Raw genomic sequence first — 144,179 nt, 5'->3', positions numbered from 1 at the left:
GATACCTCTCTGAATCCAGAAAGTGAACTGTTTGGAGAAGACACCATGAAGATGCCTCCATAGTGCAACACAGTGCAACAGAAGATCCAAAGTGAACTTTGGGATGGGGTGATCTGAACTGTGTGGGGTTGAATGCATTTGAATTATGTGTGTACTCTTATGACGAAGGGGACTGCCCCCTAACTGGCTTTTTGTCAATGGGTCTAGCAATCATTGGCTTTGTTCTCTTTTCCTCAAATTATTGTAATTTCAAAGTTGATTATGTTTACAAGATCCACTGGAAAGTCTAGTCTTCCACGGATCTCAGGGTGGAATGTAAAGTTGAAAATCTGTTACCCTAAAAAGGACTACATTTCCTGGGAACCCACTGACTTCCTGTCCTTATGTACTTCCTGTAGACAGGGGATATTAGGCTGGGATGTGGAAGGTCCCTCCCTCTTATTGGCCCTGTTGATGAGCATGGCAGTGGTGAGTGGGGAGTTTGAAATGGCTAATCAGCCATGGGCATGTGGTCTTTATTTTGTATCCTCTTCATTCCTATATTCCTAATGATCTTTAATAAATCTCCTAAAAACATAATACTTTATTATTGAGATTTAATTTTAATTTTTACACATGCCTTCTTATGTTATAGAATTTATCTACCAACTTTCTCTTTTTGACTCTCATTCTGAGTGTGTGCTGGTTTGCTCATCTGCATATGCTGGGCTGATTCAAACACTGCTGATTCCACTGCTTTTCCCTCTTCTCCCAGCAAAATGGATCCTTCCTATAATCCCTTTATATTTCCTCTTGCTGTGATCCTGTTTCTTTCTGTCTTTTGTTGGTTCTACCAATCTCAAATTTGTCTTGAAGCACTTTTTCTGGTTGTGTGGAGATCAGTTTAGTCTAGTTAATACAGTTCCTTACTAAATGAGATAATATTTATAAAGAACTTAACATAGTACCTGCCACATAAATACGTACTAAATAAATGTTTATTCCCTTTCCTTTTTCTTTCCTTTCCTCTGAGTGTCATTTATGCATAAAGCTAAATTCTACTGAATAGGATCATCAACTATATGTTTTAATTGTTCATGGTAAAGCCAGCATTACATTAAGGACTGAATTATAAACATAATCAAAGATGAAATATGTCCTCCTCCATAGGGACTCCCATTCTTAAAATGGGCTCATTAACATGTACAGAAGCAAGAAAATAGAAAATCAATAACAAAAGTCAAATCTACAATATGTTAATTTATTGAAATACCAAAAAAATATGCAGACACATTTCTATTAAAAAATAATTGTACTTGGCTATTATTTTGGAAAGATACATAAATAAATAATTTAATGGTAAAACAAAATAATTAAAATGCCAGATTGTTTTCTCTATTACCGTCTAAGAACATATTTTATACTCTTTAAAAAAGATGACTTAACTCTTACTTGATTTAATCCCTACATTATAATAAGAAGCATATAATTTAGCTTTTATTGGTAGTTATTCTTTTGTTTTTTAATTTTTATTTCATGAGAACTCTCATTAATTAGGCACTCTTAACATTTGGGTACCTTGGTCGAATGTCAGCCTAGAATCAGAAAGACTCATCTTCCTGAATTCAAATCTGGCCTCAGACACTTACTATCTGTGTGACCATGGACAAGTCATTTAATCTCATTTACTTCAGCTTCAAACTGTAAGATTTTATATCACTAATTCTAGGTAGGTAATAAAGGGTTTTTTATCTTTATTCTAGGAACGTAAGTGACATAGTTGATAGAATGCCAGGCCTGGAGCTAGGAAGACCTAAGTTCAAATCAGGCCTTAGACAATTACTGTGTCACCTTTGACAAATCACATCATTCTGCTGCATGTTAATTTGTGAACTGAACTGGAGAAGAAAATGGCAAACCACTACTGTATCTTTGCCAAGAAAATCCCAATTAGAGTCATGAAGACTGCAACATGATTTGAAATTAGCTGACCAACAACAAAGGATTGACAAGAAAATATTTTAAAGTAAAATTTTCAAATATTTGTTTTTGTCTCCTTCACAACAACAAAAGTTCAAATTTAGAGTTTTACAAAACCCTGCCCTCACATTTGAGACTTATGAAAAAATTAAATTTCAGAAAAATTAAGTGACTTCTTCAGAGTTACAAAGCTAGAGTGATGAATATTGGCCCTCTTCATCTCTGCCTACTGGTTTCCCCAGTTTCTTTAAGTCCCAACCAAAATCCTTTATGCTACAGGAGATTTTCTCAACCCCGCACTTTTTAAATTTCCTTTTTTTATTTTATTTTTCCTTGCAAATACCTTTTTTGTATATATTTTTTGCTTATTCTGAAATATAGTTTACTTTTCCTGAATTAATAATATAGGAAGTAATACCTTACTCATAGAGTAGTAAGACTGGACAGAAATAGAGCATTATTGATAATATTTCTCTTTTTGAAGACAACTAAATTCTACACGTGGAACCAAAATTAGTTAATCTAAGAATCTGTGCTGAGAAAATGTGTCCAGATCACCCTATGCTGCTGAGCTGTTCATTCACATTAGAGTACATTTAATAGATATAGGAAATAAGCAGTCACAGTAATGCAAGCATAACATGATAAAAACTTGTATAAAATTTCAGCAGCCCAGCCAGGACCCCTGGGTCACAACCCAAGATGATTCTTGAGGAAGTGATATGAAACTTTACCATTTGATTAATATGATTCCCAAGAGTCAACTCAGAGTTAAACATAACTCCAAGGTTACAGGCCTTGGGAAAAGAGGGGGAATCATTCTTATCAAAAGCAAGAACTAAGGAAGACCAAAATAAATTGCTACTCTGAATGAAACTACTCAATAGCCTAGTCATATCCACACTGAACTTCAGAAAATCACTGTAGGGATCATTCAATTTTCTTCAGAGCAAAGAACAAGTTCTTTCAGGGTCAACAGGAGACAAGATGTAAATTGTTTGCTTGCTTCAGATGCTTCTTATGGAGAATACATCTTATTCATAAGAAAAATATCAGTAGTATATTTTATAAATATAGAATACCACCACCACCAACAAAACTCTTCATGTTAGGGTTTTGTAGAAAATAATATTAAAAGGTTAATTGATTTCAATTTTTTCCCGTCAAATGGGGTTTAAGAACTGCAACAGGAGTGGCAATAATAAAAATTCAACAGGCAGCAAAGTGGCATGGTGAATAGACTTTTTCTTCCAGAGTCAGGAAGACATGGGTTTAAATCCAGCCTCAAATACTTATTAGCTGTGCTACCCTGGTTAAGTCACTTCCTCAAAGAGTAACTACATCCCAGGATTACTGTTAACATCAAATGGGATACAAATTATAAAATACCAAGCACAGTGCCTGACACATAGTAAGTAGACACTGTATAAATGTTCTTGTTGTCATCATCGATATCGTTTTTCCCAAGGGGTATTGAAGGGAGAGAAGTATGCTACAAAAGAATTTATATTTATGTTAAATATTAATCTTTTGAGTTCTCAGCACCTTAGTATTTATGACCTTTGATAAGCAAGATTGTCAGTATAAGATAAATAAACTAATCTTGATATCTCAGTTGGTTACTATAAAGTATCATCCTTCTTTCTGTAGTGAAATCAAAAGAATTCAGGGATCCATCCTTTTTTTTTTAACACTCAACTTCTATCTTAGAGCCAATACTGTGTATTGGCTCCAAGGCAGAAGAGTGGTAAGGACTAAACAATGGGAGTCAAGTGACTTGCCCAGGGTCACACAGCTGGGAAGTGTCTGAGGCCAGATTTGAACCTAGGACCTCCTGTCTCCAGGCTTGGCTTTCAATCCACTGAGCTACCCAGCTGCTCCCCCAGGGATCCATCATGCTTGGCCAGGATAGCAGTCCCATTGCACCAAAGGCTACCTCAATTCCTCGTTATCTGATGTGTTTTGACCTTAATCATCTAATGCCTGCTTTGACAAGAGACACAGTATGATGCAAAATGGGAGAATGTCTGTGCTATTATCTAAGAATATGCCATATGATTCTTATTCTACCAGGAGCTTGGAATTGCTCTAATTTAAACTGGGGGACTGGAAAAAAATTACAATGAGTTGTTGAGCAACCCACAAAGTTATTTCTATCTAATTTAGTAGTTATTTTATATTCTGTACTATAGTCAGTAATTTATAGTTGACCCAAATGATAATGACTTTCTTGACACTCAGGAAGCTGAATGATAAGCTTTCATAACACTGATTTTATAGTCACTAATCTTTATTTTAGTAGGTAATTCATTGAAGGAATATGACCCTAATCTCTTCTCACTCACAAGTCACTATTTTTGGATTGTCTATTTATTTTTTTTTGGTGACAATATGTGTATGTACTGTCCCCCCTTTGTCAGTACTTTACATAGGCAATAGAAATAAAGACAGTTATTGATCTTCTCCTCTAACACTTAGACCTATTAGGAACAGACTTACAAAAACATACACATTTCCCATAATTAGAAAAAGCCTTCACTTGCTCTTTCCATGTCTGATAACTATTTTACTATATCTGTTCTGTCCTTTATGGGGAAAAGGCTGTCCACATTAGTTACCCCAACTCTTCCTCTTTTCCTTCTTAATACCCTACAATCTGATTTCCCAATTTATCATTACATCTACTCTTCTCTCTCCAAAGTCACCAGTCATTTCTTAATTGCCAAATTGAGTTGCATTTTTTTAAATCTCATTCTCCTTTACCTCTCTGTAGCCTTTGATAATGTTGAATTACCTTCTTTTAGATACTCTTTTCTCTTTTAAGTTGTATGGACACCACTCTCTGCTCTCTATTTTCTATACTTTCCTTCTGAATACTTATTTTTCTCTTATTCTTTCTGAATCTCCTTTTTTGGATCCTCTTTCAAATCAAACTCTCTAAGTATAGATGTTTCATAAGTTTTTATATTATTCCCTCTTCTCCCTCTATACTATTTAAATTAATATTCTCATCAGCTCCTGTATCTCTACATATGGTTCTCAAATCAATCTTTCTTGCCCTGTGAGATTTAAAATGGTTGAGGTCTTAAACTGTAGTGAGTTAAAATGGTGGAAGATATAAATTGTGATAGATATAAGAGAGGGTGAGTAAATTTGACCACAGAAATATGTTTCACTACAGTGTCTTGGCTTTTAAATCAAATATAAGGTGGTCGCCAGGGAAATATTCCCAATTATTCAAATACCCAAGTCAACTGGGTTTTATAGAGATTTTAATTAACAATACAATGAGTAATCAAAGAAAGAGAGAGAGAGAGTAAGAAAGGAATAAGTATGAAGGGCCTCAAAGCCAATATGGCCTAGACCTGAGTCTTAAAAGAGAAATCAGTCAGTTTTTTAACACTCACCACAAGATCTGACTAAATAAGGATTCTAGTGACATCAGGCCACCTCCATCTCAGCTGACTTCACCAGAAAGCCTTCCAGCCAGAGACTGTTCCAAAAGGCCTCTCTCAAGAGATTCTTCCCAAGAGGTCCTCATCAGAGATCCTCCAAAAGGCTTTCTCCAAAAGGATATATCTCCAAAAGGATATATATTCAAGAGATTCTGCTTTTTCTTATATAGGGGTTTTTCTCCCATGTCACCTCCCCTAAGTCCCTTCATCTACCAATCACTGTAGACACTTTCCAAAGGACTGCCCATCTGAATTCCTGCTAAGTCGACAAATCTCCTCAGTAAGTCTGAACCAGTGAAAACACAGCTGAGTCAACTAATCTCATTAAGACAAAATTTGCTTGACCCTTTTAGGTACCTAGCATCTCATTGTATCAATTTCTAAAAATAGGCCTGGCTCAAAGAACTCTTTTCCCCACCATAAGCATGGATCCAAGTACTTTCTTTGTTTAGCAAGGAGTTTTTTTCCCCTAAAGCAGTCTTAAGTACGGTTGGAGTAGAGGTCTTCCCATTTCTGATCCTGGTGAGTTCTCACATCAAAATGGGGAATGTTTCTCAGTAGGAAATTTGTTCCAATTAAGAATTCCCTGATGGGGAAATTTTTAACATTCACAAGTCTGAGAAATTTCAAGATTTACAGCCCTAACCTTTCTGTTGACTTCCAACTGCTTTTTAGATATCTAGATCAGTAGACATCTTAAACTTAATCTATATGAAACAGAACTCATTTATCTTCACCCTGAATCCCTCCTTACCTCTGACATTCCTAATTACTATAGAGGACAAAACCATTCTCTCCATCTCTCAGGCTCATAGCCTATGTCTCATCCTAGACTCCTTGCTGTTTCTCAACTCTCATATCTAAGATGTTTGAAAGGTTTGTCAATCTCATTTTTTCAGATCTGACAAATGCATTTCACTCCCTCCACTGATAGCTATTACTCTTGTACAGACCCTCATCAATACACACCTACCCTCCTGGAATAACTGGCTAGTGAGTCTGCCTGACTCCAATCCATTTAGTCTCTAAAGTAATTTTCCTAAAGCACAAGTCTGAACATGTCAACTCCCTACACAATAAAGTTCAGTGGTTCTCTATCAATTCCAGAATAAAATACAAAATTCTCAATTTTGTTTTCAAAGTCTTTCAAAACCAAGTGATCAATGTCAGGGCTAAAATGGCCACAGAGTAGAAGCAAGGGACTTTCTCTCCTCACAACCTACCTATATAAAGCACCTCAAAAGGACAAAAACTGAAATCAGACAAGTGAAGGGGCTCATCCATAGGGTTCAGTGTTGAAGGTAGGCAGGGTTTGGGCATTTCCCCACTATAAGGGGGTAACATTATTCCTACCAAAGTGCAAGTTGATCACCCCTCCCCCACTCCACCTACAGTATCAAACTTGGAGCAAGAGTGGGACAATTTCTAGGTTCTCAGGGGCTGGATGAGGACACCACAGACTTACTCCAGAGACCAGTGAAACTTGGGACCCAAGGAGGCTGAGAAATGTGGAGATTGGGCAAAGAGATAAGGCAAAGAGGGGCTGTACACAGTAGACACATTGAAGACTAAAAAAAAGCCCCAGGGCAAAAACAACTTGGTAGCTCAATGCACAGAGGACCTTCTCTCTTCACTAAAACTTCTGACTGAGAAGGGAAGAAAAAAAAAACAAAAAAGCAATGGCCACCAACACCCAAGAACTACAATCTATAACTCAAAAAAAAAATAAAGAAAGAGCCTCTGTCCCTGGATAATTTCTGTGGAGAAAAACTACAGACTACAGAGGAGACAGCAAAGAATAATAAATGAGCAAAAACATCCAGACCTTCCAACAAAATAGAAATTGAGATCTTGAGATCATATTTGAGATGATGAAACAAGTCAGAAAGACAGAAGAAACTTGACAAGAAATGTCAGAAATAGTTCAAAAAGAAGATAGGAGGTTAAAAGACAGAATCTTCCACTTGGAAAAAGGAGCATAGAAATCAAATGAAATGATAAGCAAATTGAAAACTAGAACTGACTTGCTGAAAGCCATGAAAAGGAGGATAGAACAAATCAAAAAGGAAAGTCAAAAGATAATACCTGAAAATCAGTCTTTAAGAACTAGAATTGGGCAGGTAAAAGCTAATGCTCTCACAAGACAGCAAGAATTAATGAAACAAAGTCAAAAGAATGACAAATTATAAGGAAACATGAAATATCTTATTGAGAAGGTGTCTGACTTATGAAAAAAGTCTGGGAGAAACATTTTGAGAATCATAGGGCTACCTGAAAACTTAGAAATAGACAGAAACCTTAACATCATACTATAAGAAATTATCCAAGAAAACTTCCCTGACATTCTTGAACAAGAGGGCAAAATAGACATTGAAAGAGTCCACAGATCATACTCTACATTAAATCCTCAAAAGACAACCCCTATGAATATAATTGCCAAATTCAAAAGATTCCAAGCTAAGGAGAAAATAAGAAGCCAGAAAGAGATAATTCAGATATCAAGGAGCACCAGTGAGGATTACACAGAACCTGACAGCCTCCACACTAAAAGACCTCAAGGCTTGGAATATGATATTCAGAAAGGCAAGAGAATTGGGTCTACAACCAAGGATCACCTACCCATCAAAACTGATTATGTGCTTCCAAGGAAAAGCATGGGCATTTAACAAAATAGAAGATTTCCAAATATTTCTAAAGTAAAGAACAGAATTAAATGGAAAAGTTGATGTCCAAATACAAAAATCAAGAGAAACATGAAAAGGTAAACAAGAAAGAGTGGGGAATTTTTTTCTTTTAAGGGCTTTAATAAGGTCGAATTTTTATTACTATATGGAAAAATGATATTAGTAACTCTCAAAACTGTATTAAATATCATAGTAATTAGAAGAATTATTCATAGGTAGTGGTTGGGGTATTAAGTGATCTAAGATAATATATAAAAAGAGAAAGGGAGGGGAAATAGAAGATAGCACCAAGAAAAGCCTGAAGGAATAAGAAAAAAAGAATAAATTATACTACAAAAAGGGTCACATGGGAGGCGGAGGGGAAGAATACTATTATTAGAAGGAGAAGAAAAGAGTGCTAAAGGGTAATACTTAAACCTGACTCTCAGTGGAATCAAATCTCAGAGGGAAGAACATCTAAATTCATTAGGGTATTGAATTCTATTTTATTCTAAAGGGAAGTTGAAAGGGAAAATATGGGGGTGGGGTGGGGTGAGAAATACCAAAAAGGAGTAAAAGAGAGAAGGAAAGGAATTCAATAGACCATAAAGAAAAATATTAGAGGAATAAGAAAGGAGGGTTGTGGGAAGGGAAGTAATGTAAGGATGGGGATTAGAGGGAGTGATTATAAGTAAAACACTGTTGTAGAAGGAAATAGTGAAAGAAGGAAGGGCAAGCCCAAGAGAAGAAATCAAAATGGTGGAGAATATGCAGTTGTTAATTATAACTCTGAATGTGAATGGGATTAACTCACCCATAGAATGGAAGCAAATAGTAGAGTAGATCAGAAACCAAAATCCTATCATATGTTCTCTACAAAAAACACACGTTACAGCAGGTAGACTCACACAGGGTAAAGGTAAGAGACTGGAGCAATCAAATTTTTAAAGAAGAAATTAATGTAGTTTAAGGAGGAAGTAGATAATAAAACTATACTAATGGTAGTTCTGAACTTTATAAGATCTAGATAAATCAATCAAAAAATAAATAATAAAGAGGTAAGAAATGTGAATGGAATCTTAGGAAAATTAGAGTTAATAGATATGTGGAGAAAAATAAATACAGACTTAATGGAAAACATATTCTTTTAACCAGCACATTCACAAATATTGACCATGTACTAGGGCATGAAAACATGACAAACGAATGCAAAAGAGCAGATATAATGAATTTAAACTTTTCAGATCATAATACCATGAAAGTAATAATTAGTAAAAGTACATGGAGAGGCAAATAAAAAATAATTGGAAATTAAATAATATGAAACTCAAAAATCCATTAAAGAACAAATCATAGAAACAATTAATAATTTCATTGAAGAGAATGATAATGATGAGACATCCTATCAAAATCTATGGGATACAACAGAGAAGTACTCAAGGGGGTAATTTATATCCCTGAGTGCATATATTAACAGCTTGGGGAGGGAAGGGGTCAATGAATTCAGCATGCAAATTAATAATCTAGAAACAGAATGAATTAGAAATCCCAAATAAAAAAAAAACTAATTAGGAATCCTAAAAATTAAAGGAGAAATTAATAAACTATCAAGTGAAAGAACTATTGAATTAACAAATGAGACTAGAAACTGGTACTTTGAAAAAACAAATAAAATAGATTAAGTACTGGTTAATCTAATAAAAAAGGGAAAGAAGAAAACCAAATTAATAGTATCAAAGATAAAAAGAGCAACCTCACCTCTAATGAAGAGGAAATTAAGGCAATCTTTAAAAACTATTTTGCTTAATTATATGGCAACAGATATGGCAATCTAGATGATATGGATGAGTATTTACAAAAATATAAATTGCCCAGATTAACAGAAGAAATAGAATACTTAAATCACACCCTATCAGGAAATGAAATTCAATTGCAAATATAATTCTTCTAGCTACCCAGGAGATAATAACAATTTTTAAGAGTTACCAATATTATCTTTTCTTATAGGAATAAAAATCATTTGAGCTTATTGAATCCCTTGAAAAAAAGTTTTTTCCCCCATCTTAATTACCTTTTGGTGATTCTCTTGAGTTCTGTGTTTGGGCATCAAATTTTCTGTTCAAGTCTGGTGTTTTCTTTATGAATGCTTGGAAGTCTTCTATTTTATTAAATGATAATACTTCCCCCTGCAAAAATATAGTCAGTTTTGCTGCGTAGTTGTTTCTTGGTTGTAGATCTAATTCTCTTGTTTTCCAGACTATCATATTCCATGCCTTCTGGTCCTTCACTGTAGATGCAGCCAGATACTGTGTTATCCTAACTGTGGTTCCATGGTATCTGAATGACTTCTTAGCAGCTTGTAATATTTTTTCCTTGGTCTGATAGTTCTTGAGTTTGGCTATTACATTCCTGGGTGTTGTCAGTTGGGGATTAAGTACAGGTGGTGATCTATGGATTCTTTAAATCTCCACTTTTTCCTCTTGCTTGAGAATGTAGGGGCAGTTTTCTTGGATATCTCTTGGATAATTTCCAGTACAATGATGTCCAGGTTTTTTCTTTTGTCATGATCTTCTGGTAGTCCAATAATTCTTAAATTATCTCTCCTGGATCTGTTTTCAAGGTGGGTGGTTTTGTTAATGAGATATTTCATATTTTCCTCAATTTTTTCATTCTTTTGGTTTTATTTTATAGCTTCCTGATGCCTTGTAAAGTCATTTGCTACTAGTTGTTGGATTATAATTTTTAAAGACTGAAATTTATCCCTGGCTTTATGGTAATCCTCCTTCTGGTCTGATTTTTTTTGTAGGTCATCTTTCATCTTCTTTGCCTCATTTTCAAGCTGGTTAATTTCATCTTTAAAGACACTATTTTTTGTTTCCAGATGACTTATTTTGCTTTTTAAGTTCTTTTTTTCAATTGTGTTCAGCCTCTCTTAATTGTTTTTTTAAATTGTATTTTGAGTTCTTCCAAAGCCTGTGTCCAATTTGCAGGGGTTTCTGTGTTTTGGCTCAGTGTTTTTGGTCCTCCTTTGTTCTATTTTAACTGTAATTTCTTTTTTTTTTTATTTTCTGTTGTTGACTCATATTTTTTCCTTCTTTCTCCCCTGTAATTGACTGTAATCTTGCTCCTCTGTTTATTTGCTGGATCTATCCTGAAGAGTCTTCTCCACTGCTTTGCTGAATGACTAGGTTTGGCTGATGATATTGATGAACCCTGAGGTCAGATCTTCCCTAGCTGGTAGCAGAACTTGAAGGTGTAGGTGAAGGTGTATTTGAAGGGAGCTGTGCTTCCAGTCCTGTTAGCAAATTATTCTGTAGTAGTTACAGCCTTTGACCTGTGATTGGAGTCAGCTGGAGTCTATGGGGGAGGGGTGTTGGAGATTGAGCTTCCTTACCCTCTAAATGCTTCTTATCTGCCCTATTGATAAGATTAAGCCAGGGTAGAGTTGATCTGCAGAGCTGGATGTGCCCTATGGTCAAAACTTCGAGAAAAGGGGGAGGAAAGATGGAGTCTTTTGCGTGCAACTAGGCAGCCCTCTCTGTGCTTCTCCTCCAGCTGCCTTTCTGCTGATTGTGTCCAATGCCTTGAACCTGGACCAGCTGTGCCAGCAAGGCATTACCTCCAGAATACCATCCTTGCCTGACCAGAATTTCTAGCCACTGTTGGAGACTCAGCACTCTAGGTGAGGGAGGTGTCCTGGGATCTTCCTTCTTCCTTTCCCATGAACTTGATAGTTCAAGAATTCACGCTTTTATTTTTTTTGCATACCTTTTAAGTTGGATCCAACAGGAGGGTCCCCCAGCTCTGTTCTGTTGTTAGATTTGGTTTCCTGTCCTCTCCAATCACTTTGTTTTTGATTGGTATGGAAGGGATTTCAAAGAGCTCTGGATTTTTGCTGAGTCTGAACTGCCATATGTCTCCACCTTTCTCATAAGTAATTTTTAATTTGAATAAATTCACAGGTTTGGACCTTAATTCTCATATTAAAATGTAATTCAATAACACAAATAATGATAATGGTATGAACAGTTTCTCTATCTTAATTTTCTGAACCTAAACACATCATGAATGCTTTATGAAGAATTTTCCTTAATCTTCAAACACTAAAGGAGTCATCAGCTTTGCCATTTCTTTAATTCCTTTGTTTTTGTAAAATGTTTAAATGAGGATAAGAAATATTTAATAATTTCAAAGGTAAATAAATAGGAAAGTCATGAGTATATGTACTTCTGTGAGGAAAAAAGCATAAGTATTTTAATAGAGGAGTGTATTTTATGGTATAAGAAGGAGAGAGTGAGCAAGAGAAAGAGAGAGAGAGAGAAAGAGAGAGAGAGTTGAGTCTTCTCCCTCTCAAAGCAAGGCAAAGGAGGGATATCTGATATTGAAGTTTGGCCAGGAAAGAGGAGGGTGTGTCTGTGGTTTTCCCCCTTTAGCTTTCAGCCTGTGATGGCCCCTCACTAAACCTGCCTTGTTACTCCCCACAGCTAAGCTGTTTCTACCCAGCAAAGTTCTTTCTTTAGGAGAAGAGAGATTTTCTTCACTCCTTTCCCCAGTTATAACTGTCCTTTATTCAGTCTTTAGCCAGTTGTAGTGAATAATCGAATTTATTCTAAGGTAACAGGAATGTAGGATGAAATTAGGAAAGGCTGGTAAGTTGAAGCAAAGGGGAAGAGGAAGGAGGAGTCCCTAGCTTTCTAAACCCTCCCCCCAAAGTTGAGGTGACTTGAGCTCAATGGCTTCAAGCCCCTGAGGGGTTCAGAGTGATAAACCTCTTTAGCCCTGCCCAGCAGGTGCCTCAGTTCAGGTGAGGAGACTGTGATGATTCCTCTCATGGACTCTCTTCCTTTCAGTCTCTGTCCACTTTTTGGGGGTTTTTTGGGGGGGATAGAGATCGAGAGTCAAGAAAAGAAGAGGTTTCTTGGGATCAGGACCCAGTCAAAGACTGGATCTTCTCAATAACTGTCTCAAAGCCAGAGACCCTGACTCCAACTGCCTCTCTCTGGGTTCCTTTCCTCAGGATTCCAAATCTTCTCCATCCATCCCCCACTGCTGCTGCTGGAATCTATGTAGCCACTCCAGGCTCTTTCCATTTCCAAAAAGGTTCTGGGTTTTCTTCTCTCACACAGTATGAAAAAGAAAAGCAGATATATTTGAAAAGAAGAAATTTTATGATTTGATTTGATTTCTTTGAAATATTCCCCACTCAAAATTTACTCTTCAATAATATTACTGTATGTTTTGAAAGCTGGAAAGTGGTCTCTCAAAGCAAGAGTCATTTTCTGTCTAGGAATGATGGCATAGACAAATAATGAATGGGAGATAGCTTGAGTACATAGACCTGGTGCTCAGGCATCACAAAGCTCTTCCACCTGGCTCAGGGTTTGTGTTTATTATATAGTTCAGTGGGTAAATGCTTTTCTGGCACACAATCATTTTTCAATCATACATGATCTACAGATAATTAGATATGTAACACCTTAACAAATTGCTTAATCAACATTCTGTGATCATATACCATGTTACATGATAGAGATAAATGACATAAGCAGGGTAGCCAGGGGTTCAGTTCCCTCTGACCTGCGGGATGACCAACTAAGAGAATCATTGTTGCTTTTGATCAGCTTTCTCAATCAATCAGAATTACTTAGGAGATGGGTAACAAAACATTTCACAGCTAAGTGTGGGGTTAAAGGGTAATTTAAAATAGACCAGAATCAGGAATGTTCCCAATATTCAAGTTACATATTCTCTGTGTTTCATTAAGGTGCCTTAGCAATGTTATCTGGTTACTGTACACAAATCCATTTGGTCAGTAAAGTGTGTCAGTAAAGTGCTTTGGGGAAGTGATTGATATACTTGTTGGCTTGACCAGCAATAAGTGTGGAAAATCTGAATGTAACTCTGCTGAGAGAGAAGGGAGAGGTAGTGGGTAATGATCTTTAGGTTTTAATTCTGTGAATATAATCTTTGGGGTATTATTCTAGGGGGATTAAAGTGGGGCATGTGTATAAATCATGTGAGTATTTACCCTCATATTACTTTACCTGTAACTGGGGAGAGAACAACAATAATAGTCAATAGTAGGGGAAGTTAGTGAGAGAAGTCACATAGAGGGGGTTCAATGTGTATCTCATCTTTCTTGGGCACTGCCTTGAAGTCCTCAGTTTCCAACTGTGACCATGTCAGACATTGTGGTCTTTAATGGCTCCCAGGCATGTATGTGTCACAAGTGCATCGATCCTACCAAAGCCTCAGGTCATAGAAGTAGAATGAATTTCTCTTTTCCGTTTCTTTCTTTTCTGCTCCCTCTCAGTTACCTCAGGAGAAAAGATAAAAATTTCTCTACAAGTTAAACCCCAAATGAAAATAAATGTTTTTTTATCTTCAAAGTGTTTTATTTCTCTTCCTTTTCTCTTATGTGAGTTATGTATCTGCCTTTGCTTCTGTCCTTTTTCTTCTTAGAACTTTCTTTCTTTCTGCAGACAGTTCATCAGACAACCAAACAATAAAAAGAACTCAGCTTGAATTTGTTTTTTTCTTCTCTCCTCTCTATATTTCATTTTAAGACATGAAATTCCCAAGCTTAGCAATGATAATATTTGTTCTTATTTTTGATAACATCAAAATACTGTCTACTGATGAGCTATATATTTTTCTATAGAGTCCAGTGAAAGTCACTTTTTATATAACTGATTAAATATGTCATTTAAATAGATTTTTTTGGCCAGCATCATGATTTTGCTAACAGTTTAAAGTATATCTTATTTATGATAAATTCATACTAAGTCTAAATAAAATTTTCAATTATTTGACTATGTTAATACATTTTCCTGTGAACTTCAACATTTAGAGTGGGAATCCTATGATCCTCCCCTGCAGACATGTTTGAGCAAAATCAGTTTCATTATCTCTAGATTAAAATTCCAACAGTGAGATTTTATTCTCTGTTGCTGGATTTGAAAACAACAACAACAAATGAACAAAAACATATAATGAAATGTGGTGAGTGAATCTAATATAAAAATGATTTTTAAATAACCAGAGGAGAGACAAAAAAAATACTCAGTATCTTGCTTTCTAATTAAACACAGAAACAAGTAGAGTTTGGGATGATAATAATGTAAAAGTATGAATTTTCTGACCTGATGTAATTTGATGTACATATGTGTATGATGGTATGATTTAACCTGGCTTTCTCACTAGGGAGATAGATCATTTGCTTCAGGTGATTTCAATCAATTCCACTGTCTAATTCTAGTTCTCTGACTTTTCATTAAAAAAAACAACAATATATGAAGCCACTTATTTGTAGATTTCTTTATCCTATGCCTGTACTATCCTAATTTGTATCATAATTATTTATATTTAATCTCCCTGAATATATTTTAGAATAGCCTACAATGTCCTGGTTTTCCTCTTTGTAACTCCAGTATTTAACAAAGCTTTTCATAAAATAGCACTTAATCCATGATACACTAAATACATATGCTTTATATGCTCTTTGAAACAGGGATCATGCTTTATTTTTCTTTGTGTCTCTTACTTAACTCCTCATAGTGCTTTATATATGGTTAGCTTTTACAATAATTTTTGAATAAATTGAAAATAACAAAAAGGAAGCAAATAAATAACACTTTTTTCTAGTATTTAGAGTTCCTCTATTGTGGCCTACTTCCTCTTGCCATTCAACATCATAGTATACCTGGAACATATAGGTGAGAATTGAGGAAATTGCCTTCAAAAATATCATGTTATGTTTGTAGGTAGAGCTATAGTTCCACTAGGTAGATTCATACCTACACACAAAAATTCATAAATAAATATTTTGCCTTAGTTAGACATGTTTCCAATCTTTTTTCCCCCTAAATTATCTTTCTTTTCAATTTTTTCTGAGATTTTTAACTAGGGGTTACACAATGCCACACTGAATCATCATATACTATAGAAAAAAAATTCCCTGTTCAGTGAGTATAATGACTTTAGTTAGCATTGCATTTCAAAATACATTAATGAATTCTCAGACATTTAAACAACAAACTAAGGTGGAAAAGAATAGTAGGTTATAGTGAGTTGTATTTTCTCTTTTGAGTATATAGATTACACTCTATTTCATGGAATAAAAGATTTCCCACTATAAAAGCAAAAAAGCAATATAATTAATTATAAATAATATAATTAGATTTTTAATAGTCACAAAATAACTTTTTAGTTGCATATTAACGTAATATCTTAAGCATACTTTTATCTTAAACAAAGCACATGTTATTAACATGAACCTTACTAGTCAAATTAGTGAATTATGATCCTACATCCTATCTTCTCCTGGTGGCATTCTCTTTAAATTGCAGTTTTAATGTAATTATTTTTCAAAAAAGAAAGTACCAACAATAAACAAACCCTTCAATTTACATATGCTTCCTGAAAAGAGAAAGAAGCTCAGCTTTCCTCTTTAAAAGGAGCAAAAGACTAGCATTAAACCAAATTTCTTTCTCTAAAGTAAATGCTAATAGGAATTTTTAAACTCAAGCATAATATGTAACTTGATTATCTACTCTTAAATTATATGCATTTATTCTCAAGCTCATGTATTTAAAATTTGGTTAATTTGGGTCAATTATTCTCTCTCCTCCACCTCAGTTCTCTCACTTAAGACTAAAACGGTCTTAAAGTTGTTTGTCCAACACCTTTTGATTGATTCAGTTGTCAATATTGTTGTGTCTATGTATATTTAAGAGTCATTACTATGCTCACCTGTTTTCAAAACTTGCTGCTAAGGGACTGCTAGTTCCAGGAAATCAAGCCTAGAGACCTAGGCTCAAATCTGCAATACATTTATATGTTCTGATATCTGGTTATACATTATATATTATTATTATATACATATATTATAATATATAATATATTATATTATATATTCTGACATATGTTGACCTTTTAATATTGTGGAATGATTCAATTTACTTTTATGTCCTTATATATCTTTGGTATTAATTTTTACTTAGGTAGATATGCTACAAAGATTTTTTTAAATTAACCATTTCTTTTTGAATTCTAATGTTAATGATTTGTTTGGCCAGAAACTATTCAATTTTATATTTTCAAAAGTCTCCATTTAATCTCCAAAAATCTTCCGAAAATTTAGTAAGTACCTGTGTTTCTCTGCATGGTCATGAAAGATAGGTCCATTCTAGATTCTCTAATTTATTTATTTTATGACATTTTACTTTTAGTTATGTAATTATTTGGAGATTTTTAAACATATGGTGTAAATGTTGGTCTAAAATTAATCCCTACAACATTTTCCAATTCTCTCAGGAATTTTTTTCAAATAAAAAATTGTTTTCACAACATTTTATATCTTTGGGTTTGTTAAACAATACACTGTTTGATTGTTTCTGCATACTGGGTGCCTAAGTTATTCTTAAACTTAATCTTATTTATGAGAAGCTCCAATACTTTTAATGTTTCTTGCTTTATAATATAGTTTGAAATTTCATACTGCTAGGTCCTCATCCCTATTTTTTGTTGTTATTTCTCTTTAGATTCTTGGCCTTCTATTTCTCCAAATGTATTTTTCTTTTATTATTTCTAGTTCTATAAAGTAACTTTTAAGTGTTACTGTTCTGGTTCTGAATTGTCAATTAACTAGGTTACATTGTCAATTTTAATGAATAGGTGAATAGATTTCAAATTATTTTGCCTATTTCTATAAGAAATCTTATACAATTTTATTCAAATTATTCCTGTGTGCATCTTGGTAGCTAGATTCATGTATTTTTTTTACATATTCTATAGAGGTAGTGAATGAAATTTGACTTTCTATCTTTTTGTGTTGAGTTTTACTATATGCACACACACATGCATACTTGCACACATACACATACATATAGGAATTCATATGTACACATATAAAGTCAGACATCAGTAGCTTATTGGGCAAAATGAGTCAGATCTGAATTCTAGAACTAAAGGACTAAGAGAAAATGCCTCTATGTATAATAATAACTATTATTATTAATGTTGTCATACTGATAATGATGCATAAATCTGTGATTAAATAAGCATACAGAACTTCATGGTGAAGAAAGAGTCCCGCCAATGTAAGTCAGGTCCTTCTCAGAAATTCAGAATCACAGAGTTATTAGGGGACCTTGAGATTAAATTAATTGTACATAGTTACAAAATGGGCATGTTAACCAATACTTCAGTCAAGAGACTTTAAATTAGTTCCTGAGTTTGAGACTGTGTCTACCCAACGGATCATGATGACTCTCATTTTAATAATGATGGTTATAGATCTTTCCATAGACATATATATATATATATGTTCAGGTATGGGTGTGACAAGATTTAGAGTTTCTTTTCATATCTAAGATTATATATAACAATAGCCATGTGTATTTATATACACACAATACATGGAGTATAAGGAGTCTGCTACATATGCCTATACATGGATGTAAGCCTTATGTTAGAGACTCTTTACTTATATGAAGTGACCAGGAATACTTCAGAAGATTGTTTAATTTTCTGCCTTATTACATTACTCATGATAATCTGGGAAATTCAGTGTGTGACTCTATTCACTGATATTGGACTGTAGTTAACAAATACATTTTAAAAACTATTTTAATTAATTAATTTAATTAATTTAGAATATTCTTTTATGGTTAAATGATTCATGTTCTTTCCTTTACCTCCTACCAAACCCTTCCAAAGCCAACAAACAATTCCAATGGGTTTTAAATGTATCAATATTCAAAACCTATTTCCACATTATTAATATTTGCAATAGAGTGATTGTTTAGTCTACATCCCCAATTATATCCCCATTGAACCATGTGATCAAGGAAAGTTTTTCTTTTGTTTTTCTACTGCCACAGTTCTTTCTCTGGATGTGGATAGTGTTCTCTCTGCTAAGTCCCTCAGAATTGTCCTGGATCATTGTATTACTGCTAGTACAGACGTCCATTACATTCAATTGTGCCACATTATATCCGTCTCTGTGTATAATGTTCTCCTGGTTCTGCTTCTTTTGCTCTGCATCACTTCTTGGAGGACTTTTGAATTAACATGTAATCACTCCAGTTAATGCTTTCAGAACAGTAGTATTCTACCACCAACAGATACCACAATTTATTCAGCCATTCCCTAATCTAAGGGCATCCCCTCATGTTTCAATTTTTTGCCACTGCACAGAGTGTGATGATGAATATTTTTCTTCATATATTTTTCCCTTTTATCTCTGGGGTACAAACCCAGCAATGGTATGGCTGGATCAAAGGGCAGGCAATCTTTTAAAGCTCATTTAGTGTATTTCCAAATTGCCTTCCAGAATGGTTGGATGAATTCATAACTCCACCATCAGTGCATTAATGTTCCAATTTTGCCTCATCCCCTCCAACATTTATTAATTTCCTTTGCTATCATATTAACCAATCTGCTAGATGTGAGTTGGTATCACATAGTTGTTTTGATTTGCAATTTTCTAATTATGAGAGATTTAGAACACCTTTTCATGTTCTTACTGAGAGTTTTCATTTCTTTATCTGAAAATTGCCTATTCATGTCCCTTGACATTTATCAACTGGGGAAATGGCTTAATTTTTTTTTGTACAATTAATTTAACTCCTTATATATTTGAGAAATTAGATATTTGTCAGAAGTTTTTGTTATAAAGAATTTCCCTCTAATTTGTTGCTTCCCATCTAATATTGGTTGCTTTGGTTATGTTAGTAAGATAACTTTTAATGTAATGTAATCAAAATTATTCGTTTTACATTTTATAATATTCTCATCTCTTTAAATGCTTTCCTTTCCAATAGATCTGACAGGTATACTATTCTATGCTCACCTAATTCATTTTCCTTCTTTATATTTAAGTCATTTAGCCATTCTGAAATTATCTTGGTGTAGTGTGTTTAATGTTGACCTAAACCTAATCTCTCCCACATTGTTTTCCAATTTTTCCACTAGTTTTTGTCAAATAGTGGGTTCTTGACCCAAAACCTAGGATCTTTGGGTATAGCATATACTATCTAGAGGAGGACATGTGCCCCAGGTCTATTCCATTGATATTCCCTTCTGTTTCTTAGCAAGTACCATATTGTTTTGATGACCACTGCTTTATAGTAAGTACAGTTTAAGATCTGGTACTGCTAGGCCCCCATCCTTTACATTGTTTTTTCATTAGTTCCCTTGATATTATTGATCATTTGTTCTGACAAATGAACTTTGTTATAATTTTTTTCTAATTCATTAAGAAAGCTTCTTGGTAGTGTTAAAGGGTTTTTTTTAAAAAAAAAAAACATTACTTTATTTGGTCATTTTCATACATTGTTCATTGGAAACAGATCATTTTCTTTTCCTCCCCCAAACCCCCTTCCACCCCTTCCCTAGCCAACGCACCATTCGTCTGGGTATCACATGTGTCTTTGCTCTGAACCCATTTCCTTGTTGTTGGTATTTGCATTAGGGTGCTCATTTAGCGTCTAGCCTTCATCATGTCCCCTCAACCTCTGTAGTCAAGCAGTTGCTTTTCCTTGGTGTTTTTACTCTCTCAGTTTGTCCTCTGCTTGAGGATAGTTGTTTTTTTTTTTTTCTCCTGGATCGCTTCAGGTTGTTCAGGGACATTGTAAAGCCATTACTGGAGAGGTCCATTACGTTGTCTTGTACCACAATGTGTCGGTCTCTGTGTACAATGTTCTCCTGGTTCTGCTCCTCTCACTCTGCATCACTTCTGGAGGTTGTTCCAGTCTCCATGGAACTCCTCCACTTTATTATTCCTTTGAGCACAATAGTATTCCATCACCAACATGTACCACAATTTGTTCAGCCATTCTCCAATTGAAGGGCATCCCCTCGTTTTCCAATTTTTGGCCACAACAAAGAGCACAGCTATGAATATTCTTGTACAAGTCTTTTTCCTTATTATCTCTTTGGGGTACAAACTCAGCAGTGCTATGGCTGGATCAAAGGGCAGACAGTCTTTTATCGCCCTTCGTGCATAGTTCCAAATTGCCCTCCAGAATGGTTGGACCAATTCACAACTCCACCAGCAATGAATTAATGTCCGACTTTGCCACATCCCCTCCAGCATTCATTACTTTCCTTTGCTGTTACGTTAGGCAATCTGCTAGGTGTGAGGTGATACCTCAGAGTTGTTTTGATTTGCATCTCTCTGATTATAAGAGATCTAGAACACTTTTTCATGTGCTTATTAATAGTCTCAACTTCTTTAACTGAAAATTGCCTATTCATGCCCCTTGCCCATTTGTCAATTGGAGAATGGCTTGATTTTTTGTACAATTGATTTAGTTCTTTATAAATTTGAGTAATTAACTTTTGTCAGAGGTTTTTGTCATGAAGATTGTTTCCCAATTTGTGCTTTCTTCTAATTTTAGTTACATTGGTTTTGTTTGTACAAAAACTTTTTAATTTGATGTAGTCAAAATTATTTATTTTGCATTTTGTGACTCTTTCTAAGTTTTGCTGGTTTTAAAATCTTTCCCTTCCCAAAGGTCTGACATGTATACTATTCTGTGTTCACCTAATTTACTTATAGTTTCCTTCTTTATATTCAAGTCATTCGCCCATTCTGAGTTTATGTTGGTGTAGGGTGTGAGGTGTTGATCCAAACCCAATCTCTCCCACACTGTCTTCCAATTTTCTCAGCAGTTTTTATCGAATAGTGGATTTTTGACCCCAAAGCTGGGATCTTTGGGTTTATCATATATTGTCTTGCTGAGGTCACTTGCCCCAAGTCTATTCCACTGATCCTCCTTTCTGTCTCTTAGCCAGTACCAAATTGTTTTGATGACCACTGCTTTGTAATATAGTTTGAGATCTGGGACTGCAAGGCCACCTTCCTTTGTATTTTTTTTTTTTATTATTTCCCTGGATATCCTTGATCCTTTATTCTTCCAAATGAACTGTGTTTTGGTTTTCTCTAATTCAGTAAAATAGTTTTTTTGGTAGTTCAATGGGTATGGCACTAAATAAATAGATAAGTTTGGGTAGGATGGTCATTTTTATTATGTTAGCCCGTCCCACCCATGAACAATCAGTGTTTTTCTAATTGTTTAGATCTAGTTTTAATTGTGTGGGGAGTGTTTTGTAGTTGTGTTCATATAGTTCCTATGTGTGTCTTGGCAGATAGATTCCTAAGTATTTTATTTTGTCTAAGGTGATTTTGAATGGGATTTCTCTTTCTAGTTCTTGCTGCTGAGCTGGGTTGGAATTATATAGAAATGCTGATGATTTATGTGGGTTTATTTTGTATCCTGCAACTTTGCTAAAGTTGTTGATTATTTCGACTAGCTTTTTGGTTGATTCTCTAGGATTCTTTAAGTAAACCATCATATCATCTGCAAAGAGTGATAGCTTGGTCTCCTCATTGCCAATTTAATAGCTTCAATTTCTTTTTCTTCTCTAATTGCTCCTGCTAGTGTTTCTAGTACAATATTAAATAATAAAGGTGATAATGGGCATCCTTGTTTGATTCCTGATCTTATTGGGAAGGCCTCTAGTTTATCCCCATTGCAGATGATGTTTGCTGATGGTTTTAGGTATATACTGTTTATTATTTTTAGGAAAGGCCCTTCTATTCCTATACTTTCTAGTGTTTTCAATAGGTATGGGTGTTGTATTTTGTCAAAGTCTTTTTCTGCATCTATTGAAATAATCATGTGATTTTTGTCGGTTTGCTTGTTTATGTGGTCAATTATGTTAAAGGGGTTTTCTTAACATCTCCCTCTGTCTTCTTAAGTGGCAAGATAGCAGGGTTTCTAAGTAGATCAGAACTGAGAGGAGCCAGTGAGCCAGGGCTGAAGATTCCATTACCAGAGAGATATGGAAAGAGAAAAGGAAGCAATGGTGACAGGGACTTTTGCTTCTGGATCTCGAGAGAGCAGGAGATCTGTCTCTGAGGAAAGGATGACTGGCAGTTGGCTACAGACAGGTGGGTAGCTTATAGAAAACTGATTGAAGGAGTGAGCGATCTGTGACTATCTATTATTTAGGGAGTTAGGTAGTTAGAGACTCATTTATAGATCGAGTAGCTTAGAGTAGGCCTGGTGTTTGCCAGACAAGAAGAAACTGTCCTCAGAAGACATTTAGAGGTAGTTATTAGAAATTTTAGCTAGTATTAAGAATTTCAGATATAGTTAAAGGATATAAGAATAATAATCTTTTTCCTCTTTTCTATTTTCTGTAAATTAAACCAAGTGTTTTTATTCAACTGCTCTCCTCACTTTGATGATCTCCTACTTTTAACCCTTACAGTAGTTTGATAGGTATAGCACTGAAAAGTCTTTATTCTAAAGATGTCACCTATGAAAGACAGGACCTTTTGTTTCTCAGGTAAAAGGATTAAGGGCTATATGTAATCTTCACAGTAAGGGTTAGTTCCCTCTCTCATCAGACAAAGTAAAAAAGAACTTTTCTCCTCCCAAGGGCTTCTCCTTTTAGCTTTGCTGGAAAGTTCCATTCCATTCCCTGATGACATTTGGGTTCCATTCATTTCCTCTTTTCCTAAGACAGGTTTTCAAATGCAATCTTTTCCATTCCTTCTGGCATTTCCTATTATACATTGTCTTTTGAGGATTTAAAGTAGAGGGTGATCTGTGGACCCTTTCAATGTCTATTTTGCCCATTTTTCAAGAATATCAGGGGAGTTTTCTTGGATAATTTTTTTTTTTGTAATATGATGTCAAGGCTTCTATTTTTTCCAGGCTTTCACATAGACCAATGATTCTCAGATTATCTCTTTTAGATCTGTTTTTTTTTTTTTGGTAGTTTTCTTTTCAGTGAGATATTTCATGTTTCATTCTATTTTGTCATTCCTTTGACTTTGTTTTTATTAATTCTTATAGTCTTATGAGATCATTAGCTTCTACTTGCCCAATTCTAGTGTTTAAAGGCTGGTTTTCAACTATAATCAAACAAAATAAGATTTTCCTATTCAGTTTGGTCTACTCTGATTTTCATGACTTCCAGCAGGTCAATTTTTTTTTCCAATTTGCTTATTACTTCATTTTATGTCTGTTCTTATTTTCCAAGTGGGAAGTTTTGTCTTTTAAAGTTCTTTTCTTTTTGAATTACTTTCTTTTTTAATTTCTTTCATTTCTTTTTCCCTCTTTTCTCTCCATTTTTATTCTTTCTTTCTTGCTTGGTTCATGAACTCCTTTTTGAGTTTTCAAGAACTTGTGATCAACTGAGAAAAAGAAGGCAGGATTTGTATCTGACAAAGCCAAAGTAAAAACATTTCTGATTAAAAGAGATAGGGATGGTAATTACATCCTGACAAAAGGCAGTAAAGACAATAAGGAAATATGAGTAATCAACATATATACACCAAATGATATAGAATCCAAATTTCTAAAGGAAAAACTAGTGGAGTTGGAGGCAATAGGTAGTAAAACTAGTAGTGGGAGATCTGAACTTTCCTCTATCAAACCTAGATAAATCAAACCCAAATATTAAATAAGAAAGAGATAAGAGATATAAAAAAATCTTAGAAAAATTAGAGTTAATAGATATGTGGAGAAAAATAAATAGGGACAAAAAGGAATACACCTTTTGAGGAGCACATGGTACATTCACAGAGATTGACCATGTACTAGGGCATAAAAACATGGCAAACAAGTGAAAAAAAAACATAAATAATAAATACACGAATTTTAGATCACAATGCAATAAAAATAATAATTAGTAAGTGTACATGGAGAGGCAAATAAAAATTAATTGGAAATTATATAATATTATTCTCCAAAATTGATTAAAGAACAAATAATAGAAACAATTAATAATTTCATTGAAGAAAATAACAATGATGAGACATCATTTAAAAATCTATGGAAAGCAGTCAAAGCAGTACTCAGGGAGAAATTTATATCCTTGAGTTATTATATTAACAAATTAGGGAGTACAGAGGTCAATGAATTGGACATGCAAATGAAAAAAACTTGGATGTGAAGAAATTAAAAATCCCCAGATGAAAACTAAATTAGAGATCCTAAAAATTAAAGTAGAAATTAATAAAATCAAAAGTGAAAGAACAATTGAATTAATAAATAAGACAAGAAGCTGGTATTTTGAAAAAAAACAAATAAAATAGGCAAAGTACTGGTTAATCTAATAAAAAAAGGAAAAAAGAAAACCAAATTAACAGTATCCAAGATGAAAAGGGAGACCTCACCTCTAATGCAGAGGAAATTAGGGCAATCATTAAAAATTATTATGCCCAATTACATGGCAACAAATATGGCAATCTAAGTGATATGGATGGATATTTGCAAAAAATATTAATTGCCTAGATTAACAGAAGAAGAAATAGAATTCTTAAATAATCCCTTATCAGAAAAAGAAGTTGAACAAGCCATCAAAGATCTTCCCAAGAAAAAATCCCCAGTGCCAGATGCATTTACAAATGAATTCTTTGAAACATTCAAAGAACAACTAATCTCAATGTTATACAAACTATCTGACATAATAAGTAAAGAAGGAGTTCTATCAAAATTTTTTTATGACACAAATATGGTACTGATTCCAAAGCCAGGCAGGTCAAAAACAGAGAAAGAAAACTATAGGTTCAAATCTTAAACAGCATACTATAGAAAGCCTCCAGCAAATGATCATGAGATTTATTCATTATGATCAGGTGGGATTTATACCAGGAATACAATGATGGTTCAATATTAGGAAAACCATCCACATAATTGACCATATTAACAAGCAAGCCAACAAAAATCACATGATTATCTCAATACATGCAGAAAACACCTTCAAAAAATACACTCATCCCTATTGAAAACACTAGAATGTATAGGAATACAAGGGACTTACCTAAAAATCATAAATAGTATGTATATAAAACAATCATCAAACATCATCTGCAATGGGGATAAATTAGAAGCATTTCCAATGAGATCAGGAGTGAAACAAGGATGCCAGTTATCACCTCTATTACTTAACATCGTACTAGAAATACTAGGAATAGCAATTAGAGAAGAAAAAAAATTGAAGGTATTAAAATAGGCAACGAGGAGACCTAGCTTTCACTCTTTATATGTAATATGATGGTCTACTTAAAAAATCATAAAGAATCAACTAAAAAGCTAGTGGAAATAATCAACAACTTCAGCAAAATTACAGGATACAAAATAACCCCACATAAGTCATCAGCATTTCTATATATTTCCAACACACCTCAGCAGGAAGAATTAGAAAGAGAAATTCCATTTAAAATCACCCTAGAAAACATAAAATAGTTGGGAATCTATCTTCCAAGACAAACACAGGACCTATATGAATACAACTACAAAACACTTTCCACACAATTAAAATTAGATCTAAATAATTGGAAAAACATTAATTGCACATGGGTAGGATGAACTAACATAATAAAAATGACAATCCTACCTAATCTTATTTACTTATTTAGTGCCATACACATAGAACTATCAAGAAACTTTTTTACTGAATTAGAAAAAAGCGTAATAAAGTTCATTTGGAAGAACAAATCATCAAGGATACCCATGTTATTGATGAAAAAAATGTGAAGGAATGTGGCCTAGCAGTACAAAATATCAAACTATACTATAAAAAATGGTCATCCAAACAATATGGCACTGATGAAGAGACAGAAAGGAGGATAAGTGGAAGAGACTTGAGGTAAGTGATCTCAGCAGGACTGTCTATGATAAACTCAAAGCTCACAGGTTTTGGGATAAAAATCCACTATTTGACAAAAACTGCTGGGAAAATTGGAAGACAATCTGGGAGAGACTGAGTTTGGATCAGCATCTCATACCCTATATCAAGATAAATTCAGAATGGGTGAATAACTTGAATGTAAAGAGGAAAAACATAAATAAATTAGGTGAACACAGAATAGCATACATGCCAGATCTTTGGGAAAGGAAAGATTTTAAAACCAAGCAAAAGTTAGAAAAAATTACAAAATGTAAAATAAATCATTTAGATTACATTAAATTAAAAAGATTTTGGGGGCAGCTGGGTGGCTCAGTGGATTGAGAGCCAGGGCTAGAGATGGAAGGTCCTAGGTTCAAATCTTGCCTCAGACATTTCCCAGCTGTGTGACCCTGGGCAAGTCGCTTGACCCCCATTTGCTTAACCCTTACCACTCTTCTACCTTGTAGCCAATATATACTATTGACCCCAAGATGGAAGGTAAAGGTTTAAAAAATTTTTTTAAAGATTTTGTACAAACGAAACCAATGCAACCAAAATAAGAAGGGAAGCAACAAATTTTGGGGGGGAATCTTCATAACAAAAACCTCTGGCAAAGGTCTACTCAGATTTATAAAAGCTAAATAAATTGTACCAAAAAACCCCAAACCAAGCTATTCCCCAAATGATCAATGGGCAAGTGACATGAATAGGCAATTTTCAGATAAAGAAATCAAAACTGTTAATGAGTACATGAAAAAAGTGTTCCAAATCTCTTATAATCAGAGAAATGCAAATCAAAACATCTCTGAAGTACCCCCTCACACCTAGCCGATTGGCTAACATGACGACAAATGAAAGTAATGAATGCTGGAGGGGATGTGGCAACGTTTGGATATTAATGCATTGCTGGTGGAATTGTGAATTGATACAGCCATTCTGGAGGGCAATTTGGAACTATGCCCAAAGGGTGCTACATGGCACTTCTGGATTTATACCCCAAAGAGGTAATGAGGAAAAAGATTTGTACAAGAAGATTCATGGCTGTGCTCTGTGGATGCAAAAAATTGGAAAATGAGGGGATGCCCTTTGATTAGGAAATGGTTGAACAAATTGTCGTATATGTTGGTGTTGGAATGCTATTGTACTCAAAAGAGTAATGAACTGGAGGAATTCTATGTAGATTGGAATGACCTCTAAATATTGATGCAGAGTGAAAGAGGCCGAACCAGAGAACATTATACACAGAGAAGGATACACTGTAGTACAATTGAATGTAATGAACTTCTCTAAGTGATCACCCTAATGCAAACATCAATAATATGGAAATAGATTTCAAAGACACATGTAAAACTCAGTGGAATGTTGCATCAGCTACAGAAGGGTGGTGGGAGACGGGAGGGAAAGAACATGACTCTTGTAACCAAGGAAAAATATTCTAAATTGACTAATGAAATAAAAAAAGTCAGCATATCAACAAATTTCCCCATATCCACCAGTATTAATCTTGCCCAAAAAGGGGGTTGGGGTACATCACTTATTCTTGAAGCAAAGAGGGTCAGTTTAACATGACATCTTCTTCTAAATATTAGCAATATCATCTCTTTCATGATACATTCTAGAATTTTCCCAGGAACTGGTCTAAATCATAGGCTTTCAGTGTACAGACACAGTTCCTACCACATAATGTTATATAAAAGTTGTCTCATTATTATTATTATTGTTATGATCATATTTTTAAAAGTAATTCAGATAGAAAGAATCATGGGACAAGTCAGTCTTTGTTCATATTCAATATTTGAAAGGTAGTTGTGATCAGTAAAATTATTGCTTTTTAGAGTTGAATACAATTATAATCTTCTGTAGGTCCACTGAAATCATTCTTAATATAACTACAGTAGAAGACAGGAAAAGAATGATATTTATTATGTTTCATCCTCTTCCCACATGATCAGGATCTCCTCAGTCTCTAAAATAAAAACAAATCAACATTTATTCCATGTAGCTGGAGATTATGATTATTAGAGATTAGTTTTAAAACATTAATCTTATCTTTGTGAATCAATGTATTCTTTGGAAATTGTGAGTCAAGTACAATGTGTGATAATGCTCACATAATAGTATCAGGGTTCCAACGCAGTTATTTGAATTCTCCAGGTTATTTTTTTGGTCTGAATTAGAATAGAGTGTAGGGGAGTGTCTAAGTTGATGAAAAGCAATAGTCCATTTCCAATGTAATCTTACTGGGTATTTGGTTGATAGTAAACATTAAAATCCTTAATAATATATTGTAATTTCCACTGTTTCCTTGCATAATTCATAGAGGATTTTAAGTCTGAACTTTTAAAGGCTAATCATTCTGTAACATGTGTTGATAATGAATAGGTCCTCAATTGTCATCATAAACTTCTAGTTCCACATAATTAGCAATTTTTGAAGTAGTTCTATAGATTTCAGGTTTGTTTATATGCAGAAAATGATTAGTAAGAAGAAATGCCAATAAAAATCCCATCTCCAAGCCAAAAATAAATAGGTTTATTGAAAGGGTTAGTCTCACAATAAAGCCAGATTCTGGTCAAAACCAAAGACCTTGAGCAGTGTGAGATGGCCTCCTTTTATGCCTGAACATTTTACTACTCCTTATTTTTCTTGTGTCTTGAGTAACAGAGGTTCCTAAATACCAGAAAAAAAGTAAAAAAAAAAAAAAGAGAATAGGGGCAGTTTAATACAAGCTACATTAGTTCAATGATGTGTTTGATGCATAGAATAAGACAGTCATATGCCTGATACTTAGAGGACAAACACACCAGATGTGCCTGAGCAGTCTCAAAAAGTCAGTCATGTAATAAAAGTTCAGAGAATAAGGTGACAAGTCCAAGGCCATATTCACTGGGTAAAATACTACGAGGTTGATTAATGTTACTTGCCTTATGCTTACATTTATTCTAATAATAATCAGGAATAAAGAGAGGTAGGAAATGTCTCCTTCACATCATCCCTCCTCTGATTAAAATTAAAGTGTGGGCAATTTTCTTATGGATAATTTACAATCTGGGAGAAGTACAAATGGCATGGCACAGCAGTGTAAATGTGTACACTTATGTTAGTACAGTCTTGATTAAAATTAGTTGTTACAACATTGAGAATACAGTAAGATACTCACACATATTCTGATAGTGACAATAAGCACAATAAGGTTGCTGCAATGTTCCAGAGGATGAAGGATGGAAGCACTGCCAACATCGAGGACCACATACTCTCCTTTGCCGTACCAGGTCACAGACTTCTAATTGCATGCCTGCTGCAGTACAGTTTTTTAAATCTGCAGCAGTGACGAATGAGAAGGGACTGAATTGTGGCATGCTCCTGAGCATCTACACATTGACCGAATGGCCAGTACAAATCTCTGATAGAAACCATTGCAGACACTCTGCCATGGCACGTCAATTTAATGTTTAAGCTGCGTACACATAACACAAAGTGACACTGAATTAGCCAATGGGCGGATAGTGTTATGAGGTGGTTGTGCACAAAGCAGTCTGGGGGCAGGCACGCATCCACAACTGATGTTGAAGCAGGTGCAATATCAGGGGCGGTGTCCACAGGTGTCATGGGATTGAGCCTCTGTTGTCTCTATGCCAAAAGATAACGTCCGTGCGGAGTCCTTGCAAGCTAGCTCCGTGCTGATTGCCATCTGAGGTGATAGTTCATTCCATGCACAGAGCTTCGCTTCCTAAGAAAGACCAAGCATCTTACAGACAGAGTCGCAATATTAGGCAGGCAACAGTCACTAGAGTCCCTAGTGCCATCGCTTGCACCAGCACTATCCATTCTAAGTCACAATCCACTTCCTGCAGATGCCTGGCCCTCTCCAGGGTCCCATTTCCAGAGTCATGAATTCTGCCCCATCCCGTAGCTGTGGATCCAGTCTGCTGTTGTATCTCCAGGTAGGTGATGATCGAGTCCTCCATCTCGATCAACAGCGGCTCCATCTTTTTGCAGACACTGTCTGCACAAAGCTTGCCCCAAAGATGAAGAACCCCACAAGACAGTCCTAGTTGGTCCCTTCTTTCAAGAGCTCATTTGAGGCCTGGGTGAAATGCCATTGGATTAAACCAAGTGGCACATGCAATTAAGTGACCAGATTAGAAAATGTGTCTTGGAAGAGGCACTCAAATCATCTCTGGCAGCATGCATAGCCTGGTGCAGGGAATTGTGTGTAGTGCTCTCCCCTGGCAGGTTTCACAATCATAGCCCTTCTGCCTTAACTTATAACTCACAAAATCTGCCACCAGGGCTCAAGTACCTTTGGCTGAGACTAGGTGGATAAACTTTTAATACTTAGAAAAGTAAGAGTAGAAAAAATCCACCAGAGACTAAATTAGGATCCAGATAATACAGTAAGCAGTCCTTGCAAATGTCAAAAGGATCAGGTTGTAATTGTATACTTGCAGAGAGCAATGCAGCAGAAGGTTGAATAGGATCCATCATGTTGGTAGTATCTTGGAAGAGTTCATGTCTAAAAGATACATCTAAAAAACAGTCTATAACATATGCTTAGAAGCAAGCTAACATTTAGAAAGTTAAGAAGTATAACAGTTTACAATGATAAGAATAAGAATTCAAAGAGTAATTAGGACCCATTTAAGAATGAATTATAATGTCACCACTATTGAACCATGTGGCTGTCCAAAATGATGCTTCAACCAGCTGTTGTATCATCATTTACATGAATGTGTTGTGCTATCTATATCATCATCTTAATAATTTTTTGTAATTTTCCAATATCATTTATGATATCTCCTAAACACTATGTATATATATATATGTGTGTGTGTGTGTGTGTGTGTGTGTGTCCAATATGATTGATTAATTAGAGCAAAGACTTATTTTTTTCATAGTAATATAAGCAATAATGTTCAGAGCACTAGATGTATATAAAATAGTGGCTGTTGTATTCAGTGCCAATTCCTCAATTTCAGATGATAAATTCACCTGAACTCTGATATCATGATTTTTATGGTCACAATTAGGATCAAATAAGCTGTTGCACAAGTATCAAATGCTGGAGCAGGCTTTTACATATTGTATGTTACAGTATCAAAAAGTAGTAGTAGAATTATTTTCTTGGAATGAGATTTTGGTAACAACACAAATAAAATAAGTCAAATTGCTTTCAGGAGGAATCTCAAAAGTCTTGTAACAATGTGTAGGGTAAGACATAAGGTAAAATTTGGCAATGGGTGCAAAATATTCGAGGATGAATTCTAGACTTAAAATTACCATAAGTTTTGGTTGGAGGAACCTAAAGTGGAGTTAATAGGTTCCTAATTCCCTATCAGTTTTTTGTAGTTCACAATAATGTTAGTTCAACATAATCTGTGGGTAATATATAGTTAATATAATTAACAAGAAAATCCATAAAATGTTATACTTTATCTAAAACTAGAGGAAATGATTTGCCTGGATTGATTAGGATCTCATAATTTTTAATTTTTTTACATTTAAAATTGAGTTTACAGGTAAAATTTCAAAGCTGATTTTCTAAAATGTCAAAATTTATTTCAGCTAAACCTCTGGGCCCATGTAAGCCACTGGGCTTTGGAAAAATGCAAACCCGGGGCAGGGGATGGTCATGAGTGCTTTCTCAACAGAAGTTGTAGTGAGCACAGTTAAGTGGCTTCCCAGTGTCCCACGGTTGGAATTATGAACAATAGCCAGCTGTGCCCCACGTGGCATGTACTTATTTCTTTATATACTAGTAGGTTCTGCAAAATTTGTATTCCTTTTTGAAAAATAGTTCTTTTTCCCTGGTGACTTGGATATCTCATGTTCCCTCTGAGAGAAAACTCCTGAATCAAATTGAGCAACTTCATGGTTACAGGGGGCAAGAAGCAAGTCATCTTTGTACTGCATCAAGCAGATACTCCTGGTACAATCAGGTAAATGCAAAAAGATAGTGGGGTTCAGGGTTGATAGAGAATGGAATGCAGCATGCAAATTAATTACTAAAAAAGAAGAGGCATCACAAGGAATAGTAGTCAGAATAATGATAGGATAAAAAATGGGCTTACCATCAGGTCAAGTGGATATCAAGGTACAGATGGAAGTTTTCCCTTTTTGGTGACAATAAAGAACGGGACCACTGATGTAAGTAGCCACACATCAATTGGGAAGTTTGCCCAAATCTCATTAGGAAAGAAATCAGGGATTAAAAGACTTTCATTTTTGGCTGACAATTCTACAAACAAATCCTCACTACAATATAACTTCACACATCAATGAACAGTGGTGTTAAAATTTTTTTCATCAGACAAATTAGCAGTAAGTATGTCTACCACACAATGAAAAACAGTTCTTAATTTACAATGGAGTTCAACCCAAAAGATTAATAGGAGATTGGGGTAGTCATAAAAAGGAATGCATGACTGTGATGGAACCAAAGGTCATGTAGAGTAGCAGTAGAGAAATCAGAGGGATCAGTTGACTGTTTCCCTCAACTTCCTACCACTGCCATTCTTTTATTTCCAGTGAGGCTCCAGTATTGATAGAATCATGTTATGTAAGGGAGAAACATGAAAGGGCAAAGCAAGGGGAAGGGTCTTGGTAGAAGTTTCAGATGCCAAATTCTCTGCCTTTCTCTCATACCATCATATTGAAGCCAATACTCCAGTTCCCATATCTAGCCTGATTTCTTACCAGTCTTGCTCCTTGCCTGTTCCCAAATTTTCTTCTTGTAAGATCTTTCTTTTTCTGATCACATTCCTTGGCTATATGTCCTATCTTTCCACAGTAGAGACAGCATACTTCTCTTCTAAATTTTTGATTTGGAGCATTTGGTGGCATACATTTGGGAGTGACTGACTCCTAAAATCTTTTAGGTTAATATGTTCTAATCTATCATAGGAGTCTTTATCTTTCTTATCTTATAGGAGTCCTTATCTTTCACTTGTGTAGTCTCTTGGAACTTACTATAATTCTCTGGTCTATCTGAGAAAAGCTCCATTCCACTAATTAGGTTAACTTTAGCATCTCTTCTCTGAAATTTCATATCTCCTTCTTTATTGTTGGTTAGGCTTCTTTGAACATTTATCCAAGAATTATTAATTTTAGAGAAAGTAGAAATTGGGACAAATTTCTTCTCCTCACACTTCCCCTTATCTTATTCTCCTTCAGGCTCAAAATAGGATGATGGAACCAAAGAGGCAGACAATACTTGGTAAAACTCATTCTTTTCCTGTTTATTTTCTTTAAAAATAACAGTAGATAATTCTTTTCAATGAACCAATATTTTAATTGTTCTCTTGTTTCCTCAATCATTTCTGGAAGAGATTTTAATTTCTCTACAATATAATGACCAAAAGTTCCCAAATTTAGGTCAAAAGTTCCTAGGAATCTTACACCAATTAAGACAGTAGTTAATAGCTTTATTCCTATCCATTCCATTGCCTAATGGTAATTCTTTGTTGTACTATACAATCATTTTTTCCCTAATGTTGGAATTTTTCTCCTGCTAAGCCTAGTCCTTATTTTTAAAGAGATACTCTATTTGGGGGGTGCAACTGTGGAGAAGTGGAAGCCATCAGACAATGCTTCAGTGGGGAAGATAGATCCTATATGTAATAGGAGTAGAAGACCTACTACCAAAGTACTTCTACTTCTGCTAACCATTCATACTTATAGGTCTCTTTGGTACAAGTTATTAACCCTATTAAGTAAAGAATTTAAATATCTATATCAATGATAACACTAATTTCAAGAAAAAAATTCTAATTTAGAAGTTCTTTCTATGATATCCAATTATTGCATAATTTCAGAAATAAATTTCATATTTGTAGTAGGTAGTCAAAAAAGCAGAAGTTGGTTGAAAGTGAAACTCTGTGGCAGATCCTGAATAAAACCTAGGAACTATGGCATATTTCATATTTAAAATTATTTTGCTGATTAAGTCCAGAAAGTTTAAAAGGAAAGGAACAGAGATATGAGTATATTTCAATCTGAACAGTTTTGAAATGTGCCCATTGGCTTGGAGCAGGTTCTAGTGGGCAAAGACTCTTTGTTTGCTGATCTTCCCTTCAAGAAGGGACTGTAGGAAAATAGCCCCAGAGGTGCACACTCAAAAAAGAAATCCTTCTTGAAGAAAAGACCCCCTGAATGTCAGAATGTCTGCCCTCCCAAAATTGGGCACCAGAAATGTGGGGGAAATTATTAATCAGATGAAATACCAATAAAAGAAGCAAAGTCTCCAAGCCAAAAAGAAATAGGTTTATTGAAAGGGCCAGTCTCACAATAAAGCCAGACTCTGGTCAAGACCAAAGATCTTAAGCAATGTGAGATGGCCTTCTTTTATACTTGAATGAACTACTCCTTATATACTGAGGAACACTAGTTTTTCTTCTGTCTTAAGCACCAGGGGTTCCTAAATACTGGCAAAAAGTAATAGAGAAAAGGAGAACTGTAATACAAGCTATTTACATGATGTGTTTAATGCATAGAACAAGGCAGTCACATATTTGATACTTAGAGGACAAGACACACCAGATGTGACTGGACAGCCTCCAAAAGTCAGTCATGTAATAGAAGCTCAGAGAACAAGGTTAAAAATCCAAGGATAAAATATTAAGGCGTTGATTAATGTTACTTGCATTATGCTTACATTGATTCTAATAATAATAATCAGAAATAAAGAGGGATAGGGAATTTCTCAGTCACATTTATCCTCTGCTCTTGGGATCTTCCTCCTTTTTGATGTGAAAATACTAATCCATCTATAGTGACTTTTGAGTGATTTAGACCTATGTTTTGCTAATACTGAATTGGGTTTTATAGAATAATTTCTAATATATTATGGCATATTTAAGATTTGTATTGTATAGGTGTTAAATACTTAAGATTGTGGTCTTGTGATTTAGCTCTGATTAAAAGATATCAATTAATTTCTTAACATATTCTGTCATAACCTTATTAGTGATACTGCTATGTCCTGACTAGGTGAGATTAAGGTACCTGTACTTATTACATTCATCTACTAGTTTGATGTGATCATCGGATTCATGCTGAAAAAAATCTATCTCTATCATTCTTTTAAATGCATTGAATTTTGTAACAATTGAAATGGCATCTTTGGAGAAAGACTCTTCTTGAGGAAAGAGCTGTTTGATTTGCTTATTTGATAGATCATACCATCTATGCATGTTAAGAGAGTAATAAAATGTTTTATATTGTTTCTGTCTTTTACAAAAATCCATACATAAGCCCATTTCGTAGAGATGATAATGAATTTAAGGCAAGGTAGAAACTTAATAGATTTAAATTACTTCATAAAAATTATCACAATTTATTTTACTTGTTCTTGACATTTTTGTTTTGGTGGCATACTTCAAATAGAGAATAGGTATACTGTATATTCTATCATATTCATATATTTATTTCTATTTTATATATTTGCATCAAGTGAATAAAACATGAGTTTAAAAACTGTGGTAATCAACAAAGGGAATTATATATGTATACATGTCATAGTACTTTTTTTGACAGCTTGTTCAATAATTGATAAATCAATATGTCCTTTACATCTTGTACATTTTGAATTTTGACAGAATATTCTGCCAGGATATTTATTTTGCCAAAATATTTATAAACAGTTAGTGACATTTTCATGTTGTTATTGTTATCTTTATTACTTCTGATATGTTTATGTCCCCCACAGTGCCTAGAATATTATATCTGTTTAATAATTATTGCCTGATTGGTCACCTAGAATCAAACATGCCCAGAAAGAGTTCAAAGCCTTGTGCACAATTGCTAGATGACTATAATTAGAATTTCTTTGATTAATTACTTTCATTTGATTTACCATATCTATCCTTAGTTTGAAAACATGCTTTTTAAAGTATACTTTAAAAAAATAAGTATCTCTTCTGTGTCTTAGATGACTTTGAAGCATTATTAAATAAAAATCTGACTTAACTTTATAGCAATATTGTTGGGCTGAAATCATTGAGGTAGCTCTTTAATCTTTTTCATAACCCAATATTATCAATATATTATCCATATTTTCTTGGATACAAAAAGGGAATAAGAGATTTATTTGATTGTTTGGTTGGCCTATATTGGAGAATATCCTTTGTCATATGGGGAATTATGGCACCAGTCGTAGCCTTTAATAGCTTATGTATCACCCTCCTTAAATATGGAGAAAGGCAGCATGTTCCTCTATCTGTGGACAAAATAGTCTACATTTCATGTAGATATGTGCTTGGTTACTTGTTCTTCTGAGTAGCCTGTGCAGATAGAATCTGCTCTCCTACTCCCAACTCATCCCCACCTTGTTGCCTGGCTGAATGTCACCTGAACACTCCAAACAGAGGTCACAGGGGAAAAGCCCCAAGAAGAGGACTCTGAACTGCAGGTTATCAGCCTGGTCTGAGTTCAAGAGAAGAACAAGGGTGTGGGGTAAGACACACGTGCTCTCTCAATTTCCCTTAGAGGAGGCTGGGTGGGACCATGGCTGAGAGCCAGCTGGTGGTCAGTTAGCTTAGATTCTCTATCTTTACTGATCATCAATAAAACTATGGAAAATAAGAACCTGGAGTTATTGTTATTGATACCAATTTAAATTTTATAAGTCTTATGTCAGTTCTCAAAATCATCTGACAGATCTCATTCTCTATTATCTTCTGAAGCAAGGGTGATTTCATATATACATATATTCTCTATATACACACAAACATAGACCTATATATGCATATTGCATATATGTATGCATATGTGATATATGTATATATTAAACCTATATTCTGCCTTTATCACAGCTATTTCCAAATCTTATTGACTACCATTAAAATGATTTAATTTACCTCTTGTAAAATAAAATAAAAGCTCTTTCTTCTTTACAGACATTCTGTAGATGACAATAGCTGAGACACTTAGTGAAAGAAATTGCTTCAGAAAATGATTCTAAAGCATTCAGCAAAGAAAAGAAAGATGAAAACCTGACACTTTTATTAAAAAAAGTTCCATAATACTAGAAAAAAAATAATGCCAAGTGGAGGTAGATGCACCTACAAGACCTAAAGGTCAACACATATTGAAGTGCAAATCAGAGAACAAGCTTCACTAGAGGAGGGTGCTAGAGATCTGAGAAAATAAAACTATCCAAAGAACGCAAGTTTCCTCTTTAAGAAAGGCCAGGCTTCAATGGCAGCCAATTCAGAGAAGCTATTCACTGAGGATAGACCTATTTGCCCAATGTGATGATAATTACTGCCTGAGCTCTGGAGTACAGTCAGAGGTGAAAGTCAGCTCTTCACTGGAAAAGAAAAGGCCTTGTGCATACATTAAATGAACAATGCCACCAAATGAATTTACATTTTTGGTAGGAATTGAAAACCTTTCCCTTTTTCCCATTGTAAGTGCTAGTGAGAAGCCAACCAAATAATACACAAAGAACAAAGATATATCCACGCTACATTTAAATTCCACAATGGTTTACAAGCTTACTGGACAGTACTAAAATATTCTTATCACAAAGGATCATCTTGAATATCTGAAGTAATAAATATTGAAAAGAAAATCTAATAAAAGTTACTTTCTGGCTGGTGCAAATTTCAGATAACTACATAACTGGAAAGGAAAGGTAGATTGTATCTTGCTGATACATATCTATTCTACATAACTATATCTATTAATATACACAAATACCCATATATATATATACACACACACACACACACATATACATATACCTACCTACCTAACTGCACATACATATATATTCTGACAAATAGCCATATATTCATCTACCTAAAGATACATATATAAACACATATACATCTATCTATCTATCTATCTATCTATCTATCTATCTATCTATCTATCTATCTATCTATCTCTCTATCTATCTATGTGTCTGTCTGTCTATCTATGTGTCTGTCTGTCTATCTATCTATCTATCTATCTATCTATCTATCTATCTATCTATGTATCTATCTATCTATGTATCTATCTATGTGTCTGTCTGTCTATCTATCTATGTGTCTGTCTGTCTATCTATCTATGTGTCTGTCTGTCTATCTATCTATCCATCCATCTATCTATCTATCTATCTATCTATCTATCTATCTATCTATCTATCTATCTCTGTCTATCTATCTATCTATCTATCTATCTATCTATCTATCTATCTATCCATCTATCCATCCATCTATCTATCTATCTATCTATCTATCTATCTATCTATCTATCTATCTATCTATCTATCTATCTATCTATCTATCTATGTGTGTTTCTATATCTTTAAATATAGTTATATGGCTTCCCACTTTCTATTATAAACCATTATTGATTAGGTAACTGAGACTCAAAAGGATGTCCTATAGAAAACACTAATCTTAATTAAAATAAATTTCTTTACAGATTATTTTTGGGAATACTACATGTATACAAAATGCCTTAGAGCCTTTAGAAGGCATATATATCTTTAAATATTATCCCCATTGAGTGATAGAGATGTTGTGGGACCTTGAAAGAGATTTAAAAAAAAATAAAACCCTCACCTTTCGTCTTGGTGTCAATACTGTGTATTGGCTCCAAGGCAGAAGAGCGGTAAGGGCTAGGCCATGGGGGTCAAGTGACTTGCCCAGGGTCACCCAGCTGGGAAGTGTCTGAGGCCAGATTTGAACGTAGGAACTCCTTTCTCTAGGCCTGGCTCTCCATCCACTGAGCCACCCAGCTGCCCCCCAAAATAGATTTTTTTTAATAACTTGAAACTAAAAAATATTTCTCCAAACTGAAATACTGAAGAGAAAGGAGGAAGCTGATAGATATAATTCTAGCCTAAAACTCTTTCTCCGAAGAGAGTCAGCTTTGTGTCCCTTTCTCTGGCTCTTTTCAAGATAGGAATAAGACTCTACTTTTGAAGGTAGAAAAACATTCCAGTGATACCATATTAGCTCAAATATAGTGTGACTTTTTTCCCCCCAATATGTACCTTTGAAAGTCACATTTGCACTATATTCAAACACTTACAGTTTTGAAACCATAAGTTGTGTATTATGCATGTCAGCATATATAAAAAGCATGGCTATCTCCTGGGGCAGATGGGAAATTCTGACCAAATTCCTGTTTTGGTATTCTATCAAATGTCACCACTAATACTAAAGGCATTAAATCAGTACTGATTAAAACTCCTGGAAATGAGAAAACCAGAATGAGCTTGATTCTTTCAGTCATAGCTGACAGGCAAAAAGTGACTAATGTAATTTTAAGGCATAAAACCTTACCTAAGGAAAAGTTGCCATCAGAAGTGATTTTTTGCGTGCAGGAAAAGGGATAGATGAATGAAGAACTTGCGTTAGTTTTAATGTGGTCTGGGGTAGGTGTCTGGGTGTGTTACTACATCAGAGGGGAATGCTCCTACTTAATACAGTCAAGGATCACCTGGCTGAAAATGTGAAGAAGAGAATTGCTGAAATTCACTTGGATCTAGTTGTTATTCTCAGAGGAATAACATCACAATTACAAGTGTTAGGTGTGGTAATTAATAGCCATTCAAAGACCATTTGAGGAAAGAATATAATGAGGGGATGTTGACCAGAAACCATCAATTTATTCCATAAGGTTAAATAAAGATACCATTGGTCACAGTATTATGGAACTGGGTTTTGCTTGGGACAAAATCTCCACTAAGTAATTGTGTTTGGATTTTAAAAATGTTATATCTCAAATAGAATGGATGGTAGTGAAGATGGTTTTTTTTGTGGGAAGAAGAGGGTGAGGATGATGGCTCTAATGATGTTTCTATTGCAAGAGATGAGGGAATAGAAGAGGAAGGAGAATATGATTACATATTGGAAGGTAGTTTCTCATGTATATTTATAAAAGTAATACATATTTAATAAATGTTGGCATTAAAACTTCTTTAACTTATTTTCAGGACCTTGAAAAAACTTTGAATATGAAGTGCCTGCATTATTCACAAGTTAAGAGAAAGTTGTAATTTAAAAGGTATAGAGATCCAACCAGTGGTCTCTCTGAGGTCCAAGGTTACTCCATCTAGATGTGATGATTCGGTTGAGTAATGGAGATGAAAAACATCTGTGTTCAGACCCACAAATGCAGGCATCACACACAGCACCATGGCTCATTTATTATATAGGTTTTGTGAATCTTAAAACGGCTCAGGCTCTAACTTAGCAGATTTGGTTAGGCTATTCCCTTATTGTAACAAATGAAGGTATTTGATCAGGAATGTATTGGGAATTGTAACATTACTCCACCCATACTTAGACAGTGCCTTAGGGGAAGATAAAGTTGTAAACTCCTGATGGAACAATGAAAAGGTCCCCAACTCATACTTACAATGAAGCTAAAGCCTTAAGTTAGGTCTATTTTTAGTCTAATACAAAAGGGTACTAAGTACCTATAAAGGTTAAATTATCACTAAAAGGTCAAGCAACTTACAAAAGGCAAGCTTAACAAAAGAGGTGTGAAGTTTTAGTCTACCCAGAGAAGGTGAGAACTAAAGAGTGGTGAGAACTAAGACTGGGCAGTCCTGGGAAAAGCATCTACTGTAATTGGTAGATGTGAAAATTTAGGGGAGGTGACACAAGAGAAAATGTCTTTAAAAGGAAGGGACTTACTGAATTTGAATTAGTTGGAGTTTGTAGTTGGAGATGGAGTTTGGAGGTTTGGAACTTACATTGGGACAGATCTTGTGGTGAGTGATTAAAGACTGACTAGTCTCTCTTAAAGGTTTTTCTCTTATTTTCTCTCTCTCCCTTTCCTTAATTCCTTCATTTGTATTAATTAAAATCTCCATAAAACCCAGCTGAATTGGGTATTTTCAAATTTGGGAATTTTCCCATGGCAACCACTTATTTTTAATATAAATCAAGACACTAAAAATTATCTTTACAGTTTTGGCAATTCACAGTCTTAAAACCCACATTTTCGTTGTTACAGTTTTCAGGTACATACTTCTTTGACACAATCAATTTTCTACCTATGTGACATTCTACATTCTGATTGGATATTATCAAATCACCTAAACAACATTCTTGTGATATTACTACAACAAAGAATTCTATGATCATTTACTACATTTCTAAAACACTCTATGATGTGTATGAATAACATGAATAGTCATTTGTAGGTGAGTACCCCTTAACCTGCTGAGAGGATCATTGTGCTTTTGATCAGCTTTCACTATCAATCACAATTGCTTGGGAGATGAATAACAAAACATCTTTGTTCCTAGGTGCAAAGTTAAAAGGTGACTTAAAGCAGATCAGATTTGGGTTTTTTTTCAATTTACAAGTTTCATTTGTGTGTGTGTGTGTGTGTGTGTGTGTGTGTTACTTTGAAGTGCCTAGCAATGCCATCTTGTTTCTGTTCATCAGCAAATTCAGTGGAGTGTAATAACTGTAAGGAAAGATTTATTATGGTGGTTCAAGCATTTGGCCAGTGTTTATTATAGTGCCTTGGAGAGTATCTGTGCTTGAGAAAGGAGGGGTTATGAGCAATAATTTTGGGGCTTTAATTCTGTAATTACAATCTTTTGGGGGCAATAATATGAGGGGATTAAAGTGGAGATATGTGTGCGTGTGTGTGTTTATACACACACACGCACACATATCTCCTATAAGTAATTGCTCTCATATTATTTCTCCTGTATTGGGGGGAGATTAATAATCATAATAAGTCCATTAGTAGGGGAAGTTGGAGAGAGAAGTCACAGAAGGATGTTGGCAGGAGGCTTTTTGTTCTGGGGGAGGCTGCTTTGCAGCTCCCGACTTCCCACTGTGACTGTGTCAACCAGTGGGGGTCTCTTGGATCCCTGAAAAAAAAGGAGAAAATAAAATTGGTGTTTCCTCTTTCTGAGTGACCCTTCAAAATACTTGGGATTGTACTATATTCAGGGTCATATTATATTCAGGCTAATATGGTATTTATTTGTGCCTTCTTGCCAGCTAAATTGATATAAACCCAGGAGGACAGACATTAAACCTTCATGGGAAACACATATCTTGCATTAGCAATTAGTTTTTCAGTAATCCCAGGAAGCCTATTTAACATATTAGCAGTTGCAAAACAGAAATAAGGCTAATTTGTCCTCCCTCAGTGACCTTAAATATTAAATAATACTCAATCACAGAATCTTCCTCTTTTTGGACTTTTCCAACACATTTTATTCCTCAGCCTCTTTTTTCTCTATCCTAAAATATTTCAATTAAATTGGAGTTACATCCATATGGGAAATCCATTCATATACACATACATATATATATATGTATATACAAAAACATATATGCATATGCATACTTATATATGTATATGTATATATATATATATATATATAATTTTGTTTCCATGGAAAAAGCATTCTGTAATACAATGTCTGAAAGTATAATATGGTGGGCAATGGGAATATATGTCTTCCACTTTTTTCCTTTTCCTTTCCATCAATGTTGTCATTGGTTACCTAGCACAAGACAAGGAGGGGATTATAAAGACTTGGTTAAATCCTTTACTCTTCAGTGCAGGTAGGATGGTAGGAATTTATGAGTCTGTGCCCATAACTGATATTTCCATTTCAATGTATTACATAGTTGTTCAGATGTAAGAGGGTGGCTGTACCTTTGCTTTAGACTGGTTCTTCTCCAATCTACATACTTAAATAAGTTGGATCACATTCTTAGATTCTTCTTAATGAAATAGAATCTGAAATACTGAGTTAAACCAGTTTAAATGTATGTATTTAAACAAAAATATAAATAAAAATACACTTCCAGTTTTTCTATCACATCCTAATTCTATTTTAACTATTTTCACTTTGAATATATTAACTAAAGGACATACTGTTTTGGTTATATATGAATCCTGTTTTCTGACAGAGTGAAATAAGGACATATTTCATCATGTGGAGATATGGTCTGTGTATCCATTTGAAAATGCAAATGGTATGAAATAGAGAAGACAGATTTTTAATAGAAATAGTTACTGCATAAAAAAATGAATGGGCTCTTTATTTGGAATCTTCTTCCAAGTGTGAAGTAACTTTGTGAAAGGGGATCTAAAAGCACATTAGCTAAAGGGAGCTAAAAACTTAAAAGATGGTATAGACATAAAAAAAACTACGGTTTTATATAACCTAGCTGGGTCAAGGTGTCCTCCCCAAAGGAAAAGTCCTTAAATAAGAAAGTAACAATGTCTAGTCTTAGCCCCTGGCTAAAACCGAGGCCAATTTAAATTCTCCTCTCTAGCTAAAGGATTCTATGACATCTTCACTAGGCTAATTCAAGAAAGGAATAAGTCTCTTGATATGAGGTGAAGCTGGTGAGAAATCAGGAACCAGGAGCAATTATGTTTACCTCAGGGAACCCCTCCCCCCCAACTCTGCTCCCTTGTTGGTCTTGTTCTTATAGTGACAAGAAAGATATTTGGACTCTGTAGATCTCAGATTCAACAGGGAAATTGGGGTTCACTTCCAAAGCTTCAGTGAGGAACTCAGAGTTGCCTCACTCCTCAGAGCTCAAGAGCAACTCCCCGTCAGTTGGCAGTTGAAGTACTAGTTCCACTGCTCTTCCAAGATTCTAAGAATCTAAGCAGGTTCTCTCCTAAAAATCACTGCTCCACTGTATTCTATGGTTCTCTCCTTGCAAACACATTTCTTCTGTCAAAATATCCTCTCTCACAACTTCTAAAGCAGTGAAGGCTTGAGGAAATTTGTGGGGTTAAACAAATGCAGAATATATTGTTTTCCCTTGGTTAGAACTTGTTAAGGACTGTAAAAGATAGCTAGCATTTTTGTAGCACTTTAAAGTTTGTGAAATACTCCACATAAGTTAACTAATTTAATATTCCTAACTATTCTGTAAGGTAGGTGCTATTATCATCCTTATTTTACAGATGAGGAAACAAGACAAAAGTTAAGTGACTCAGGGTGACACAACTATTAGGTATTTAAGACAGGATTTGAACTTAAATCTTCCTGACAAGACAAACCTGTTCTCTAGGAGTTTGTTATGTAATAAAGGGGTAAGGGAAAGACTTGTACAGGAATAACTATGACAAAAAATTAGGTGTGTTAAAGGCTCTCTGATCCCATTCTCCCTACTCCCATCCACAATATACATCTTTATTTATACAAATAATTTATAATCCTTAAGGAAGCATCAAGGTTTTAAAAGATAATAGATATAACATTAAACAAATAGATTTTACTTTCAATCTTTAGTTCCTACCTCTAAAACCTTTTATATATTTCAAAGAAAAAACAAGCACATTTGCAACTATAGTGTTTTTTGAAATAATCCTTCAAGGAGACAGTGGATATACTCTTTATTAAGCAATAAATATAATTTACTAACTCAATAAAATGATAGGTAGAAAGGAAAAGAAGAAATTCGGGTGTTAACAAAACATTTACAAATGCCAAAATGAAGTTTGACATCTGTTTTCTGTGGCTTCATGATTCAGCACTTTTACTACTTTTTTTGTGTAGAAGTTGTGGGGATGGTGATTAGGGTTGTACATGAATGCTTATTTTTCTCTGCCTTGCTACTATATTGCCTAAATTGATTTCCTGCTACAAACATTTCTTTCCTCTTGGAAGTTGTAATAAATTAATCAATAATTCTCTCTCTTCTCTCTCTATCTTTCTGTCTCTTTTGTCTATATGTCTCTGTCTCTATATATCTTTGCCTTCTCTCCATTTCTCCCTCTGTCAGTCTCTTCCCAAAACAATTTCTCTCCTGGACCCAATTTCATTGCCAATAATAATTAGTGTGTTATCAAATTGTTTTTACTTTTACTTTTAAACATTTACTTTATGCTAACAACAAATACTGGCAATCTAGATGTATTAATTGAATTAGTAGATGGGATTTTCTCATCCCAGAGTTCTTTATACAAATGAAATCACAGGTTCAGTCCATATATTGTCTAGACTGTAGGCTAAGTCAACTCTTTCTCTTCAGCTTATTTTAGAGAGCTGCCTAGAATACTTTGAAATTAATGAATTGCCAGGTTCATATAGTCAGTATGTGTCAGAAACCAGAATTTAATCGAGCTTTCCCTCATTCTGAAGTCCACTATCTATCCACTATAACACACTGGCTCTTATAACATATCATCCAAGCTTACTACAAGAATGCATACTACCTCAATCTAAGATCCGTTAATTAATATATACCTCCCTTCCCTAAATAACTACATTTGCCATCTATGAGAGGCTTGGTACAGGGAGACAATTCAGATGTACAAAGCTTCCAATGTTTAAATTATAAGCCCACTATCTTACCATCTTTTCAATTATTGAGCCTCCTTTTCCTTGTAATCTCCATTTGATAACAGGGAAAATGAATATTTTTAATGAATAGCTTGGGGATAATGGATAGAATATAGGACCTAGAGACAGCATAAAATGGAGGCAAATTCTAATTGATACTTTTAGCAGCATGATCTAAATTCTCTAAGCCCCAGTTTTCTTATCTTTAAAGTAAGGATGAGAGGACCACTGCTTCACAGGATTGTTGTGAGGTTCAAATAATGGCGGGTTAGAGGCAGAGAAAGTTTACACCACTGAAAACTCTTCCTTACTAATTAAAAACTAAATACTCCTAGGGGACTGAAAACTAAACCTAAGAACAGGACGGAGCCAAAGAACCCTCCTGCTGGACTCAACATAAAAGGTATGTCTCCAAAAAGCCTGAAATGGAGAACATTCAGGTTTAAGAGGAAGGAAGAAGGAAGGGAAACCTATGCCAGGATAAGGGTTTTTGAACACAGGCAGCGGGGAGGCAGCTGGAGGAGAACCTCAAAGAAGGCAGCTCAGTCCCAGCTGAGACACACCATATTGCCACCCCTTTCTTGGGGTTTTGGCCTCAGGACACATCCAGATCTACAAGTTCATCTCGGCTGGGCTAAATCTTATCAAGTTGTCAGAGGGCAGCAAAGCTCAAGTTCCAACACCCCTCCCCCACATACCACTCTGAGAGCTTTGCTAAACTCCACTGGTGAAGGTTGACAGAAAGGCCCAAACCCACAGATCTAACACATAAAAAGAGGATCAAGAGTACAGGCAACCACAGGGGGAAAAGAAGGGGAAAATATGAGCAAAAAACAGAAAAAAAAATAAATTTCAGTTGACAGCTTCTATCTAGGCAATGAACAAAGATCAAAAGGAACAGAGGATGATCAAGGAAGACCAAGCAAAAACACAGAAACTCCAGCAAATTGGACACAGGCTTTGGAACAACTCAAAATACAATTCAAAAAACAATTAAGAGCGGATAAAGACAACTGGGAAGAGAACTTAAAAAGCAAGATAAGGTATCTGGAAACAGAAAATAGTGTCTTGAACACCAAAATTAATCAGCTTGAAAATGAGGCAAAGGAGATGAAAGATGACCTCCAAAGAAAATCAGACCCAAAGGAGAAGGATGACCAAAAAGCCAGAGGTGAAATTCAGCCTTAAAAACTATAATACAACAATTTGAAGCAAGTGACTTCACAAGGCAGCAGGAAATTATAAAACAAAATCAAAAGAATGAAAAAAATGAAGAAAATAGGAAACAGGTCATCCACAAAATGGAAGAGCTAGAAAAAAAGTTCCAGGACAGACAATTTAAGAATCATTGGATTATTGGAAGATCATGAAAAAAGAAAAAGTCTGGACATCATTCTACAGGAAATAATCCAAGAAAACTGCCCCAACATTCTAGAGGAAGAAGGAAAAGTGGAGATTGAAAAAATCCACAGATCACCTCCTGTATTTAATTCCCAATTGACAACACCCAGGAATGTTAAAGTAAAATTCAAGCACTACCAGACCTAGGAAAAAACATTACAGGCTGCTACGAAGAAGTCATTCAGATACCATGGAACTACAGTGAGGATAACACAGAATTGGGCTTCATCTAAACTGAAGGACCAAAAGGCATGGAACATGATATTCCAGAAAGCAAGGGAACTAGGTTTATAACCAAGAATCAACTACCCAGCAAAACTGACTATTCTTACAGGGGAAGGTATGGTCATTCAATAAAATAGAAGAATTCCAACCATTTGTAAAGAAAAGACCAGAACAGAACAGAAAATTTGATGCCCAAACTCAGAACTTAAGAGAATCATCAAAAGGTACTTAAAAAAGGAGGGGGAAGAAAAACAAAACAAAAAACATTTTTAAGGCATCCAATAAGTTAAAATGATATGTATCCTTATAAGAAAAGAGGATATTTGTAACTCTTGAAAATTATTATTTTCAACTGGATAGCTAGAAGAATTTTACTTAGAGGGAACAGTGACACACTGTATAGGATGAAATGCCAAGAAATAAATATGTATACAGTGCTCAACATGTATGCACCAAATGGCATAGCATCCAAATTTCTAAAGGAGAAACTAGTGGACTAGTGGAGCTCAAGGATGGAAGAGATAGAAAAAGTATACTAGTGGGAGACCTGAACCTTCCTCTGTCAAAAGTAGCTAAATCAAACCAGAAAACAAATAAGAAAGAGGTAAGAGAAGTGAATGAAATCTTAGAAAAATTAGAGTAAGTAGATATGTGGAGAAAAATAAAAAGGATACACCTTCTTTTCAGCATCACATGGTACATTCACAAAGATTGACCATGAATTAGGGCATAAAAATATTGCAAACAAGTGCAAAAGAACAGAAATAATAAATGCAACCTTCTCAGACCACAGTGCAATGAAAATAATAATTAGCAAGGGTACATGCAGAAGCATCTCAAAAATTAATTGGAAATTAAACAATACGAGTCTCCAAAATTGGTTAAAGAACAAATCATAGAAACAATTAATAACTTCAAAGAAGAAAATGGCAATGATGAGACATCCTCCCAAATCAGAGACCTTGGTGTCAAATCTAGTTCAGTTTCCTCCTTTTTTGTGAGCTAAGGCAATTCATTTAACTTCTGGAGGCCTCGGTTATTTCAACTGTGTAATATTGAAATTAATATCCAATTAATAATCACTTGAAGTAGAAGGAATAAAAAGGAAATAGAAGTATAAAAATCCACATTATCTGACAAAATTAAAACCACAAGAGCAAGTTCTCCTGCCTTCATCTTACCTCACCTCCACAGTGCACAATCACTGAAAAAGAGAGCAAGAGGCAGGGCTACACCAAACTTATTTCCTCCTTACCTCAGTACATAATGTGAGAAGGAACATGGGGTGCTGGGAATTGTAGTTTATAGGGTGACAGCTGCAAATCCCTATGGTTGGACTAAATGCCTACTAAGATTCTTATGGCTCTAAAGATGATCTAATGTATTTGAAGAAACAGCATTAGAATGCAGACATTGAAAAGGAAAAACTCTTTCTGCTAGTTCAGGAAAATATTAATTACATTTCCCTTATAAGATCACATCTTCACTTTAATGTTTCTCACAGAAGAGTCAAAATTAAAGTACTTCAAAGCCTTTAAGAAATTGAAATATGAAATATGAATAGATCTCCAATTAAAAATAGTCTAAATGTAATTAAGCACAAAATTTGCTGATTATTGTGACTGTACCTCCATTTTAATTAAGTAAATATGACTTCAGAATGAATCAATTACAAAGGAACATTTTCTTCTCACATTTGGACTGATGATAATTAAGTGAAGCAAATAATTCTATCTGGATACAGTAGAGTAAAAACTTATTTTAAAGTGAGAAAATTATTTAAAGTAGATTAATTTGGGTAGGATTATCATTTTTATTATGTTAGCTTGTCCTACCCATGAGCAGTTGATGTTTTTCCAATTATTTATATTTAGTTTTAATTGTGTGGGTAGTGTTTTGTGGTGGTGTTCATATAGTTCTTGTGTTTGTCTTGACAGATAGATTCCTAATAATTTTATATTGTTTAGGGTGATTTTAAATGGAATTTTGCTTTCTAATTCTTGCTGTTGAGATGTATTGGACATATATAGAAATGCTGATGACTTAGTTGGGTTTAATTTGGATCCTGCAACTTTGCTAAAGTTGTTGATTTTTTCGACTAGCTTTTTGGTTTATTCTCTGGGGTTCTTTAAGTAGACCATCTTATCATCTGCAAAGAGTGATAGCTTGGTCACATCATTGCCTATTTTAATACCTTCAATTTATTTTTCTTCTCTAATTGCTACAGCTAGTGTTTCTAATAAAATGTTAAATAATAGAGGGGATAATGGGCATCCTTGTTTCACTCTTGATCTTATTGGGAAGGCTTCTAGTTTGTTCCCATTGCAGATTATTTTGCAGATGGTTTTAGATATATATTGTTTATTATTTTATTATTATATATATATATATTATTTATTCTTTTTAGGAAAGACCCTTCTATTTCTATGCTTTCTAATGTTTTCAATAGGAAAGAGTGCTGTATTTTGTCAAAGGCATTTTCTGCATCTATTGAGATACTCATGTGATTTTTGTCAGTTTGCTTGTTAATATGGTCAATTATGTGGATAGTTTTCCTAATATTGAACCATCCTTGCATTTCTGGTATGAATCCTACCTGATCGTAGTGAATATACTTCTTGATCATTTTCTGGAGTCTTTTTGCTAGTATCCTATTTAAGATTTTTGCATTTATATTCATTAAGGACATTGGTCTATAGTTTTCTTTCTGTTTTTGACCTTCCTGGCTTTGGAATCAGTACCATATTTGTGTCATAAAAGGAATTTCGTAGGACTCCCTCTTTGCTTATTATGTCAAATAGTTTGTATAATATTGGGATTAGTTGTTCTTTGAATGTTTGATAGAATTCATTTGTGAATCCATCTGGACCTGAGGATTTTTTCTTAGGGAGTTCTTTGATAGCTTGTTCAATTTCTTTTTCTGATATGGGGTTGTTTACATAATCTATTTCATCCTCTGTTAGTCTAGGCAATTTATATTTTTTTTAAATATTCACCCATATCACCTAGATCACAATATTTATTGCCATATAATTGGGCATAATAATTTTTAATGATTGCCCTAATTTCCTCTGCATTAGAGGTGAGGTCTCCCTTTTCATCTTGGATACTATCGATTTGGTTTTCTTTTTTCCTTTTTTAAATTAGATTGACAAGTACTTTTTCTATTTTATTTGTTTTTTCAAACTACCAGCTTCTATTTTTATTTATTAAACCAATACTTCTTTGACTTTTAAATTTTATTAATTTCTCCTTTGATTTTTAGGATCTCTAATTTAGTCTTCATCTGAGGATTTTTAATTTATTCACTTTCTAGTTTTTTTTTAATTTGCATGCCCATTTCATTGACCTCTGCCCTCTAATTTCTTAATATATGAACTCAAGGATATGAATTTCCCCCTGAGTACTGCTTTGGCTGCATCCCATAGATTTTGAAAGGATGTCTCCTCATTGTCATTTTCTTCAATGAAGTTATTAATTATTTCTATGATTTTTTCTTTAACTGATTTTTGAGAATTTTATTGTTTAATTTCCAGTGAATTTTTGATTTGCCTCTCCATGTACCCTTACTAATTATTATTTTCATTGAATTGTTATCTGAGAAGGTTGCATTTATTATTTCTGCTCTTTTTGCACTTTTTTGCAATGTTTTTAATGCCCTAATACATGGTCAATCTTTGTGAATATACCATGTGCTGCTGAAAAGAAGGTATATTCCTTTTTGTCCCTATTTATTTTTCCCCACATATTGTAAAATGGAGATTTGAATCCTAGTCTTCAATCCCCAGAAATCCTTGGTACTTCCCAGAATTCCCTATAATCTCATATGAGTCCCCACCTGTGTGAGATCACAATTAGTATTTAACCTGGAGGTAACGCCTACCTCAACCTCTTCTATGCTCACGCTCGGCATTTGCAAGATATAGTATGTAAGCTTTAAATGGACTAATTAGTCCTAGGCATGTGTTTTTCTTATTTTGTATTTATTCCTTGGTTTCTAGTAATCCTGATAAACCTCATAAAATATAATATTTTAATTATTAGACTAATTTAATTTTTACAATATTTCTTAACTCTAATTTTTCTCAAGATTTCATTTACTTTTCTTACCACTTTATTATTTATTTTTTGGTTTGATTTATCTAGTTCCGATAGAGGAAGATTCAGGTATCCCATTCGTATAGTTTTTCTATCTCTACCATCCTTGAGCTCCACTATTTTCTCCTTTAGAAATTTTGATGCTATGCCATTTGGTGCATACATGTTGAGTACGAATATTTCCGCATTGTCTGTACTTCCTTTTATCGGAATGTAATTACCTTCCCTATCTATATTAACTAGATCTATTTTTACTTTGGCTTTGTCAAGTGTCATGATTACGACTCCTGAATCTTTTTTTTCAGTTGATGCCCAGTAGTTTTGGCTCCATCCTCTTACTTCTACCCTATGCTTGTCTACCTTCCTCATGTTGTTTGTTTCTTTTTTTTCTTCTTTTGGACTTAATTACACTTTATTAATACATTAGTGTCCCAATTTTAAAAGTTACATTTAACCCACATTATTGAAATAAGCATCAAACATAGCCCTTCATTTCAGAAACATATAAAAATCGACCCCCAAATAAGTCAAACAACTGCTCTGACATCATGGAGACTTTAATCACAAGAAAAATGAAAGCCTTAAGTTTGCCAGCTGGCCAGGTAGATGCTGTTAAACGTGCCATAGCATAAACAGGACCCCACAGTTTATGCCAGGTGCAGAAGGGTTCCTAGGAATCTGAGCTTTTAATGACCACTGCTGACTAACAGCAGACAATACTGCTATGTTCTAAGAGGTTGACATTTTTCACAATTATCATTTTGTAGTGATTTTATGTAAAACATATTGCTGAAATGTGAGAAATTGCATCAGTGTAGGGATGTTCTGGGAACTGTGCAAATGTACCAGCCTCAACATTCACATAGCTTTATATTCAAAATGAAGGGGTTAAATAAACTGTCTGCATTGCTTAAAAAGAATGTAGTGCTAGACTAGATTTTTAATAAGAAAATTTAGATACAGAAAAAGTAGGATATGAAAATAGTGTTTTTCCTTCTTGCATTATAACTAGATTACAATAAGGTTTTTGTCAGTCTCACATATTACATTTAAACTCCCTTATGGATGGAATAAACAATATTCACAAGTCAATTGAGCATACTGATGTAAACTTGCACACAGTAACAGGGAGTAGCTTTTTAGAGGATTATGACAAACCTTTACAGATTAAATGAGGTATTGCATAGATTAATAAAATAAAAAAGCAAAAGGCAACAAACATATACAGCAAATTGGTAGAACATTTATATGATAATTTTACAGAATCCAAAGACAGAAAGTAGTTTTTAGTATTTCATCTTAAAAAAAATATATATATATATATATAATATATATTGATCAATCATCCCATTCGTCTTCATCCTCAAAATCGTCTTCCTCATCTTCATCCTCATCTTCATTTGGTCTTAATTTTGCCAATTGCTTTGCCAATGGCTTTGCTCCTTTTCTGCATTACTTCCATTAATGCACCTACAGTTCCTGAGGTGGGTGCAGGTGTAGGGGGCACAGAATCTTGGCCATCAGATACAGACTTCAGCTGCATACCCCGTCGTATCTGGTCTAAAAGTGCATCCCTTCCAGAGCAGGACACTGGACGACTGTTCTGTTCTACTTTCTTTAGCTGGGCACCCTCCCTGATTTGATCTAGAAGAGCTGCTTTGTTTCCCACAGGAGCCACAAGTTGGTGATCCCCATTGGAGGATGGCCCAGGAGGAGGAGGAGGCCCAGGGGGAGGGGAGGTGATGGCAGGGGAGGAGGAGGTGCTGCTGACCCAGGGACTGAGAGGGGAGGAGGTGGCGGGGGTGGGCCTGAAGGTGCTGAAGATGGATGGACTGGAGGAGGAGGAGGTTACATCCTATTTGGAGGGGTGGTGGGACAGTAACACCTAGCCTAGAGGGAGGGGGTGGTGGTGGGGTTCCTGTGGGAGCTCTAGAAGGGGGTGAGCATGGAGTGGCTTGTCCTCTAGCAGGGGAAGGAGGAGGCCCTGAGCTATGAGGAGGTGGTGGGGGAGGAGGAGGGCTGCCCCTTGGTGGTGGTGGTGGTGGTGCTTGCCTTAGTAGTTCATTTTTAACAGCTTCCACACCTCCTGTTTTTCCAATGAAATCATATATAACTTTTGATGTTTCTTTCTCTTTAAGTTGTGCCTCTGAGATTCCACACGTGTCAAAGAGATTCTTTAATTCTGGATCTAAGTTATTCAGATCAAAACCTGTATTAGGATCCCAACCAACATGTCCAATATGCTGAAAATTGCTTGGTGTTCCAATATCTGCTTTAGTCAATCTTTTCTTTTTTTGTTTTTCCTTTTTTCTTTTCTTTGGCGTGGAAAATGTTGTTGACTGGTGGACCATAACATCTATTTGTTGTGATTTCTGGATTTTTAATGTCAATAGTAGCCATTGGCAAATTTGGATCATTTGGAGGATTTTCTTTGTCGATGCCCCAAAAGGTCTGTAACTGTTTTTCGAAATTTTTTTGCTTCTTCATTGGCAAAATTAAGACCAACTTGACACGTATAACCAGCGAAAGTATGACAATGTCCTCTACGACCATTATATACAAGTTATCGTACAGCTCCTGTTCCCATAGTAGTTTCCCGTCCTTGATATCAAATACTCCGATAAAAGAAGATCTTTGTGGATTGTTCTTCACAAGACCACATGCCATTTCCATCTGCTGCATATAACTGTACCACCGCTGAAGACATCGTCTGGCCCAATATCTTCAGTGGCTCCCTTTTGCCTCACGTATTTCTTGCCAAGGATGCTGAAAAGTGCCTTGTTCTCCTGCGGGGTAAGGAGCAGCGAGCCCACGTTGGTTACTCTCCTCGGTGGCTGCTGCTGCTACTGCTGCTGCTGCAGCGGCTGGCTGTGGCTCATGGTGATGGGAGCCCGGACATGTCTTCCTTGTCCTCCTCCGCCGCCGCGGAGGGGCAGCTGGGTGGCTGTGGTTCTCCCCCTTGTAATGACAGGGGCGGGGAAGAGCGGAGTCACAGCCCCCACTGCCGTTTTGGAAGCTCTGAGCCTGGCCCAGCTTTGCCTGCAAGGTGCTCCCTCCAGACCAGCGCCTTTTCCCACCCAGAAGTTCCAGCTGCCAGTGGAGGCTTAGCGCTCAAATGGGGGATGGGTCCTGGGATCTTCTTTCGTGTTCTCAAATTCTGCCTTGGGGTGGGGGTGGGGGGATACCTTTTAAGTTGAGTCCAACAGGAGGGTTCCTTGACTACTGTGTTGTAAGGTTTGATTTTCAGTCCTCCAGGATTATTTAGTTAGTAATCGGTAAGGCAGGGTTTTCAGAGGTCTGAACGTGTCTACGATGCCATCTTGACTCTGCTTCCTATTTTAAAAATAAAAATGAAAATCCATTCTTAATCACAAGAAAAACTTTTTTTCAAACCATATTTGACACTAAAAGCTGAACTAAATCTGTAAAAAAGAGAATGAATTCAAAACTTCTTTCTATGTAGGTGCACTGATTAGCTGATTGAGAGAGCTATATTATTTTCTCGTCTCAGATTAAGAAAAATTAAAAATAAATTCACAGTGAATACAAATGCAACAAAAGAATCAGTCAAGTAAAACAGTCAGTGTTATAGAACAGTGAGATAGGAGTAATCATAAAGAAAAGTTTTAAAATGAAGAAATAGGAAATGTAATTTAATTTTTTTAAGAAGTGAGGTAAAACAGATTATGTATTCTCATTAAGGAATATTTCTTTCTTTTAGTAGGACTTCTATGTAAATATTACATTTGTGGAGGGAAAATTCAGAAAAAGGTTCTTTTTAAGTAACATTCTACTGACTGCTCATCACTAATCTGAAACAGTTTACATAAACATTTATCTTGGTTATCTTCAAAAGTGGAAGAAGAGAGAATTAAAATAATATTTTTCTCTCACATCTGCTTCAGATTTTGTTAGATTAAGTCAAATCTCTTGATATATCTTCTAATAAAATCATAGTAATAAAATAACAAATCATAAGAAGAAAGCACAAATACATGTCCTAGTTTGCTTTCGATAAGCTTTTGTGATGCTGAAATTAAACATGTTGTTCAAATAAAGTTTTATATATAATGTATATGTAAGACATTATATATATAATCTATGCATGTATATAAGAAGATTTAAGGAGAAGAGAAAAAGTGAAAAGTAGGTATGCCATATATGATTTTTATTACCTTTATTAGCTCAAGTGTCTATCTATAGATCATAGCATAAAGTCATGCGAGTTGGCTATAGAAGAGTGGCTAATAAATGCCATTACCATATATACAGTAAAATATTATCACTATATATATATATATAGCTCATGTCAGATTCAAAACTATACACCCAATGGACAGAAGTTAAACTTTCCAATATAATTTTCAGTAGCAAAGCAATCATAAACCAATGTGAGATAAAAAAGGTTTCATTGGGCAATGTTTGAAAATCTTTTTTCATTAAAGGATTTAAAAGGTTGACTTCAATTTTTTCTATTCATTTAAAAGACAACATTTTCTATATAATAACACATTAATGAATCAAATATTCAGGCCTCATTTTGATATAAATTATTTTGTTTAAAGAAATTGTCTGAAAGTACAGTATTATAATAATATTTTATTCTAAGTTTGATTTAAATATACTACTTAAAGATGAGACTCAGATTTTCATGTACCTTTTTCTCTATATTTAATATAAATATATTCATTTTACATTCTATTATTTTCTTATTTATATTATTAATTTATTATTTTATTATTATAAAATATGATTATTATAAAAATGATTGATGTCAGAATAGGCACTCCAAAACTTACATGTTATGTCAACCTCAGAAACAGGTAATCCAGATTCAAGGGGCCATATCCATATAAACCCATAACTCATGAGATCCCAATCATGTGATTACCTTTAATAGCCAGCCAGAGGAAATAATGAAATTGCAGAGTAAGACATGTTGAGTCATTTCTTTTATAAACAGAGAAAACAATCTCACAAATACACCAGTCTTAAGTGGTAAGAATGGATACATGCAAAGAACATACACAAATTGATAACACTTGAACAGAGTATACTTTTGGAGGGGAATACACAAGTGGCACATTTTTGGAAGAACAACTCGTGCCTTTGACAATATAGGGAGCTGGATAGATTCTAGTGTTTTCAATATACTCTTTTTTTAATTTACTTAAAAAAATTTACAGTGATCCCTCACCTACTGTGGGATTTATGTTCTAGAGAACCCCAAGATAGGTGAAAATCCATGAAGTAGAGGTTTATATTTATTTTATTATTCTTTGATGGTACGTATCTTCCTCTGGTGCTTGGTTTCATTGCCAGAAGCCTTAGAAGGCACAGAACATTTGGGGGGCATAGAGCTTGAAATAAATTCAAACTATTACAAAAATCTCATGAAAACACAACACCATAGAGTAATACCATGCACAGTGATCAAACAGAAATGTGAAGTAGAGGAGAGATCCTGAATATATAGTGCATAGTGCAGGAGAGCAAACAGACTGATGCTACGTAGAGTCACTGAGTCAAAGTTGGGCACTTTTCATTCCATCAATTAATAGTGTGGGTGTACAATCTCAGGTTGGCACACTTGTGCAAGAGTAATGGTGTACTGCATTTCCATTGTGTACAGTATGGTATCCATCCACAAAATCCTATAATATAGCAAAAACTCCAAAATAAAGAATTGGACATATATTTTTTAAAACCCACAATTCAATGAAGCTATGATAAGTGAACTGCAATATAGTGAGGGACGACTGTACTTTTATTTTTACATTTAGATACAATTTATAATAATCATTTTCTGATATTTTGTGATCCATGTTCTCTCCCTCACTTTCCTTTCCCCTCCCCAAGATGACAAGCACTGTGATATAGTTTATACATCAACTGTCATGCAATATATAATTTCATGTTCATCCTGTGAAAGAAGACACTTTGATTATACAAAAAAAATCATGAAGAAATATGGTGGTGGATGGCCTTTTCCTTCATGGGTCCTTTGGAGTTGTCTCAGATCTTTGCAAGGTTGATAATAGTTAAATCATTAACAGCTTAAATTATTGTTGTTATTATGTACCCCATTCTCCTGGTTCTTCTCACTTCACTTTGCATCATCACATATGTCTTTCTGAGTTTTTTTTAAAAAATCATCTTATTCATCATTTCTTATGCCACAATAGTATTCCATTAAAATCATATTCCACAACTTGTTCAACCATTCCTCAACTGATGGACATCCATTCAATTTCAGAATCTTCATTATCATAAAAAGAGTGCTATATTTTTAATAGGTTCTTTTCCTATATCTTTGTTCTCTTTGGACTATAAACAAAGTAATGATATCACTGGGTTAAAACCTATGAAGTTTTATGGCATGGTTCCAAGTTGTTCTCCAGAATGAATCTATCAATTCACAACTACACCAACAGTTTATTATGTGCTCAATTTTCTCATATCCCCTAAAAAATTTATCAGTATCTTTTTTTGTCACATTAGTGAGTCTGATAAATGTGATGCATTACCTCAGAGTTGTTTTAATTTCACTTTTCTAATTAATTTAAATTTAACTTTAAACATTTTATAAAGTCATAAATTTAAAACAAAATTTATAAGTTTATATACATTTAATTTAAAATATAATTTTCCAATGTGATTTTGAGTACTTTTTTACATGACTAATGGTAGTCTTTAATGTCTTCATCTGAGACCTTCCTGTTCATGTATTTTGGTCATTTAACATTTGGGAAATGCCATATCTGTATAAGTTTCATTAATTTCCCTCCATATTTGGGAAATGAGAATCTTGTCTGAGACATGTGTTATAAAAGATTATCCCAGTTCATTGTTTCCCTTCTAATCTTGGTTTTATTGATTTTGTTTGTGCAAAAATTAATTCATTGTGGACAGTATTATCTATTTAATATCCCATATTCTCTATGACTTGTTTTGTCATAAAAGCTTTCTTGGTTCATAAGTCTGACAGGTAAACCATTTTGTACTCTTTTATACTATTTGTCCTTTTTTGGGTAACTATTGGTAAACATTTTTGTAATTTCTTTTTGATTTCCTCTGTTACTTCTAAATGATGTATCCATTTTGACTTTATCTGGGTATATGTAAAAATTAAATTAGTCTCTAGTAATAAAAATATTATATTTTAAGAGGTTTATTAAGGATTATTAGAAAATCAAAGAATAAAGAAAATACAAAATAAGAAACCATGTGCCCAGGGCTGATTAGCCCATTCAAAGCTTACTTACTACATCATTGCAATGGAAGAGAGAGGTAAGCATTACTGCTAGTTAAATACTAATTGTGATCTCACCCAGGTGGAGACTCAGGTGAGATTATAGGGAATTCTGGGAAATACCAAGGACTTCTGGGGACTAAAGTCTAGGGTTCAAATCTTCATTTTTACATATATTATAGGAAATGTTAGGATACACCCAGATTTTTTTCCAATTTATGTTCCAGTTTTCCCAGTAGCTTTTGTTGAACAATTTCCCAGAAGATTGGATTTTTGAGTTAATCAAACTCTAGGTTACTTTGGTCATTTACTACTGCATGTTGATTACTTAATCTATTTCATTGATCCAGACTACAGTTTGAGATCCAGTACAACAATCTCACTTTACTTCATATTTTTCACTAATTCCCTTTTTATTCTTGACCTTTTGTTCTTCCAGATGAATTTTATATTTTTTCTAGCTCCATGACATATTTTAGGTAGTTTGATTTCTTTTGCATTGAATAATAAATTAATTTAGGTAGAATTGTCATTTTCTGAAAAAGGTGAAAAAAATAACAAAAAACTTTTTTTAAGGAGCCCAATAAATTAAAATGATTTGTATCCGTACAAGAAAAGAAGGTATTGGTAAAGGTTAAAACTGTTATAAACACTTGGGTAGATAGAAACATTATACTTAGAGGGAACATGAAAGTGTTCAGGAATAAGGTCTTTGAATCAGGGCTCAATTAAAGTGATTTATGCCCTGCAATATTGTAGGACAATTGTAACAATGTAACATTTACCCATTGGCATCCAGGACTATAGAAAAATGCCATATTATAAGAGAGAAAAGGTAATAGATTTAGAAGCAGAAGGGAAATATGATTCCCTGGTCTGATTTACCTTCATTCTCAGGGAGAGCCAAATGAAAATAGTAGCCAAACTGAAATTCTTCTCAAAAATCTGGCATGGGGGAATTCTGTATCTGATGCTGTCAAACAGCAGCTTCCTCTAACCTCAAAATAAGTCTTCTCTACTGGCACAGATTCTCTTCAATCTCACTAGGATTGGTTGGTCTCCTTGACCATGTGCTTCTCAGCAATATACTGGGGCTATTTTGTGATTTCTTCTGAAATCAGACATAATTATTAGTCAAAGACCCATAACCCTTAGTTAATGACAGGTTTCTATAGTCTAAAGCTTCTGCTTATGTGATGATATTAGAGCTAATAGATAGTTTACATTTATCCTTTTACAATTAAAAAGAACTAAAATAATAATAAAATTATATATATATGTATGTATATATATATATTTATAACAAAACAATTGCATTACAGGATATAGTCAAGCAATGTCTCTAAAAAGTGCCCTTTAGACATGTGAGAAATGAATCCAAGAGTCCTTTTCTCCAATTTTGATAGCTGTTGGAGTGGTTAATAGGACTTGGCCTGAACCTTCCGAGGCAGGCTGACCATGTCCACTGGGAGCCTTTCCAGGTGAAGGCAAATATATTCAGAGAACAGATCCAGGAGAGATAATTTAAGAATTATTGGACTATGAGAAGATCATGACAAAAAAAAAAAAAGCCTGAGCATCATTCTACAGGAAATTATCCAAGAAAACTGCCCTGACATTATCAAGCAAGAGGGAAAAGTAGAGATTAAAAAAAAAAATTCACAGATCACTTCCTGTATTTACTTCCCAATTGACAATGCCCAGGAATATTATAGTCAAATTCATGAACTACCAGACCAAAGGAAAAAAAAATATTACAAGCTGCTAAAAAGTCTTTCAGATACCATGGAAACACAGTGACAATAACACAGGATCTGGCTGCATCTACACTGAAGGACCAAAAGGCATGGAATATGATATTCCAGAAAACAAGGGAACTGTATCTACCATCAAGAATCAATTACCCAGCAAAACTGACTATATACTTGCAGGGGAAAGTATAGTCATTTAATAAAATAGAAGACTTCCAAGCATTCATAAAGAAAAGAACTGACTTGAAAAGAAAATTTGATGCCCAACCATAGAACTCAGGAGAATCACCAAAAGGTAATTAAGAAAGGGGAAAAAAAACAAAACAAAACAAAAAAAAAAGCTTTTTCTAAGGGAATCAATAAGTTAAAATGATTTTTTAAAACCCTGCACAGTGCTAAAGAAGCACAGAGCCTCTGCATAGTGCCTGAGGAGCATAAGGTCAAAGAGATCAAAATCTAGTGGGATTGATACTATTTTGAGCCAAGACAAGAGGAATTGAACTTGTTTGGGGTTCAAGGTTGCAGCTGTTTTGACATATGTCAGAGGCAGGACTTCCTTTGAGCCCTAACAAGCACCTCAGTTCTGCTGTCATTCTGGCTCCCATTTCCTACTGAAATCTAGTTCTTTTTCTGTCTTTCAAGGAATGGCAAACTTTCTGTAGTCCTGGCTACTGATAGGGTAAGTGCATACTTTATTAAATAATTTTAATTGGGCCTTGATTCAAGGACCTGTTATGAATTTGTTTTTGTTTTAATTAGATTTTCGAGACATAAGACTTTGATATTTTATGCTTTATCCACAAGTTACTTTTTTTCTTTTTTGTTTGGAATTTTTTTTTATATTTTGGTTTTATTTTGCAAATTGCTTCATATACCTCATAACTTAGCCATGTATCCCTGTATCCTCCTCAGAGAGGAATGTATTATTATTTTCTTCAGGGGGTGCTATGTTATTGTTGTGAACTTTGATTTGGACTTGAGCCTAATTTAGAATGAGAGACTACCTCCCAGAATCCAGAAGGTAGCATGAAGATGTCTGCAGAGACCACATGCTGCACCAGAACATCCAGAGTAAACTTTGGGATGTGAATTGAACTATGGGGGTTTGAAATGCTTTTGTTTTGAATGCATACTCTTATGCCAAAGGGACCTGCCCCCAAATTGGCTTTTTGTCAACCTAGCAATCATTGGTTTGCTCTTTATCCCTTTTATCCCCAAATTATTGTAATTTAAAAGTTGATTATGGTAAATGATCAATTAGGGGAGACTAGTCTGCCAAATGACCATCAGAGGGGAATATGTAGTTTGAAATTCTTGAACACCAAATACTACATTACCTAACACTCCTTTCTGTATTATCTAGATTCTTTTTCCCTTTTCCTGAATCCTTGCATTTTGCCTATTGTATTTAAGGGGGCTGTAACTCCTCCCACACTCATTTTAACTCACCACATAGCTGAGTGCAGGTAGTTTCTTTTATTTTAGTTATTATTAAAAAAAACTTTTAAAATATTATACTTAGTTGTTGAATATTAGTTTTAAAACCGACACAACACATCTCAGCAGCAAGAGTTAGAAAGAGAAATTTCACTTAAAATCACCATAGGCAATATAAAATACGTAGGAATCTATCTGCCAGGACAAACACAGGAACTAGATAAACACTACTACAAACACTTTCCACACAATTAAAACTAGATCTAAAATAATTGGAAAAACCTTAATTGCTCATGGGTAGAATGAGCTAACATAATAAAAATGGCAGTCTTGTCCAAAATACTTATTTAGTGCCATACCTATCTAAACACCAAGAAAAGTTTTTACCAAAATTGAAAAAAAAATTAGAAAGTTCATTTGGAAAAAATCTTCATAACAAAAACCTCTGACAAAAGTCTAATTACTCAGATTTATGAAGAACTAAGTCAATTGTACAAAAAAATCAAACCTTACTCCTATTGATAAATGGGTAAGGGACATGAATAGGTAATTTTCAGATAAAGAAATCAAAACTATTAAGAAGCACAGGAAAAAGTGTTCTAAATCTCTTATAATCAGAGAGATGCAATCAAAACAACTCTGAGGTATCACCTCACACATAGCAGATTGGCTAGCATGATAGGAAAGGTAAGTAATAAATGTTGGAAGGGATGTGGCAAAGTTGGGATATTAATGCATTGTTGGTAGAGTTGTGAATTGATTCATCTACTCTGGAGGGCAATTTGGAACTATGCCCAAAGAGTGCTAAAAGACTGTCTGCCCTTTGATCCAGCCATAGCACTGCTGGGTTTGTACCCCAAAGAGATCATAAGGCAAAAGACTTGTACAAAAACATTTATAGCTGAACTCTTTGTAGTGGCAAAAATTGGAAAATGAGGGGATGCCCATCAATTGGGAAATAACTGAACAAATTGTGGTATCTGTTGGTGATGGAATATTATTGTGCTCAAAGGAATAATGAACTGGAGGAATTCCATGTGAAGTGGAATGACCTCCAGCAATTGATGCAGAGCAAAAGGAGCAGAACAAGGAGATTGTTGTACACAAGGTCTGATATACTGTGGTACAATTGAATGTAATAGACTTCTTTATGATCAGCAATTTAATGATCCAGGACAATTTTGAGGGACTTATGAGAAAGAGCATCATCCACATTCAGAGGAAGAACTGTGGGAGTATAAACAGGGAAGAAAAACAATTGCTTGATCACATGGTTGAGTGGGGATATGATGGGGATGTAGACACTAAATAATCACCCTATTGCAAATATCAATAAAAGGGAAATAGGTCTTGATCAATGACACATGTAAAATCCAGTGCAATTGCCTATCAGCTACAGGAGGGAGTTGGAGGAAAGGAGGGAAAGAACATGAATCTTGTAACCATGGAAAAGTATTCTAAATTAATTAAATAAAAATTTCCAAATTGAAAAAAAATTGTATATCCACTTTATAGATGAGGAAATGAAATCTTAGAGAGATTAAGTGATATCCAAAGTCACACATGTTAAAGGCCAAAATTGGTTCCAAAAACAGATCCCATAGGGAAAGGAGAAAGCAACAGGACTCCAATGAGTACTGATTTACTGGTCATTGAAAAAAAGTATCAATCAAAAATGTGACATAATTCTGAATTCAATTATATTTTCCCCTTCAGTTATTCTCAGAGGATATGATGGATGGAAAAAGGGAAGTACTCATGCAAAATCTAAAGGGTAATTAAGAGCTGCTATTCATTTAATATTAACTTGGAATTGACAACTGAGACAAGGGATGGAGTTTATTTTACCTTAATATCTTTAGGAACTATCATAGTTTTGTGAGCTATTATATTGTGTAAGGTTCTGTAAATCTTTACTGAATAGTTTCCCCCCCAAAAAAAAGAATGTTGGCAACTTTCCCATGTGACTTAATCAAATAATTTCTATAGAGAAATCTTGTTAGGTTGATTTCATTGTTCAATATGTGTTATTTTGAACTGAAAAGTTTAATATGAAAATTTTCAAGGGTTCATTCAATTCTATATCAGTATGCTCAATAATTATAAAAAGAAATTGGAGTTACCTTTTAAATCAAATCATAAAAGAGATCATTTTAATGAATTAGTATTGTCATACTTCTATCTTGGGGGAGGGATGTAATCAAAAGAATTAGAACTCTAAGTCCCAACTTCAATATTTGATCTTTACTACAAGAATATTTCTTGGAAAAATGCCATATCTTCATTCAGATATTTAACTTGCTGATGATTCCACCTTGTTCCTGAGAAGTACAGTGTTTGTTCATGGAACATTGAATGTCACAATATTATAATGGGTATCAATTTGCTTTATCTGTGGTCATAAAGCCATCTGCTTTAGAGCTAGCCTTCTCATTACATATGCACCATCTGGAATATCATCCATGTAAATTCTAATGATTATACAGATGAGATATTTTCTTTTCTGTACAAACACCATATTGGCACTGTCCTTCACTTATTACTTATTTTTGTAAAAAATAGTCCCAATCATATACCCCTAGGTTATTTAAATTATTTTTGCCAGAAACTTCCATTTATGTTTCAGGGAATTAACAATAAAAGAGTTAAAAATATGTGCAGTATTATTGTGAAAGTGCAAATGTTTTAGATATTTAAGAACTTCATTCTACTCCGTAGCAATAGAAAATTTTCCTTTCAAAACTGTTTGTTTTGTTTTTATAAAAAATTATCTTGTGAAGAGTGTGACAGAGGCTGGCGCTAAAGAAAAAGTGCCAGAGTGAAGAGTATATGAAATTGATCACCTCACCTGGGGAGGGGCCCCAGGAGTGAATTTCCTGAGGAGAGAAGACTCTGCCTGGGGAAGCAGTGAGGGTCTCTCTCTGTCTTGCGTCTTTGAAGAGAGAAGGTGGATGAGGACTTTCTCCTGAGGGTTACCCATTTTTCCTGCTGGTGACTGGAAATCTTTTCCCCCAACACTTCCCAATTGAAGGGACTTTCTGAAGAGAAACTGAGCAGACTTTACCTCAGCTTCTGTTGCCCAGGGGTGAGTCAACCTGACTTTCTCTCAGGGGGCTCAGGCTGCCAAGGCCCGAGTTCCCCCCAGACTCGAGGAGTAAGAAAAGGGTTTAGATGGAGACAGGGACCCCCTTTCCCCACTTTCCTTTTCCCATTCTTCCCTGCCCATTATTCCTTTTGTATTACCTGATTGAGTTGACATTAAAAGTTATCTGTTCCCCAAGCTGAGTGAATGGAATCAAGGGGAGATTTTTTGTTCTCGAGTTGTGGAGGGAGGACAAAAAGGACAAGAGTGAATTGGGGAGAGCAGCTTTAACTAAGGAGGGAAGGCAGAAGGGAAAAAATCTTCAAACCCCCTCTCCTCTCTCTGAGCCAACCCGTTATATCTGCTAACTCCCCTGAACCCCACTTTTGAGATATGACATCTGTTGTTGTTGGTTGTCTCTCGAACCGAGGATGATGATTGTCTTTGTGCATTTTTGTGCACAAAGACACCTGTGCATGAAGATTTAAGTGGAAAAGTCGATGCACAGAGACAGTCCCACTCTCTCGGCGTTGGAAGCCTGGGTCCATTGGCAGGAAAAGTCGTTACACCTGGAGACTTCCTCAGCTGCATTGGATGGCCGTGTTGTCTTTTGTGCTCCAACAGCCCTAAGCACTCCACAGTGCTTTGCTGCGTCGCCCTCTCAGCCGTTGAACCCTCTTATTGGTTTCTTCCACCTGTTCCGCCGAAGCAGTCTTCACATGCTGGGTGAGCAAAGGGGTCCACAACGACCCGATGGCTACCCTCACAAGGTTTAGCTGGCCTGTCGAAGCCGTTGCCCAGGGTGTGGCCGCTGCTGCATGCTAGCAGCTACTGGGAACCACCAGTGAGAGCTGGGTGTCAGGTATGGGTCACTGGCTGGAGAGCTGCCCTGGAAGGGCATGACAAGCCCTCCATACCAGAGATACTACCCCTCCCTGAGCACCCCATACACCCTTTTAAAATTTTTTGGGACTCTGACCACTCGGGGGTCACGTAACTAGTTAGCATGCCAGAGTCTCGTTCATTATCGGAATTAACCAGACAAATCGCTCCACCAACTAAGTACGGACATGCAACACCACCCACAGAATCGAGAAAGAGCTATCAATCTGTCAGTCCTTTCCGTGTCCGGACACAGATATGACATCTATACATCTAATAAAAGTTGCTATTTTGCCATTGTAAGCTAAAAATGTGAATACAGTTAAATATATATTAAATAATATTATGCTCTTTATGCTGGCAAAATGCACAAAAGAATCTTTAAGCTATAGCCTTTCCTGTAAAATTTGCTGGTACAAATCAATCATAAATTGTAAAACTCTCCTAATTAGCTAAAATTTCGAGCCCAATGCTCTTTTCTTAATAAATCTTCAAATCTTAATGTAGAGAAAAAGTTTAAATAATCTTCAAGGTGGAAAAGTCTTTTAAAAGCTAAATTTGTTTGACATGGCTTAAAAATATAACTACCAAAATTTCTTTCAAGTTGATCAATACATTGGTATTTAAACATAGATAACCTATTGAACTATTAGAGTGTCTTATGTTGTTATTATTCTATATATTAAAATTAATATTTTTACTGCACTTGACTTTCCTTTTTCCACAAGTTCTATTTTTTTGACATACATTGTTCTTCACCCCCAATATAAATTCTTTGAAGTAGGTTTTATTTTCTCTGTAATTTTGTCTTTTTTTTTTAATCTAATGTAGCTATTCTGATATAGTAAATGCTAAAATCATCATATGAATGCTGTAAGGGGCAAAAAGGGTTAATTTTAAAAGAGTTGGACTGGATTATTTAAGAGTGTGGTTACCAGGAATTTAATTTATTCCAAAGAGATTTATTTACAATTTATTTACAAAATGTAGAAAGAGTGAAATAAGAAAATCAGAGAGAGGATAAGGTAAGTCTCTCCTGAGGTTAGTTTTTTTCAGAAACCCAGCAGTTAAGATTCAGCTTTTCACTCACCACGTGTCAGTTCAAAGGAAGAGATTTTAGAACAGTCTCACCAGGAACAGGGGCTTGGGTCCAGTCTCTACTCCAAAGAATGAAGGATTGTCTTCAGTCTCCATTTCCAAAAAATGAAGAACTGTCCCTCACAGGAAGTGACAGTTCCTTTTAAAGACACTTCTTTTGTGTCACTTCCTTAGTCTTACCCTAATTTTATGTCTACCAATGGCAGTTGAAGCTTCACTTTAAGATTGCCCAGGGGCAGTTAATTTATTCTGATTCATCACCCACTATGATAATTGTGGGTCACAGACTTCCCACTTAATGATTAAGTAGGATGCTTACACTTTTGGTGATTAGATCTAAAAATGAGCAGATCTCCATATTCAACTTTTAAGTAGGGTGTTTACACTTTTGGTGATTAAAATCTAAAAATAAACAGGATTTATTTTAAATCTGGAGTGCTATCTGGAGTGCTAGATGTGGGAACATGCACTAAAAGATTTAACTTATCCTTATCTGTAACTCTTACTCTGTGACTTTAAATTCTGTTTGTTAAGCATGTGAGCACATAATAATCTGGTTATATGAAACAATGTATCGACCCACCCCTAGTAATGTTTCACATTTTACCACTGTATCTTCTTATATGCTTTATTTTCCTCTCTTCCCCCAAAACTTTCCATTTCTCCTCTTCTGGGGAGCTATATTTAAATCTATATGACCTGAGTTAATGTACAATAAATTCCTTATGATTCCACTAAAAATCCTAGACTTTCAAACAAACCCCACCTCTATAGTCACTATTTCATTGTTGCATGGGCCTATTAGATTTTTCCTTAAAGGCACTGTTCTTGACACACTTTGAATGATTAATAAATGCTCTTTCATTTATGCATTCATTTATTAAATCTTTGCTGAATTGAATTCCTATTTTAATTCAATAACCTATTATGGTAAAAATTGTAAAACAGGAAGTGAATTCAATGTTATACTTGCAGTGAAAATTCAAAGTGTAAATATTTATGCTTTGTAAAAGTATAAAGGAAGAGAGGAACATTTATGAAAATTAGACAATATCTTTCTAGTTGAAAATTGTGTTCTCTTTAAAAAAGTACATAGATTTATTATGAAATTCATGATGATGAAATTGACATTGTAATCATATTAGAATCCTAAAATTTCTATCTCAAAAATTACTTCCTTCCTTTATCTAATCTTGAAAATTTCCATGATCTTCATATACATACATATATATGTTTGTGAATATACAGATATATTTATATAAAGAAAGAGACAAGAATAGACAGTGACAGAGAGGGAGCCTTTGTTGTTAGAGATGGAAGTTTCACTTGATTTCAGAAATTTTAAAAAAATTTCAGTAAAACATTTGATAGAAGATAGAGGGAAAGGAGAAAGGAGCCATATTTCCTCACAGAAGTACTCTTAAAAATAGATAAGAAAGCTTTTAGTTCAAAGATAAAATCAATCTGTTGTATAAGATGAGGAGACGGAAATACCTGATTAAGGGAGTAGTATATCATAGTCTTCTAAATGAAGTAAATGAGTAGGTGTAAAGAAATGTGGTTTTTAATTTGGAACAGGAAATCATGTTCAAGAATGTATTGAGTCTTGAGGAAGGTACACCAATTAAAATGTTAGTTCAATTATTCATCCTAGAGTTAATGCAATAATCAAGGGCCTTAATGAAGATGGTGTTCATGTGAGAAGAGAAGGAAGACTGAGGTATGAGGTAGAAATTATAGGATGCAGAAATATAATAAATAAGTTAGGAGTTGAGAATAATGCCAAAGTTGCCAAACTGAAGAATCAGGATTAGATCGATGGTAGTGTACTCAGTAGAAATGGGGAATTATGAAAGAGTTTTTCAGTAGTAGTGGAAATGTAGTAGTAGTCTCTCGGTAACCGAGGATGACAATTGTCTTTGTGCATTTTCATCTATGATAGATGAGTGTGCACAAAGACACCTGTGCATGAAGATTTAAGTGGAAAAGTCGATGCACAGAGACAGTCCCACTCTCTCAGCGTTAGAAGCCTGGGTCCATTGGCAGGAAAAGTCGTTACACCTGGAGACTTCCTCAGCTGCATTGGATGGCCCTGTTGTCTTTTGTGCTCCAACACGCCCTGAGCACTCCACAGTGCTTTGCTGCGTTGCCACCTCAGACTTTGAACCTTCCTATTGGTTTCTTCCACCTGTTCCGCTGAAGCAGTCTTCACATGCTGGGTGAGCAAAGCCCTGGTTCACCAGGGGTCTATGACCCGATGGCTACTCTCACAAGGTTTAGCCAGTCTATTGAAGCCATTGCCCCGGGTGTGGCCGCTGCCACATGCTAGCAGATACTAGGAGCCACAAATGAGAGCTGGGTGTCAGGTGGGGGTCAGAGGCTGGAGAGCTGCCCTAGAAGGGCATGACAAGCCCTCCATACCAGAGATACTACCCCTCCCTGAACACCCCATAAACCCCAAGATTCACTGTAGATAATAGGGAAATCCCTATCCCTCTTACCTTATCCTCTATCTTTCCTGTTTTCCCAAATAAACCCTTACTTGAGATAAAGAAGAGAAAAGACTATTTCCTCTGAAACATCATAGTTCACCCTGAGGGCCTTAGAAGGAGGCTGAAGAAGGGGGAAGGGGAAACTGGAGGGAAGAAGAGAGGAGGAAGGGACGTATAAAAGGGAGGAGGGTAGGCAAAAGGAAGATAGCTACCTGATCTATTAGTTATTTACTATATCATCAAATATACCCTAAAATATCTTCTATTACAACAAGGAACCACTTCTCCTGTGTTTCACAGGCTATACTAATCCTCCCTGATCTGACTAACCCAAATTTATACTATCTCAAGAAAAACTACCTCTATTATCCTTATAAATCTTAACTTTGCCTTCAAATTATAAAATAGCAAAGGATAGCTGGTTGAGTCTTAACAAGAATCAAGTTGGGACTCTGAGCCTTAACAGACTCAGAGTCCAAACCAAAGACCAGGGTTTTCTTTGGTCTTCTCAGAGTTAAACAATCTATAAAAAGCACAATAGATAGTCAATAGTGTTTCCCAAGTTGGGAAAGGAAAACCCTGAGCTCCTTCAGGTCTTTCCCTCAGACGGATAGAGGCAAAGATGTTCCTCTTCCAGCCCTGAGAGAGAGTCTCTGAGTGTGTGTCTCTGCCAACTGCCAGAGTGAGTAACTGACACAGAAAAATGGTTGTAACTGTCACATCTGAAATTAACACACTCTCTCTGCTCTGCTTCAAGCTTCAGTTCTTTTCTCAAGCAGCCACTTTACTTCTTATCTCTAAACTAATAAAAACAATGCTTATTTTCTAATATCATCCTTACAATTTTCCCCCCTTCGAGCATATGGAGAGTTGAAAAATCTCTCCCATATCCTCACTATTCTATGTAATTCTAAAGCTATATCTAACCTTATTATTATTATATTTCCTAAAAATAGTCTCAATCTTATGCTTATCCTATTCCTATAGTAACACTTTACCTATGTACTAGGGATATAAATGAAAGAAAAGAAAATTTCAATGAAAACATTGTGGAAATGTAATAAACATTTTAAAGAGCTATAGGACATACTGTTTGCAATATCCAGTAAGTAATTAGATATGTTCAATGGGAGTAAAAAAGAGAAACAAGTACTGTATTTACAGATGAGAGTTATCTATTTAGTGTGATAATTAAATTAATGTGAGGGGATGAGAGCCTTACTGAAAGATCATTAACACAGAAGAGAATCTGTTATGGATGATTTCACAGCAAAAGAGTGAGAAGAAGCAGCTGGATGATTAGTGAGGATAAAAAAAAAAGAAATGTCAGAAAACACCATGACAAATTCTAATTGAGATAAAAATTAGAAAAGTTTCAGAAAACTTTATATTTGGAAGTTAAAGGATCATTTGTTACTTTGAAGAGCAAAGGTTCAGTTGAGTGATGAGGTTATCAAATGCCAAATTAAAAAAAAACTGAGAATGCAGTGAGAGAAAAGGGAACAGGAAACAAATGCACCTAACCCCTTTAAAAGTCTATTTGCAGAGCAGCTAGGTTGAGAGTCAGGTGTAGAGAAAATATGTCCTGGTTTAAACCTGCATCATACACTTTCTAGCAGTGTTTCCTTGGACAAGAAAAAAGAGTCTCTTTGTCCCAGACTAGAGGGGTATAGAATTAGTGCCATACATTGAGGGACAATAGAATAATATTAGTGTAATTTTTTAAAATTTAAATTAATTTATTTAGTCAACTTAGAACATTATTCCTTGGTTACAAGAACCATATTATTTACCTCCCTCCCCTCCCCAAACCTTCCCATAGCTGACACACAATTTCAACGGGTATTACATGTGCCCTTGATCAAAACCTATTTCTATGTTGTTGGTGTTTGCATTAGGATGTTCATTTAGAGACTAAGTCCCCAAACATATCCCCTCTACCCATGTAATCAAGCAATTGTTTTTCTTCGGTGTTTTTACTCCCACAGTTTTTCTCTGAATGTGTATAGTGCTTTTTCTTGTGGATTCCTCTGAGTTGTTTGTGATCACTGCATTGCCACTAATGGAGGAGTCCTTTACATTTGATTGTATCACAGTGTATCAGTCTCTGTGTACAATGTTCTCCTAGTTCTACTCCTCGCACTCTGCATCAATTCCTGGAGGTTGTTCCAGTTTCCATGGAATTCCTCCACTTTATTATTCCTTTGAGCACAATAGTATTACATCACTAATATATACTACAATTTCTTCAGCCTTTCTCCAATTGAAGGGCATCCCCTCATTTTCCAATTTTTTGCCACTACAAACAGTGCAGCTATGAATATTCTTGTTCAAGTCTTTTTCCTTATGATCTCTTTGGATTACACACCCAGCAGTGCTATGGCTGGATCAAAGGGCAGACAGTCTTTTAACGTCCTTGGAGCATAGCTCCAGATTGTCCTTCAGAATGATTGGATTAATTCACAACTCCACCAGCAATGCATTAATGTCCAACTTTGCCACATCTGCTCCAGCATTCATTACTTTCTTTTGCTGTCATGTTAGCCAATCTGGTAGGTGTGAGGTGATACCTCAGAGTTGTTTTGATTTGAATCTCTCTGATTATAAGAGATTTATAAAACTTTTTCATATGCTTATTAGTCATTTTCATTTAATTAACTGAAAATGGCCTATTCATGTCGCTTGCCCATTTACCAATTTGCCAATTGGAGAATAGCTTGATTTTTTTTGTACAATACGTTTAGCTCTTTATAAATTTGAGTAATTAGAACTTTGTCAGAGGTTTTTGTTATGAAGATTATTTCCCAATTTGTTGTTTCCCTTCTAATTTTGGTTGCATTGGTTTTGTTTGTACAAAAGCTTTTTAATTTGATGAAATCAAAATTATTGATTTTATACTTTGTGATTTTTTTATAGCTCTTGCTTGGTTTTAAAATCTTTCCTTTACCAAATATCTGACATGTATACTAGTCTGTGTTCACCAAATTTACTTATAGTTTCCTTCTTTTTGTTCAAGTTATTCACTCATTTTGAGTTTATCTTGGTGTAGGGTGTGAAGTGTTGATCCAAGCCTAATCTCTCCCACACTTTCTTCCAATTTTCCCAGCAGTTTTTATCAAATACTGGATTTTGGTCCCAAAAGCTGGATCTTTGAACTTGTCATAGACTATCTTGCTGAGGTCACTTACCTAAAGTCTGTTCCACTGATCCTCCTTTCTATCCCTTAGCCAGTACCAAATTGTTTTGATGACCACTGCTTTATATTATAGTTTGAGATTTGGGACTGCAAGGCCTCCTTCCTTTGCAATTTTATTTTCATGATTTCCCTGGATATTCTTGATGTTTTGTTCTTCCAAATGAACTTTGTTATGTTTTTTTTTTCTAATTCAGTAAAAAAATGGTAGTTTAATAGTTATGGCACTAATAAGTAAATTAATTTGGGTAGGGTAGTCATTTTTATTAGGTCAGCTCATCCTACCCATGAGCAGGCTATGTTTTTCCTATTGTTTGGATCTAGTTTTAATTATGTGGAGAGTGTTTTGTAGTTCCGGTGTTTGTCTTAGCAGATAGATTCCTAACCATTTTACATTGTTTGGGTGAAATCGAATGGAATTTCTCTTTCTAATTCTTGCTGCTGAGATGTGTTGGAGATATATAGAAATGCTGATGACTTATATGGATTTATTTTGTATCCTGCAAGTTTGCTAAAGATGTTGATTATTTTGACTAGCTTTTTGGTTTATTCTCTGGGGTTCTTTAAGTAGACCATCATATCATCTGCAAGGAGTGACAGCTTGGTGTCCTCATCGTCCATTTTAATACCTTCAATTTCTTTTTCATCTCTCATTGCTACAGCTAGTGTTTCTAGTAAAATGTTAAATAGAAGAGCTGATAATGGGCATACTTGTTTCACTCTTGATCTTATTGAGAATGCTTCTAGTTTGTCCCAATTATAGATGTTGTTTGCTAATGATTTTAGATATATACTGTTTTTTTTTTTAAGGAAATACCCTTCTATTCCTATGCTTTTAAGTGTTTCCAATAGGAATGAGTGTTGTATTTTATCAAAGGCTTTTTCTGTCTCTATTGAGATAATCATGCATTTTTGGTCAGTTTGCTTGTTAATGTGGTCAGTTATGTGGATGGTTTTCCTAATATTGAATCATCCTTGCATTCCTGGTATGATTCTTACCTGATCATAGTGAATAACTCTTGTGATCACTTGCTAGAGTCTTTTTTCTAGTATCCTATTTAAGATTTTTGCATCTATATTCATTAAGGACATTGGTCTATAGTTTTCTTTCTGTTTTTGACCTGCCTGGATTTGAAATCAGTACCATATTTGTGTCATAAAAGGTATTTGGTAGAATTCCTCTTTTCTTATCATGTCAAATAGTTTGAATAATATTGGAATTAGTTGTTCTTTGAGTGTTTGATAAAATTCATTTGTGAATCCATCTGGACCTGGGGATTTTTACTTAGGGAGTTCTTTGATGAATTGATCAATTTCTTTTTCTGATTTGGGGTTGTTTAGGTAGTCTATTTCTTCCTCAGTTAGTCTAGGCAATTTATATTTTTGTAAATATTTATCCATAACACCTAGATTGACATATTTATTGCCATATAATTGGGCATAATAATTTTTAATGATTGCCTTAATTTCCTCTTCATTAGATGTGAGGTCTCCCTTTTTATCTTGGATACTATCAATTTGGTTTTCTTCTTTCTTTTTTTAAATTAGATTGAAGAGTAATTTGTCTATTGTATTTATTTTTTCAAAGTACCAACTTCTAGTCTTATTTAATAAATCAATAGTTCTTTAACTTTCAATTTTATTAATTTCTCCTTTGATTTTTAGGATCTCTAATTTAGTCTTCATCTGAGGATTTTTAATTAGTACATATTCTAATTTTTTTAATTTGTATGCCCAATTCATTGACCTCTGCCTCTAATTTGGTAATATATGAATTCAAGGTTATGAGTTTACCCCTGAGTACTGCTTTGGGTGCATCCCATAGATTTTGAAAGGATGTCTCCTTATTGTCATTTCCTTCAGTGAAGTTATTAATTGCTTCTATAATTTGTTCTTTAACCAATTTTGAAGAATTGTATTGTTTAATTTCCAATTAATTTTTTATTTGCCTCTCCATGTACCCTTACTAATTATTATTTTCATTGCATTGAGAGCTGAGAATGTTGCATTTATTATTTTCTGCTCTTTTGCACTTGCTTGCAATGTTTTTGTGCCCTAATACATGGTGATTCTTTCTGAATGTACCATGTGCTGCTGAAAAAAAGGTGTATTCATTTTTGTCCCTATTTATTTTTGTACATATTTATACTAACTAATTTTTCTGAGATTTCATTCACTTCTCTTACCTCATTCTTATTTATTTTTTGGTTTGATGTATCTATTTCAGATAGAGGAAGTTTCAGGTCTCCCATTTGTATAGTTTTTCTATCTCTTTAATTCTTGAGCTCCATTAGTTTCTCCTTTTGAAATTTGGATGCTATGCCATTTGGTGCATACAGGTTGAGCACTGATATTTCCTCATTGTCTATACTGCCTTTTATTGGAATGTAATTACCTACCCTTTCTCTTTTGACTATATCTATTTTTAGTTTGACTTTGTCAGAAAGCATGCTGACAACTCCTGCCTTCTTTTTCTAAGTCGATTCCAAATAGATTTGGTTCCATCCTCTTTCTTTTACCCTATGCTTGTGTACCTTCCTCATGTGTGTTTCTTGTAGACAACACATGGTAGGATTTTGGATTCTAATCCACTCTGTTATTCACTTGTGTTTTATGGGTGAGTTTATTCCATTCACATTCTGAGTAATGATTACCAGCTGTGTATTTCCCATAATTTTGATTTCTACTCCTAGTCCTGCCTTTTCTTCTTTCACTATTTCCTTCTATACAGATGTTTTGTTTTTAATCATTCCCCCTAATTCCCAACCTTATTTTACTTCCCTTTCTACCACCTCTCTTCTTATTCCCTCCTTATTTTTTTACAGTCCTTTTAAACTACCCCCCACCCTCTCCCTCACTTGTACTGTTTCCTACCCTATCAGTCAGTTTGTTGCCCTTCTACTTTCCTATAGGGTGCAAATCAATTTTCTGTCCCAATGTATTTGATTGTTTTTCCCTCTTTGATTCAATTTTAATGCACATAAGAATTGAGTGTTTCCTATCTCCAACCTCTTTACCCTGCCAGTTTATTGATGTTATCCCACCTCCCAACATGAGCTTCTTTGTGACATATAAATTTACCCCCTTTTTTCTTTTCCCATTTCTTTTAGTATTAACCTCTTTTTTTAGCTCTAGTTGTGTATATATGTAGATATATATACACATATATGTCTTTATGCATCTATCTATCTATCTATCTATCTATATACATGTTTATGTCTTGACATTTAATCCTATACATTTTGTCACTGTTCCCTCTAAGTGTTACTCTTCTAGCTTCCCAGGTGATAATAACAATTTTAAGAGTTACCAATGACCTATTTGCTTATAGGTATACATATAATTTTTACTTATTGTTTCTCTGAAAAAAAGGGTTTTTTTTGTTTTGTTTTTCTTTTTTCCCCTCTTTTTAAAATTTCGTTTGTTGATTCTCTTGATTTCTGTGCTTGGGCATCAAATTTTCTGTTCAGGTCTGGTCTTTTCTTTATAAATGCTTGGATTTTTCTGTTTTGTTAAATGATCATAGTTTCCCCTCTAAGAATATAGTCAGTTTTTCTGGGTAGTTTATTCTTGGTTGTAGACTAGTTCGCTTGCTTTCCAGAATATCATATTCCTTGCCTTTCGGTCCCTCATTGTAGATGCAGCCAGATCCTCTGTTATCCTCACTGTGGTTCCATGGTATGTGAATGATTTCTTCTTAGCAGCTTGTAATATTTTTTCTTTGATCTGATAGTTCTTGAGTTTGGCTATTACATTCCTGGGTGTTGTTAGTTGGGGATTAAGTACAGGAGGTGATATTTGGATTCTTTCCATCTCCACTTTTCCCTCCTGTTCTAGAATATCAGGGCAGTTTTCTTGGATAATTTCCTGTAGTATGATGTCCAGGCTTTTTCTTTTGTCATGGTCTTCCTGCAGACCAATGATTCTTAAGTTGTCTCTCCTTGAACGATTTCATAAATGAAGGAGTTCATACTTTTCCCAATTTTTTTCATTCTTTAGATTTTGTTTTATAGTGTCCTGCTGCCTTGTGAAGTCACTTGCTTCTAATTGTTGTATCATGGTTTCATCCTTGGCTTTTTTGGTCATCTTTGCCCTTCTGATCTTTCATCTCCTTTGCCTCATTTTCAATCTGATTGATTTTGGCTTTCAAGACACTGTTTTCTGTTTCCAGATTACTTATCTTACTTTTTAAGTTCTTATCTCAGTTGTTGTCAGCCTCTCTTATTTGTGTTTTAAATTGTGCTTTGAGTTCTTCCAAAGTCTGCATCCAATTCAGTGGGTTTTCTGTTTTATTGCTTGGTTTTCCCTCCTTCTTCTCTGTTCCGTTTGCTATTTCTTCATTGCCTATATAGAAGCTATTGATGGTAATTTCTTTTTTTCCTGCTTTTTGCTCATATTTACTCTTTCTTTACTGCCTGAAGTTTTTTGTCCTCTTGTTCCTCTATTTTCTTGTTGTTTTGGCCTTTTTGGTCAGTGTTCCCTCTTGGAGCTTTGTCAGCAAATCTCTCAGTGCAGTCTATCAGGGGAGGGGTGTTGGAGCTTGAGCTTCACTCTGCTCTGGAGGCTTTGATTGGATTAAAGTCCAGCAGTCTGTGGGGGAGGGGGTTTGGAGTTTGAGCTTCCCAGTCCTCTGAAGATTTTGATGGGATTGAGTCCAGCTATGTTGGGCTGGATGTGCCCTGAGGCCAAAATCTCCTGGAAGCAGGGAGCAATATGGGGGGTCTCTGATGCTGCAATTAGGATGCCCACTCTGCACTCCTTCTCTAACTCATACCCCACCACCTGTTTTTGATGCTCTCAGCCTGTCACAGCTTTGTCCACAAGGTACTCCCTCCAGACCAGGGCCTTTACCTGCCTAGAGGTTCCAGCTGCCACTGAAGGCATAGCACTCTAGGTGGTGCAGAGGTCCTTGGACCTTCCTTCTTTCTTCCCCTTAAACCAGAGTGTTCTCAAATTCAGGCTTTTGGGGGACGTAGTTTTTAAGTTGAGTCCAGTGGAAGGGTTCCTTGGCTCTGTCTTGTTTTTAGGTTTTATTTTCAGTCCCTTAGGAGCATTTAGTTTGTAACTGGTAAGGAAGGGTTTTCAGAGGTCTGAACTTTCAGTGCCTTTAAGCTGCCATCTTTACTCTGCCCCCATGAGTGTAATTTTTTATAGGATAAAGATAATTTCTACATGTTTGTATGCCACAAAGAAGAAATCAGTAAATTTTTAAAATTCCTTTTTAATAATTAAAAAGAACTAAAACAAAACAAATACACAAATACATTCCCTCCCAAAAAACTTTCATTTTTGAAGAGACTGGTCCCTTTCATATAAGGAAATTTGCCTTGTGCTAAACTTAATATTTTAGTGACACTAATGGAAATTCATATACATACACACAATCTCATTAAAAAATACCTCTCCAATATCCTTCCTATATCATTTAGCAAAATAACAAATTTTTATCTGGATTCATTAGGCTTTTAATTTTTCTGTCAGGATATGATAAGAACAAGGTGTTTTTTTAGTACAAATTATACTTCCTAGAAATATTTTGTATTGATTTTGAAATTAATGCCAAAATGAAATTTGCATATTCTTAGAACTATAATACTTTAGAGAGTTAACCTCAACAATCCCATATTGAGCCTTAATCACACAAGGAAACCACCAAAGACTAATGCCATAAATAATTTACTTTAACCACGCAGAAGTCCTGGGCTTTGGTGTCTACTATAAAGTATTTAAATTTATTTAAAAACATGTTTAATTGCATTAGCATATCTGTTATTTAGAATTCTAGTGCTCTACAGCACCGCCCTGATTAAATAATTCTGAAACCTATTTTTAAACTATATCACAGATCATTTAAAAATAATAATCTTTGAAAATTCACATATTACTTGATAATCTTTCATTAGCACATTACCATCCTCAATGAGGTTAATAGTTATTCAATACCAGCTGTTGAAAGTGCAGTAATGACTCTTGTCAAGGTGACCAAAGCTTATCACTTCCTCTCTGCTGAAGGTGAAGTGCTTTCATCCTCTGTGAATACTACTGATATCTTGGAACCAGAGGGGAAAATATAAATTTAAAGAACATACCTATCATATCCTTTTCTTTTCTTTTTTCCCTTAGAATATTTACATGATTCATGATCCCCCTCTTCCATCTCCCCTTCAGGAGCTGACAAGCAGTTACTCTGGGCTATATATGTATCATTGTTCAAAACCTTTTCCATGTTATTCATATTTGCAGTAGAGTGATTTTTTAATGAAAACCTTAATTATTTCCCTATCAAATTATACGATTAATCATATGTTTTTCATCAGCATTTCTATTCCCACAGTTCTTTCTCTGGATGTGGATAGCATTCTTTCTCATAAGTTCTTCTGCTAGTAGAGAAGTCTATTACATTTGATTTTGCCATAATGTATCAATCTCTGTGTACAATGTTCTCCTGGTTCTGCTCCTTTCACTCTGCATCAGTTCCAGGAGGTCTTTCCAGTTCACATGGAATTCCTCTAATTCATTATTATTTTCAGTACAATAATATTCCATCACTAGCATATACCATAATTTGTTCATCCATTCCCTAATTGACTGATGTCCCCTAATTTCACAACTTTTTTCCACCACAAAGAGTTCAGCTATAAATATTTTTGTACAAATCTTTTTCCTTATTATGTCTTTGGGATCCAAATGCAACAATGGTATGGCTGGCTCAAAAGGTAGGCATTCTTTTATAATGCTTTGCTCATAGTCCCAAATTGCCCTCCAGAATGGTTAGACCAATTTACAACTCCACCAGCAGTTTATTGGTGTCCCAATTTTGTCATATCCCCTCCAAGCTCTCTCTCACTTTTCTTTGCTTCCATATTGACTAGTCTGTGAGGTGTGAGGTGGTACTACAGAGTTGTTTTAATTTGCATTTCTCTGATCAGGAGGGATTGAGAGAACTTTTTCATGTGCTCATTGATAGTTTTGATTTCATCATGTGAAAACTGCCTATTCATGTCACTTGACCATTTATTGATTGGATAATAACTCATTTTTGTTTTTGTTTTTTTGGTAAATTTTATATAGTTTATATATATATATATATATATATATATATATATATATATATATATATATATATATAGTTTATATAGTTTATATAGTTCCCACATAGAAAAGACTAGAATTGAATAGAAAATCTGACTTTCAAATATAAGATTCAAGAGAACTTGAAAAAGTAAACATGAAAAAGAAATCATAAGATATATATCTATATATCTATCTATATATATATATATCTAAAGTTGAACAGTTTGCATTCTTCTCTGGGTAGATGATAATTGTAAATGAGAACTTTATCATTATTGAAGCAGTTAGGAGTACATACAGATGAAGGACATAATTTCCCCAAGCTAAAATTAAAGTGTAAGAAAGGATAGACTAGATGCAGGAAAAGAGGAAGAATGGAGAATATTAACTCAAGTAAAACAAAACAAGCATGAAAGGAAGAAATTTTACTTCAGAAGGGAAAATAGGACTGGTGATGTACAATCCTTGAACATTACTCTCATCTGTATTGTCTGAAAGATAAGACAGCATGCACACTTAATTGGGCATAACTATCTGTCTTACTATACAGAGCATTAGGAAGGGAAGGGGATAAGAGAATATAGGGAAGAAATTGACAGATAAACAAATTAAGGGAAAGAGTGGTCAGAAGCAAACATTAGTAAAGAGTAACACTAAAAAGAAAGGAAGAAGGATAAACACAGAAGAAATAAGATGGAGGAAAATATATGTTAATCATAACTGTGAATGTGAATATGATGGACACAGTATTTAGGTAAAAAGACATAGCGGAATGGATTAAAAAACAGAATCTAAAAACATGTTGTCTAGAAGAAATATACTTGAAACACACAGAGCAGAGTAAAAATAACTGACTGGAGTAAAAGGTATTATGATTCAACTGTAAAAACAAAATAAGGAAAAGAGAAAAATAAATTATATCGGATAAAGAAAAAGCAATAGACATAATTAAAAAAGATAAGCAGAGAACTTATATTTTACTAAAAAGAAACATTGACAATGATGTAATATCAATAATAAAAATATATCCACTAAATGAATAACATCCAAAATTTTAAATGAAAAGTTAAAGTTTGGGAGGAAATATACAGTAAATGTATATTAGTGGGGGACCTCCAAATTTCCCTTTCAGAACTAGATAAATCTAAATATAAAATGAAAAAGAAAGATGAATAGTTTTTTTTTTACTTAATGAATTCTTAATTCATTCATTTGTACCGTTCATGCTTATTACTGATGTATTATGTTGTATAACAAATCCTTTTTTTTTCAAAATGGCTATCCTTTAAGATATAATTTAAATTCAAATAAATATTAAAAATATTAAAAGTGAGAATCAGGGTGATGTCTATGTAGAACAAACAGTATTCTCTCTTTTTAGTCTTCTTTCTCATGGCTAATAGTTCAATTTAATAGTCTTCAACTTTTATTAGGACTATTTTTTAGAAATAAAGAACTGTAATTTATGTACTTTTTACTTGAATGCCAAATTCAAAAAACAAAGAATCATGTGGCAAGCATGCCAGGCAATGCAGAATCACTTACGTCCAAACAATTAGCCATATGCAGATTAGGCAAAACAAATATATAATTCATTGTTACAGACATGCTCATGACTAAGATTGACAGCCATCAACAACACCACAAAGTCCAACTGAAAGACCTTATTCTAGTGTGAGACACTATGGATTTACAAAGACTCTACTGGAGGAGAAAATTAGAGCACCTTCAAATGTGGTCATGAACTTGTCTAAAAAAGATGAATAATTTTTGAACAAGCACTCTGGAGAAAAACAAATGGGAATAGAAAGAAGAATAATGTTTTTCTCAACTGTATACACCTCCACAAAATTTTGCCAAATAATAAAGCATAAAAAACTCAAAACAAATGCAGAAAAATATATCCTTTTTAGAGTATGATGCAAATAAATTATATTTAATAAAAGACCATGGAAATGTAGGTTAAAATTAGTTGAAAACAAAATAATCTAATACTAAAGAATTAGTGGGTCAACCAAAAAATCATAAGGAGAATAAATAATTTCATTAAAGAGAATGACAAAAATACATCAACATACCAAAATTTATGGGATGTAGCCAAAGCAGTTTTTAAGTGTACATTTATATCATATAACTCTTTAATTCAAAAATGAAGAAAAAACTGATTAAAAATTAGGCCTGTGAATTAAAAAAAATAGAAAAAGAATGAATTACAAATCCACAATTAAATACCAATTTGAAAATCCTGGATAATTAAAGGAGAGATTAATGAAACTAAAACTAAGAAAGTTAATGTTTTAACGAATAAAACTGGTATCTGGTTTTATGATAAAAAGCAAATTATAGAAAATCTTGTTTTTACTTTAAGTTTTTTTTTTCAAAAGAAAACAAAATTACCAGTATTGAAAATGAAATAAATGGACTCATCACCAAAGAAAATAGTATTAATGCAATAATTAGGATCAATTTTGTCTAATTGTGTACCAATAAATTTAACAATTTATGTATGTTTACAAAAACATAACTGCTTAGGTTAATCTAGAAAAAAATCAAACTCTATTATACTTAGAAAAAAAAATCATCAGTAAACTCACGAAGAAAAAAAATTTAGTTTCAGATGGATTCATAGGTCAGATTAGCTAACTATTTAATGAAAAATTAATATTATGTAAATATAATTAATATGTGTTAACTACCTGGGAATGTGCCCACCAAGATAAATCCAATTATTTTATTACACAATTACAACTCATTTTCACATAAATAATATCAGATATAAGGAATTTGAGATATTAATTGTTTATGGGCTGGCTGAGGCAATGTGATAAAAATGACAACTGCACCTAAATTAATTTGCTTATTTAGTCTCATTTCAATAAAATTACCAAAATATATTTTGAGAGTTATATAAAATATTAATACAATTTACTTGGAAGAATAAAAATTCAAAAATATCAAGGAACCAAAAAAATAAGGTAAGTGGTCTAACAATACCAGATCTCAAACTGTATTATATAGCACTATTCATGAAAACAATCTGGTATGACTTATCAAATAGTATTGACTCAGTAGAATATATGTGAGGTGGTATCTCAGAGTTGTTTTAATTTTCATTTCTCTAGTCATTAGTAATTTGCTGCATTATTTCATATGATGATAGATAGATTTAATTTCTTTCTCTGCAAACTGCCTGATTATATCTTTTGACAATTTTCCAACTGGGGGATGTTTTTTATTCTAATAAATTTGACTCAGTTCTCTATATATTTGAGAAATGAAGCTTTTGTCAGACACATAATTTTCCCCAAAAATTTATTGTTTCCTTTCTAATCTTGTTTGCATTGGTTTTGTTTCTAAAAGCCTATTTTATTTTAATGTAGTAAATATTATTCATTTCTGTTTTCAAAATATTATCTATATCTTATTTGGTTATAAATTCTTCTTGTATCCATTATTTTGCCAAAAATGTTTCTCTATTCCCCCTTCCCCCATATTTCTCTAGTCTGTTATGCTGTCATCCTTTATGTTATCCTTGGATAATTTTTTTCCACTTGAATAAGTTTATTTAGTCAATTTAGAACATTATTCCTTGGTTACAATAATCACATTATTTCCTGCCCTCCCCTCCACCCACTCTTCCTGCATCCAACGCGCAATTTCATTGGGTATTACTTTTGTCTTTGATCAGAAACTATTTCCATGTAGTTGTTTACACTACAGTGTTCATTTAGAGTCTACATTCCCAACCATATCCCTTCAGCCTATATCCTTTGATAATTTTGACTAAAATCATCTCCAGGAACAAAAACTCAAGAATATCAAAGTTATTAATGAAAAAAAAATTAAAGGAAGGAATATGGAATGTTGGTCCATGCCTATTCTATTTCACACTGCATTCCATTTTTCCTAAGACTTCCTTTGAAATAGTGAGCTCTTTGCCCAAAATTTGAATCTTTGGGTTTATTGAACACTTAATTTCTATGGACATTAATTGACATGTGTTGGTTACCAAATCTATTCCACTGATCTGCCACTCTATTTCTTAACTAGCACCAGATTGTTTTGATGATTACCATTATTTTGATACCTGGAGATGGGGTACAATGAGAAATCCTTTGTTCAAAATTTTTTTCTCTAATTAAATTGATATTCCTGGGTTTTTGCCCTTTAAGATGAAATTAGTGATAGATAAGAGATTAGAGAAAATACAATTAACTCACTAATTTTGTACATTGAAAAATTGAGATGCTGGGGTCTTTAAGTCACTTGCCCAATGTTTGATGACCCTTATTTCCTTCCTTCTTGGCTCTCATTGACTTTCTCTTCCAAAAACTGTCTTGATTTTTCTGTATGCCAGTCTCCTAAAATCCATCTCTAATCTGTAGAAAAATCTGTACTCTGGGGGGAAAAATCAATTGTTAGTGAAGTCATATGTGGAGCAGTATGTGGAAAGTATTTGGTGTCCCTTGGTCCCTTTAAACTGAAAGGTGTATGATGATTTGACTCCTGAAATTTCATCAGTTATACATGATGTTAGCCTTGATTTTTAACTACGATCAGAAATAAAAAAGGAAAACATAATCTTATAGGATATGTTTCTATCTAGGGCAGTGATGGAGAGCCTTTTAGAGATGTAGTTCTAGGCCCTGCTCTCCTACCTACTCCCCAGTCTGAGTGCTATGCCTGCTCCAACCCCCAGAGACTGAGTGCTGTGCCCTTCCCTCACCAAGTGCTGGGCATGCCCTGCCCCCATTTACCCTACACAGGGGAGGGAAAAAAGCTCCTAGTGATTGGGCTGCTGGATGGACGGACACGTGATGTGAAGAAATATCATCAGGCATGGTGGATATGGGGAGGGAAGATGCTTTGCTCACAGCCCTCTGCCTTTCTAGTAATGAACTTGGGGGGGTATCCCATGCCCACAAAGAGTGTTCTGTGTTGTTACAGACAAAAGAGTGGTTGCCTTAAACTATGACCAAGAAAATATGGATTTCAAGACTTTGAATAGCCAAAACTGTAAAGATAATTTTAGTGTCTTGATTTTATATTAAAAAATAAAGTGGTTGCCATGGGAAAAATTCCCAAATACGAAATCCTCAAGTCAGCTGGGTTTTATGGAGATTTTAATTAATACAAATTAAGGAATTAAAGAAAGGGAGAGAGAGAGAGTAAGAGGAAATAATAGGAAGACTAGGTCCTAGGCCAATGGCCTAGGCCTTTCTTTTAAGAGAGAAAACTAAGCCAGTCTTTACTCACTCACCACAAGGTTGTCCCAAGCAAGACTCTAGTGTTCAGAGATCCAGCTACTCCAACTAGTCTGAGCTCCAACTTCAGCTACCAAAACTGAACTAATTCCAGAGCCCTCCTCTGATTCCTGACCTCCAATTCAGCTCCAAAGCTGAATTACTTTCAGAGCCCTCCAGCTTCTTCCTTTTAAAGGAAATTTTCTCCTATGTCACCTCCCCTAAATTTCTACATCTACCAATCACAGTAGACGTTTTCCAAAGTACTGACCATTAATTCACACCTGAGTAGACTAAAACTTTTGAGTAATTCACACCTGAGTAGACTAATCTTGTCCTTTGCAAGTTGCCTGATTAATTTGATCTTCATAGGTACTTAGCACTCCTTTGTATTAGATTTAAAAATAGACCTAGCTTAAGGGTTCTTGCTTCACTTTAAGTATAGGTTGGGGACTTTTCATTGTTCAATCAGGAGTTTACAACTTTATATTCCCCTAAAGTATGCCTAAGTATGGGTGGAGTAATGTTAGAGTTTCCACCTTCCTGACCAAAGTCCCTTCATTGTTTTAAAATGGGTAATGGTCCTAACCAAATGTTCTAAGGTAGAGTCTGAGAAATTTTAAGATTCACAGTGTGACATCTTTAGCACCCATGCCAAAGGTTCACCATCACTGTCTCTAACCTAGAGTCAATGCTGTAAATGAATATTTTCTAAATGGCCCCTTTTATAAAAGCATTCCTTCATATTGTATTCCATGTTTTAGTTCAATTTTTTTTTACTAGAAATAAGTTGTTATACCTTTGAGACATTACAAAAAATATTTCAGAGGTATGATGCTGACTTCCATTTAGCATTTAGCAAAACAAGAACATAACTTATTGCAAAGTAAATACAGTTTTAAAAATCTTCTAAGAACTTCTTGAATGGAAATACAATGTCTTAGTAAGAGAACTTAAGGTTACTATTTACCCCCCTTGTGGCAGATCAGTCTGTTCTTGAAAGATGGAGGTTTGATTTGGAACATTTGTCTAAGATCAGTCACCATTAGCACAATGGTAGCAAATCTCTCTAAATGTCCAAAGAAAGTGGGTCACATCTTTGAACAATTTTTTCCTTTGAAAGAGTTGAAATGTAAAGAGAAAGGGGAAAGCAAGAGCCATTTTCTGACACTGAAATGCAGCACACACTGCTACATCAATGGATTTTAGTGGAAGAAATCTTTTATATAGAAGTCTGCAACAGCCTCCCTACTTCAACTTATTGTGACAGGATTGCAGTATTTATTCTTTTGTGTGTTTCATGAGGAAATTCCAGAATACCCCGGATATATCTAAGAGTTCATTATTGTAATTTGGGAGGACTCACACTCCTGATATGGAGAGTGGATATGGATATGGATATGGAGATAAAAGCAGTGAGGAAAGAGTTGATGAAAATAGCTTCACTCACTACTCTCTCCCAGAGTCCCTGAATTACTTGAGGGAAACAAAATAGAGATCTCCCCTAGGTGAAGGCTTGCCCCTTGGTGGACATGATGACACTCAAGGGTAGTGGGGAAGTATTCTCTACAAGGAGAGATATGAGGGACCTCAATCCAGATATGCACTCTTTGGGGCACTCACAAGCCTCCCCCTCATGTCTTCTTGAAAACTGGCAACAAGATGGAGACTGCCAATGAGCTTACTCTAGTTGTAAATAAACAAGATTGAATTCGTTATCTGACTGTTTATTTGATTTAATTGTTGATTGAGGTAAAGAGGAAGAAGTTAGAGGGATTGTAGGTCACCCTAAATCTTTTTCTAAATAATCTAATTACTGTGCTCACCAATTTGAGTCCAGTATCTCAATAATTCATGGAATGAACGTGTTTTTGAAGAAATTAGGTTTTTTGACAAGAACCAGTGATGTTAAGATTCCTGTCAGTCAGAAATCTCCACAGGTGTCTTAAAAATGGCCCAGAGAAACAGCTCCTCCTTCCACTCCCTTCTATATCTCTGCATCTAAGACCTTGCTCCTCAGGAGAATTTCCCAGAAGGCCTTGTTCAGTTTCCAACTACCATTTCTGTCTTAATCTCTGTATAGCTCTCCCAAAGGTTCTTTTTTTTCCCTGCTCCCCATAATTACATTGTAGATGCTAAAACATACAAACAAAATCTCCAATTACAAATAACATAATATCGCTGATTTAAACAAAGAAACAAAAAATAGGTCTAAGTAATTAAGTAATAATTTGTAAAAATTTCTCTAGGTGAGGCCATTCCATTTTGAGATGTGGATTACTAAATGGTTGTATTTTTGTAGTGGGAAAGTATTGCTATCAAAAATGTATGGTACAGAAATTAAACCATAGCATTGCTTCACCTAATCATGTTTTACAGTATCTCTAAGTAAGTTTTTTAATTCTTACTACCAGAGTTTTCTCCTTTCATATTTTTGTTATATATATATATATATATATATGTGTATATATATGTATGTATACATGTATATGTGTGTATATATACATATATGTGTGTGTGTGTATGTATGTGTTTGTGATTGTGTGAAAATACTGCTTACTTGTCTTTATTACGGACATGTGTATGTGTATCACTTCATTGTTTTATTATGAATATTCACACACATATTTGTATACTTATGTGTGAATTATCAGGTATCACTATCCCAGAGCAAGGCGACTTTCATCTACTCTGGAAGTGTTGGGATATCTCTACTCAAATATTATCAACTTGAGTTTCCATTCTGGTGTGCTCCTATTTCCTTACATTATGAGTTTGTTGAAATTTATGTCTTCCTTTATTTATATTTGTAGCACAGTGTCTGGCAAATAATAGGTACTTAATCAGTGTTTGTTGTTAAGAAGCACCCTAATTCAATTTAACCAATTGACATCAATTGATATGAACATAAATTGATGTTAAATAAAAAAGTATTTACTTTGAATGTAAAAAAGAAGATAATATTTATACACACACACATAAACTTTGAGGGCACAGTCTCTTATGTCAACTTGTTCTCTGGAAACAATGGACACAAGTCTTAATGTAATTTTTGCTTCATTGTCCCACAAAGTTCATGTCTAAATATGTCATCACTACTGGATGAATTTTTGTCTTAACGGCTCTTTAGTTCATTCTTTAAAATCAAACCTTACTTCTCAGAAGTGCTGAACTGGTTTAAAAACCTTAGACTCCACTCCCAGATCTCCCTTTTCTTAATTATGGGATCTCAAGGAGAAGTTACAAGCCCCAGGGCAAGTCATTCCAAAGTGTGCCTGATCAAGAACAGAGTGAGTCCAAAAGCCCTTTTCCAAGCTGGAGGCTAGACTTTGAGTCCCTATAAGGTAGCTTAGCTTTTTCTGAATTCTGCAAGTCTTCAAGAGTCTCAGGGTGTGATTGAATCAGCACTGTTAGGTAACTTTCAGAGATCCCAGCCCACAGATTATCAAACCACCTTGGGAGAACTGAAAATTACAGAAACCCAGAAATAGAGCTAAAGGTAGAAGCAAGGAAAAAGTGAAGATTAATACAGTGGCCCTCCCTACCCTCATAAGAGAGCTCATCTTTAAGATAACAGTGAAAGTCAAGAAAAAGGTTAGGTAAATGAAAAAAACATGAAAAAACCTTAATGATAAAAATAAATTATGGAGACATAGAAGAACAAGGGGCAGACTCAAAAGGGGCCAGAGAAAGCAAAGAAAATGTATGCAAAGCTTCAAGAAAAATATGAATTGGTCTTTGGCTCTGGAAGACCTCAGAAAGAATTTCAAAAATAAATTAAGAAGGGCAGAGGAAAAATGAGGAAGAGAAATAAAAGCAATGCACGAAGAAAATTAGAGCAAAATTGGTGAAATGAAAAAGGAGGTTCAAGAGCTCATGGAAGAAAATCATTCCTTAAAAATTAGAATTGGCAACTAGAAACTAAGTGATTTAATGAGGCATTATGAAACAATAAAGCAAAATCAAAAGAATGAAAAGAACAGAAGCAAACATAAAATATCTGATTAAAAAACAACTGATAAGCAAAAATATATCCAGGAAAGACAATCGCAGTATTATTGGATTATTTTAAATCCATGCTAACAAAAAAGCCTCAGCATCATAATACAAGTAATTATCAAAGAAAACTACCCTGATATTCTTGAACAAGAGAGTAAAATGGAAGTTGAAAGAATCAACAGATAATCTCCAAAAATAAATGCTGAAATGACAACTCCCAGGAAAATTATAGTTCAATTCAAGAGTCCCCAAGCCAAAGAGGAAATACTGCAAATAGCCAGGAACAAACAATTCAAATACCATGGGATGACCATCAGGATTACACAGTAGTTAGTAGACTGCATATAAAAGAATTATAAGACTTGGTATATGATATTGCAGAAGGCAAATGATCTGGAATAACCTATCCATCAAAACTGATTATATTCTTTATACATATACATTATACACATATATATCTTATATACATAAGCAGAGGCTTATGTGAGATGATTAGAATGGTATGATATATAAAAAAAGAAAACAAAGATTGAGAAAAAGAGGATTGCACTGAAGGAAAATATAAGGGAGAGATGGAATGGAGTAAATTATTTCACTTAAATAGGTATGAAAAACTAGTATCATTGAGTGGAGGATGAGGGTGATGGTGGGCAATGCTTAAACCTTATTATAATCTTAACTTGTTCTAAGAGGCTGTAATAACCATACTCATTTGCATATAGAATCATAGTTTACCTTATAGAGAAGTAGGAGGGGAATAAAATGAAGGGAGGTTAAAAAGAAGGGAAGGGGAAGTAAGGGTGGGGGTTAAAAACAAAACAACCTATGAGGAGGGACAAAGTGAAGATAGAAAGAGCAGGATCAAAATAGAAAAATAAGATGGAGAATATGCAATCGTTAATCATAGCTATAAATGAGAAGGGGATAAATTCATTCATAAAACAGCAGCAGATATCAATGTAGAATAAAAACCAAATTCCTAGGATAAGTTGTTTACAATAAGCACACTGAGGAAGGGACACACACAATGTAAAGATAAGGGGTTGTAGCAGAATTTATTCTGCAACATGTGAAATTAAAAAAAAAGCAGGGGTAGCAATCATAATCTCAGTGAAAGCTAAAGGAAAAATAGATCATATTAAAAGATATAAGGAGGGAAATTGCATATTACTAAATGTGCTAAAGACAATGAAGAAATATACTAATTAATACTAAACATATATGCACCAAATAGTATAGCCTCCAAATTTGTAAAGGAGAAATTAAATGAGCTTCAGGAAGAAATAGACAGTAAACTCAACTAATGAAGAATTTCAACTTCCCCTTTCTTATCAATATAAATAAAATAAAAATAAATAAACAAGAAAGAAGTAAAGTAAAAGAATTAAATTATAGAAAAGATAGAACTTAATAGATCTCTAGAGAGAATGGAATAGGAAAAGAAAGGAATATGCCTTCTTTTCATCAATACATGTTTCTTATACAAAAACTGCTAATGTTTTAAAAACCTGCATAAAAACTTCACAATCAAATGCAGAAAAGCAGAAAAAATAAATGCATCCTTTGTAGATAATAAAGCAATAAAATTATAAATAATAAAGGTCCACAGAAAGACAAATAAAAAATAATTGGAAATTTCATAATTTAATTTTAAGTGGGTCAAAGAACAAATTATAGAAACAATCAATAATTTTGTTCATGAGAATGGGAGTCAGGAAAAATATATCAAAATTAATGGGATATAGTCAAAGCAATATATGGGAGAAAATTTATATCTCTAAACACATATCAATAAAATGAAGAAAATGCAGATAAATGAATTGGGCATGTGATTAAAAACCTAGAAAAAGAATATATTAAATCTCCCCAATTAAAGGCTAAATTGGACATCCAAAAATTAAAGCAAAATTAATAAAATTGAATGGGATGGAACCATTGGACCAAAAAATAAGACTGGTTTGGTTTTATGTAAAAAACAAAATGAACAAAACATTGGTTATTTGATTTTTTAACAAAGGAAAGAAGAAAATAAAATAATCAGTAACAAAAATGAAAATGTTGAACTTATCACCAATGACTAGAAAATCAAAGCTATCATTAGGGAATTTTTTTTGCCCAAATATGTGCCAATAAATCTGGTAATGTAAATGAAATGCATTAATATTTATAAAAAGTGCCCATATTTTAAAAAGAAATGGAATATTTAAATAATCCCATCTTCAAAAAAGATGTTGAACACACTATTAATGAACTCCATTAATAAAAAAAACAAAGCATGGTCAGAAGGATTAAAAACGATTTGTATCAAAAATTTAAAGAATAATTATTCCCAATATCATATAAACTATTTTGGACAATAGGCAGAGAAGGAATAATACCAAATTATTTTATGGCACAAATATAGTACAGTTATCAAATCCAGGAATTGTATATATCTATATTGTATATTGTATATATCTATATATTGTATATTGTATATATCTATATTCATTAATGAATATAGAAACAAAAATTTTAAGTAAAATACTAGCAAGGAGACTACAGAAATATATATAATATGGATCATTCACTGTGTCTAGGTGGGATTTATAGCAGGAATGCAGGACTGTTTTAATATTATGAAAACCATAGGCATAACTGATATTAATAATAAAACTAAGAGAAATTATGATTACCTCAATAGATGCAGAAAAAGCCTTTGACAAAATACTACATTCATTCCTATAAAACACACACACACACACACACACACACACACACACACACACACACACACAAGAAGTTCCAGGCGTGGAGCCAAGATGGAAGAATCACTTGGACAGCAGCATGCCTTTCCACCATGAATATTCTCTTCGACCAAGGGTAAAATATTGCCACAAAAAGAATACAGGAATGAAATAACCAACATAGGGACAGAGGGAAACGGACTTCAAAAAAAGAAAAACCCAACAGGTGGACATAGACCTTCTGGGGAACTGAGGTGAGAGAGGAGCAGAGCTAGCAAGAGGCATAGCAGCAAGTAAGGAGCAAGGCAAGAGTAAGTCACACACCCTTAAGCCCACACATCTGCTTTCACAGGTTCAGATCTTAATCTCAATGTGTCAGACCCTGCGATCCTGCCAGGCAAATACAGGTCCAAGCCAACTAACACTCATTGAAATTGCAAAGCTATGGAGAAGTGTGGAGTCCCAGTCCAAAGCAATCAGGGCTGAAGGGGGCCAATCTGCATGGGCACAGAGCAAAGCTAGGAATCTCAGTCTGGGCTTGGGGTGAGGACATAATCTATGGTTTGGGGTGAGGACACAGTTCTCAGAGGCAGTCTCCCTGGGATCTTTTTGCCAAAATTAAGGGTAGAGTTATAACAGGGCAATCAAGGGTGTGACTGATTAAATCAAGAAAAACTCAAGACCAAAAACATGAGCCAAAGATTGGAAAAACACACAGAGTCACAAAGAAAAATATGTATTGACACAGGGTCTGAAAGAGCTAAAAATACTTCAAAAACCAATTAAGAGAAGTAGAGGAAAAGTGAGAAAGAGAAGTGAAAGTGATGCAAGAAGAAACAGATCAATTGAAAAAGGAGAACAAAAACTGACAGAGGAAAACCAGGTTTTAAAAATAAGAATTGAACATCTAGAAAATAGTGATTTTATGAGAAATCCAGAAATCATAAAGCAGATTCAAATGACTGAAAAAAACAAAATAAAACAGAAGAAAAAATGAAATGTCTCATTGAAAACACAACTGATGTAGAAAACAGATAACAGATCTAGGAGAGACAATCTGAGAATTGTTGGATTACATGAAAGCCACAATGAAGAAAAAACTTTGAATATAGTATTAAAAGAAATTATCAACAATTACTACTCAGATATCCTTGAACAAGAAAATAAAATTGAAATTGAAAGAATTTACAGATCATGTTCAGAAACAAATATTTAACTGACAACTTCCGGGAATGTAAAAACCAAATTCAAGAGCCACTAAGCCAAGGAAAAAATACTTCAAACTGTTAGCAAGAAGCTATTCAAATACCATGGAGTCACTATCAGGACAACTCAAGACCTAGTAGCTTCTACATTAAAGAACTGGAAGGCATGGAATATGGTATTCAAAAATGTGAAAGTTTGGATTTACAACCCAGAGTCACCTATCTAGCAAAACTGTGCACAGTCTTTCAGGGGAAAAATAGTCAGCCAATGAGATAGAAGATTTCCAAACATTCCTGAGGAATGAGTCACATCTAAACAAACTAAACAAAAAATTTGAAAGCCAAATATGAGACATACTAGAAGGCCAGAAAGGTAAATAAGAAAGAGAAAATTAAAGGGACTCATTAAGGTAAAAATGTTTTTATGTCTACATGGAAATAGGATTTCTATAATTCTCAAAAATTACTCACAGTAGTAGAAAATATAGTAGGAATTTACTTAGAAAGAGGGGGTTATGATGATATGATATATCTGATGATATATGATGATATGATGTATAGGAAAATGTGATGATATGAAACAGTGTATCATATGCAGATGAATAACATGTAAAAGTCAATCAATGACTGAAAGGGTTACACTGAGAGAAAAGGGAAGGGAGAGAAAGAATGGAGTAAATTATATAATAGAAAGAGGCACAAAAATCAATACAGAGAGGAGAGGATAACAGTGGTGTTGGGCAATTCTTAAATTTTACTCTCTTTGTAACTGGGTCAGAAAAGGAAAAATGAATATACTCAGTGGTGTATCAAATCTTATCTTACCATACAGAGAAGTAAAAGGGGAACAAGACAAGGGAAGCAAGGGGTAATTGAAGGGAGGGGAACTTGGGGGTGACAAAAAGCAAAATACTGGTGAGGAAGAATAGCATGAAAGGAAATTGAGTAGGATCAAAAGGGAATAATATAATGGAGGGCAATACATTATTAGTAATCATAATGCTTAATGTGAATGGGATGAACTCACCCATTAAACAGAAGGATATTGTAGAGTGGATTAAAAAACTAGAATCCTACTGTATGTTGTTTAAAAGAAACACATTTGAGGCAGGGTGACAAAAACAGATTCAAGGTAAAAGGCTGGGCAGAATATATTATGCTCCATTTAAAGTAATAAAAAGTAGGATTAGCAATCATGATACTAGACAAAGCTGAAGTTGACATCGATCTGATTAAAAGAGGTAAGAAGGAAAATTACATTTTGCTGAAAGGTACTATAAACAATGAAGTAATATCATTACTAAACATTTATGAACCAAATTGTATAGCATCTAGATTTATAAAGGAAAAAACGAAGGAGCTCAAGGAGGAAATAGATAGTAAGACAATACTAGTGGGGAATCCTAACTTTCCCCTTTCTGAACTAGATTAATTGAACCAAAAGTTAAATAAGAAAGAAGTAAGAGACATCAAAGAAATGCTAGAAAAATTAGAGTTAATAGATATCTGGAAAAAACTGAACAGGGATAAAAAGGAATATACCTTCTTCTCAGTAGTATATGGTATATATACAAAGATCAACCATGCAATAAAAATATTTCAAATGAATGCAGAAAAGCAAAAATAACAAATGCCACTTTTTTAGATCATAATGAGGTAAAATTTACACTTAACAAGGTACATGGAAAGACAAATTTAAAGTTAATTGGAAACTAAATAATCTCATTCTTCAAAATAGGTGAGTCAAATAAGAAATCATAGAAACAATTACAGACTTCATTAAGGAGAATGACAATGAGGAGATGTCATATCAAAACTATGGGATGCAGCCAAAGCAATACTCAGGGGAAAGTTTATATTGCTGAGTGCTTATAGGAACAAAATAGAGAGGGCAGAGATCAATGAATTAAGCTTGCAACTTAAAAAGTTGGAAAATGAACAAATTAAAAATCCCCACATAAAAGCTGTTAGAAATACTAAAAATTAAAGGAGAAATTAATCAAATTGAAATTAAAAGAACTATTGAAGGTATAAGACTAGGAGCTGGTACTTTGAAAAGAACAAAGATAAAGTACTAGTCAATCTAATAGAAAAAAGAAAAAAGAAAATTAAATTAACAGTATCAAAGATGAAAGGGGCAATATAACCTCTAATGAAGAGGAAATTAAGGCAATTGTTAAGAAATACTTTGCTCAATTATATGGTAATAAATAAGACAATCTAATTGAAATGGATGGATATTTACAAAAATATAAATTGCCTAGATTAACAAAACAGAAAATAGAATTCTTAAACAATTCCATCTCAGAAGAATAAATTTGACCAAGCCATCAAGGAACTTCCTAAGAAAAAATCCCCAAAGCCAGATGAATTCACAAGTGAATTCTTTAAAACATTTAAAGAACAACTGATCCCAATACTATACAAATTATTTGACAAAATAAGCAATGAAGGAGTTTTACCAAACTCCTTTCATGACACAAATATGGTACTGATTGCAAAGCCAGGTAAATCAAAAATGGAGAAAGAAAACTATAGACCAATCTCCTTAATGAATATAGATGAAAAAACCTTAAAAACAAAAAAAAAAGCAAAAAGACTCCAGGAGGAGTTATTATCAGGTGGGACTTACACTAAGAATGCAAGTATGGTTTAATATTAGGAATACCATACACCTTCTTGCCAGACAGACCTCATTTTTTTGATAGGGTTACTAGGCTGTGTAAAGATTAAAATTTAGGGAAACTGAGGCAGATAGAAATTAGTTTCTCTTTGCAAGGAGTATTATATTTTTAGAGGTTTATTGAAGATTAAGGATTAAAGAGTATACAAGTAAGAAAAGCACATGCTAGGTGGGCCATGAGGCCCACCCAACTTTCACTCATCATGAGATGCGTCTGTTTGCCAGCAGCGAAGCCAGGAAGAGAAAAGTTCCCGCCGTGGTCAAAGACCCTTTAAATAATCATTTTGCTCTCGGCCCATTTGAGAATTCAGTAAGATTAGAGGGCATTACGGGAGCTAGTAAAGACTCCTGGGGAATGGAGTCTAGAGTTCAAATCTCAATTTTACATACCCCCTTTTGATCCTCTGGGAAGAAGGACTTCCCCAAAGGATCATAAAAACATAATCAATTTAATGATTACAATAATTTGAGGATAAGAGAAAAAAAAAAGAACAAAACCAATGACTGCTGAACGCATTAACAAAAAGCCAGTTAGGGGGTAGTCCCCTTTGGCATGAAAGTATAGATACAAATAAATGTTCAATCAACTACACCCAAAGTACATTTTTGTGTAGCCTGTGATCTAGAAGCTTCTTCATTGTGTCTTCTCCAACAGTTCAGTTTTGGATTCAGAGAAGTAGCATCTTCTTTACCTAAAATTCTTCTCAAAAGGAATTTAAACTTTGCAATTTAAATAATGATATTTTTTACATTCCCCCTGTTAAGAAGGTGATTAAAAAAACAGGATCACTTAGGGATGCATGGCTGAGGTATGAGGTATATGAATCAGTTGGCAAGAGATATTAAAAAGACATCAGAAAATCCAAATAAAAAGAAAGACTCTGGATGAAAATATAAACTATCAAAGTCTTATGTGTAAAAATTCCAAGTAAAAAGAAAAATAAATCTATAACAGGCCCTTGAATCAGGGCCCAATTAAAATGATTGAAGCAGTGATGCATTTACCCAGTCAGTAGCCAGGACTACAGAAAGGTACCACACTATGAAAGGCAGAATAGGGGACCAGATTATAAGAGCCAAGGTTTCCGGGATACTTGTCTGTGAGTATTTTCAGAGTGAGTGTGGATACAAGGAAAGCCTATGTCATAAAAAATGTTAAACACAGTAACCTCGAGTCTTCACACTAGGTTCAAGACCTTTGTATTGGCCTAGAAGTGCGTCAATCCATCCTGGCTTGGCTTTTCTTTGGCTCTGTGCAATGGCTCTTGTGTGTATATCTTGTCCTGGAATCAGACAGAATCATTAAGCAAAGTCACATAATTTTTAAAATAATTAGTAGCATCATTTTTATAGTCTTCTAGCTTTGGGGGCATGCATTGACAAATGTTTTTTAAACTTATATTACTGAAAATCAGAAGGTTAAAGAAAATCTTAATGCTGGTGACATGTGTTTCAAATATAAAAAAGGAGAGAAAAAACTACTGAAATAGTATATTGCACATGCAAGAAAATATAATAATAAAAGAGCTTTAAAAATTAAAAAATGTAGCTCATAATCATTGACACTCTGTGTCAGCTAAGAAAATATAAAATTCAAGGCTTTTTCACCAAAAATGAGATCCATTTCCTCTTCATGCCTGGCCATAATCTACTGTGAGTGAATGCAAATGAATTGAACAAGGTAACAATTTTTTAAAAATACAGTAGTACAAATATGTAGATATCAATATCCCCAAAATTCTTAATAGCGCAATTAATTACAATAGCAAACAAACACACTTTCATATTTTACATAAGTTGTTGTATGACATTTAAAAGCTTATGAATTGATGGATATTTGTCACAATTTTTACAAATGTAGCAATCTTTCAACCTTGGTGTATAAACATATTTTTAAACAAAGTAAAACTCATGTTGGGTTAAGAATATAATCAAGACATCTATATATCATTCTGGTGGAAGTAAAGTAGTGAGCTGAAGAGTATAAATAAAGGGGTGCTCCTTTTTTGGAGGCTTTTTAGGGGTACAAATGCCCTGAGATTAACTGCCCCAACTTCCATTCACATATTTAGAAATGCGGGAAGGTTGTGGGTTATAAAATGTATTTCACTTCAGCTACTGAAATGGGCCTTACCTCGTGGTAGGGGCAGGCAAAAATGACCAGAGGTTGTTAAAAAAAAAATCATGTTTAAAAAACCCTTAAAATTATTTGAGATATTTAGCACATAAAATTACTCATCCAGGCATCCACTGCTTGGTCTGTGCTCTCTCCCTGTTTCAGGCATCTCTCAGTCTTCATCCAGGGTCTCTGTGTCTCTGGATCCCTTGTGTGTCCTTTAGTATCTTTGCGTATGGGGGTATACTCGTTTCTGACTCAATGTTTCACTGCCCGTGTGTTTCTCTAGTTCAATGTCTCTCAAGATTACTCTCAGATCTCTCAAGGTTTGGTGTGGCTCAGTCTCAGTCTCAAGACCTAGGCACATCTGGCTCCAAGTGACACACCCTGAGATTCAGGATCAGGAGTTTCCCCCAGAGCTTCTCCTTTATTTTCTATAGACTTGCCCTTGTCTTCTCTACCCTCAAAAAACCCTGGAATACTTTTAGTCTGATAACTCTCCTTCTTTTTGTCGCTTTGTGAGGTGGCCATTTTGAATTTCCTTGCATTCTCTTTTTAATCCTCCACATTCACCCAGAACTGCTCTCTCCATAACAAATCTGATGGCCTATTCTCAATACTTATCCTTCTTAACACTGTTTATTCAACCTTTGACATTTCTGTGACATTCCTCTATCTTGGTTTGTTCTCTTTTACCATTCTTCTGCTCTTTCTTAATTTTTCTCAGTGGATCTTGCAGATCTCCTCTGTTAAAAGTGTGTTTAGAAATCTTGGATTCTAACTTTGAGTTATAGCTGTATTCCTTCCCTACCCCCAGATTTACAAGGGAAAGAAAATTCAAAAGCAATAGTTCTCTGAGCTTCAAAAAGTGCCTCACTGATCCCACAAGAGTGCACTTTGTCTGGTTCTCAGAAGCATTTGCATTCTCGGAGTATGTTTACTGCTCAGAGTCAATTCAGCCAGTTTAAGATTATCCCATCTTTATGCAGTCTCTGAGATTTAGACTTTTTGCAACAATTTTGTTCTGATCCAGCAACATCTCTGTCTGGGAATCTCCTTATTTTTTCTTCTCTTTGTTTACCTCCCTAACCCCTTACATGATAATAAAAGTGGGGGCTGCCACAACCTGTCTTTGAGCAGTGAGATCAGATAGTTGTTACACTCATGCTAACAAGTCTGTTATCTAAGAGAATAAGTGTTAAAGGAAATTTTTAAACTTGAAAAAGACTAAATGTTTTTCTTTGGCAGGTAGGTTTCTCCAAGTCTGTCCTGGGCCCTCTTCTCATCTCCCTCTACACTCTTTCACTTAGTAAGCTCATCAGCTCCCTTGGATATAATCATAATTTCTATACTAATGATTATTGATTTAATTTATCTAGATCCTTATTCTTTTCTAATCCCCAGACAAATATTTCTTTTTTCTTTTAAAAATATTTTTCCAAGTTCACATATTTCATTTTCTTTCAATCCCCTCTTCCTTCCCCCCTTGTGGATCCAATAAGCACTTCCACTGGGTTTTACAGATGTTATCACTTAGGCCTATTTTCATATTATTCATTTTTGCAATAGAGAAATCTCTTAAAACCAAAAGTCCCCAATCATATATCCATGTAAACAAACTATTGGTCACTTATTTTTCTTCTGTGTTTCTATTCCCACAGTTCTTTCTCTCTCAATGTAATTAGCATTCTTTTTTATAAGTCCCTTAGGATTGCCTTATATTGTAATGGGGATGAATAATCATTCCTAACAAGATTAGAGGTAAAGCAAGTAAACATTTATCACCATTATTATTTACTGTTATACTAGAAGTGCTCACTATAGCAATAAGATCATTAAAACCAATGGAAGGAATTAGAAGAGGCAATGTGGGAAATCATCACTGGCAGTGTCTTTCCCCAGTGACACTGTTCCCAGAGTTGCAGAGCTTTGGCTCTGTATGGTATTAAGAGCTTGACTGTGTGGTGGTTGAATCTTGAGCACTAGAGAGCACTCTAGTCCTAATTAGATTTATTCTTTCTAACTACCTTAGTGGTTCTGTGTTTTCAAGGTTGACAGAGGCTTGGGAAAGAGACGGTAGCCTGAGGCTAGAGTAATACAATATGAGAAAATAAGAAAACTAAAAGTCTGAAATACCCTATTCAGATTGCTTAATGGGTATTTGATAGATTATTGTTCCGTTTGGGACAAGGGTCAATCTGGGAGTTCCTTGAAGGCAAGTATCCAGGGGACAAAGGTAAACTTGGGGTTTCATAAAACAAGGTTGTCAGTCTATATCAAGCTGACATGGGCTTTGTACCCCCAGAAACCCAGGCAAACTATTATGGACAGAGAGATGCACCTCCAGGCTACACCTCCATCCTATCAGGCTACATCTCAAGATATCTGTTAGTTAAGGAATCTTTATGCCTCCAGGTGGACCCCAATCAGATGACCACCTCACCCCACCAAATGCCTGAGTGACTAGCACTCTAGGTCATGTCCACACCATGACATAGCATCTGTTGTAAAGAGTATAAAATCCCCAGAACTGATGTCCTCTGGGGGACAGCCTCTCCATCCATGCTGTCCTCATGGAGGAACAGCCTTTCCATTCATGCTGTCCTCCCAAGGAACTGCTCCCCATCTTGCTGTTCCACCTTGCTATCCTCCTGGCCATTCTCAACATTACTTCCTAAATTAATAAATTTCTCTTTTTGTTTTTAAGCTAAGTTTTGGAGCCTCGCATTCTTGCAAAAGGTATCATTCCCAAACCCCAGGGGTACACATCTGCACCCCCATAACAAAACTGTTCACTTCCTTGGGGATGTAAGAGGGGAAGGAAGAAAATCTGAATTCTAAAATTTAGTCAAAAAAGAATTATAAAAATAATTTCTACATTTAACTGAAAAAATGAAAAATTAGAAAAAAATTAAAAAGAAAATATTTCTGGTTTTGAGGACAAGGAGAGAACTAACAAATGACAGGTGGAGAAGTTGGTCAGGAGAGGCATGAAGGAGCAGATAATATTTGAAATGAGCTTTGGAGAGCACTTAGGAATGCCAAGAATTTGGACAAAACTGTTTAGAGTATTATAGTTAGAAAAAACAGCCTAATATGGTTGTTACCTTTTGTACCATTTTCACTCTTCCTTCTTCCTCATATTGTTGTTGTCAATTTTGAGCCCAGTTCTGCCAGTCCTACTGCAATAAGATATTATGTACCCATCCCCTTTTCTCCACTTACCTATCAACCAGCCTTATTAAACTATGAAGAGGAAGATATCTCCATTGAGATCTCTTCCAGCTATGAAAAGTTGTGATTCTTTAACAAAAAAAAAAAAAAAGAAAGAAAGGAGGGTGATTTTAAGGAATTAAGTTAGTAAGATTGAAGTATCTCATTTGATGTCTTTAATCTTCACCAAGAAGGAAGTATATTTAAAGAACATAAGTATCAATGACAGAGGCAGGTTTAGGCAATAGAGAAGGAGGGATGGTTTAATTTTCTTATTTATTATCACCAGAAACTATCATAGTACTATGCATATGGTAAGTATTTAATTATATCTTGTTAAATTGAATTAAATTTGACTGAATTTGGAACAGAAGCATGGAGGGAAAGATTAAGATTTTATGAGGGTAGAACATAATATCGAACAACTATCTGTGTGACTGAATAATAAATTTTATCATGGATAAAGTCATATTATTTTGTGTGATTTTCTTCATTGAAACACAATAGCCCTGGTATAGGAGTAATAGAATTAGATAAAAAGAGTTGCAGGGATGTGAGCTGATGGATTGGAAATAGAAGATCATGAAGATTTGAAATTATTGGGTAGTATCCAATGAAACACAACTTGTATGCTATGTGATTAAATTTATGTATATGGCATAGGACCTAGGATTTCCATCTGGACACCTCAAACTCCAGAAGAGTTCCAGGTAAAATAGGATGAAAATTCCTTTCACAGTGAATAGAAGTGGAGTGCCAGGCCTCACCCTCACCCCACATTCCCATACCAAGAGCTGTGCCCATGTCCCCCCAGACACCACATGTCATGCCCCCTTCACCCCAGGCATGCCTCCCCCATTCCTTATCCCACACAGAAGAGTGAGAAAGTGTTCCCATTGGGCTGCTGGGTGAGGAATGTCCTCAGTGAGTGTAGAGTTGGGGAGGGAAGTGGCCCAAGTATTCTGGTCACATATCTGTGAGCTGCCCATGTTACCCCCTGTCCACTCCCATTGGACTGCTGGGCAGAGACGCGGGTGATGTGAAAAAAATGTCAATAAGCACAGTGGAGGGGGAAAGAGAGAGCTATGTTCTAGTCCCTCTGCCTTTCTAGTAATGAATTTTGGGGGTGGGGTTGTGTGTGGGGTGGGCAGCATGCATACCCACAGAGAGTGCTCTGCATGCCATCTTTGTCACCTGTGTTCTAGTTTTGCCATCATTGCCTTAGATCTTCAATTAACCTAGATATGCATCTCCCAGTTCTACCCTGAGAAACATTGGGTGGTACCATATTCAATCATCTCTTGAATTCCACAGATCATCCCTTTTAATACATTACCTCATTCCTGATTCACTCCATTCCCCAGCTCCTCCCCCTTATATCCTGTAACACTTGTTAAAGGGGTAGAAAAGTCCCAGACCCCATGTCCTTGGCAGCTGTTTCCAAGCCTTGCTTCCAAATTAATGTTTCCCTTTTTTTTATTTTTAAGTTAATTTTTGGAGTCTTGCATTCTTGGAAAGTGTACTTGTCCTGAACCTAGAACTTTACCTCAAAGCTCTCTCCTATCACATAGATATGTATAGAGTAGAATGAAGTCAGAGGTGGTAAGATGGACTGAAATAATAGATAGGTGAAAGGATTAGAATTCATAATAGTGTTAAAGTTTGTGGTTATCTCTTGTAGAGAATGTGTGTTCCAAGAAGTTCTAAGTCTGTGAGAAGGAAAATGAAAGTTTGTATTTAAGAATTGACAGTTTATTCATAGGAGAAATAGGCTTTGATGAAACATAACATAAATTATGTTTATTTTGGTAGGATTAATTTTACAACAGAGAAGCAAAAGTGATTTTAAAAAAACCCTAAACTTTATTGGTGCCTATTTTAAGAAAGTAATATAGATTAGCATCCTTAAAAGATTTTGTACTGAGATAATCTAACTGCAATTGGTCTCATGGAATTCCATTTGTATGTATTTTTCACTGTTTTTGTCTTTCCCACAATTAGGGCTGACAAAGACATAGTGGAAATATATTTTATTTTCATTTTACTATTTTTTCCTTTGGTAGAAAATAAGGTAATATATCTTAAACATGAAATAAATCATGACAAACAGTACATAATTTTTCTTATTTAAATTATTCTTTTAGACATTTTGTTTATATTACACATTCCATTTTACTATAACTCTTTAAAGACCTCTCATCCTCTGTCTTTAACAACCAAATGCCAATATTTCAAGGCTTCAGATAAAAATTTAATTGTTTTTCTATGCTAGAGAGATGAAGCTTCACAGAAGCCTCATTTCTCCACTCCACTGCTAAAAGCTAATAGTCTGTAACAATGTTCAGCCTCAAAAATGTCAAATCTAATGAAGAAGGTAACATAGAGAGAGAATGACCCCAGTAGCTCCCATATGAGTTATTCACATGATATGCTGCTTCTTCTGACTCATCAACCCAAACAGAGTAAGAAGGGCATGGTTATCTCCACCCTTGGGCTGTTCCTCTCTTCAATGTCACCAAGGGAAAGAAAAAAAATACTTATGGATAAACCATATAGTTTCAAGTTTTGATGCCATCTCCAGGGAAGTCTCTGAGTATATCATGAATCTCTAACTCTGAGAGAGGTCAGGATTTAAGAACTGCATTATTAAAGGGGTACAAGGACACATATAGCATGACAAGAATTGAATGAATAGTTTTCAGTTCTGTCTCAGGGGAAGAAAAACACATACAGAAACAAAACAAGAAAATGAGATTTTGCTGAATGGATCTTAAACCTTCATGATGGGAAAAAACAAATCTATATTATAGACATTTTTAGACACATCTGAGGAGCCATTTTCCCAGTTCATCATCCAAATTCTAATCAAAGGAATGACAATGTGCATCTTTGCAGTGTTTCCACAATACTAGTCTAGTTATTTCCTTGCTCTCTTGTTTACTTTCCTTTTTGATGTAGTCAAGGACAACAACCACAACAGGGTAAAGGAATGTACTGTAATAACTATGAACCAAAATTGTCATGATCAGGAAAGGGAATATGGTATAATATTGGCTAGAAGTGAGCAGAAATGATAGTAACGGATAAATTGTTTCTTTTACCTAGTCTCCTCTCATTCTACCCTTCTTCCTTTTAAATATTCTAATCTGTTGCCATAACCAGTGGTGGAGGTGGGAATGAGGGTTGAGATCATGGCATTTGAAGGATAGACTATCAATCAATGAATAAATAAAATATTGCATATGCATCTTCCATGTGTCATGCCATGAGATAAGTATATAATTTTAAAAAATTTAGATATCTAGCTTAATTTTTTAACATTAAAATGTAATAAAAAGCTTCTCATATATTACATATCAGTGTATATATATATATATATATATATTTATGTATGTATACATATATGCATATGTATGTGTGTATGTCACCCAGAATTTTAAAGAACTTTCTAGAAGGGACTTTTGAGATCATTTCATTCAGTACTTTCAGGAAATGAGTCCTAGAGCTAGAAAATGACTTGGTCAAATTGATGTAGTTAGTAATCACACAGTCTGAAGTATACCATAGTTCTCTGAATTGAAATCCATTTCATGGTGTACTTTAGAATACCATTGAGATACTGGGAAAAACTAGGTAATCCATTTATTTAATTTTATAATGAACAATTAAATTTTGGAATTATTTTCTATAGACCAATGCCTAAATTTCTCACATTAATTTACATTTGGCAAGAGTGTAGAATGAGTGTTTTCTTCCTTTAGTCTAAAATAATGCCACGTGAATCAGAAATGGTCCATGAAGAATTTTGTTATATGATACCTCCAAATCAGCAACTCTATCAACAAAATTTTACAAATTTCATAAACACACACAGGCATACCTACCTACCTACATACATCCATGTACCTACATAGATCCACATATGTGTCTCTGTGTGTAAATATATGTGTATATATGTATGAGTGTGTGTGTGTGTGTGTATATATATATATATTTATATATACCACCTGTATTTTAATGTGTTCTCTTTTATACTCAGAGAACCATTACTCTGTAACAAGGTTTTGTTAAAACCATCATGCAAAACTAATCAACACATACATAGAATCAGTCAACATTTGCAATATTCCATATCCATAGTTATATAAATCTCTAGTGAAGGGTAGGAGGCACCTTTCCCCTTTCTTTGGGGGGGGGTTCTAAGTATAGGCATTACAATTATAAAACATTCAGTTCCATCCTTTCTTCTTTCCTTTCCTTTTCTTTTTTTCTCTCCATATATCAATATGTACTTCATCAGATTGTGAAATTCTTGCCATGCTTCTCTGAAATCTGTATATGTACCAAATTTCTTATGCCATAACAATATCACATTATATTTGTGTACCGTAACTTATTTAGCCTTTCCACAATTAGTGGACATCTACTCTATAAAACCTGCAAATTTCTCAGTAGAAATGGAATTGAAACTCAGTGTACAGTCGGCAAATTTACCTAGAGTGAAAACTCATTTTGGATTCTGATATTTTTTAAATTGTTGACAAGGAGTAGGTAAGTTTGCTCTGGTAGGATTTCTAGATGACCTTCTACATGGCATTCATAATACCTCATGAGAAACTGTAAAATTTTCAAATCCATTTGATAGACTGAGTAGTTTTAAATAGAACATATAATAACCATAGTTATTTCAAGGCTTACTTCAAGAGAATTCAAAACTTTTCTTTTTCATTTAGCTAACATTGATGAAGAGAAAAGCAAATCCTTCAGGGCAAGTCACTTTCTAACACAGCACCTGAAATCTTTAAAATTTACATATAAGTACCTAATTTCATGTCCAAATATCATATACACACATAACCATGGGTTTCCATTTGGATAAATTGGAAATGTAATTTCAGAAACTAGAGTTTAAAACTAGTTAAAATTTTGTCTTATTTTAGTGTTTTAAAAAACAAAGTAGGAAATGGGCATTAAGTCCATCATTAGAAGGGAAATCACAGCTTGGCTCACAGGAGAACAGAAAGAAACAGATGCTAATGAAAAGAAAATCATACTTACTATTTGCATGTCAAATAAATAGTAGATAATAGAAAAGCAAAGTGTACAAATCTCCAGAGAAACACCAAGTAGAAACTGATGAAAACAGATTTTTCTCTCATACACAAATGCATAACAGTAAGAGAACTGTTAAGCCAAGGAAGGGATCAAACAGAGAAAGAAAAGTGTTTTTAATAGCACAAATTCACTCCCCTTTTCCAAAATAAAAATTCTCATATTAATAACATATTCACTGTTTACTTATAGCTTTTTCTTTTCAATCTCCTCAGTTTCTCTCATTTAATTAAGAAAATATTCAAACACTGACAAAAGTATAACATTCAGTGTTTTATTGATCTATATCTATCTTAGGAATATCCTTTATATTTTAAAGAAATCACTGATAGAGATAATAATACAGCAACTATACTGTTATTTCACTTCTACAGAGAGTTCCTGGAGAAAGAAATTTCCTCTACCAATGAAACTCAGCTTGTCTCAGAGAACTGTCTAGGGCATTGAGAAGTAAAATGACTTACTGATGGTCACATAGATAGTATATGGCTGAAGGAGGACTTGGACAAAAGTTGTCCTAGCTCCAAGACTGGTTCTCTTTTTCCTTTGTCATAAAAATAATCATTAAAAATAATGTTGAATTGAATTGTGTTTTTTAATATGTAAAAATAAATGGATAATTAATGTGATTCAGTAAAAATAAATAAAATTTAAAATGTGTTTGTTTTCTTGTATTTAGTAAATTATTGAACAATTCCCACAAACAGAAGCCACAGGATAATTCTACAAGTAATGCAGAGAGTCAACTAAGTGCCATATTAAACCACAGATTAAATATGAATCAACTCTATAAATTTTTTTCTTAAAAATAATCAGAAATTTGGAGTGTATATCAATTAAGAACTACAAAGACATCTTTTCATATTACTAATCTCTGCCCAGATCTAAATTGTATGCAATTTGACTCAGTTTTAGTGTAATTTTTGAAGAATAAAAAAATAAAACTTGGAAAATGTAATGATGAGTATTGAAAAAAAAAGAACCCTAGGGAGAGCTCTACAGAGATTTAGGCAAAAATGCCAGTTGGAAACTGAACAAGGACTTCTGGGAAATTCTCCTGAGGAGCAGGGTCTTGAGTGCTGAGACACAGAAGGGAGCGAAAGGAGGAACTATTCTTCTGGGCCATTCAAGACACCTGTGGACATTCTCTGACACTGACAGAAATCTTAACATCACTGGTTCCTGACAAGAAACTTAATTTCTTCAAAGATTTTCATTCCATGAACTATTGAGATACTGAACTCAAATTGGTGAGCAGTGCTCTCCCCTTTTCTACCTCTCCCCTGCCTATGAGAAAACCTTTTACTTCAGTAATTAGATTATTTAGAAAAAGATTTAGGGTGACCTACAATCCCTCTAACTTCTTCCCCTTTACCTCAATCAACAATTAAATCAAATAAGCAGTCATATAGTGAATTCAATCTCATTTATTTACAACTAGAGAAGTAAGCCCATTGGCAAACTCCATCTTGTTGCCAGTTTTCAAGAAGACATGAGGGGGAGGCTTGTGAGTGCCCCAAAGAGTGCATATCTGGATTGAGGTCCCTCATATCTCTCCTTGTAAAGAAGAAGACTTCTCCACCACCCTTGAGGGCTGGCAGGTCCATGAAAGGGCAAGCCTTCATGGAGGGGAGATCTCCATTTGTCTCCCTCAAGTAATTTAGGGACTCTGGGAGGGAGTAGTGAACCATTTTTATCAATCCTTTCCTCACTGCCTTCAACCCTCATTTGTCCATTTAAGGAGTATGAGCGCCTCTTGCTCTCTTGCTACTTCCCTATGGTATGATAGATTTTTATATCCAACTGAATGTGAATGTTATGTGTACCCTCTTTGAGCCAATTCTGATGAGAGTGAAGTTCAAGTATTGCCTGCCACCCACTCATCTTTCTCTGCACTGTAAAAACTCTTTCATACCTCTTTATGTGAGATAATTTATTCCATTCTATCTCTTCTTTCCTCTCCTCCTAGTGCTTCCTCTTTTTCAGTTCTTTTTTTTGGGGGGGGGGGGTTTATGAGCTAATCATATTTAACTCACTCACAGGCTTTCTGTTTATATATACTCCTAACTTCCCTAACCATGATGAAGTTCTTTTTTTTTAATTAGCAATAAGAGCTGTAATGATAAATTATTAAAGTTTTCTGAATAATTTTCATATGATTGTTAATAATTTGTAATTCTTCGGTTCATATTCTTTGGCTGTTTTATCAATTACAGAGAGATTTTTGCTGTTATGTATGAGGTTGGTGCCCTATGTATCTTGAATATCAGATTATTACTTACAGAAATTTCTTTTTTATATTCTTAAATATATTTTATTTTACCAATTACATGTAATAATTTTCCACATAAGTTTCCTGAAGTAATATTCAAATTTTCTTCCTCTCTCCTTTCCCTCTTCTCAGAGCTGGTAGACAATTTGATCTGGGTTATACATGTATTATCAGGTAAAACATATTTCCATATTCTTTAAAAAAATCATTATTTTATTTGGTCATTTCCAAACATTATTCATTGGAAACAAAGATCATTTTCTTTTCCTTCCCCCCCTCTCCCACCACCTCTCCCATAGCCAACATGCTATGGGAGATTCCACTGGGTATCACATGTGTCCTTGATTCAAACCCATTTCCATGTTGTTGGTATTTGCATTAGAGTGTTCATTTAGAGTCTCTCCTCAGTCATATCCCCTCAACCCTGTAGTCAAGCAGTTGCTTTTCATCGCTGTTTCTTGATGAAGTTCTTAAGCATTATATGTATCATCCTCTTTTGTAGGAATTTAAAATTTAATCCTATTGAATCATTTATCTTGTTTTTCTTTTCTGTTGACCTTTTTATGCTATTTTTGTCCTTTATATTAGTTCACCAAATTTTCTATTAACCTCTGTTCTTTTCATCGGGAATACTTGAAAATCTATTCCATTGAATATTATTCATTTTCCACTGAAGGAATATACTCATTTTAATTGCTTAGGTGATTTTTTTGTTGTAGTCCTAGCTCCTTAGGCTTACACAATACCATATTCCTAGCCCTCTGAATGTATAAACTGCTAGATCCTTTGTAATCCTGACTGTGGGCCTGGGATCTATGCTGGACTGACTGCCTTTGCTTCTGCACCACAACATGGGCTTGTTTACCCCTGGGTATAAAAGGGGTGCAGGAGTTGAAAAGGTTTGGTTGCCTAGCCTGGCAAAAGGGGTCCTGCTGATTCTCAAACTAGATTGAGTCCACCTCTTATCATCATCTGAAGAATTTTTCTTGCCTACTATCTAAATTTCCTTACACAAGGGAATTTGTTCACTGTCTGTTTGTTGATTCTGTCTATGCAGAATTTAATTTAAGTCACTTCTTATAGTTGTTTGAAGGTAAATTTGGGAAGACTTTGCAAATTCTTCTTTCCTTAATACACCATTCTTCCTCCAGATATACCAAGAGTCATTATTCATATTTTACCAGTGAGGAAATTAAGCTTCATAATGGTTAAATTAGTTGTCTAACGTCAAACAACTAATAAATGCCTGAAGCTGGACCTGAACTCAAATTTTCCTGATTCAAAATCCAGCTTTTTGCTCATTATATCATCTGTAATGTGATTTGTTTCCAGTTTGGATTTTACAGAAAACAAGCTTATTTATCGAATTATCAAATATATCTTGTTCATGAATACATATTAAATAAACATATATACACATACATATATTATTTATACATGATATACATATATTTATATCTATGTACATACATGTATTCATAATTTAGTAAACAAGTTAATAGCATAATGGGCTACTAACTTTCATGTATAGAAAATTAGCATAGATTTCTTTCCCTAAGGATTATAGCCAGTAACTTGTGAAAGCATGAAGCATGAACTCCAGAATTAAAAGTGATGGATTCCCATGAAGTTTAGTACTGTTATGCTAGGAAGACTCAGATCATGTGAAAAGCAAGAATCTAAATTAACTAATCTCAAAATCAAATTTCTTTCACTTCCCTCTCCCAACAGGAAGGGTTTGAGGTGTGTTTATCTAGGTTGTTTGCATTTAATAGATGACCCCAATTCTCATTGCTTTGATTTGCCCACAATTCCAAATTGCTCAAACATGAGTGTACATTCACAGTTCTTTTTATTCAAATACACTTGAAAGCCAAATTTAGTTTATTGTGAGGAAATTGACCTACTCTAGCATATTTCTTATTCTCTTGATCAAATACATTACATACATATTTTTAATGGGAATAATATATTAGTCATTGTTACCCTCACAGGCTTTTTCTCCCCATTCACAAATATTTGAAATCATATCTTATTCATCTGTACCCACTGAAACTGCTTGTTCACTTTGGCCTTTTCTTTTTTTCTTGTAAAAACAACCAGCTAATTTCTGAGATCATAAAAGTAAATTATCTGTTGCCACTAATAAAGTATTGTTATTCAAATCAGGAAAGAAAAAAAAACATTTAAAGCACTATCAGTAGAGTAACTCCATCATGATAAATTTATATTTCAATCTTTTTTTTTTATGCCCAAGTTCACAATTAACAATAAGAATATTTCATCCAGGCTATTTGTCAAGTAAATAATGATGTGATTAGGAGCACATCTACATAACGTAAAACAAATGGTCATAAAATGACTCTCCTCATGCTACCTACTAACTTTTTTTTGTTTAGATCTTTAGCCAGGTGTCTTTCAGTAAATCACTCTGTCAATGATAAAGATAGCCAGTGAAAAGGAAACAATTGAATTACAACTTCAGAAAACATTGAACACTAGATTGCTAAGTTCATTTACCCCAAGTCTATTCCACTGATCCACCCTTCTCTCTCTTAGCCAATACCATATTGTTTTAATGATTAACAATTTACAGTACAGTTTAAATTCTGGTGTGGCTAGGTCTCCATATTTCATTTTTTTTCCTTTAGTTCCCTTGATAATCTTAATCATTTGTTCTTCCAAATAAACTTTCTAATAACTTTTTCTAATTCTATAAAAAAGTTTTTTTTTGTAGTTTGATAGGTATATCACTGAACAAGTAAATTAATTTAGGTAGGATTGTCATTTTTATTATATTAGCTTGTTCAACCCATGAACAATTAATATTTTTCTAACTATTTAGATTCATTTTTATTTGTTTGAAAGGTTTTTATTGTTATTTTCATATAATTCCTGAATTTCTCTTGGCAAAAGAATTCCCAGATGCTTTATATTGTCTAGAGTGATTTTAATTTTTCTAGCTTGGGAATTTGTACCAAATTTGTGTTATAAAAGGATTTAGTAAGACTCTTTTGTATATTTTCTCAAATACTTTGTAGAGTATTGGGATTAATTGATCTTTAAATTTTTGATAGATTTCACTTGTGAATCCATCTAGCCTGGGTGATTTTTCTTAGGGTGTTCCTTGAAGGTAAAAAACTATGGGTAAAAAAGAGGATAATACTAAGAGAAATGGGAAAAGAGAAAAAATGGAGTAAAAAGATATTTCATAAAGAAGGCATCAGGTAGGGAGGCAGAAGGCCAATACAATGGAAGGGTTGAAGAGTTTGGCAACAGGTATTATTTAATTCTTATGAACATTTGAATTGACTCATGGTAGAGGTAGAACAATCAGATTGATAGGGACAGAGACATGTATTGTGCCCTATAGAGAATTAGAAGAGTAATAAATGTGCTGGTGGGGAGAGGAGTGATCTAAGGAATGGAGAGGTTTGGGGGGTCATTTTAAAAAGCACTATAATAAGAGGGAAATAATAAGAACAGAGAGAGTGGGAAGGTGAGTAACATTAAGGAGGGGAAATGGAAGAGACTGACTAAAAGTGAAAAGTTGGAGGGAGAGTAAGAGGGATAAGAGAAAAGGCAGAATCAAAGGAGGAAGGCAAAATGGAAGGGAATGCACAGAGAGAAATCATATCTATGAAAGTGAATGGGATAAACTCAACCATAAAAAGGAAATTGATAGCAGAATGGACTAAAAACCAGAATCCTACCATATGTTGTCTAGAAGAAACACACTTGAGAAGGTAGACAAACACAGGGTAAAGGTAAAAGGGTGGAGCAGAATTTATTGGGCTGCAACTGAGACAAAGAAGGCAGTAATAGTTATTACCTCAGAAAAACAAAAGCAAAAATAAATTGGTTTGCAAGAAATAATGAAGATAATTACAACTTGATAAAGGGCAGAAAAACTAATGAAGAAATATCAGTACTCAACATATATGGACCAAATAGTAAGCAGTCAGATTTCTAAAATAACAAAAGCAATTTAAGGAGGAAATAGATAGTAATACCATACTATTGGGGGACCTCAACCTTCCACTATAAGAACTATATAAATAGAACCAAAAAATAAATGTGAAAGAAGTAACAGTGATGAATGAAATATTAGAAAAATTGGAGCTAATAAATATCTAGAGAAAAATAAAAATGGATAATGTGGCATTTAAAAGAGTGGATGCCATAAACTGTAAGAGTTAAAATGGTTGAGGTTCGTAAACTGTAGTGATTAAAATAGTGGAAGATATAAATTGTGATAGATATAAGAGTGGGTGAGTAAATTGTGACCGTAGGAAATATGTTTTCACCACAGTGTCTTGTTTTAAATCAAATATTTAAGGTAGTCGCCAGGGAAATATTCCCAATTATGAATATACCCAAGTCAACTGGGTTTTATAGAGAATTTTAATTAATAATACAATGAGGAATCAAAGAAAGAGAGAAAGAGAGAGAGAGAAAGGAAATAAATGAGAAAAGAATAGGCCGGCCCAGGGAGCCCTGGCCAACTCAGGCCTAAGCTTTCTGAGAAAAGATTAGTCAGTCCGTAATTACTCACCACAAGATCTGTCCAAGCAAGGATTCTAATGACACCAGGCCAGCTCCATCTCAGCTCCATCACCAGCTCTAATCCTCAATCTGAAATGTCCCCGAGAGAGTCTCGAGAGAGACCCTTCAAGGCAGCCTTTCCCAGCTGACTGATCCCAGAGAGAGTTTTTCGTCTCCTTTTAAAGGGCAATTTCTCCTATGTCACCTCCCCTAAGTCCTTACACCTACCAATCACAGTAGACATTTTTCAAAGGACAGACCATTCTTAATCCACACCTAAGAAGGTGTGGATTTTTGAGTAATTCACACCAGGAAAGCTTTGAGTAAGTTTCCCAGTTCTTTGTTCCTTGTAAATTCACAAGTTGCCTGACCTTTATAGGTACTTAGCACCCCTTTCTAAAAATAGGCATGGCTTAAGTATGGGTTTTAGTACTTTTCATTGTTCTGCAAGGAGTTTTCTTCCCTAAAGCAGTCTTAAGTACAGGTGGAGTAGAGGTCTTCCCATTTCTGATCTAAGTAGAGTTCTCACATTTTAGATCTAAGTAGCTTCATTGTTTAAAATGGGGAATGGTCTTAACCAAATGTTCTAAGGTAGAGTCTGAGAATCTTTTAATATTCACAAGTCTGGGAAATTTCAAGATTCACAATAAAAAGGAATATACACTCTTTTCAGTAGTACATGTTGCATTTACAAAGACTGACCATGTATTAGAGCATGAAAATAATGCAAACAAATGAAGGAAAGGAGAAATAATAAATGTACTTTTTCAGATCATATTATAATAAAAATGATACTCAATAAGGGCTAATGGAAAGGCAAATTTAAAATTAATTGGAAACTAATTAATCTAATTCTTTAAAATTGGTGGGTCAAAGAACAAATCAAAGAAACAATTACTGATTTCATTGAAAAGAATGATAATAAGGAAACAATATATCAAAATCTATGGAATGCGGCCAAAGCAGTGCTCACAGGAAATTTTATATCCCTGAAGAGGTCAATGAATTGGGCATACAACTTAAAAAATTAGAAAGATAACAAATTTAAAATCCCCAGATAAAAACTAAATTGGAAATCTTAAAAATCAAAGGATAAATTCGTAAAAATAAAAGTAAAATTATTGAACTATTAAATAAGACTTTAAAGTGGTACTTTGAGAAACAAATAAAATAGATAATGTACTGTAGAAGAAAATCACAATAACAGTATCAACAATGAAAATGGAGACCTCATCTTTAATGAAGAGGAAATTAAGGAAATTTTTAAGAACTATTTTGCCAAACTATATGTCAATAAGTATGACAATGTAGGTGAAATGGGCGAATATTTACAAAACTATAAACTACCTAGATTAACAAAAGAAGAAATAGAATACTTAAACAATCCCATGTCAGTAAAAGAAATTGAACATGTAATTAAGGAACTCCCTAAGAAAAAATTCCTAGGACCAGATGTATTTATGAGTGAATTCCATAAAACATTTGAAGAACAACTAATTTCAATAATATACAAAGTATTTGACAAAATAAGAAAAAAATAAATTTTGCCAAATTTCATTTATGACACAAACATGGTACTAATCCCAAAGCCAGGCAGACCAAAAACAGAAAGAAAACCAGAAAGCAATCTCCTGAAAAAACATAGATGCAAAAATCGTAGAGAACTAGAAAATAACTACAGGAAGTGGTTACAAGAATTATTCATTATGACCAGGTAGGATTTATACCAGGAATGCAAGGATGATCTAATATTTGGAAAGCCATCCATATAATTCACCATATCAATAAGCAAACCATAAGAAAACATGATTTTCTCAATAGATGCAGAAAATGCCTTTAACAAAATACAACACCCATTCCTATTCAAAACACCAAAAAGTATAAAAATAGAAGGACCATTCCTCAAATAATAAACAGTATAAATCTAAAACCATCAGCAAATATCATCTACATTTGGTTTAAGTTAGAAGCTTTCTCAATAAGATCAGTAGTGAAGCAAGGATGTTCATTATTACCTCTATTATTTAAAATTTTAGTAGAAACCATAGCATTAGAGAATTAGAAGAATTAGAGTAGAATTAGAGAAGAAAAAGTAATTGAAGGTATTTAAGTAGGCAATGAAGAGATTAAACTATCACTCTTTGTACACATTATGATGGTCTTCTTAAAACATCCTAGAGAATTGTTAAAGGAATTTTCTCAATCTCTGTTTCTTAATCTCTCCCTCTGTCTCCTTAAGAGACAAGATAGCAGGGTTTCCAAGTAGATCAGAAATGACAGGAGTTAGTGGCCCACAGCTGAAGATTCTATTACCTGGGAGAGAAGGACAGAGAAAAGAGAGGAGCACTGACAGTTAAAGGCTTTTGGACTCTGGATATTGAGAGAGCAGGAGGTCTGTCTCTGAATCCAGGAGCTACTGGAAGTTGGATACTGACAGTTGGCTTATAGAAAACTGATTGAAGGAGTGAGTGGGTCATGGCTGTCAATTATTTAGGGAGTTAGGTAGTTAGTGAATCATTTATAGATAGAGTAAGTTAGAGTAGGCCTGGTGTTTGATGGGCAGGAAGAAACTGTTCTCAGAAGAAAGTTAGAGATAGTTATTAGATTATCCTAGTATTGGGAATATTGGGTATAGTTATAGGGCATAAAATAATAATCTCTTTCCTCTATTCTATTTTCTGTCTGTATTTCTTTCAAATCAAACTGTTATTATTCAACTGTTCTCCTCACTTTTGCCAAACACCTACTTTTAACCCTTATAGAATCAACTAAAAAACTAGGGGAAATAATTAATAATCCTAGGAAAGTTGCAGGATACAAAATAAACCCACATAAATAATCAGCAATATATTTCCAACATAGCTCAGCAGCAAGAGGTAGAAAGAGAAATTCCATTTCAAATTACCCAAGACAATATAAAATGTTTGGTAATCTATTTGCCAAGACAAGCACAGGAATTATATGAACACAACTACAAAACTTTCCACACAATTAAAATTAGATCTAAATAATTTGAGAAACATTAATTACTAATGGTTTGATGAGCTAATATAATAAAAATGTCAATCCTATACAAATTAATTTACTTATTCAGTGCCATGCTTACCAAATTACCAAGAAACATTTTTTTTGTTTTTAAAATTTATTTGTTTATTCAGTCAATTTAGAACATTATTCCTTGATTACAAGAATCATATTCTTCCCCTCCCTTCCCTCGATTCACCTTTCCCATAGCTGATGCACAATTCCACTGGGTATTTCATATGTCCTTGATCAAAACCTATTTCCATATTGTTGATGTTTGCACTAGAATGCTCATTTAGAGTCTATATCCTCAATTATATGCCCTTGAAATCAGGGAAGACTCATCTTCATGAGTTCAAATCTGGCTGCAGACACAACTTGTGTGATTCTGGGAAGTCACTTACCCCTGTTGCCTCACTTTCCTCATTTGTCAAATGAACTGGAAAAGTCAATGACAAACTAATTCAGTATCATTGCCAATTAAAGTCCAAATGGGGTCACAATTAGTTGAAAATAACTTAAATGACTGAACAACAAGTATTTGTGGAAAGATCATTAGTGAAGAAAGAATTCAGACAAAAATTGAAGTTTGTACAAAAGCATCAGGTTAGGTAATGGAATATTTCATGCAGAATATAGAAAATTGGCTGATAATAAATCCTTCATTATAAAAAAAATATCTTTCTTTATATAAACCTTTAATATCTAGTTTCAATTATGGATTGAGTTTCAAATAGAGTTAATTATCAGCTTTTGTTTGAAAAAATATGGTGTGTATGTGTTTTTATCAAGAATTAATGAAACATTCATAGTTTTCTGGAACTTGAAATAGCAACTTGGAATACTGTCTTTGTTCCTCAGAGTTATTTTTCCTTTTATTCCTGGCTTGACTATTACAATGTGCCATTATTTTTAGCCTTTGCTTCTTTGTAAATTCTACACCTTGAAAACTGTTCAAAGCATTTTGGTCTGTTATTCATTCTGAGATTTACAGTGTCACATGCATATGTGCATCATTAACTCAAAGAATATACTCCAGGGATGTGAGTCATCTGCATAAAAACCTGGTGCAAATTTCACAAACAACCTGTTCTGCATTTATAGATGAATTTGACAGTTAATACTGTGAGAAATTATTTAAAACTTTATTGGATAAAAAATATTCTGAAACATGAAGAATTATAGTGATGATTCATGTAGTTAGCCCAAATTTATTTTCCTTTTTTACTAGGAAAATTTGGCCACGTGTCAGGAAAAATATCATTTTACTTTATTTTAAGGGTAACCGGTATACTTTTTAAATGATTGAAAATTTGTCATTGATAGACCCCACAGTGTAACTTCCTGCAGTTATATCTACAAATTCATGACTGATCTGATAAACTAAAAAAATATTCTGAAAGTTCTACTGGCTTCTATTAAGTGAATTTTTGGTGTGTCTGCGGGGTGATAATGAAGAGCAGATTGAGATTACAAGGTAGACCTCAGAGGTTAGTTTTACTCATCATAGAAGAATCAGATTTTTTCTGGGAACAGCTGTAATATTTTCAAATTTTAGTTAATTCTTTTTGCTTTAATTTATAGTCATAATATAAAGTCAGAATTATACTCTAATTTAACATTTGTTTAGTGATTTTTAAATTGGTATATTCAAATGTTCTGAGAAACCTACAATTTATGAGGAAAGGAGGAAAGTCTAGAAATTTAGAACTGTGCCAGGGAGAATTAACACTAAAATAGTATATGGTTGAAATAACATTTGGGAATTTAGTCATTAAATATTTTTTTTTTATTCTTTGACATCTCTAGCTTAAAAATTATGGAAGTTTCAAGGTAGTTTAAAGTAAGAGAAAGGACATTGAACTTATGCTCAGATGATCTGGATTGTGGTCCTAGAAGCACAAAAATCATTTAAACTCATTAAATCTCAGACTTTGCAAGTCCATATATATGATATTTATGCTCTGCACCTCCTCATGTGATTATTGGGAAGAAAAGACTAATGGAATCCATGAATGTAAGTTATAGTTATCATTATTATTATTATTATTTCAACAAATCTGATATAAGGGGAATAAGGGTTATTTTTTTAAACCCTTACCTTCCATCTTGGAGTCAATGCTGTGTATTGGCTCCAAGGCAGAAGAGTGGTAAGGGCTAGGCAATGGAGGTGAAGTGACTTTCCCAGGGTCACATAGCTGGGAAATGTCTGAGGCCAGATTTGAACCTAGGACTTCCATCTCTAGACCTGGCTCTCAATCCACTGAGCTACCCAGCTGCCCCCGAACAAGGGTTATTCTTAAAGGGGGTGGATTTGATTATTTTAGAGTGGTCACCAGGAATTTAATTAATTCCAATGAGTTTTATTTTATAATTTATTTACACAATATATATGTGAAATAAAAAAAAAATCAGAGAGAGGATAAGGTAAGATATCTTTCTTAAGTACTAAGTAATTTACTCTAAGCCCCTAGCTTTACCCAGGCAGGGAGAGTTCATTCTTGGCTAGCCCTGGCAAAACTGAGGACATGGGGAAGTCTCTCCTGGGACTAGTCTCTTCAGAAAATATCCAGGAGTCAGCTCTTTTCCACCATGTGTCACCACATGTCAGTAGAACAGCCTCACCAAGAACAGGGTCTCAGGTCCAGTCAGCCCATTCTTCACCAGCCTCCACTTTTTAGAATGAAGAACTGCCAGAAGAACTCCATTCAGGAAGTTGTCACTCCCTTTTAAGTACACTTTCTCTTACATCACTTCCTGTGTCTTCCTCCAGTTTTTAGGTGGACAAATCATAGGCTAAAGTCTTGCTTAGGACCTTCCAGGAGGCAGTCAGTCAATTCTGATTCCTCACCCACCATTGAACCCATGGGTCCCATACCTCCCACTCAATGATTAAGTGGGATGTCTACACTCTTGGTGATTAGATCGAAAAATGGGCAGATTTTCCTACTCAACTTTAAAGTAGGATATTTACACTTTTGTTGATTAAGTCTAGAAATAGACAGGGGTTACAATTTAATCTTCACAATCAGGGGAGAGTTAATTATTTTCATTTTTACAATCAAGGGAAAGTTAAATTTATTTTTCACACTGGACAGAAAAATAATATGATCTTCAGAAATCAATAAAATTAACCAAATTTAAATCAATAAACAGAACTATTTAGACTTAGGTATTAGAGTATTAGACATTCCAAATTTTACCCATAGTTCATTTTTTGTGACTTCATAAAAGTGTTTATTTTCTTTATCAGCAAAGATTTTGACCCATGTATATCATCTTATCAGATTCTACTCTACTGTCTCAGATATCCTACATGAGAGATCTATCCAATATAGTGGAGCGCTTTGTCAATATTTGGTTTTATATTTGATGAACTGTAGTGTTGCAGCTGGACTTTCTATCTGTTATTCTCCATTTCTGTCACCTCCCTTTTTGTTTTTCTTCAATGATAACACCTATTTTTAGTTCTTGCATGTACAGTCATCACTGAAAATATCCTATAGTTCATTTGCACCCATGGTATTACATATGCCATCATTCTTTGGATCACATGTAAATTTGAATTTTTATACATTATGGTACTCTAAGATAAGTAATCACATAGCATATCTGAGTGATGACATCAGTGTTAAAAAGATAGGAAAGTGTTTTGAATCACTGAAATCACTACAGAATTTAACAATATAATCCATTGATTTTCTTTTATTCAACTCTGGGACCAAGCCATTGCCAATGTAAACTGCCTACCAAACTCACACACATTCACATGTGCACACACACACACACACACACACACACACAGATATATTAGTGTACATTGTTCATCCAAAATTTTTTTGTAATCTTATCAATAGGTGTAATATATTAATTTAGCTCCACCTTCCCTATTTCATTTTATATCTACTTGATATTATTTTTATTTCCTATGTAGGAATCTATAGTCCTGCAGCTATATGTATATGTATCAGAACACAATCACTAGTGAACAGTAAAAAGTAGAAGGGCTTTAAACATAATTCCAATAATGGACTGAATTCTGATAACTAGGCTATTTTTAGGTCATAAATTTCAAGCTTTTGTCAAATCATGAAACAACATGTACTATGATCCCTGTTTATGTGGTTTATTAACTTTGTCATTTTCTTTTTCATGTTTCAGTTTATTTTGTTCTGTTAGAATTTACTTGGTATGGTTTGGGAAATGGGGAATTGGATATTAACTACAAATGCTAGTGTTATCTCAACCTGTGTCACAAAATAGAACACACACAACAAAAGAAAAAAAAACTGCTTAATCCTGTGACATGACCAATTGTTTAAGATTGTTTAGACAAAGCAATTAATTAATTCATTTCCACTATAAGAATATTGACATTAGTTTATAGAAAAACAAAACAAGTTTTATTTATTCATTAGTTATTTTCAAGGTAATTGTATATAACAATAAAACAAATGATTAGGAGGCGGAGTCAAGATGGTTGCTTAGGAGCAGCAATAGTTCAGACCTCTGAAAACCCTTCCTTATTGATCACAAACTAAATGCTCCTAGGGGAATGAAAATCAAACCTAACAACAAGTCAGAGCCAGGGAACCCTCCTGCTGGACTCAATTCAAAAGGTACACTCCCCAAAAGCCAGAATTGGAGAACACTTGGATTTATGGGGAAGGCAGAAGGAAGGTCCCAGGACCCACCCCACCCCACCTAGACTTCTAACCCTCAAGTGGCAGCGGGAACCTCTAGGCAGTCAAAGGTGCTGCTCTGGAAGGTGTACCTTCCGGGCAGGCCTGTACCAGGCTCAGAGCATTGAACACAGGCAACAGGGAAGCAGCTGCAGAGGGAGAGAAGATCTGGCAGCCTGGTCAGAACAGCTGAGATCCTCCATATTACTCCAGCCTTCCAGGAGGTTTGGACCTCAAAGCACATCCAGCCCAAACCAGCTAAACTTAATCCCATCAAAAGTCTTTGGAGCTTAGGGAAGCCCAAGTTACAATACCACTTCCTCATTAACTGATGGACTTTAATCCAATCAAAAGCCTCATGAGGACAGAGAATCTCAAAATCCAACACTCCTCCCCCAGAGACTGCACTAAAAGATCTGACAAAGCTCCAAGAGGGGAGACTGACAGAAAGCCCCCAAATAAAAAAAAATGAGAGGACCAAGAGCACAGACAAATATGGGGAGCAAAGAAGGGGGTAAATATGATCAAACAACAGAAAAAGAAGAAGGAAATTACAATCGAGAGCTTCTGTACAGGCAATGAACCAAGAACAAACAATACACAGGAGGAGGCAAGTAATAAAACAGGAATCCCAGTGAATTGGATACAGGCTCTGGAAGAACTCAAAAAGAAATTCAAAACACAATTAAAAGAGGCTGAAGACAATAGGGAAAGAATTTTAAAACTAAGGTAAGTCATGTGGAAACAGGAAATAGTGTCTTGAAAGCCAAAATCAACCAGCTTGAAAATGAGGAAAAGGAGATGAAAGATGAGGCAAAGAAGATGAAAGTTAAGGCAAAGGAGATGAGAGATGAGGGAAAGAGAATGAAAGAAGACCTAAAAAGAAAATCAGACCCGAAGGAGAGGGATGACCAAAAAGTCAGGGATGAAATCGAGTATTTAAGAACCAGAATACAACAACTAGAATTAAGTGACTTCACAAGGCAGCAGGGCAATATAAAACAAAACAAAACAAATGAAAAAAATTGAGGAAAATATGAAGCATCTCATTCACAAAACAGAGGATTTAGAAAATCGTTTGAGGAGAGACAATTTAAGAATCATTGGTCTACCAGACGACCCTGACAAAAGAAAAAGCCAGGACATAATACTAGAGGAAATTATTCAAGAAAACTGCCCCAATATCCTAAAACAAGATGGAAAAGTGGAGATTGAAAGAATCCACAGATCACCTCCTGTTTTTAATCCCCAACAGATAACACCCAGGAATGTTACAGCCAAATTCAAGAAATATACCAAAGAAAAGATATTACAAGCTGCTAAGAAGAAGTCTTTCAGATACCACAGAACCACAGTGAAGATAATGCAGGATCTGGCTGCATCCACACTGAAGGAACAAAAGGCATGGAATATGATATTCTGGAAAGCAAGGGAACTAGGTCTACAACCAAGAATCAACTATGCAGAAAAACTGACTATATTCTTACAGGAGAAAGTATGGTCATTCAACAAAATAGAATTATTCCAAGAATTTGTAAAGAAAAGACCAGACCTGAACAGAAAATATAATGCCCAAGCACAGAACCCAAGAGAATCATCAAAAGGTAATTGAAAAAGGGGGGTGGGGACAAAACAAAACAATAAAACCCCTTTCTTTAAAAGAGACTCAATAAGTTAAAATGATATGTACCCTAAAAGAAAAGAGGTCATTGGTAACTCTTAAAAATTGTTCTTTCAAATGGGAAATTAGAAGAATTACAGTTAGAGGGAACAGTGACAAACTGTGTAGGATGAAATGACAAGATATAAATAGGTATATATAGTTATATGTATGCATAATTGCATATACATGTGTGTGTATATATGTGTGTGTGTGTGTGAGTATATATACAATTAGAGTTTTAAAAAAGAGGTTAATACTAAAAGAAATGGGAAAAAAACAAAAGGGGGTAAATTTATATGTAACAAAGAAGCTCATGGTGGGAGGGGGGAGAACATTGATACACCAGAAGGGTAAAGAGGTTGGAGATAGGAAATACTCAACTCTTATGCTCATTGAAATTGACCCAAAGTGGGAAGAACAATCTAATCCATTGGGGCAGAGAATAGATTTCTGCCTTAAAGGGGAGTAGAAGGGTAAAAAACGGACTGGTGGTGGGGGAAGCTGTGCAAGGGAGGGAGAGAGGGCAGGGTAGTTTTAGAAAGACTGGAAGACAAATAAGGGGGGAATAAGAAGAGAGGGGGGTAGAAAGGGAAGTAAAATAAGGGTGGGAACTAGGGGGATTAACTAAAAACAAACACTGGTGTAGAAGTAAATAGTGAAAGAAGAAAAGGCAGGACCAGGAGTAGAAATCAAAAAGCTGGGAATTAAACAGTAATCGTAACTCTGAATGTGAATGGAATGAGCTCACCCATAAAATGCAAGTGAATAGCAGAGTAGATTAGAATCCAAAACCCTACCATATGCTTTCTACAAGAAACACACATGAGGAAGGTAGATGCGCATAGAGTGAAAGTAAGAGGAGGGAGCCAAGTCTATTGGGCATCAACTGATAAAAAGAAGCCAGGAGAAGCAATCATGATATCTGACAAAGCCAAAGTAAAAATAATTCTAGTTAAAGAAATAGGGAAGGTAATTACATCGTGATAAAAGGCAATATAGACAATGAGGAAATATCTGTACTCAACATGTATACACCAAATAGCATAGAATCCAAATTTCTAAAGGAGAAACTATGGGAGCTCAAGGATGAAATAGATAGAAAAACTATACTAGTGGGAGACCTGAACCTTCCTCTATCCAAACTAGATAAATCAAATCAAAAAATAAATAAGAAAGGGGTAAGAGAATGGAATGAAATCTTTGAAAAATTACAGTTAATAGATATGTGGAGAAAAATAAACAGGGACAAAAAGGAATACATCTTCTTTTCAATAGCACATAGTACATTCACAAAAACTGACCATGTATTAGGGCATAAAAACATTGCAAACAAGTGCAAAAGAGCAGAAATAATATATGCATCCTTCTCGGATGACAATGTAATAAAAATGATAATTAGTAAGGACGCATGGAGAAGTAAATAAAAAATTAAATGGAAATTGAATAATACAATTCTCCAAAATCAGTTAGTTAAAGAACAAATCATAGAAACAATAACTTCATAGACGAAAATGACAATGATGAGACATCCTTTCAAAACCTATGGGATGCAGCGAAACCAGTACTCAGGGGGAAATTTATATCCCTGAGTTTATATATTAACAAATTATGGATGACAGAGGTCAATGAATTGGGCATGCAAATTAAAAAACTAGAAAGTGAACAAATTAAAAATCCTCAGCTGAAGAGTAAATTAGAGATCCTAAAAATAAAAGGAGAAATTAATAAAATTGAAAGTCAAAGAACTATTGATGTAATAAATAGACTACATGCTGGTACTTTGAAAAAACAAATAAAATAGACAAAGTATTGGCAAGTCTAATTTAAAAAATGAAAGAAGAAAACCAAATTGACAGTATCCAAGATGAAAAGGGAGACCTCACCTCTAATGAAGAGGAAATTAAGGCAATCATTAAAAACTATTATATACCATTATATAGCAACAAATATGGCAATCTAGTTGATGTAGATGAATACTTGCAGAAATATAAATTGCCTAGACTAGCAGAGGAAGAAATAGATTACTTAAACAACCCCATATCAGAAAAAGAATTTGAACAAGCCATCAAAGAATTCCCTAAGAAAAAATCCCCAGGTCCAGATGAATTCACAAATGAATTCTATCAAACTTTCAAAAAACAAGTAATCCCTATTTTAAACAATATATTTGACAGAATAAGCCAAAAATGAATTCTACCATTTTACGACACAAACATGGTACTGTAAAGATTAAAAATTTAGGGGAAACTGAGGCAGGTAGAAATTAGTTTCTCTCTGCAAGGAGTATTATATTTTTATGAGGTTTATTAAAGGTTAAGGATTAAAGAAAATACAGAATAAGAAAGCACATGTCTAGGCCAGAGAGGCCTAGACAAGTTAACCTCACATCATGAAAGATACGCATCTGCTCCAAAATGGAAGTCCAAAAGAGAGCGAGCCTATTCACGACCAGGTTTAAACACCCCATCTTGCTCTCAGCCCCGGTGAGAATTCAGTGAGATTAGAGGGCATTCTGGGGAAGTGGAGCATGGATTTCTGAGGATTGAAGTCCAGGATTCTAGTCTATTTTTACAGTACTGAAGAAGGCATTCTACAAAGAAGGAGTTATGACACAAATATGTTATTGATTCCAAAGCCAGGCAGGTCAAAAACAGAGAAAGAAAACTATAGACCAATCTCCTTAATGAATATAGATGCAAAAATTTAAAATAGGATACTAGCAAAAAGACTCCAGCAAATCATCACAAGGGATATTCACTATGACCAAGTAGGATTCATACCAGGAATGCAAGGATGGTTCAATATTAGGAATATCATCCTCATAATTTACTGCATTAAAAAGCAAACTGACAAAAATCACATGACTATCTCCATAGATTATGAAAAAGCGTTTGACAAAATACAACACCCATTCCTTTTGAAGACACTAGAAAGTGTAGGAATAGAAGAGCCTTTCATAAAAAAAAATAAACAGTATATAACATCAGCAAATATCATCTGCAATGGGGATAAACTAAAAGCCTTCCCAATAAGATGAGGAGTGAAACAAGGATGACCATTATCACCTCCATTATTTAACATTGTACCAGAAACTATAGCTGTAGCAATTAAAGAAGGAAAAGAAATCGAAGGTATTTAAATTGGCAATGAGGAGACCAAGCTATCACTCTTTGCAAATGATATGATGGTCTACTTAAAGAGTCTTAGAGAATCAAGCAAAAAGCTAGTCAAAATAATCAAAAACTTTAGTAAAAGTGCAGAATACAAAATAAAATGACATAAGTCATCAGCATTTCTACATATGTCTAATGCATCTCCACAGCAAGAATTAGAAAGAGAAATTCCATTTAAAATCAGCATAGACAATATAAAATACTTAGGGATCTATCTGCTGAGACAAACACAGGAACTATTTGAACAGAATTACAAAACACTCTCCACACAATTAAAACTAGATCTCAATAATTGGAAAAACATTGATTGTTCATGGGTAGGAAGAGCTAACATAATAAAAATAACAATCCTACCCAAATTAATTTATTTATTTAGTGCCATATGCATTGATCTACCGAAAAACTTTTTTACTGAATTAGATTAACCATAACAAAGTTCATTTGGAATAACAAAAGATCAAGGATATCCAGGGATCATGAAAAAAATGCAAAAGAAAGAGACCTTGAAGTCCCAGATATCAAACTATACTATAAAGCAGTGGTCATCAAAATAATTTGGTACTGGCTAAGAGACAGAAAGGAGGATTAATGGCATTGACTTGGGATAAATGACCTCAGCAAAATAGTCTCTGATAAGTCCAAAGATTCCAGCTTTTGTGACCAAAAGCCAGTATTTGATGAAAACTGCTGAGAAAATTGGAAGGCAGTATAGGAGAAATTAGGTTTTGATCAACATCTCACACCCTACACCAAGATAAACTCAGAATGGGTGAATGACCTGAATATAAAGAAGGAAACTATAAGCAAATTAGATGAACACAGAATAGTATACTTGTCAGATCTTTGGAAAAGGAAAGACTTTAAAACCAAGCAAGAGCTAGAAAAAATAACAAAATATGAAGTCAATAATTTTGATTAAATCAAATTAAAAAGATTTTTTGTACAAACAAAGCTAATCCATCCAAAATTAGAAGGAAAACAACAAATTGGGAAACAATATTCATAACAAAAACCTCTGACAAGGATCTAATTACTCAAAATTATAAAGAGCTAAATCAATTTTACAAAAAAAAATTAAGCAATTCTCCAATTGATAATTGGACAAGGAACATGAATAGGAATTTTCAGTTAAAGAAATCAAAACTATTAATAAGCACAAGAAAAAGTGTTCTAAATCTCTTATTAGCAGAGAAATGCAAACTCTCACCTCAGAGTGCTCACTGCTAGGTGGAAACCTAGCAGATTGGCTAACATGACATCAAAGGGAAGAAATGAATGCTGGAGGGGATGTGGAAAAGTCAGTACATTAATTCATTGCTGGTGGAGTTGTGAATTGATCCAAACTTTCTCGAAGGCAGTTTGGAACTATGCCTAAAGGCTATTAAAAGACTGCCTGCCCCTTGATCCAGTCATTTAGCACTGCTGGGTTTGTACCCCAAAGAGATATTAATGAAAAAGACATGTACAAAAATATTCATAGCTGCGTTCTTTGAGGTGGTAAAAAAATTGGAAAATAAAGGATGCCCTTCAATTGGGGAATAGTTGAACCAACTATGATATATATTGTTGATGGAATACTATGGTACTCAAAGAAATAATAAAGTGGAGGAATTCCATGGGAACTGGAACAACCTCCAGGAAGTGATGCATAGTGAAAGGAGCAGAACCAGGAGAACAATGTATACAGTGAGTGATACACTGTTTTACAACCTATTGTAATGGACTTCTCCTTTAGTGGCAAAGCAGTGATCCTGAACAAGTTGTAGTAATCTGTGAGAAAAACCAGTATCCACATTCAGAGGAAAACTGTTGGAGTAGAAACCCAGAAGAAAAACAATTCCTTGAATACATGGGTCAAGGGGATATGACTGGGGAAGTAGACTCTAAATGAACATTCTAATGCAAACACCAACAACATGAAAATTGGTTCTGATCATGCACACAAGTAATACCCATTTAAATTGTGGGTTGGCTGCAGGAAGGGAGGGAGGGAAATTATGTGATTATTGTAACCAAGGAATAATGTTCTAAATTGACTAAATAAATTGTTTTTTTTTAATAAATTATTATAAATAAATAAACAGAAAAACAAACAAATAAATAAATTGAATATCATTCTCTCTGGGTTTGGGGAGATTAGAAAAATTATCACAGAGATGAGCAATCACTAGAAATAATAAGCAAAACATGGAAGAATATAAACTGTAACAAATTTCTAATACTTCTCAGTAAAAAAAAAATGGAAAAAAGACAAAGTAATACCAGTAATGGCTCTTTTTCTCACTTATAATAACCTTTCTCACAGCCTTTTCTTGCCATCTATATTAGATGACAATAGCCCTTCCATTAAGTGATGTTAACACTATCAAGCCAGAAAAGATGGTCAAAGAAAGCAATAAAAATAATAATGTCTCATCTATTGGCTAAAATATATATAATGGGAAATAATTGAATAATAAAAGGACATCTTTGTGTAGGAGGCATAATCAGGGTGGCAGTACTAGAGACAAGATAAGACAAGTAAAATACATATTTTGGGCCTGTGTTTTCATGATATCAGAGTCCTATTTCGTGGGGCAACACCATAGAAAATTTGAAATTTAATTACTCAGACTTTTCCAGCCCCAAACAATGACTTTATTCATCTACACACTGAAGGAAAAGCATTAGATCCTTCTTGGGAAATAAATTTAAATGAATGATAATTTCATATTGCTTTTAGTCGACATATTAACCAAAAATATAATTTTTGTATATACTTCAAATAGAGTTTTGATACTGAGATTGATAATCTCTAAGGGTTTGATTGTAGGTATAACTTTAAGGCACAAATTAAAAAGAATTATTGGTCATATTTAATTGTATTGTGTCAGTGATCTAAAAACAAAACAACAGAACATATGCATAAGGTAGCAAATTCCCTGTTTCACACACACACACACACGTACATGTGTCTCAAGAAAGGAAAAAAAAATTAGGTCCAAGATGAAGGTGAAAAAGAAAAGAAAAACAGCTTCTTAAATGAGGTAGGTCTGATTTCAAGCCATTTAAATGCTACCATGACAACAAATCTTTTACATCCTTAAGTTGCTTTTCCCTCTCTTACAAAAACAAAAACAACCTGAATAACGCTGTTTGATTGAAAGTGGTGAAATATCATTAGAACATAAATGGAATCTATGCTGATCACAAGGACTATAGTGAAGCTCTGTGACAGTAATCATCAGCACTGGTTCTGTAACACCTCAGGGGGTCTCCAATTATCTCAAGGATCTGTGTTGTCACCAACTTTTCAAAACAAAGTGAATTTTCAGTTAAAAAAAGGAAAGAAACAAATGCCTTACCATCTTTTAGAAGCAGAAAGTGGTTGTTATGGAACTGAATAATAAGATCACAGTTGCAGTAGGTAGGGAACAATCATTTAATAAGTATTTTTTGGACAGATACTATGTGTTCATCACTATGCTAGGTACTGTGGGGGGATATAGAAGCAAACTTTTTTTGCCTCAAAATAAATTATGATATCTTTGGGAAGACAAGATTTATATACTTGAAATAATTAGAAACTGATGAAAGAAATCTAAGTGCTAAATTAGGCTTTATAAACTGTAGGCAATATAATAGTTCAAAGGAAAAATAGCACACAATGATTAACTGGGACAGCCAGAAGAGGCTTCATGGAGAAAATGTCACTTCATAAATATTTGTTCTAATTTATTTTAGTATTTGGTTCCTAATAGAAAAATCAGGGCAATGACATTTTTCTTATGTAGAATTAATTAATATTCCATGTGGAAATGCAAACATCCTATGCTATAAGTAATCTTTGCCTGTATCTTCAGAAATTTCCAGGGTCTGACTTCCACCTAAATTTCTTGTCTGTTGTCAAAATGGGCAGAGAGGACAGCTTTTTATCATCTTACATATAATCTCATTTTTAATATGAAAAATGTAATTAACTCTTACTAAATGCACAATAGGCTCATCTTTTTTTCTATCAAATTAAGAATTCATTTGTTACATATTAGTAACAAGAAAACTCTGGCAAAATAAGGAAATACATGGTAGGCATACACATGACCTAATCCTCCTCTCAGCCCTTTCTATTCTAGATCTAGATTCAATAACATTCCTCTAAATACCCTATTTCCAAAGATCTTTTGATTTTTGTTGGTGGATGAGGCAGTGTATGGCTATAGGATGAGAATGGTTATGTTTGTCTGTCTCTTGGTTAATGAGAGCAATTACTCCTTTCTTAGACCCCACCATGCTAGGAGCACCATCTGTTGTCACCCTGGCTAGTTTAGCTCAGTCCAGCTCCAAATCCTTCACAGTTTGGGAAACCTTTTCATAGCTATCCTCTCCTGTAGTTGTTCCTTTGATGCTTTGCAGGGCAGCAAGCTCTTCTGTGACTGAAATTGTCATTCTTCCCACGAACAAAAATTAGAAGTTGTGCAGAATCATGAACATCATTGCTCTAGTCAAGTGCCAAGGAAAAATAGGAAAGTTTTCTTGCAGAGTTTTGCAAATGCTGATGCAAAATGTCTCCCATTTCTTCAATTATTCATGTAATTGTAGATCCTGAAAGACTAACTGTACTAAATAAGTCTGCCTTTTCTGGACACATCTCTTTGGCAACAGAAAGAAGGCACTCAACAAATTCCCCCTCCACGAATGGTGTGCCAGTGCATGTTATTAGCTTGGCAACTTGAAAACTTGCTCACAGTGATGAAATATTTAGCTGCTTCCGCTTCACAAAGGTATTTTGCTGAGTTGTCAATGTATTTTTCAGTTTTAATATTTTATCTTTTCTCACATCTCTGACCAAATAATCATATTTATCTTTATGTTGAGTTGGATAGTGTTGATGCAAATTGTATTCTTTGAACACAGATACTGTATTCTGGTATATCAAACACACAGCTCTTTCCTTGTACTGCATTAAACAGTAATCACAAGTCCCGTGCTCTTTGAATATCCTACACTCCGAGTCAAATTTTCTCTTTCTTGACATCATTGTTTCCTAGGGATTCCAAATTGCTATTAGTAAAAAAAAAAAAAGCTAAAAAATTAGTAAAAAAAAAAATATATATATATATATATACAGCCCTACAAAAACAATATACCAACAATAAACTTGCCCACACAGAGGCATACAGACTGCACTGCCCATCAGTGCAGCCTTCCCAGTGCACATCATTTCAGCCTCACCAGGGGCCATATTGGTGGAACCCCACTTTTACCTCAGGCTCACACTGGTGTGGTGCAGGAACTGGCACAATCACAGAGCCGGTTCCTCCACCCCCTTTCCAGTTCACACTACCCTGTGCGAACCACACTGAGATCTGTGAACTCACACAGGAATCTGATTGCATGGGTAAGTCCTGTGCAACCAGATTCCATGGCAGGAAAAAAAAAAGCACAACACTAGTGTGTGTCCTCTTGTGGTCCATTTAATGGATCTGTAATTATATACCGTAATACAAAAAACGCATGCCTCACTGCCCCCCATAGTACAATGGCAACCACACTCCCCCAGATGCACAACATTATAGGGTTTTCCCAAAAATAAGGCACTGTTTTGTATTAATTTGACCCCCCCAAAAAACAGGGGGTGTCTTATGAAAAGCCCAGTGGCAGTGGTGGCTTCTCACCGTAGAGGCCCACCGCTGATGTCACAGGCCAGATCACGGCTATCCAATGCCTGAATACAGGACTGGAGGCGGTGCTGGGTTTGTGACACTGTATACTGCTGTCTGGGATAGCGGAGGCTGCAGCGCTGGCTCTGATGGGCTTGCCACACCTTGCACAGCCCATCTCCACCATCACTGTACTGCTGCTGCTTTCCATTGTGCAGCCACATCATCCTTTGTGTGGCACGTGATTCTCAGAACAAGGCACCATGCAAAGGACTATGTCACCAGAAGTAGTACTGTATGTGAATGATGCCGCACTTTGTGGCACCACCACATACAGTGCTCCAGGAGCACAGGATGAGGATGTGTCCTGTACTCCTCTCACTGACCACCAATGAAAGAGGTGCCCCTTCCGGAAGTGCGGTGGGAGCCAGATAAATGGTCTCGAGGGGCCGCATGTGGCCCACAGGCTGTAGTTTGGGGACCCTTGGTGTAGAGTCTACATCCCCAATCCTATCTCCATCAAACCATGTGATCAAGCCCTTGATTTTCTTCTGTATTTCTACTCCTACAGTTATTGTCCATCTATCAAACAGGGAATGAATTGTTTTTTTGTACAATTGATTTAGCTCCTTATAAATTTGAGTAATTAAACCTTTGTCAGAGGTTTATTTGTTATAAAGATTTCCCCCCCCCCCAATTTGTTACTTTCCTTCTAATTTTGGTTGTATTGGTTTTATTTGTACAAAAACTTTTAAAGTTAATGTCATCAAAATTATTAATTTTACATTTTGTAATATTTTCTAACTCTTGCTTGGTCTTAAAATCTTTCCTTTCTCATAGATCTGAAAAGTATATTATTCTGTGTTCACCTAATTTACTTATAATTTTCTTCTTTATATTCAAGTCATCCACCCATTATGAATTTATCTTGGTCCACAAGTTCATCATTAAATGACTGTATACCCTGTTCTCTTAGTTAAGACCACTTTACTTTGCATTAGGTCATATAAGATTTTCCAGATTTTTCTGAACTCATTCTGTTCATCATTTCTCTTAGGGAAATAATATTTCATTATGACCATATACTACAACTTGTTCATCCATTTCTTAAATGATTGACAACACCTCAGTTTCCAATTTTATGACACTACAAAAAATGCTCCTAAAATATTTTGGAATAAACAGGTTCTTTTCCTTCTCTCTGATCTCTTTGGGATACACACCTAATTTTCGGTCATTGGTATTGCTGGGTCAAAGGATATGCACAGTTTTATGGTCCTTTGAACCTGGTTCCATATTGCTCTCCAGAATGGTTGTATAAGTTCACAGCTTCACCAATGGGATTTTAGTGTCCCAATTTTCCTACATCCCATCTAAAATCTGTAATTTTCCTTTTGGGCTATTGTAACCAATCTGATAGGTGCATTTTTCTAATTAATAGTGATTTCAAACATTTTTTTCAGATAACTAGAGATAATTTTAATTTCTTCCACTTTGAACTCTCTGTGCATATCCTTTGAGCATTTTCCAATAGGGAAATCCTTTCTATTCTTAAAAATTTGACTCAGTTCTCCATATATTTGTGAGATGAAGCCTTTTTTATCTATATTTTTCCTGAAATTTGTGTTTCCCTTTCAATCTCAGTTGCTTTGGTTTTATTTTAACAAAAGCTTTAAAATTTAATGCCATCATGATTATCTAGTTCATTTTTTGTAATTTTTTTTCTGTCTTGTTTGGACATAAGTTCCATATATATTCATAAGTCTGATTGGAAAAATTTTCCATATTCTCCTAATTCATTTAGTATTTTAATATTATTCTTTTTTAGATTAAATATCCATTTTGACTTTTTTCTAGTATATGGTATAAAATATTGGTCTATGTCTAGTTTCCAGTTTTCTCAACAGCTTTTATTAGTGAAGTATATTTTTTTATGGAACACTAAATTGTTATTATCCTATGCTACTGTTTTTGATTACCAAATCTGTTCCCTTAACTAGTCACTCTATTTCATAGACTGTAAAAGATTGTTTTAATGAATTCTACTTTATAATATAGTTTGAAATCTGATATGGATAAGTCTTCTTCCTTCATTGTTTTTCATTGAAATTCCCTTGATATTCATGGTTCTTTTTAATGAATTTTTTTCATTTTTTCTAATTCTATGAAACAATTTTTGAGTAGTTTGGTTGGTTAATTTAGGTAGGATTATCGTTTTTATTATATTAGCTTGGCCTATCCATAAGTCATTAATGTTTTTCTAGTTATTTGTGTCTGGATTTATGTGAAGGGTGTTTTGTAAATATATTCATAATTTTTTTTTGGTAGGAGTACCCCAGATATTTTGTATTGTCCAGAGTTATTTGGAATGGAATTTCCCTTTCTAAATCTTGCTTTTGGACTTTGTTGATGGTAAGTAGAAATGTTGACAATTTGTGTGGGTTTACTTTGTATCCGGCAATTTTGCTAAGGTTGTTAATTATTTTATTAGTTTTTTGGTTGATTCTTTAGAATCATCTAGGTGAATAATCATTTCATCTGCAAAGAGAGACAGTTTTGTTTCCTTATTGATCATACTTATTCCTTCAATTTATTTTTATTTTCTGATAAAATATTAAATAAGAGTGTTCATAATGGGCATCCTTGCTTCACCTCTGATCTCATTCGGAAAGATTTTAATTCATCTCCATTATATACTTTCTTATGATTTTAAGTAGATGTAATTTAGCATTTTAATGAAAACTCCATTTATTCCAGCGCTTTCTGTTTTTTTTTTAAATGAGATATGGGTGTTTTATCTTATCAAAAGCCTTTGCTGCATCTATTGAAATGATCAAATGGTTTTTATTTCTTTTGTTGATATGGCCAACTATACTGATGGTTTTCCTAATATTGAACTATTTCTGTCTTCCTGGTGTAAAACCCACCTAATCATGGTGTATGATTCTTGTGATATAATACTGTAATCTCTTGGCTAACATTTTATTTAAATTTTTGCATCATTTAAAATTTTTGTTCATTTAGGGATATTAGTTTATAGTTGTCATTCTGTTTTAGCTCTTTTTTGTTTAGATAGCAGTAACATATTTGTTTCACTTAAAGTATGGAAGGATTCCTTCTCTTATTTTTCCAAATGATTTATGGAATATTTAAGTTAGTTGTTCTTTGAATATTTGATAAATTCATTTGTATATCCATCATTTTGAGGTGCTATTTTGAGGTTGATTGGATATAATTCTCATAATGATTCAAGTTTTCCCTATTTCTACTCTTCCCTCTTGTCACTCCCCTGAGGTGTTATTTTCTTCAGTATTTTATTCCAATTTTACCAAATGCATTTTCATAATTTTCATCCTTTTTTCTAATTTATTTTCCTCATTATTTCCTGATTTCCTTTATCATCCTAATTTGCTTTAATCCTTTAAAAAAGTCTTCCAAGAGCTCTTGTTATGTTATTTCCAACTCTATTGATTTCTTTAATTTCTGAATTTCTGTATATCTCACCATAAGAGCTTTTTTGTCAGATAATTATTTGTTTGTTCAATTTTCACTAGTAATGTATATTTATGTTTTATAATTCTCTGGATAGTTTATTTTTGCTGAGGATTAACTATGGATTATGTCTTTGTTTTGAACTATTTTGCTTATTTTCCCCTTTAGTGATATGCATAGGAGATGAGTGTACTCTACACAATTCTTTAATTTGGAGAGGGTTAACTAGAGGAAATGTAACTCAAGGAGAGTTTGAATATACAGAAATAAGGAACTTTAAAGTTTGAAATAGATTATATCCTATATATAATATGTATCTAAACAGAGTTAAAATGATGGAAGATTAAAAAAAAAGTTATTCTAAGAACAGAATTGGTAAAGAAGCATTATTACTCAAGCACTGATTCAATCTTCTGCTCATCAAATAGTCACTATTTCTTTTTTTTTAACCTTTATGCATCATGAAGCCCTTGGACAGTCTGGTAGAGACTGTGGACCCCTTCTTGCATTTTTTTAAATTTTTTTTTCAATTTGAATAAGTTTATTTAGTCAATTTAGAACATTATTCCTTGGTTACAAAAATCACATTATTTCCCTCCTTTCCTTCCACCCACTCTTCACGCAGCCAATACACAATTTAATGGGTATTACATGTGTCCTTAATCAGAACCCATTTCCAAGTTATTTACCCTATAATGTTCATTTAGAGTCTACATCTCCAACAATATGCCTTCAATCCATGTATTCAAGCAGTTGTTTTTCTTTGGTGTTTTTACTCACACAGTGTTTCCTCTGGATGTGGATAGTGGTTTTTCTCATAGGTTCCTCCGAGTTGTTCAGGGTCATTGCATTGCCACTAATGGAGAAGTCCATTATATTCGATTGTACCGCAGGGTATCAGTTTCTGTGTACAATGTTTTCCTGGTTCTGCTCCTCTCAATCTGCATCAATTCCTGGAGGTTGTTCCAGTCCCCATGGAATTCCTCTGCTTTATTATTCCTTTAAGCACAATAGTATTCCATCACCAACGGATACCACAATTTGTTCAGCCATTCCCCAATCAAAAGGCATCCCCTCGTTTTCCAATTTTTTTGCCACCACACAGAGTGCAGCTGTGAATATTCTTGTACAAGTCTTTTTCCTTATTATCTCTTTGGGGTACAAACCCAGCAGTACTATGGCTGGATCAAAGGGTAGACATTCTTTTATCACCCTTTTGGCATGTTTCCAAATTGCCCTCCAGAATGGTTGGATCATTTCACAACTTCACCAGCAATGAATTAATGTCCTGACTTTGCCACATCCCCTCCAGCATTCATTACTTTCTGTTGCTATCATGTTAGCCAATCTGCAAAGTATGAAGTGATATCTCAGAGTTGTTTTGATTTGCATTTCTCAGATTATAAGATATTTAGAACACTTTTTCCTGGGATTATTAATAGTTTTAATTTCTTTAACTGAAAGTTGTGTATTCTTTTCCATTGCCCTCTTATCAATTGGAGAATGGCTTGATTTTTTTGTACAATTGGTTTAGATCTTTATCAGTTTGAGTTTTTTGTTATAAAGATTGTTTTCCAATTTTTTGCTTCCCTTCTAATTTTGGATGGATTAGTTTTGTTTGTACAAAAACTTTTCAATTTGATGTAAACAAAATTATTGATTTTACATTTTGTGATTTTTTTCTAGCTCTTGCTTGGCTTTAAAATCTTTCCTTTCCCAAAGATCTGACATATATACTATTCTGTGTTCACCTACTTTCCTTATAGTTTCCTTCTTTATATTCAGGTTATTCATCCATTCTGAGTTTATCTTGGTGTAGGGTGTGAGATGTTGATCAAAACCTAATCTCTTCCACACTGTCTTCCAATTTTCCCAGCAGTTTTAATCAAATGGTGGCTTTTGGTCACAAAAGATGGGATCTTTGGGCTTATCATAGACTGTTTTGCTGAGGTCATTTATCCCAAGTCAATGCCATTGATCCTCCTTTCTATCTCTTAGCCAGTACCAAATAATTTTGATGACCACTGTTTTATAGTATAGTTTGAGATCTGGGACTGCAATTCCTCCTTTCTTCACATTTTTTTGTAATGATTTCCCTGGATATCCTTGATCTTTTGTTATTCCAAATGAACTTTGTCATGTTTTATTATAATTCAATAAAAAACGTTTTTTGGTAGTTCAATTAGTATGGCACTCATTAATTATCTCATTAATAAGTAAATTAATTTGGGTAGGATTGTCATTTTATTATCCTACCCATGAACAATCAATGTTTTTCCAATTGTTTAGATCTAGTTTTAATTGTGTGGAGAGTGTTTTGTGATTGTGTTCATATAGTTCCTTTGATTGTCTCAGCAGATAGATTCCTAAGTATTTTATATTGTCTCGGGTGACTTTAAATGGAATTTCTCTTTCTAATTCTTGCTGCTGAGATGTGTTAGAGATATATAGAAATGCTAATTACTCATGTGGGTTTATTTTGTTTCCTGAAACTTTACTAAAATTGTTGAGTATTTTGACTAGCTTTTTGGTTGATTCTCTGGAGTTCTTTAAGTAGATCATCATATCATCTGCAAAGAGTGATAGCTCGGTCTCCTCATTGCCAATTTAAATACCTTCAATTTCTTTTCCTTCTCTAATCGCTACAGCTATAGTTTCTGGTACAATGTTAAATAATAGAGGTGATAAAGTGCATCCTTGTTTCACTTCTGATCTTATTGGGAAGGCTTCTAGTTTATCCCCATTGCAGATGATGTTTGCTGTTGTTACATACTATTTATTTTTTTTAATAAAAGGCTCTTCTATTCCTATGCCTTTTAGTGTTTTCAATAGGAATGGGTATTGTATTTTTATCAAAGGCTTTTTCTGCATCTATTGAGATAATCATGTGGTTTTTGTTAGTTTGCTTGCTAATATTGTAAACTATGAGGATGGTTTTCCTAATATTGAACCATCCTTGCATTCCTGGTATGAATCCTACCTGCTCATAGTGAATAACCCTTGTGATGACTTGCTGGAGTCTTTTTCCTAGTATCCTATTTAAGATGTTTGCATCTATATTCATTAGGGAAATTGGTCTATATTTTTTTCTCTGTTTTTGACCTGCCTTGCTTTGGAATCAGTACCATATTTGTGTCCCAGAAGGAATTTGGTAGAACCCCTTCTTTGCTTATTCTCTCAAATACTTTGTATATTATTGGGATTAGTTGTTCTTTGAATGTTTGATTGAATTCATTTGTAAATCCATCTGGACCTGAGCCTTTTTTCTTATGGAGTTCTTGGATGGCTTGTTCAATTTCTTTTTCTGATATGGGTTTTTTAAGGTATTATATTTCTTCCTCTATTAATCTAGGCAATTTGTATTTTTGTAAATATTCATCCATATCACCTAGATTGCTTTATTTTTGCCATATCAATGGGCATAATTGTTCTTAATGATTTTCTTAATTTCCTTTCCAGTAGAGATGAAGCCTCCCTTTACATCTTGGATACTGTCAAATTGGTTTTCTTCTTTCCTTTTTTTAACTAGATTGACCAGTACTTTGTCTATTTTATTTGTTTTTTTCAAAGTACCCGCTTCTAGTCTCATCCATTAAATCAATCGTTCTTTGACTTTCAATTTTATTAATTTCTCCTTTAATTTTTATGATCTCTAATTTAGTCTTCAACTGAGGATTTTTAATTTGTTCACTTTCAATTTTTTTTTTAATTTGCATGCCAAATTCATTGACTTCTGCCCTCTCTAGTTTGTTAATATATGAACTCAAGGATATAAATTTCCCCCTGATGACTGCTTTGGCTGCATCCCAAAGGTTTTGAAAGAATGTCCCATCATTGTCATTTTTTTCAATGATATTATTGTTTCTGTGATTTGTTCCATAACTAACAGGTTTTGGAGAATCATATTGTTTAAGTTCTAATTAATTTTGATTTACCTCTCCATGTACCCTTATTAATTATTATTTTCATTGCATTGTGATCTGAGAAGGTTGCATGTGTTATTCTGCTCTTTTCCATTTGTTTGCAATGTTTTTATGCCCTAATGCATGGTCAATTTTTGTGAATGTACCATGTGCTGCTGAAAAGAAGGTGCATTCCTTTTTTCCCCTTTTTATTTTTCTCCACATATCTACTAACTCTAATTTTTCTAAGATTTCATTCACTTCTCTTACCTCTGTATTATTTATTTTTTTGTTTGATTACTCTGTTTTGGGCTAGATAAATCAAACATTAAATTTTGATAAATCAAAGTCCTAATGGGCTGCATCCCATAAGGTTTGAAAGGATGTCTCACCATTGTCATTTTCCTCAATGAAATTATTAATTGTTTCTATGATTTGTTCTCCAACTAACCGATTTTGTAGTATCATATTATTTAATTTCCAATTAATTTTTGATTTGGTTCTCCATGTACCCTTACTGATCATTATTTTTATTACCTTATGATCTGAAAAGGATGCATCTATTATTTCTGCTTTTCTGCATTTGTATGCCATGTTTCTGTGACCTAGAGTATGGTCAATCTTTGTGAATGTGCCATGTGGTGCTGAGAAGGTGTATTCTTTTTTGTCTCTATTTATTTTTCTCCATATGTCTATTAACTCTAATTTTTCTAAAATTCCATTCACTTCTTTTACCTCTTTCTTATTTATTTTTTGATTTGATTTATCTAAATTTGATAGTGGTTGGTTCAAACTCCCACTAATATGGTTTTACTGTCTATTTCCTCCTTTATTTCTCCTAGTTTCTCCATTAGAAATTTGGGTGCTATACTATTTGGTGCATACATGTTGATTAGCTGCCTTCTTTTTATCAGTTGATGCCCAATAGATTTGGCTCCATCCTCTTACTCCCCTATGCGTATATACCTTCCTCATTGTCTCCCTACTTTAAATGAATTTCTTTTATTGCATATTGTGGGACTTTGTCTTTTAATGCACTCTAATATCTGCTTCCATTTTATGGGTGAGTTCATCCTTTTTACATTAAGAAATAGAATTACTGTGTATTTCTCTCCATCTTATTCTCTGCTACTTGTGCTTGTCTTTCTCTCCTTTTAGCCTTTCCCTGTTCACAACTTTTTTTTTTGCTTTTATTTCTTTACCTCCTCAGTTCCCCTTCCTTTTGTTGTTCCTCATTGCCTTCTTATTTCCCTAGTAGATATATAATTCTGTAACTAAATGAGTGCATATGTTATTTCTACTGTGTGCCAATTTTTTTGAGATTAAAGTTCAAGAATTGTCTGCCACTCCCTCACCTTCCCTTCCATTGTATTTATTCTTTCATTACTCCTTTGAGATAATTATACCCACTCTTTTCTTTCCTCTTTTCCCATTGTATTATCCTTTTTATTCCTTTAAAAAAATTCTACCATATTCAAATTACTACTTGCTCTCTATCTAAATATACTCTTATTCATGGCCCTAAGAGTGATAAAGTTCTTAAATATCCTTCAGTACCTATATATCCTAAGTACTTCAGGTATCATAGATATTTTAAACTTCTTAGTTATCAGCTTCTTACAAGAAAAACAATCAGTATAACTCCATTTCCCCCTTGATTACATTAAGTATAATAAGTACTTTAGTCATCTCTTATGCCTTAGAAATCTTAAATCACCTAGTTACCATTTTTCCATGCTGGAGTGTGATTTGTTTTACCCTAGAAATTCTCTATTTTCTCCCCTTTTATACTTTTGAGTGTTGAATTTGATCCCTAAATTTTCTTTTTTAGCTCTGGCTGTTTTTTTTTTTTCAGGGAAGTCTGGAATTCCTCCATTTTATTTAATGTCCATTTCTTCCCCTGGAAAATAATTCTGAATTTCACTGGGTAGGCAGTTCTTTGTTGTTTGCCTACATCATTTGTCTTGTAGAATAAGATAGCCCACACCTTCCAGTCCTTAAATGTAGATGTTGCTAGGGCCTATGAGACCCTGCTTGTGCTTCTATAATATTTCAATTGTTTTTGTTTGTTTGTTTGTTTATGTGTAGAATTTTCTCCTTGACTTGATATTTTCAGAATTTAGCTGTACTATTTCTGGGATTTCAAAATTTTGTATTTGTTTCAGGAGATTATTTGTGTTTTCTCACTATTTATATTTTCTATTTTTGATTTAAAAAATCAAGAACATTTTCCATGATAATTTATTTCAATATGATATTCAGATTCTTTATTTATTTTTTAGCATGACTTTCAGGCAATCCAGTGATACTTAGATTTTCTCTCTTGGATCTATTTTCCATAGAAGTTGTTTTCTTTTATAGGAAGTTTTTCTTCAGTTGTTTTTTGTCATAAACTGTTTGTTTTTTATATCATTTTCTTTTCTAATTTTTCTTCTAAGGTTCTTGTTTATTTTATTGTCCTTTTGGGATCTCTTTCAGGAGTTCAATTGGGGCTTAATATCCCTTTACATTTTCTTTTGAGGCTTCAAACATTTTCATTTTTGTATTTTTGTATTGCTTTCCTCTTCTGGGCTTATATTTTGGTCATCTCTCTTATTGAGATATTTTCTAGTATCAGGCTATGATAAATGTTTTCAACAATTCTGAAATAAATAGACAAAACTCCAAGCCAATAACAGATTTATCAAGAGAAACTGATGTCTTTTAACAAAGCTGATCCATTAGACTTTCTCATACCTAAGAGAGGTGAATAAGGAATTTCCACCAGTTATATATTCTAGTACTTCCTTTATTCTGGACCTCCATAGGACAGGACTCTCTCACTGCTATAGAGGAGCCTAGAACAAATTAGGCCCATTGAGGAAAAGTAGCCAGAAAAGAGCTTGTGAGTTTGCCTGAGTCTCTTGATAAGGCTTTTCTTGGCTTAAAGCACAACTGTTCTCTAGGCTGTAACTTAGTTAAGAAAGGATTCCTCTCCCACTATGGTCATCATAAAACCTTGAGTCCTTCCTCATTCTGAAGAGCAAAGAATTCTTTGTAATATCATTACTGTAAGGACCAGACCTATTGCTCTTTCTCAGTTTGCTTAGGTTTATAAAGGAACCCTAGTAATGTTGTTGTGTGAAGTTATTTCATAAACAATATTCTGTAGGGAAGTAACACCCCCCCCCCCCAATAATGATGCAATGCTTAGCATTTTACTCTCTATAAAAGTCTTCCTTTTTTGTCATGATAAATGGAAATAATGGAGCCCGTGCATCTTTCCATCTGGTCATTGCTTTGTTCTCTCTCTCTCTCTCTCTCTCTCTCTCTCTCTCTCTCTCTCTCTCTCTCTCTCTCTCTCTCTCTCTCTCTCTCTCTCTTTCTGTATTTCTCTCTCTCTCTCTCTCTCTCTCAGAGAGAAAAGCAGCTAAATACATTACATGTAGCTTGTTATATAACCTTATAGACTCTAATCACACCAGTTATTAATCAATATACTAGATTAATCAAGAGGTAATGGCATCTCTTTCTCATTTTCTCTTTTTTGTTCCACCCTTGATTGTTTCCGTATGCTGAAGCTTAGCTACGTCCCTGGGGTGAACGAATGATTTTCCCATCCTTGTACTGTGCCTGGAAATGACCCAGCTATATGGGTCTCATACTGAGACCTCTGTAGAGGCCTACCATGTGGAGGTGTTCAGCAGTTCAATTTAGCTGGTTGGAGTTGTGTTCTGTCCAGTTTCACTATGGCTGGACATCGTTGGTCTGAGTTCCTCTCACTGCTTCCTAAGGGGAAATGTGTCTGGCCTCCATTCTGGCCAGACTATGGAAGGCTTCTCTCTTCTCACTACTGCTTATTGTATATGGCATTGTTTTGTTTTGTTTTGTTTTTTTGTTTGTTTTCTCTTATGCTGGAGAAGCTGGACTGAGATGCTCTTTCCCTTTCCCTCACTGCTTGCACAACATTACATTCAGTGGAAGTCGCTGAGGCTTTTTCAGTGATCCCTCCTTGTCCCTACCTGAGGCAAGTTTTCCTTGATATCTAGACATTCTCATCAGGAGCATTGCTTCACCCCATTCTTCTGTTTCTTCTGCCACTCCAGAATCAGCTTTGAGGTGATTTTATTCTTTTGTGCTTTTTTTAATTGGTTGGTTAACTTTGGGGTTTTTTTTAATTGTACTGTCTTGACCTGATCTGCCACTGCTCCTATGGTAGCTTCCTCTGCCACCCTAGTGCACTGCAGAAAGCACTGCTATTATTATCTCAGCATACAACCAGTTTATATCAGTAGTATTTGAAAAGTAGTCTTTCTGATTACTCAGTGTGCACTCTTTCAGAGTACATTTCAATTCAACCTAAGTCATAAAAGAATATCTACTTCCTGTGAGTGACAATTATTAGAAAATCATTTTGATATGGGCTGCAATCTCTCGGAAACCCTGTTAAGTAGCTGTACAAAATCAAAAGAACATAGATACAATAGCTAGTTTATTAGTATAGGGCTGATTTTTCACATAAGACCTATGAATTGCTTAGATTCAGAATTAAGGGAAAACTTCTCACACTAATATTTAGACACAACTGAGGCCCATGGTGGTTAACCTATGGGATGTGTGCCAGAAAGGGCATGTAGAACCTTCTCTGTGAGCATGCATGCTATCACCTTCCAGAGTTCTTTACTAGAAAGGCAGAGGAACTAGGGCCGAACTATGCCTCTCCACTTCTTTACCACTCCTGAGGACATTTTTTCACACTAACCACCCCTCTGCCCATCAGTCCAATGGGAGTGCTTCATCCCTCCCCTATCTGGAATAAGGAGGCATCATTGCATTCAGTCTCTAGAAGAGGGTGGGGCATGGCACACAGGCTCTAAAAGGCTTAATGTCACTTACCTAGACCCTTGCTTGGTGATCTTTGGAAAGCAAATACAGATGCTCAGTTTCCCCGTCACATGGGACTATGCTGAATTTCCACATTCACTGCTTTTCTCAGGGCCTGTGCATGAAAGAGCAAAATTTAATCTAAAGTTGTCCCAGGCTATTTGACATCATTGGCTTCCCATTTATATTATGGTTTGTTCCCCTCAAATTGGAAAACAGAGTGATTCATGGGTAAAGTCATGCAGATCAATGTGGACCCTGGGTAAAGTGACATCAGTTCTTGAATAAACAAAGCAAAGACTGCCCAAATCAATGACTCCTTTCTTAGTAACTAATCAAGATAAAAGAATTCCTGATAACCACCACCCATTTGCTCTCACTCACTATCTACTTTTACTGACCACACCTCCTTATTTTATGTTAATTTCTTACTTACTATACTAGCTATTCTGTTACTATAGTCTCTTATAATAAAGCTTTTTCCCTCAAAATGGAGTAAGTTTGAATCAGCAATCAATTCTTTGGACAAGACCCAATTAGCATTAACCCCATCAATTTCTTCCAAATCAATCAACTTTAAACCC

At 34.5% G+C, this 144,179-nt stretch overlaps 1 pseudogene; it reads right to left on the bottom strand.

Moving 5' to 3' along the window:
* Positions 1 to 53,120: 53,120 nt before the first annotated feature.
* LOC100029127 (actin nucleation-promoting factor WASL-like) lies at positions 53,121 to 131,074 on the bottom strand (annotated as a pseudogene).
* Positions 131,075 to 144,179: the final 13,105 nt, after the last annotated feature.

This window comes from Monodelphis domestica, chromosome 8 (genome assembly GCF_027887165.1).
Source record: "Monodelphis domestica isolate mMonDom1 chromosome 8, mMonDom1.pri, whole genome shotgun sequence".
Taxonomy (NCBI): domain Eukaryota; kingdom Metazoa; phylum Chordata; class Mammalia; order Didelphimorphia; family Didelphidae; genus Monodelphis; species Monodelphis domestica.
The sequence above is the reverse complement of the archived record's forward strand: the minus strand, read 5'-3'. Positions and strand labels throughout refer to the sequence as shown.